The sequence below is a fragment of the Chiroxiphia lanceolata genome, chromosome 2 (assembly GCF_009829145.1).
Source record: "Chiroxiphia lanceolata isolate bChiLan1 chromosome 2, bChiLan1.pri, whole genome shotgun sequence".
Lineage (NCBI taxonomy): Eukaryota > Metazoa > Chordata > Aves > Passeriformes > Pipridae > Chiroxiphia > Chiroxiphia lanceolata.
The window spans coordinates 64,180,477-64,324,655 of record NC_045638.1 but is presented as its reverse complement, the minus strand read 5'-3'; the positions used below and the strand labels follow the sequence as shown (position 1 = coordinate 64,324,655).

The window sequence follows — 144,179 nt, the reverse complement described above, 5'->3', positions numbered from 1 at the left end:
ACTGGACTTTTCCTAAGTGCTTTAATTAATGTGTTTCCAAATAGTAGAAAGGCAATAGCAGTGGAACTACTGCAAATATTTAAACAGGAAAGCCACAATCAAAGCATTACCCTCCCCTAACATCAAGCAGCTGAGACCAAAAAAAAAAAAAATGGTTCAGAGCCCTTGATCTAGAGGGAAAGAAGTAGAGAAGTAAGGAGAGGCTTTTCATAGACCAGAAGATAACAGCTAAATGCAAAACACTTCCTTCTCTTTTGCATCTTTATTTCCTTCTAAAAGGCTTCTCAGGGGTGTTGTTTGCACAATGTATTATACAGGTGTATTGGGTCTGGCTGAGACGGAGTTAATTTACCCCACAGCAGCCCTCACAGTGCTGTGCTTTATACCGGTAGCTACAAAGGTGTTGGTAACACAGCAGTGTTTTGGCTACTGCTGAGAAGAGCTGGCACAGCATCAGCGCTGTCTCTCAGCATTCTGACCCCCAACAGTAGGATGAGGGTGGGCAAGATCTTGGGAGGGCACATACCCAGGACAGCTGACCCAAACTGACCACAGGAGTATTCCATACCATATGACTGATAAAAAAAACTAAGAGAAAGGAGGAGGAAGTGGGGGGAGGGGGAGGCATTCATTATTTGTTATTCATTCATTATTTATGACATTTGCCTTCTGGAGCAACCACTACACCTGCTGCAGCCCTGCTTCCTGGGAAGTGGCCAGACATCACCTGCTGATGGGAAGTAGAGAATAAAACCTTTTTCTGCGCTGCTTGCATGCACATGACCTTTGCTTTTGCTTTAGTAAACTACCTCTATCTTGACCCACAAGAGTTGCTACAATCTTATTTTCTGCCCCTGTCCTGAGGAGGGTAGTGATACAGTGACTTGGTGGGTGCCTGGTATCCAGTCAAGGTAAAGCCATCACAACAGAGAAGCTCAGCTACCTGTTCTGGGACTAAGACTGTCTTTGACTAGTTACGTGTGCATCTAGTCCAATGTCTTTTCATTTCAAATAAGACATGAAGTCAATGAAAAGGAGAAGAAATGGGATTGTGCTCTTCTTTTAAACCTTACACTGTGACTCATTAGCACACAGCTAGGCACTGTCACAGCACCCCATGCTGACAAGACTCAATATCCCAACACATTACAACCAGAGAACTAGCTGCTAAGGTTTAATTTAACTACTACCTTATCCCGTAGCCAGCTTTGTTTTTCTATATTTACTCTGTATTAAAAGAAAGAGAAGCCAACATCCCAATGTACATTTTATTGCTGGGCTATGGCAGGAGCCTGTAGATGAATAATTGTAGCTTTTGGAATATGCCAGGAAGTATTGCTGTGAAAAAGTTATTCAGGCAATTGGACAAGAAATGCAGCAAGAGTGAAATTCCAGGATGACCATCAAATCCACTCTGTTATTATGTTGTTTATACCAAAGCCCATGGCTCTGCTCTTGTTAAGGGTCTTGTCAGCTTTTCCATTATATGCGCTTATTTTCAGGGATTTGTTGGTCACAGTGATTCACTCCAGGCAGAGTGAAAACATTAGGAGACTAAAATTTGGCCAAAGGCAAAAAACATTGTTTACAGCTGATAGATTCACAGCTGGACCAACTCTCTGCTTTAACAATGTCAAAAAATAAATAGAGATGTAATCATGTCTTCCTTTAACATTAAGAACAAAAATCTTTATTGTTTTTTAAAGTATCAGAACTATTAAAAGCTAAAATGTTGGTGAACAAGACAAAATCTAGTCAGAGAAACATGGTCATTCATCCATCACGGTCATTTTCTTTCATCCCTAGCTCAGAATTACAGAGTAGGGGCAAGAGTACTTTGACATTTGCAACCACATGGTCAGACCCTGACTGAACACATAAGTTGGCTTCAGTACACTTTGAACACATCCAAGTATCTATTTCTGTGTCCTCTGAAGCGGCAACAATCTAGGTAAAATCAATGGTCCTAAGCTGTAAACAGAGATCCAAATGCCCACAAGCTTTGGATAGGGTCACACTTTGGTTCATAACATATCTGATATGAATATAACATAACTGATATGAATGAAATCACTAGCATCTATGAAGCACCTCCAAAAATAAGAGTCATGATTCAAACATCACCTAGGTGTACCTGAAGATAATAATTCTCTAAATTTTTTCAATTAACTCTCTTATTAAAAGATGAGTAATAAAATATCTAATAAACACAGATGCATGTTTTCCTTAATTTTTAATGACCTTTGAAGAAAAATTTCAAATAAAATCCATATTTCACTTTGGCAAAGAAACTCTTCGAGTACTCTCATCATCTCAGTGATATCTAGAAAATATGGAAATGTTGATTAAAATCAGGTTTATTCAAAAATAAAAAATGAGAAACTTATACATATAAAGCACAAGCAGCTTTAAAAAATAGTGCATATTTCTAAATACCTTCTTATTTTAAGATAAGTAAGTGTAAGCTTAAAAGTCGTGGATAACTGGATTTAAATAGCTTACCAGGATTTCTTTACTTATGTATATACATGGTATTCTTGCTAGCAAAGAAAAGAATGTAACACAGGGCTGGGAACAAGGATGCCAGGTTCAGCTTCTGGCTGTGCTGTCCACTGCCTATGTGACCCCAGAGAAGGTATCCTTTTGTCCTTCTATAAAATGGTGTCATGAGATCTTCAGAGATAATAGGCAAAGAATTCATTCTTTTAGAGAAAAAAGATGAAGTAAGGCTAGCTACTAACATGGAAAGACTTACTCCCCACTTCGCTCTGTAAATTAAGTGACATCATCAACTGTTGGGGAGATACATGGAATCATCTAAGTATGTCTTTAGTCCATAAGCACATTAAGAAGCATTCACTTGAATATTTTGATTATAGTCCATTCCTGCAGTACTTACAAAGACAAGCCGTTCCAAAGCTTTTATAGAGAGTGGCAAATCCTCTTGGACAAGTGCAGAAATATTAGAGCACCACAGTCATCCTGTTAGATTTGAAACCTGTGCAGTTATTTACAACATCTTTTCAGCTCACCTCCAACTTCTAAACCTTACATCTTTGGTTACTGTAGAGATCTACAAACACTGTGAAGTCTCATGTATCCTCCAGTAATTTTGGCAGAGCAGTAGGAGATACTATAATTGCCTCAGCAGAATTCCTTCATTTATGTGTCTACATCACTGAAGAATTTGCAATTATTTTTAAATGTTTGCTGGTGGGTCTTTTAAAATATATTTATAGAGCTAACGTTTTGTGCAGCTTAGAAGCTATAAACCATACAGTCTGCTCATTATGGTTTTGTATGTTACACTTCACTGACACCACAATGTCTCTAATGGAAAGGAATCCTGGTACTTTTATTGCCATATGAATTTTAGCAGAGTTCCCAGACAGCACAAGTACTCTTCTCCAACTCTTAAAAGAGTCAGCATGAGCTGTTGCAGTTCTAGTGGACTACTAGGATGAAACAGAAATTACAAAGCATGTAGGATATACAAAACAAAAAAGTGCTCCAACCTCTTTGTATGATACCCATCAGAAAAGCCATTGTGCTACAATTGCCTTCTATTTAATAAATAACCTTAATATCTCCATGCTCAGAACAATTAAGAATAATTATCTATGCTGATGTCTCTTTAAGTGAACAACATTAAATATTTTCATAGCTTTATTGTATTTTTCTGTGCATATTTTACTTTGTCAGGACAAACTGGAAGTAAATAATATCAGTAGAGCATTAAGAAGGATGAAGAAAAATTCATTCACATGAACTTACAGGATTTTCTTTGGTTAACAACTTGGCAAAATAGCAAAGTTTCACCAATAATAATTTTCCTCACAGCCAAGCAATACCTGGTACAAGAGGAAATTTTTTTAATTATGATTTCAAGTGCCTCCTAACACATTAATAACTTAAAAAGGGTAATTCTTTCTAAATCCCAGAAGAAGCCTCAACATTTGCAGTGGGCTGGGGAAAGGAAAAAGCTACAGAAAGTTGCTTTGGGGAGTAAAAAGCAAGATGTATCATTGATTGTTTAGAAGAAATTGCCACTGTGGTTAAAAAGATGCATTTCAAAGCAAAGAATCATGAAAAAGGAAAGAATCATGACATAACCAACAGCCCCTTAAGTCCTTGCTCATCAGCTGACAGTTAGTAATGGGCTTAGGTGATTACTGACATCTAAAAGACAAGAACAAAGACAACCTAACTTGTTACACCAACTAAAGGAACTTTCTTGAAGAAGTTAGTATTTGCATCCAACTTAAAGTATGAGACTTCTGAAAAACTATGCAACTGATGCAGGAAAAAGACAACCATGAGTTCAAAAGTAACTAGGTACATTAGACAAATTTAAAGATAAGCTAGTAAAAAATCCAGTCTGAAAATAATGAATTTGTAAAGAAATTTAAATTGCCAATAATTAACATTTTTAAGAGTAGCTGAAAAATTACAATAGTCACAAAAGTTCATTTATAATTACTGACTATTTTTTCAATGTGTTCTGCCACATTTAACTCATTTCAGATGAAACAGAGGGCTGTAGAAACCTATTGCATTGCTACACACAAAACAAACCACTAATTTGTCTTAATACACTTTCCTGTAAAATCACTTGAGCTTTCTAGTTAGAGTGCTTCTAAAGCACTCGACTCCTCAAGACTGAACACCTGAAATCTCAACAGAAAATTAATACTCTTCAGGAATTAAATTGAACTATTTTATTTTAAGTCTAAAATCATTAAAAGCAAAACGACCAAGAAAGAGCAAAGCAGCCAGCTTCAAGTGTAGCCACTTTCCCTTTAGAGTACTTCTAAGTAGCTGAAGGTATCTATTAAAAATTGAAGTACAATAAAGGGAAAAATTCCAGAATAATTGTCATTATGATTCTAAAACTGTAATCAGTTAAGAAGCAGTGAAGAGTTTTAGCCAACCTCACTCAGAAATCAACTGAAAATTCAAAACAGAATGAGTAATATTAAATTATGAGGTGTATTTAGCATATCGTTTTCTTGATAGTAATACTGAGGACACTGATTAAAAACACAGGAGAGTGCAGGAATGAGTCTGGCACATACCCACATGCATCTCTAAACCCATTTCTTCTGCTTCAGGGGAGCAGCTCTGCACTGCACTGCAGGGAAGAGACAGCCCTAAAAGTGGGATAGCTATTAAAGAGGATTACTGCAAGTGCTGGGGAGCCCTCCAGCGGGACATAGTTACTATAGCGATTTCTCCACTTCTCTGCTGCCTCTGGCTCCAGCTTTGAGCAAAGTACATTGATATTTGCTGCACAGATGAACTCCCTGGAGAGCCAATCTCATCTGGAACAATAAACACATTGTTCCAAATCACATGAGGGAATTATCCAGCACATGTAGAAACCAGCATCAGAAAACAGTGAAGCAAAACCACTGTTACCCTAAAGCTGTGAGCCTGACTAGGAGGAACTGAAACTCTTTGGTCAGAGCATGTCCTTGTGTTCATGAGGGCCAAGTTCAAGACCCTGGTCTATCACGGGGTTAAGAAAATCATTGTGTGATCCATCACAGGGTTAGGCTAGAACACCCTCTCTCTGCTGAAGGACAGAGATCCAGTTGTACAGGAGAGTTTTTAAAAATAAATACAGTAGAGGTTGTTGAAGCCAGGCTGCCTACATGTACAGATATGTAAATACGACAAAAGCTTCAAAGTACAGACAGCCAGCTCTACTCTGGTTCATCTCTGAATCCTTGCCTCATTTCTCAGTGACTACTGCTGCATTTCTCAGGAAAGGCCATTAACTGTAATGAGTCAGAACACATCACAGAAAATAGAACTTTTCTGTAAGAAGTACCTGAGGATTAATGCCGACATTGATCAGCGTTGATCTAAGCATGGGTCAGCTGTTATCCCTCCTGTGTCAGGGCACATAATGAAGCCTAAGCTGAGGTCCTAAGCCACAAGAAAGATCTCAAGCAACATCGGAGATCTCCACAAGAGATACCAAGGGACTGTATCAGGCAGTTGGCACTACCAGGTAAATTCACAGTGTCCATAGCCCAAGGGAGGAGCACACCTGTAAGGATACTCTATCGCAAAGCAAATTTCATACTTCTGGTTGCTCAGTCTACTCCCACTCAATTTGATTTCGCCTCATACTGCTTTGGTAAGGGAGTTTGTGTCTAAATATCCAAGGAAAAATGAGGTCAAAGAAATAGAATTTGAGAGTTTTTGCTTTTCAGGTATTTGGAGGCATGCAGTTTTCCTAAAATAGTCCATGCAGTAGGAGCAAGCTAGCTTTTTTGTGCTCCATTTCTCCTGTAATTTCAGATTTCAATTTGACCTCCAATTTCTTTAGTCACTTCAGAATGCAAACCCTTCCACTAGTGTAAATCACACAGCTTTCAGTTCTTAGTCCTCATGCAGACATCCTCTTGACTTCAACATAAAGCACGAGTATATTCAAGTGGTAACAGAAAAGAACCTGTGCAGTTGTAGTTTAAATTTCATGGTTCACAAAGTAAAAAAGCATGTGAAATTATTCCTGAATATTTCTAAAATGCCAAAATTATTAAGAAACTAGGCCTGGCTCAATTTGCAATTTTTTTTGTAAAGCACAGAAAATATTGTTAAATTCTAAGAGCAAAGTGGCAGAACATTGGCATTTCAAAAAGAAGGCAAAGACTAATTACTAAGAAGTCAAAGGAAAAATATGGTTTTGTTCTACACTTTCAATCTTTTCAATTCAGCAAGAATTAGAGCTAATTGTATTAAAATATTTCATTAAGCCTTGAATTTTCAAAAGTAGAAACAAGCTGTTCAGTGTTTAAATGCTCACAATACAGGAAAAATAAAATAGTGTAATCAATATAATTACAGAGAAAGAATAAAGGAACTGTTATTTCCTTGATCTCAAATAAAATCTAACTTGTACAAAATGAGTGGTTACATCATCACTGTATCAATTTACCAATATTAATCTAGAATACATTAAAAAAAATCATATGTATACAGTTAATCTCTTCTAAACTAAACCAAACCCAAGGAAATACAAAGAAGTGATTTATAGGGGAATAAAAAGAGCCTTACTTCAGTGTTCAACATGAAGTTTTAATTTCTTATCATATTCTCAGCACATGCATGCAACAATACTCCTGCCCATAGCTTTAATTTACAGAATAATTAATATCTAGTATTGGGTGATTATGCTGCATAGCTTCCCACCGTTACTCTAACGAAAGAGCACTCTAATACAGAGAGTAAACTCTTTGAATAGAAGATTATACTCTAATAGAAGAGTATTTAAAATAGAAATTAAGGTAAATATATGCATAATTTAAAGAAGATATCACACTGACTAGCTAATTTTTAATTTAATCTTCCAATAAAAAATGTCTGATTCTTACAGAGTTTACAGTTTTACAGTGTAACTTCTCTGCTTGAGGGGAAGGGGAACTAGGGCAGCCCTTTTCTGCTATCAGACCCAGCAGAGAAAGACCATGCACACACACACCCCCCAGACTTTCTATCCCTAGGGCAAACCCCATCATTGAACTTTAGATAAAAATTAAAAATTTTTAACTTCATTAAGCTGGGACCTGAGAGTTTGGATTGACAGGAACATGAGCCAGCAGTGTGCCCAGGTGGCCAAGAAGGCCAATGGTATCCTGGCCCGGATCAGGAACAGTGTGGCCAGCAGGACCAGGGAAGTGATTCTGACCCTGTACTCAGCACTGGTGAGGCCGCACCTGGAGTGCTGTGTCCAGTTGTGGGCCCCTCAGTTCAGGAAGGATATTGAGGTGCTGGAGCAGGGCCAGAGAAGAGCAACAAGGCTGGTGAAGGGACTCGAACACAAGTCCTATGAGGAGAGGCTGAGGGAACTGGGGCTCTTTAGCCTGGAGAAGAGGAGGCTCAAGGGAGACCTCCTCACTCTCTACAACTCCCTGAAAGGAGGTTGTAGCCAGGTGGGGGTTGGTCTCTTCTCCCAGGCAGCTATCAGTAAGACAAGAGGGCATGGTCTTAAGCTGTGCCAGGGGAGGTTTAGGTTAGATATTAGAAAGAAATTCTTTACAGAGAGGGTAATCAGGCATTGGAATGGGCTACCCAGGGAGGTGGTGGATTCTCTGTCTCTGGAGGTTTTTAAGATGAGACTGGATGTGGCACTTAGTGCCATGGTGTGGTGGTTTGGGCTAGGCCTTCCTTGGTGACCAGTTTGTAACCAAGGAAGGGTCCAGATTTACCCAGTATTCCCTACGATTTTTACGTAAGCCAGATTATAAGAAGAAAGGAGGAGAGGCCTTCGCTCTCTTTCCTTCCGGCGGCTTGGAGGTGCAGGTTCCCTGCTGTTGAGTCTGCCGGGTTGGGGAGCGAGGCCTGGTAGGGCCTTGTCGACCTTGGGAGGCGGAGGCTGCCGGCGATCGTACCGGAGCGACTCTCGGTTGTCCCAAGGAGAGTGGTGGGATATATATTTTCTTTGCTAACTCTTAGTTACTAGATCTCGGGCTACTGATTGGGATATATATATATATATATATATATATATATATATATATTATTTTGGTTTTGTTCCCTTTCCCTTCCCCCTTCCCCTTCCCTTGTGAAATTCTATATATTTTTAAATTGTATATATATTTCAATTGTAATATAAGTGTAAATATATTTATATATATCACTTTAGCTGTCTCTCTCGTTTCGGGTTTTCTTGGTTGGTTTTTTTTTCTCCCTCTTCTCCCTGAGGTTTGGGGGGGGGGGGGGGAGGGGCTTCTGGTGGTAAGGTTTGGAGACTTGGCAGGGAGCCAGCTTCAAACCATATCACATGGTCTAATAACCACGGTGGTAATGGATCAAGGGTTGGACTTGATGATCTCAGAGGTCCCTTCCAACCCGGCTGATTCTGTGATTCTATGATGAAGCTGTTGAACACACCTGTCATGTGAGTGTGATCAAGGAAAGAAGATATGGCATAGAGTGGCTTGGTCCTTTAAGGACCAACTGGGCATTTCATCATCTTTCCTTCCAAAATTTGGTAGGACCTGTTGAAATCATGTTGTGACATGTTCCTGAATGATATTTTGGATTTACCTGCTGTGGGGTCTGTACATAGCAATGTCCTGATGCTACAAAATGCAATTACCAGAAGGAGGCAGTTCACCACACACTTGAGGTTCAGACTCTGCCTGCTGAAAACATAGGAAATAATCTACACTGAAACATTTCTCACACTAACTCAGGTAGGTATTTAAGTTTTATAAACTATTTACATGGAAACAAACATTCAAGTTTGAACTCACTTTAAAAAAAATTTCTCTAGAAGCTAATTTTATTTATTCAAAACCCACTCCTCTTTTGGCAAATAGAACAGTTTTACCTTACTTTGTATCATTAAGACTTAAATTTGCAGCATCATTAAACATTAAAATGTTTTTAAATGTTTTTCAGACAGCAAAGAGAAAAATAATTTTGCTTTTTTTTCAAGGACAAAAATTATCTTTAAATTTTGAACATAACAAAGTACGCCACAAACCCCACAATGCTGTGTGAATAATGAGGATGGCAGCTGCCTGACAAAGCACAGCATTACCCATCAGGAAATCCGATCGGGACAGTTAGTAGGAGCTAACTCACTTCCAGACTGATCCGTTACATCATATATTGTCTTAATACTTCATTGATTTATTAATATTAAGTTGCAGTCCTGTTAGTAGGAATATTTTGGAGACACTGGTGCTTTCACTGGCTGAACTGCTCTCTTAAAGTGCTCTGTGGTAGATGAGATGATTCGTAGTCTTGAATATGCCAAGTTTCCAACTTTTATTTGAACTACACAATAATACAATATATGCTACAGTGATTCTGATAACAATTTAATTCCAGATCTCGGGGTCAGGCAGAAGCAAGGAGAGAGGCTGCAGGGAATCGAGTTCTGGGAGTGCATGAAGCCATGATGAGGGTATAACTCATGTGGAAAGAGCTTGGAGTTGATTTGTACTTATTTTATCTGTGACCTGGTCTGACCCTCAACAGCATAATTTGGTCAAAAAGTTCACTTGGAGTCCTCTCATTTCAAAATCAGCAACAAAACAAGAAAAAAATGCATAACCTGAGGGACTGTCAGTTGGTTAAACTGCTTTTGCTACACTCACTTCAGTAGAGTTTGATACTAATTTACACCAGCTAAGAATCTGTCCTGATATGTTTCATTTACTCCTGAAGTCCTTTAAAAAGCCTACCACATTTACCTACGAATTTTGTCCAAACTTTTGAGGTCACCCCTGCCTATTTCTGAGCATCTCTTTGAATCAGAATGGGAATAGTACAGTTTCTCTGCATGGAAAGAGATCGATTCTTCCTAATTTATGAAGATTTCAGTGAACAAAGCGATGATTCCAAGTGATATCTCATAAATGAATGTAACAGCAGAATCAGTGCTGTTGCTAGCTATTCCACAGGAATAGCTATCATGATAGGAAGCTATCATGGCAGGAAGTTATCATCCCTACTAACAATATGTCAATATGCTTAGTTAAGGACTAGAAAGAAGAAGAAAGCCCAAGTTCATGACAGGTTTTCAACCCAAAGATCACAAATGCACACTTGCATCCCAGGAGACAAAGAAATTACTCAAAAGATAGCAAGTTGCAGTCCAGGAAAAGCTACTACTATAAGATAAACAGTGATATGACCAAAATTAGTGATTCAAAACCAGCTTAAAAGTAGTAAGAAGTGCTTCTACTAGTACACCCATGGAAAATATATTTCCCTATTGAAGGGCAAGGAGGCAAGAAGGAAAAGAGGATAATAAAAAAAATTAAGCTTAGAAACTTATACAGGCTCAGTCTCAGTGAGACTGACAAATAGAATTCTCACTGTGTTGTAAAACACTTGAAAAGTAACTTGGAATTTTCTGGGAAAAAAAATTGGAAATTATCTTAGGTCTAGAGATAATGACTCATCTAGGCAAATGAACATACTGAAAAGCTTTCTGCCAAAACAAAATACAATTTTGTATTTTGTATCACCTGTGGTGAATGGCATTTTACTTCTTAAGTCATATTCCCCATAAAACAGATAATCATTGGTGTATCTCTCATACAGACTGAAATTTCTTTAAACTGCAAAAGATTCTGGAGAGAGGTAAGAAAAGTCACACACTGCTTCATATCCTTCTGTAATTTCCCTGGATATGGATTAGCAGAATCTCTTGAATCAAGGCCAGTGCCTCCTAACAGAGTCAATCAAGCTATTTCACCTTCATCAAATGCATCTAAAATCCACACCCTTCTGAAGGTTAGGAACCTTCTTCTACTATCCAACCTAGCTTTATCCATGGAAGAATGAATACATCTGGCTCACCTTTTACCATTCTCTTCTGTTGTTTCCTAGCACTTACCCTTTATATGTTTCTACTATGCAATCAGATCTTCTCTTGCTAGACTAAACAAGCCTATTTCTTTTAACTTGTTCTGGAAAGACTGACTTTACATTCCCTGGTCATCCTAGTGCCACTTTTCTGCAGTGTTTTACATTTTGAAATAATTTGAACTCAAGGAAGTTATATGACAGTAAATCTAAAGTAGAAAGGAATAGAATGTGGTCTATGGGATAGACTTAATGGTATCTGTGTGCTCTGGGTTATATTTGCTGCTTATAAGGGAGAAAAATAATATTGAGTTAGTAACTTGGCCTCTCTAGTCTCATTGCTTTCCCTTGTTTCCTTTCAAACTGCTTTATTATTAATTGCAAAGAGCAAATCATAACAAAATTGGAAGGCAGAAACTTGGCTGTGCCAAACAAAAAGCCCTTTTCCTGACCTCAAGGACATTTTGCCATTAGTAAATGCCTCGTATAAAACTAAAAATAAATGCATGGACTCAGCTTACAAGATTTTCTTTCTACAGCTTCTACTCACTGCCAAACCACAAAAACCAGACAAGGGCAAGAGAGCCTTGGGTGCCCTATTTCCTCTCCCTGAAGGTTGTAATTGCTTATACGTTAGGTTATGCTTCAAGAATTTTCAGTGTAGAGTGATAAACTCATTATTATGTTATTTCTGCCTTGCTTCATTTTTCCAATTATTGTTAGATTTAAATGAAAATGTATACCAATGCACATAATTTTCTATTTTTATAATTTATATCCCTGAAGCCTTATAATTTTATTTGTGCAAACATATCTGTGTTAAATGGCCTCAGATGCCACAGTCAAAACCTCCAGTCCCTTCATTTTTCTTGTCTTTCAGAAGATTGAACTAAACTTTGTAGAAAATGCCCAAAAGATGTGAATCATCGCTGTTGCTAACTTGGGTTCCACTGCTAGATCAAAATTTGCCACATGAAAAAGGCAATTTCAAAAGCAGAGGCAAATTATGGCAAGAAAGCTTTCCTGAATTCTTTAGTATTTTCATAGGACTCATAATTTCACTGGTCTCAGGCTGAATCTCTTCTATTTTTTCCTACCAATATGTGACAATACAGCCTAGATTAATCCAGTTGAAAAAATTACCATCCTTATCAGTTCCCTCCCCACTAAGTTACAAAAAACAGATGTGGTAGGATAAATACAATAATATGCACACTGGTGGCAATGACTAAGGATATACAGGCCACTTACAGCAACTTTGACAGCCTTACTATGCAACAGATAACAGCTCTAGACTTAGAAAAATGATGTACATTTTATCAGTTAAAGTAATTTGCTGACTGAAATAGGGTAAGTATAGCCTGATAAGGTTGCTTCTTAGTCAGCACAGGTACCTTGATTATTTCTTGGTATTTCAGAATCATACGCTACTTTGAGTTGCAAGGGACCTAAGGGGGTCATCTGATCTGACCATACAACAGGGGAAGATTTGCCATTAGATAAGGTAGCTCAGGGCCTTATCCAATTGAGTTCAGAGTATTTTCAAGCACCTTCCACAAGTTCTTGAGGCAACCTCCTCAAATATCTGATCCCCTATGTTTTTTTATTTCCCAGTGTCTAATTAATGTTTTCCTTGATGCAGCTTGTGTCCGTTGCCCCCCATCCCTTGCCTGTGTACTACCTAAAAGACACTGGCTCCACCTTCTTTTCAGAAGGAAAAAATCATTCTCCCATTGGACAGCTGAAGACATCAATTTATGCACAGAAAACAGATAGGGATAAAGGCAAACATCACTATTTTAACAGTTGTGATACTTTAGAATATTTAAAGATTCTGTTACACAAGAACTGAAAAAGACAGGTTCACTCCACAAATAAAAACATGTGTTGGTGATTGCTAATTTAACACCAGTAAGATTAACCTTCTCAAGAATGGGAAAATGATGTTGAGACAGGAAGCCCTGCAAAAAGTGGTTTATAAATGGGTTTTCTGTTTTAGTCCTGTTACCTTGCTCTGTCTCAACTCCAAAATGATATTTCCACTGTATGAAAAGTGGAAAACAATGAAAAAGATTTAAAAGACTCATTAAACTTTGGCATGCACATTATTGAGATAAAGTTCATACTCTTCTTTCAGGCAAGCCTTAATGAATTGCAAATTTTTCATCTGAAGCAACAGTGATTGGATATTGATTTAGGAAAGGTAAAGGGATGTGATTAAAAAACAAACTACAACAGAATCAAATTACAACAATGTGGAATCTCATTGTATGATGAAATGTAATCATCCTACTCAGCATGGGAAGAAAAAAAAATGCACAGTTCTTTATCTCAGAGGAAGCAAAGTAAGGGTAGAAAAGTCATCATGAATTGTAGAACAGTCAAAATCCATCCCTAGAGTGAGCTACCTGAGGTTTATCTCAGTCTCCACATGGATTAAGCCCTCTATTTCATTCTTTCAAATTTGTCTTTGTTTTTCTCTTGTGTAAAGGATGCAGGAAAAACTCAAATATTTTTTTTTTTCAAAACAAGCATTATTCTAGAGATTCTACCATACTAAGAGTGAAGAGATTCAGTGTGTTTTGTGTGGCTTGAATATCACCTGTGTCTATATTTACAGATGATTGTTTAAATGCAGAAGGACTGCTAGTTGGAAAGTACCCTTAACTTATGGTGATAATTTGGTTTTAGGGAAATATGTAAATTGAGCTGAACTGACATATGCAAATCTAAAAGCATTTAACTTCATTTTCCTTTCTGATTTCTGCTCAACTCTTTTTAATGTCCCTCTCTCCCTCAGGATACCTCAGTATTTTAGTAGACAAAGTTTTATGCCATATTGTCCCCACACCAAACATAACCCTAATTTAAAACAACATTCCAGAGTTAACTTTGCCTTAGCAGAATACGACTTCATCTTAACCCTGCAAAGTTTGCAAAATGCACCAATAAATCAATCTCTTCAGATTCCGATATCCCTAAATTTAATCCTAACCTTGACTGTTAAACTATTACACTGGCTCCTGTCCATCCCAGGTGTAGTCAGAGGGAGGTCACATGCCCCCTATCCTAGCACTGTGAGCAGACCAAATTTCCACCACGGTCTCAGGAATGAGTGCCTCACTAGGATAGGTCCTTTCCTACTCTTCATGCAATAGCTATATTTCCTCCTTCCTTCACCCTACAAAGACCTACATCTTTCCCTACATATTTTTAAAAAAAATAAAAAAAGTGTACATAAAGATCTACATTCTGTAGATGCTGAACGTTGTGTGCACACGTATACATATACAAAGGTGAAACCTACATTGCTGTGGAGAAAAAACATCTGAGGACTGATCCATAGCTCTGAAGTCAGAGGTTTCACACCTTCAATGCAGCCAGAGGAGATCACATTCATTTTCTTTCTCCCTACCCAATCCCTGGAAGTGGTCCAGGCCTGGCTGGATGGGACTCTGAGCGATCCAGTCTAGTGGATAGTGTCCCTGCTTGTGGCAGGGGGGTTGGATCTAGAGGATCTTTAAGGTCCCTTCCAATCCAAACCATTCCATGATTCTGTACCTTCATGTTTATAACTACCTTAAATAATTCTTCATCATCAGACTGAATTATCTCACTAGTCACTCCTTTTTTTTGAGACTATTTATGGCTATGTTAAACAGTACAGATCTATTTGATAACATTTTATCAATGACATTTCCCTTTTTGGGAAATTGATTATTCCTGTTCTTCACTTCATAGTCTTTTAACCTCTCCCAAAAAGTAACTTTCATTTTGCCTGATAGCAGCTTAGTTCTTTGAAAGAGCTTTCAGTTAACATTTGGGTCAAAAGTCTGTTGGAACTCCATGTCTCCATGTACTGTGTAACAGGATGATCTTTATTTATGCATTGGTTAATTTTTTCAGAGTTACAGTTTTAGAAGACATGATACATTAATATAAAAGATAAGAATTGGTTGGATTTTGTAGTGGGAGGTTAAGGTCAGGGAAAAGAATTAAGACGAGGTGGGGACAGAGGGGAAGAATGTGAAGAGAGATTTATTGACAAGTATTTGAAGACTAATAATGCATAAACCAAGACCTGCCGTCATAGAGATGTTGAGTTACAGCTGATCCCTAGGCAGGTAGGATGCCCAGGTATGTACAGGGCATATCCAGGTCACTCAGAATCACCCGGAATTGCTGGATTCTAAAAAGTACATGTGATAGAAAGAAAAACTGCAAAGTTTAAACAGAGTCGGGCTGACAGAGACTGGGGAAAAACCTCAATCTAAAGTCCTGCGATGGTTTCACCCTAGGCCTTCCTGGAGACCAGCTTGTAACCAGGAAGGAACTAGGAAAGTGACTCAGGAAGTATTCCATGCTATTCCTTTACATAACCTGGGGTATAAACAGATAAGAGAGCTCGCTCTCTTCCTTTCCAGCGAGGTTCAAGAACGGTGGGTCCCTGTCTCGGTCTTGCTTATCTGGAGCTGAGGCCTACAGTGACTGCTGTTGTCTGCCATGTGTGAGGGGAGAGTGCTGGGCCGCACTCTGGCTGTCCTGCTTCTCTCAAGGGAAGTGGTGAGATTCTGCCAGTTCTTTATTTTGCTTGTTACCAGGTTTTTTCCAGACTCCCCTTGAGAACACCCAGAGGAATTGTTCTAAGGTCACTTGTACTGCTGTCTCTTGCGACAAAACTCATCTCTGTTTTCAGCCACAGGGTTCAGGAACTCTCTGTCTCCTTAGTCACTCCTGCGGGGCTAAAATCTGAGATAACTGTATCTTCTGCTTAATCATCTCCAGCCTTTACAAAGGCTTCTTACCTTAATTCAAACCAAACTAGAGCAGTTATATGGTCTTAGGCATCTCATGCTTCTCATTGGTTAATGATGTATCCCCAAATGAACAATCCATTTCAGGGCTAGTTACAGATATCACAGGAGGAAGATTTTAATTTATCCAGTGCTGTGAACACTCCCCCATCTATTGCAGGTTCCTGTATCCTTGCAGCCACATAAGGTCTCTCTTTCCCAGGAGCTGTTAGGCAGAACAAGAACTGCTGCTATAATTGCTACATAGGTCAAGAGCTGCTACTATTTCTGTCATCAGACACTCATTATTCACTATCTTGGCCATTTTTATTGTATTTTAGTCTGCATAAATGGGCTCTATTTCCTGTTAACCAATACAATAAAAAAAGTTTCAAGTCAACCTTTCTCAACTGACAGCCACCTTTATCTCAAGGATTATTTTATCCAAAGCTTTCCTCACCTAACATGGAGAACTCTGAAACTTCTAAACTGAAAATTAGCTTTTCTGGGCTGACTGCCATCAGCTGTACCTATTTGTTAGTCAGCAGAGCCATTCACCTTTCCCAGACTCATACAGTGGATTCATACACTCTCTTTCATAACCCTGATTCCTTTCTGTCATCCTTGTGAGGAACAGACCAATAACAGTCTCTTCCCCATCATCATCCCATTCTTACTAAAATTCTGAGTAATTTGACAAGAATGCACCTTCCTCTTCAATAGGCTGTTCCACTCATTACTACTTGCCATAGTTACGTTCAATTTGTCCTCGTCTCTCTATTAGAATTGGAAAACTTGACAAACTAGAAAAACATAACTAGAAGAAGCCAGGTTCTGCTGTACATCCAAAGGAAAAAAAAAAACAACCAACCAAACCAACAACAACACAGAGCTCCTGGCTTGTACCCAATCTACTGACTCACAGCACATTGGTTGAAACTGTAGGTCAGATCCAAGGGCCATGTCTAAGGGCATGCTCAGCCAGCCCCTGTTAGCAATAAAGAAGAGTACACAGACTTGATCAGAGATCAACCTCATATGCTTCTGTATCAACTGAATGCTTTCTGTGCCAGCTCAAGAATGGCAATACCAATGGTGGACCTGGAATGGGAATGCATGATCATGTAATTCTCCTTTCAGGTATGATGCTGTATCCTGTTGTCTGTGGACAACTGCCAGTACCTAGAAGGAGATGCGAAGAGCTGGTGGCTCTTGGTGATCCAGCTTTAGAAAGAATTTCCCAGATAATGGCTCTATGAAACACCCTTTTTTTTTCCCTGGGGGAAGAAGCCATACACCACTCTACTGACTCAAACCAAGATCATCTTTTATTGTCTGCTCATACTGTCCCAAACAGAGCTTGCAAGTTAAGAGTCCCTTTTGTTAGCACAGGTGAATCTGACAAGACTCCATAAGAATCAGGGTAAGATTTTTATATAAATATGGAGTTTGCACATAGCAAAAGGGGCCAGGAGGGGGAAAGAGAGAAATAGAAAGAAAGAATGGAAAGCAAGCAGGTCCAAGCCCAGCACCAGGAACCTTGACTTCACTCACTACAGAAGTTAAGGTCATGTGTAATCCTCACTTTATTCACATGAAAAAGTGAACCTGGTCTGTCTCACACACATACTTCACCCTATTTCTTTTTCCTAACGTTCTCAAAAACTTCTACCTTGCTGTAAGTCTCTTTAAATTGTAATGGCAAGAGCTGGAGTTAAGCTTCATCTCACAGCAGTGAAGTTGTTATGAATACTTTGCAGAGCAGAAAATAACTAAAGCTGAAAAGAGCACGCTCATAGAGGTACTAATTAAACGTTTGGAAACTCATAGCAACTTGTGATAGTCACATTAATACAATCAACTTAGCAAATCTTCTCTTAGGATTACTTAGCTCTATTTGTGTGACTTGGTTCTAACTCTAAAATTTATTAAATTATCTCCCTTCAGATGCAGATAAAAAAAGGTAAATTAAACAGAAGGTAAGGTTTTCCCTGCAACATGGAAGAAAATTGGAACAGGGAAACAATTTTTAGATGAAAATGAGAGAGACAATGGGAAAAGCAGTTCTTTGTTGTTGAACTTCACTCTATTTTATAAACCAATAAAAATACAGATTAATAGATTCCTTGTGCAATAAAAATGGAAATAGGATAGATATATTTCCACTTTGCGACTCATTTAACTTCTGCACTGTTCTGCAAGAAGTACCTTCTCTCTAAGGACAGAAAGAGAAGGAATGTAGAGAAAGGTAAAATTTTCTGTGACAGAAAACCTGGAAATTATCCAAACTGTATCTGGTCCCTGCTCTATTACTAGAAAAAACAATGATCTTAAATACAGGATTGAAAAAGCAACTAGCAATTACATTTGATTACACTTTCTTTAAATCACTTCATAAATAGAATCAGTGCTTAAAAAACCAAGGAAAATAAAATGTTCTGTGAAAATACTGACCACTCAAACTGAGACCCCAAAGCAGTTTTATACATCTCAGCTGGACTTAAAGATATTCCACATATTTATTCACCATTTTGTCCATTACTGCCCACAACTACATTCTTGCTTTTCACGGTAAGGTACATTACTTTGGGAGTCCATGCTGGACAGCTAATTAGCCTCCACTGCTTCCTCTTCACTTTCCTGCCTTGTGGACATCCACCAGGACATTCTTCCCCACAATAGGAATGGCCAGAGAATGTACAGCCTCCAAACACAACCCACTGTTGGGTTCCCATGATAAGGGCTGTGCCAAGAGCAGGAGTCACAAACCACCATGTACTTCTATTATGCCTGGCTCAACAGCCAGTGTAAACCACATTGCCAGAGCTGCTCCTGCCTGGAAGTTAACAGATCTCTGTTGTAAAAGTTCGAGCACTTCACTCTGTCAAGATCAACTTATGCTAAAATTTCCCAGCGAAAAGTCAAGCTCTTCTCCCCAAATTTATACACTCTTCAGTAAATAAGCTCCATGTGGATGCTTTGAGGATTGTTTCTTTAATATCTAAACTACTGGCTTGCACTCTTAATTTTCTATCCCTGGGATGGGAGGAAGAGAAGAAGAAGGGATGGCCCTCAAGGTAGCTGTGTTGTCATGCTCTGTAGATTAGTGATTCCAACTCACATTTACAAAGAAAGTGATAAATTTGCTTAATAAATGCAGGTCTGTTAATCAACAAAAATCTGCACATTAATGACAGCAAAGGACACAAAATGTCTTTGAAATAAAAAACAACTAAAAAAGACAACTACTGTATTTTAACTGATGCAACAGGGATAAATGACTATTTTTAGATAAACCATAAACCACAGACAACCAGGATTTGGGAGGATTTTTCTAATACAGCAACAGACACAAGCACACAAAGGCTACAAACTGAACCACAGGCATCCCTAGTTGAAACATAATGCAGTGCAATTTTAGCCAGCATGGACAGAGGTGTAACATATTGCATTTATTAATGAAGACAAACATAACTGAAATTGGAAATAAATCCAATTGGATTTTTTTCATGGTTTTGTACCTTCTATTTCAAAGAAGTTTGTTCCAGAAGTGAGATGCTTTTACAAAGAGCCATTACAGAAACAAATCATCTGAGGTATAAAGGAAATTGCAGTTGTCAGACATACTCCTCTCCATCGCTGTAAGTAGCATTTGCTTGAAATTATCCCTAATGAACAAGCTGTATTCTTAAATTTCTGCACAATCCGAAAAACTTTGATTTAGACATTTTTCATTTAGAACTGGAGGGATTCAGTTTGAAAGACTGCCTGGATGTTTCTCAAAGTAATTACCAGAGAATAACACAGCTCTGTCAAGAGGTGCTGAAAATCTGAGTAATCAACATAAGCACTTTGAAGAACACACATCAGACACAGGAGCTTAGAAATTCTTAGTGTGAATATCAGTCAAGAATTAGGATAAATTTTTATTGACTTCAGAAAGTCTATTAATTCCCCTTCCCTCAAAGATGGAAAAGTGAAGCATACTGTGTTGAGGAGTTTGACACAAAACCTATGTATTTGCTTGACTATAAGTGCTTTCTGTCCAAATAAACATGATTATCTCTTTCTTCTACTCCATAAAACATGGACTAGAATGAGCAGCATTTTGTCAATTTTCCACGTATCTCAGGGGAAAAATAAAGGAATTTTGTAGGTTTAGATTAAGCACTTCAAAATTAAGTATTTAAAAATAACTTGTTATACAGGGCTTCTCATATGAGAGCAATTTTATTTTGTAAATAAAGATCAGAGGTAAAATACTTTTGTTCTTATAAGCTTATATAGTGAATCTGTCAACATTCATAATCCGTGACACTTTTTCACTGTGTTTTGAGCACAGCACGAAGAGAAAGGTAATTTCAAATGTTTTATTAGAACATATATTTTAAAAGTCAAAAAGGCAAAGAGGAGCCACAAAAAGACAAGGAAGGAAATTGGTTTGGCTTCATTTTGGGTTTTGGGGGGGGGTTGATTTGTTTGTTTGCTTGCTTTAGGGAAAAAAGTTATTTACTTCTTACTCCATCATAGAAACGTGAGTTTTGCGCTAATCAAGCTCAACATACAAATTCTGTGAGATTCCTGTGATTCACACTGACCTCTCTTAAGTTGAGGACTACAAAAGCCATTCAGATTTCCTTTCAGAATCAAGTCCTACTTTTCTACTATATGGATAAGAAAACCTCTAATTCATATTTTTGTATATCCTGGACAAAAAAATTCTGCTACCTTTAACAGATTTAAGCCTGAAATTTAGGGATATCAGCATGCAGAGAAATCTTATTCCCTAGAAAAGAAAAATATCCTATAAACCATAGTAAATAACAGAGTATCGGAGAAGCCAAAATTCAGAACAAAGGTCTGAAACCAGAGCAAAACCAGTGTTAAAACTGGTGCTAGAACCCAAAAAAACCCCAAGTATCTGTTATTTCTGAAAGCAAAAGTTTTACTGTCATGTAAGAAGTGATGATTTCAACATTGTATTTGCAGAGTTCATAAACTGTTTTTGAGACAGATGCTTATTTGCAGTTGTGACATTTGTCTTTTGGTATGTTTTTCTATCACACCATATAGATTTTCCAATACAGATCTTCTTTTCCTGCACTACAAAAAAAAGTCTTTAGGACTCTGACACAGCATTCTGGGTATTCAAAAGGAATAAGGAAAAAGGGAACGATTATGATTCTCATTCACATTGTCTGTGTTGCAGAGTAGCACCGAGCCTTGTCTTCCCACAGGGCAGAGGCAGTCATACCCACCACCTGGGGCTGGGTATCTTCTAATGCTCCCTGAGGCTGGTGAGCCAGCATTTTTCATTTATCGCCCATGTTCTCAAGAGCAGGTCCAGGTTCTTCTATGACAGAGGACATGTCACAAGGATACAAATAAAAATCACTTTGCTTTGGTTACACTGGTACAGTCATAGTGTTTATACTACTGTAATCAGTTTCCATAAGGGAAAGGGAATGACTCTTTAAATTATCATAAATCTTTGCAATAGGAGAATTTCTACCAGTATGATTACTCAGGAAGGAAAAAGTATACTATCACATGATCTAGTTTTTAGGCAGAAAACTTATTTCAGTGCATCCCAGGCCGAGGTTTACCTGTGCTAAGATATGCATAGAGAACTGTGTTCTATAAATAGCTCTTCCTTCAAAAGGTAAGCACCACTAGGTTCAGAGTCATTCATTTCTCTAACAACGTAAATATTAAATGACAGGTCTTAGTTGAATGAACAGTGATCTTAATTAAACGTGCTCAACGAACCACAGCATTATAATTCGATCTTGTTCATTTCATTAGATAATGGCATTAGATAAATTGGAAGTACTTTTTGAATTTGCCAAGCACAGCTGAGGTCTCTTCTCCGTAATTCCTTCAATTAAACACATATAGATGTTCAGATCAGACTTGCAGATCGTATTTTGGGGTATTTATCTTCACAGCATATCACAGCTCATAATAAATGAATGCACAGTAAATCTCCATGCAAAGTAAAGTTTTAAATATGCTAACAACTTTTATGTTTGGTACATTCAAATAAGCAGCTGGAGGAACTGGACCAAAAAAGGCTCAATAAACGTAGGCTCTTAAAAATTTATTCTTGCATAAATCCTCAGGTGATGCTTTAATTCTGTAGTACACAGGGAAATACAGAGGAAGAGACGTACTTAAAGTGATGTGGTGAACTAATAAAAAATCAGTTATTCCAGTCTTTCAGATTACTCTGTGACCAATAGAGTCTATTCCAAGTTTTACGGGACAAACAGATATATGTTACAGCTCCTGCTAGTAACTGCTAGCAATAAAACATACCCATTTGAGAGCAAGTCCTGAAGGAAACGAGCATTTATTTTTCATTAAATGGGCACTTCAGGATATGCCTACCCTTATGATTTGTACAGTTTTAACTTTCTTTGGAGGCAGCTCGGAGCTCCCTGTTCCTCAGGTCCCACTGCTGGGAACAGACACATTAGCCCAGCTTCTCTGCTGCCAAGTCAGTGCTCATCAGACTTTGTTAATCTTGTGCCCAAGGCTACCCCTGCTCCTGACATTGTCCAAGACACTCATTTCTATTCCCCATTGGAAACACAAGTAGCTAGCAGAGAGATTTTCCTCTGACAGCATTAGAGTACTTTGCTTCTGGGTCCTACCATATCACATATCACTGTCAGTGGATGTCTTCCCTGCCCTACTTCATTTCAAAGAGCATATTTAAGATAAAAAAACTGCTTCATACTGGCAATATCAACAGTGGAATAAATAACCTCTTCTACCCTAGGCTCAGTTGCTACTGTCTGAGTTTTGTGGTGGGTGTGCTCACTCTTTGCCCACCTTTATATTCAAAGTAGAGTTTAACAACCAGTCAGGTCAACACCTTGTTAAGAAACATCGGCAGGTTGACACAATTCTCCAATATTTGCTAGCAGAGCACTGTTCTGTTCTGTTGAGCAACAGCCACCTGGCATACAAGGAATATGAGTCAAACTATTTTAGAAATATATTAAATTCACAGTAGCAGCATTAAGCCAGGCTTAGAGACTGAACAATCCAGGTCATTCCTTCCATCAGAGTGATATCCTTATCTCTGCTTACTTGAAATTATTTTTAAAATAGCCTGGGTTTGGATATTCCTAATATTTTACAATATTCCTAACTGTAAGACTGGGGGGGGGGAAGCATAGACATTTTAATAGTAAATACCACATGGTATGTTGCAGTAACAGGTACTCCCTGCCACACAGTCCTACTGCAAATCTCTCTTACTGAGCAAAGGTTTCACTTACCTTCTGTAGCACAGGTTATTACTGTCTGAGCCCCCAGCTACTGGAATAATTACCTCTTGTCATTATATCAACTAAGCTTTGTCCTACCAATGTTCCTTTGTGCTCTACGGTGATTAAGGAGACAAAAGATGATTCAAGAACAGAGCAGTCACTGAGTGCTGATACTCTTTATCTGCAGAAGGCCAACAAACTTACTGACCTGGACGCCAGTAACAACAGGAGTACCACAGGGGACTACCCTGGAATCTGTCCTATTTAGCATCTTTATCAGTGACCTGAAAGAGGCAGTGAACTGGTTCGTAAAACGTTTGCAAGAATACCAGACTCAAGGCAGGCTGAAAGGAGAACAAAGTGATATGCTCGAAGGCAGGGCTACCATTTCAATGGACCCAGACAGGCTGGAGAAATGAGCTGATAGGAACCTCACTAAACAAAGGACAAATAAAAATGCCAGCACCTGGGAAGGAAGAACCCCTTGCAATGCTACAAGCTAGGGACTAACTGTCAGAGGGGCAGCTCTGTGAAGAAAGACCTGTGGATACTGGTAGACAGTAAGTTCAATGTGAGTCAATGATATGCTCTGGCAGCAAGGAAGGTCAGGAGTATTCTGGGCTGTATCAAGAGAAGCATAGACAGTAAATCAAGGGAAATTATCATTCTCCTTTTCTTATGTCTCATTAAACCCCACTAGAATATCACATACAGTTTTGGGTTTGCCAATACAAGGAAGACAGCAGTAAATTGGAAGAAGTTCAGTGGGGGGCTACTGCAGTGGTCAACAGCAGGGCCTGTTCAGCCTAGAGAAAAGACAGCTGCAGGGGGACCTATTCCTAAGGGGTGATTTATCAAGATAGTGGTGCAGGGCAGGAAGACAAAAGACAACCACCACACACTGAAGTAGGACAGACTCAGACTGTATGTAAAGGCAAGGCTTTCTTCCCCATGGAGACAGCAAGTCAAACATTGGAGCAGGTTGCACAAGAAGGTTATGTATCTGCATCCCTGACTGTTTTCAACACTTGACTGGATAAAGCCCTGAGCAACCTTATTTGATTTCACAGCTGACTCTGTTTTGATAGGAGGTTGACCTAGAGATACACCTCCTGAGGTCCCATCTAACCTGCACTGTTCTGTAGTACCACACATGCTTTTTCCCTGACCACTACAAAAAAGGTATGCAAAAAGACAAGTTTAAAGAATTAATCAATTCAATGAAGACATGTACAGCTGAATAGATATTACTGTACACAACATAAGCATGAAGGATTGTGTGAGTCATAGAACCTCCTGTGACAGCATGCTACCACATCATAAATGATTAATGGACATGATGCACAGAATATTGTTCTTCCAAGCCCTCATTCAGCATAGTTTAGAAAAATACCTCAAGGGTCAGATGAGAGTTCTTTAAAGTGAAGGTCAACAGTGACACAAGCACAAGTGTGTAAAATTGAATATGCTTAGACTGTAATTAGAAGATCTTTAGCCTTCTGATGAATTAAATTCTGGAACAATCTGGTAATAGAAGTAATAGGGAATTAGAGCTAAGTGCTTTCAAGAGCTAAGGAACTTTATCAAAGGGATAAGTTAATCGATGTCCACAAAAAAATATTAATGAAGATCTCATATGCAGAGGACTCAGGAGAGTGCTATTTGCTATGCTGAAAAAATACCTGGATAAAAGTCTGTATCCTATGTGATCAAAGTCAAAACTGCCCTAAAAACATATTAAAATGCAAAGTAGCACTGATAAGCAGACTTTGATGAAAGGATCTGAGACAAAAGTACACAGTAATATTCCCCCTGCCCAGTCCACCTCGAACCAGAATATTTATCCTCTTTCACAGCATTTTTTACCAGGAAAAAACAACATACCAAAACCAACCCAAATATCATTATTATTCTATATTACACTGGCTTTAAATTGTAGGTGTTACATCACCCAGGGAAAAGTGACAAAAATTACTAATGTGGTGGTTAGCAGTCTACAGATTGCAGGACAGAAGTGCCCCAACTGAACACTGTAGTCCAAACACTGCAGACACATATTTTCTTCAGAGATACATGGATGACTCCATGGGCACTTGTAGCCCAAACAAGCATGATTGTAGGAAACAAAGAAGCAGTGTGACTCATCATTCATGAATGTTTTGTCCACCATAGGAGGTACAAAAATTACAGGAGGAGACATCAATATTTTGGTCAGATGAGGACATAAATTCAGTTATACAGATTGGCTGGGCTTCAGCACATGACCCACAAATCCTCCCTAAGAGCCTATATGGTCTGCTCTTACTAAAAGCGTGGTCTTCAAACATATCATGGAAACAATAACTCATAGCCACTGTCACTTCTAGCCATTAATGAAAAGAGAAAAAAAATAATCCAGTGGCAGACTAGTCATATTGGCTTACTGGAAAATAACACCTCAGGCAAACAGTGTCATAGGCCTTCTTAACATCTGCATCAAGTTAATCACATTACTGCAAAACAGTCAAGTCAAACAAATGGTGTCAATATGGCTGACATTCAAAGCATCTTAAATTTGAGATTCTTCCTATAAATACTGTGCATTCTACCCATTAGTGTCAGCATTTCAGAATGCTAAGTACTTTGCAGATGGCATACTTTATTTGGAAAAATTGTTACCATATCATCATTTAAACAGGTATTTTTTTCCACCTGTCTTGTCCTTGTTCCAGTATGCACAACTGCACTTTGCAACACATTAATGATACAGCATTCACCTTCAACAACTATTTAGCCAGAGTGTCACAGCTTCTTTCACATATTCCAGGTATGGAGTATAGCTTCTCAAATTAAGTCTGGAGGTACTCACAAACCAATATCAGTGTCTTAACCTCTCTCTCTATATTCATCCGATACTCCCAGTTGTTGTCTGGCTTCTTGCAAAGTGCTGTGAGAGAGTGCCGGAGACACGAAAGCCAGGTTCCTCACCGGGTAGAGATTGAATGAAATGCTGGGATAAGCTGTTTTCAAATACAACTATTCTGTATCAGAACTGGTCAGATCTTCAACATTTTGGAAAAAAATGCCAGATTCCATATCTATAGAACATAAATGTTCTCAGCTGATGTGCATGGCAAGTTTTCACATTTCACAACTATTCTAACTTTCTGTTTCTTTCTAAAGATGCAATAGGCATCAGCTTCTCATTTTAAACTTAGACACATTTTCAATGGTTTATGTACAGCTGTAAGAATGTCTTTTTTTTTCCTTTTAAAAAAGAGAGTTCAAAGTTAAACCAACTAAGCAAAATGGAGCAGCACAACTAAATTCTATTATCATTTCTGCAGCTGTAGTACACTGAAACTTAGCTGTAGCTTCTACTTGTGATTAAAGTCAGCATGACATATCTCATCTTTGCTGTGTACAATGTTAAATCAAGTTTTGTTATATGTTTTACTCCAATAAATTGGAGTAAAAAGCACATTTAGCATCTGGCCATCAAGAATATCTATTATTGGGAGCATTTGATCATTAGACTGATATGGCAAGAGCAATGACATGTCAGCGCAGATCATCTGTCTTATCCCATGAATTACACTGAGCTCGAATATTTTTTAATTAGCAGCAGGGGAAAAAATTTAAAAATATGAATTTTGAAGAAAGCTATTTTACATTCAAATAGCACACAGAACATGGACTTTGTATATGCTATCCTAGTCCCCCAATACAAAAAACACTTTCATTTGTGGCATGCCAAAATGATAAGCATTGCTTATTTATTCTGCTTTTCCGTTTTATCATTATTGTAAAGAAAACAAGTTCCTGTAATAAATAGCTACAGAAGAATATTCACCACAAATATAGTTAGGTTGAGACTTAAGTCTGTGCACAGTCATGTTAGATTACAGCTGTTTTAGCAGAGGCATTATCTAATGACTAACAATATACCTGGGGTTAAGACCATTTCAACTATAAAAGAAATATAAAATATTATTTATGTTCTCTAACTTTTGCAGTTTAGAAATACATGGTATAAAAGCAAAGTGTTCACGATCCCCGGACAAACTAAACTGCCTGCAAATTGTATTATTATCTTCTGCACAACACTTACGTATGCATAGGATAAAAATAGATTAGTCAAGTTGCACAAAAAATGACAAAGCACTATAAAATGACTACAAATATTTCCTTTAGAAGCACCTGCAGAATTTTTTTCAACCATCTATAGTGCTCTGTGTTGCTATTATACACTTAATCATTTGCTCTCCCACAGTTCCTGTTTATTTGAAGATATGTAAGATTTATTTTTAATATATACTAGATTCTGGTTTCACTCATACCACTACAATTTCCAAAATATAATTATGTCCATCAACAGCCAAGTGTTTGCATGGAAACTGACTTTCATGGCCTCTCAATCTTGTGGGAAAATTAAGTATTGATGTAATTTCTATCTTTAGCCTTTAAATTATTTTGAAACATTCTCAAAACAAAATTGCAATTTAAAACTAAAACAGGCCAATATAAGCAAATTACATGATGTAAATATTGAAAAATAAGACCAATTATGAGTCTTTACCATTGCTTTGAAGGATGCCACTTGTTACACACAGCTTTTCACATGCATATCATTCTATGAGAAGGTCAGTGCCTACATGTTTGGAGTACCTTCCATAGTTTAGCTACTCTCCTGCAGTAAGTTGCTGTAAAGCATTATAAAAAAACCACCACAACAACAAACAAACAAAACAAAAAAAAAACCCAAACAAAAAACAAAACAAGAAAATACCTCAATAGTTGTATAGCAAGGTAAAAGCTAAACTGAGCCTAATTGTGCAATTCTTCAAGCTTACATAGCTCTCTAGAAAGTTATGGTATTTTACTGGAGTTGGCTCAAGTCGTGATGAAAGGACAGTCGCACTAGGATTCTTCTTAAAAAAAACATCTATAGGAGAATCATTCCAAACTATATGTTCTTGTTTATGCATAAAAGCACTGGAGATTTTTCTGTATCAAACTCCTTCCAACCATAATGCTAGAAAGGGACAGTACACCCTACACTGCCAGATTCTTTAGCTAGCTTAGTTGTTTGGGAGTTCTCTTGCAAACATGTCTTCAGATTTACCTCAAGCTATATCTGTATGTATCTAATGCCAAATACATCTCACAGATAAGATCTGTCCTTCCTGTGATATCAATGTTTTGCCACCCAAGGAAAACAACTGTTATTGATACTGCCTTGAAAAGCCATATCCCCAAAAAGTTCAATCTCCATAAGGCTCAAGTCATCAGAGAGAGATTCTGCAGAGACAATTCCAGCCATGTTCCTTGGAAGAGCGACCTTGACAAATGATCCTTAAAATGCTTTGCACAGTTGTTGCCAAAGACTTAAAAAAAGTACCTGCTAGTGACAGAAGGAAAAGCTATACTAAAATATATATATATGGATATCTATCAGAAGATGTTAGACCAAAGAAAAATTTAAATATAAATATGATTTCAATCAGATTTTAATACAAAATTCTGAGAACCTGTAAGATAAAACCAGAACACTTCCACTCTTTGTTTCAAAGTTATTTTGTATCTCAACCATATAAAAGGGGAAAAAACCCTCCATGCTCAATGATAGTATCAGCAACTTGGCATACAACTTTTAGAATAATTTAAACCAGAAATTCCATTTTTTTTTCATTCAGTAGAAATGTTATACACAAGCTCATGGCAAGGAAAACATCTCATTAGACTTGCATTCCTAAATTTAACAGAAATTTTCAAAAGCTGTATCTATAACCCTAGTGAAGGAAGGCCATGGACTAGGGACCTATTGGTTCACAGGTCAAAAAGCACAGGTTGCCTCATGTCCAGCTTGCAAAGGATAATGTTCCTCTGTGACAGGTTTGTCTTCGAAATAGCTGGTAAAGAAAACTCCAAAATAGAGTCACAAATCAAGTTAGTAACTAAATAGTGTGCATGACCAGGATCCAGTGCTCCTTAACAGTCTTTACTGTTAAACTACACAGATGTGGCCACACAAAGTTTAGGAGCTTGCTTTTGCTGTTACTTTTAAAAATTAGAAGTTAACTTTCACATCAGTTTTGAAGACCCATCTAGACATGACAGGTACACAAAAGCTAAATAAATTAATCGTGTTCTTGTGCATGCAAACTTTACTACATTATGACTGGCAAATTACTGTATTTTTGGTTTTGATGGACTATGCAAATCAAGAAAATAATTTATATACCTACCTATTTTATCATCATGTTTCCAGATACAGGAATGTATGAATTCTTGCTTTTCAGAACAGATTGAAAATAGTTTTTAACTACTCAAACATCAGTTCTTCAGATCCTAAACAAGCAGAGCTTTCGGAAGACATTATTTCAGCCAAAACCAAAACAGTAAATAATCATAAAACACAGGAAGAGTACGTGACTTTTCAAGAAGACTCTGGAGCTGTTTGCTTATTCTGGCTTTCCAGTTCCACAGCACCAGTGAAAAGACCAGGACATGGTCTTTACTGTTTTACAAAGAAAAACAACATTATCAAGGACATTTCATTTTCCTACAGCTGTACATCCATGTGGTAATCTCCAAATGCTACAATCACTACAGAGAAATGCTACTTCATATTTGTAGGCATTATTTTTTATAGTTCACTAAATCAGACTATAGTTTTCAGAATTTTAGGAATTAGTTCACAGCAGGAATGAAAGCCCAAAAGAATATAAAAATTATTTTAATTTCAGAAATTGTTTTGGTACACTGACTGTAGGACTTGTTTAATGCACATCCTATTTGCAAAGAAAAATCAAAACTGCTTTTTAAAACAATGCTATGGCTGCATTTTTTTATGAAGTTGAATAGTTGCTGTCAGTGGTCTTAGCAATAATACTGGAAGTAAACATCCAACATCCAAGGTATTAGATCTATAGTTTATTTATTTGCTGGTACAATTTAGCAGAACCGAGCAGGATGATTCATAGTATTTGGAAAGTGGTTTCTAACTTAAATCTAACAAACTTCATAAAATTTGTTGTGTGTCAGTTAAAAGTGAAGAACTTTAATGTTGTACAGCTCATGTTTTAACTTCCAAAATTCTTTAGAATTATTAGTGTGTTGCATCATAATTATCAAGAAGCTGCTTAGGATCCACTAAGGCAGCAAAACATTTGGTTCCTTACTATTCTGCAAATATTTATGTGATTGATTAAGATGTGACTGCATTCAGACAGTAATCCACATTCTGTACTGCAGGTACATTCAATTACATCCTCAATATAAAAGGTCTTATCATCCAAATAAACAAGGTTCTATTCAAACAGAGTTTTGTATGAGCACTCAGAGAAAAATTCAGTAGAATTAATTGTACAACTTATACCATCAATACATCTCTCAGGTATAATTCTATCCTTATAAAACTACCTCAAAACACGTGCTATTTCAAGTGATCAGAATAAAGCTTAGAAGGGATTTGCATGTTACATAGATTTTGAGTGCTTCTCAGATAAAGAAATAGTGAAATTTCAGCTATTTGTCATAATCACATAAGATTTGAAGATACAGCTTAGAATGAAAAGTAGTTTGACATAAGATTCTTCCAAGCATCAATGACAATAGAAAAAATTCTAGTAATATGAAGCAATAAAAGCAGAGTTTAAAGCTGCAAGAAAGTACCTACTATTCAACAGCTCACACATGTGTGCATGTATACACATAGTTATGCTTAAAATGGTCGTGCATCTTTAGGTATTTTTTGTTTAAATGACTTTTCTGTACCTTTTAGAAATATTTCTATTTCTGTAATATAAATATTCCTAAAAATAAAATGTTTACCTAAAATTATTTAGAAAAAGACTATTGAAACTGATGTTTTTCTTTTCTCCCCTTTGATCTTCTGGTCACAGATCATGAAAAACATAGTAGGCAAATATGTAATTTGACCTTCAGCAACTTTGGAAAAAAAACCCACAGAAAACCCAGTCAAAACCTATTCAGAATTTTACTGTACAATAATTAGCTGAAATTTTTTTAACAGGTTTACTAATGTTAGCCAAAAATCTAAATTAAATGCCCAATCCTGTCATCTTTTGAGAAAATATAAGTTTTAATTTTATTTTACTAGAAGCAATATTAGAATCAAAATCAGTTCAAAATTAATAAAAATCATGATACATTATTATGTTAACTAACAGTGGAGGCTCAGTAAAAAGAATACAAGGCAAAGAATAGAATAGTGCACTGTGGTTTTATTGATGGCAGCAATGACAATTTGCCTCTTTCATATGTAAAAAGTATTCAGCTTCATTTATCTAAGAACTTTAAAAAAGTCTCTTGTGGTGTCAGGTCCAAATTCCTTCTGCTCACATGAGCTTTCTTTGTTCCATCCTGCTGTCTGGAAAAAGCCAGAACTTCCTCTAGAAGTCTTCAGCAAGTTGGAACTGCCAGTGAATTTCCGCCGACTCCAAGAAAGTTTCTAAATGAAAAAAATAAAATACTTTCGATAAGGATAAAAAAAATAATAGCACTCAAGAAACCATCGCCACCCCCCCATTCTTGGGCTCTTTGTGCAACATATGCTTTATTGTTAATTCATTTTCTTCTTCCAAAAGACTGGATATATGCTTTTCAGTAATTACAGGCAGAAGTCTTTAGAAGAATAAATCAGAAGGCTACGCTTCAGTGCAATAAATATGATTGGTCTAGTACAAAGAATACTTTCTGGTAATGACTTCTCTCTCACAAAAACACAGTTTCTCCATTGTTAAGGACTTTGAGACAGATTTTATAGCAAGTGTGACAAAGTTAAAATTAATTCTATCAGAGAGCAAAGGAAGACTCAAGAAACATATAATGACCAAGCACTCACAGGTCCACACTCACAGGTTCTTTCAAGCTCCTCCAAAAGCTACAATCCTTCAAAACACTCATTTCTGATTACTTGTTCCTCTTCTTTTTCAGACTATCATGACATTCTACATAGAAAGTATAACATCAGGATGTATTTTTATTATTTTCAGATTCTAATTCTTATATCTTGACTCTCCAGGAGTCAAGATTTTACCTTATTTTACAGACCTGTTAAAGCTAGTATTTGAATCATACCCACATAAAATTCCTTCTGATAAAATTCTGAGTTAATGTTCTCTACCTCACACTGCTGGATATTAATAAAGGATAATTTATAGGTCAACTGCAACCACAGTGAGGTACTGACTACCCCATACTTCTGTTATTTCACCTTAACATGTCTACTCTATTCCTCTGTCCTCATAAAAATCACCAGGTCAAGACCTCCTGCAAGTCTGCAGCAATTGTTCTTTAATACCCAAAGCTTTTAACACTGTGGCAAAAACCTCTTCAGAAGGCTAGAATCAGAATAGTTTGTGTTGGATGGGACCTCTAAAGGTCATCTAGTCAAACCTCCCTGTAATGACCATGGACATCTTTAGCTATACCAGGTTGCTCAGAGTGCCTTCCAGCCTGACCCTGAACATTTCCAGAGATGGAGCATCCACCAACTCTCTGGGCAACCTGTTCCGGTGTTTTGCCACTCTCATCAAAACAATTTTCTGCCTTGAATCTAGTTTGAATTTACCCTCTTTTAGTTTAAAACCACCACCAATATCACAAAAGGCCCTACTACAAAGTCTGTCTCCATCGTTTTTATAAAGCCCTTTTAAGTACCAAAATGCCACACTAAGGTCCCTCTGGAGACTTCTCTTCCCCAGACAGAATAGTCCCCTGGATACAAACTCCACTTTTAAAAAACATCTCAGATTTTTAAAAACTTAAACCTCCTCACACTTAAAATCCCATTACACTGTAGATGCTGATTTTTAAACTGATTATTTGGTAATACTAACTCCAGACTTGCGTGTGCAAATTCAACACCCGAATGAGTGTGTTGAACACTAATCCAGGAGGAAGAACAGCTTCACTGCTCCACCACTGCTAATAAGTCCTCCCTGTCAAGTCAGGTAAGATTATACAGGTAGATCTAAGAGATTTGGGGTATAAGGTGATGCATCTACTGTATGGATTTTATGCTTCATCTTTGATACATCTCTACCATACTCAATACAAATATGGCCAGCAAACTTCAGTTTTAGTATTGTCTAAGTTGCCTTGTAGAACCCTTGATGATTATTATTTTATATTATAAATTCGTAAATTCTGTAGAATTTTAATGTTGTAGTTCATAACATTTAAAATTCCAACGTCTTGTTCTCAATCTCTCTTCACGAAAAAGACATTAAGTTACTTTATATAATAGAGAGATACTCCCTTTCAGTAAGTAAAGGTGTCATTAATCAATGATCTGTTGAAGAGGTAAACATCCTTCAGAGGAAAATTGTGGTAAAATTACATCTTACTGGATCCCTTAAAACTTCCCTGATAAATCTTGTCTTCATTTAACAGGTTATCAAAAACTTGAAGTAAGAACAATATGCCATGCTCTCAAAGGCTCTAAGGAATAAAAAGGAGGCAAAACCCATGCAAGAAACCCACTTCTAGGAACTGACATTCAATATTCCTGAACTTTTACATGTCAAGACATTAAAGCTACATTGGTATTGTACAAGTCCAGGTAGGCTGAAAGCAACTTAGAAAAGGACTGCCCACATTTAAAATCAGGGAAGAACTGATTACATTAACCCCTTGTTTTTGATGAAGCTCAGTAGAAGGGAAAGGCTGTAATGGCTTATCTTCTGTAGCAGGTAGGTTTTGATACCACATCTGCTGTCCATTTAGATCAGGATCCAATTAGAATCTTTAAAACACCTGCAAGGAACAACTACCTGTACCTTAGAAAGGTTGTTCCTTACTTGCCAACAATTCATTCACTTTTCTTGAGATACAGGAGTCACTATCACTCTCCCTTGTCCCTCATAGCTGACCAAAGCTAGTACAGTTTTCCAGATTTATACTGTAAAATTAGAGAAATACCAAAAATATTACCTAAAGACACAAAAAAATTCCCTGGTTTTGACTGCTGTGTACACTTGACACGTCTCATTCAACTGATCACACTGACACTCCTTGGAGCCAACTGTGCAAGTTAAAACTTTACTTAGTGCATATGTCAGATTAATTTCTGCAGAAACTATCTGTAGGGATAGGCACAATTTTGGGAGAATCTGTGACAAAAAGCTAGAACTCCATTTCACTTAGGAAGACTGTAAAATGCCTTCTCGAATGGGTTAGATGTTTTTTGTTTTCCTTCCTTCTGCATTTCAGAGAAAGTTGCAGGGAGAAGCTGTGAGCAAGCTCTCTCTTTCCCTGCTATGCAGAGAGAGAACACGTTTGCAGATATGTACAATACCGGGCCAGAGAGGGTGGGAGAGCAGAGAGACAAGATACAAAAAGCCTTGGAGACGGTGGGGCATTGCCTTTTCCTCCTGGGGGCCCGGTGCATGCAGTATCGTTAAGAAGTGGTCCTTGTATCTGAAATAAACCCTTTTTTTAATCCTTCCAGTGCCTTGCCATTCTTGGGAAGAATACCTGTGCATGTTTTACCTTACACTGTCTCTGACATGTTTATTGATATTGATGATACACTTACTTAAAATAGAAAATCAAATTATATAGGTAAAAATAGAATAATTTTCACCTTGGCAAGAGCCAGAAATAAAGTACGCTCTTACATTGCCAATACTGCCCCAAATGAAAAAAGCATTTGAGCATATAATCAAAAAAGTAGAATCATGTTATTGCACATCAGAAATATCAAAAGGTGCAGAGATAAGCAACACCTGTTAAGCCAACAGAATGTGGAGGACTGGAGCAAGGAAAAGAACAAAAGTAAAAATAAATTGGCTAGTAAGTAAAAAAAAAAAAAATCAGATTCATGACAAAGAAACCTTGTAGATGTACATCAAGTAGCATGTGGCTTACCAAAGCTTTCTTTATTCAAGATGCAATCCTTTGTAAATTAAGGATTTAGAAAATTCACAAGTAAAATGAAAGCAGTATAGTTTATGTGATTTGTTTAGTAAAATTACTGTAACTGTTTTATCTGGCTGGCCTTTTCAAATTTCTGAATGTATGTATCAGGTGTATTTTCTGAGGATGATATACAACCCCTTAATTTCTGGTAATTAATAAAGTATAGATGCAAGTATATCCTCAAGATTCAGAGTATGGTAAAAATTCTTTGGCCTTGTACCTCCCCATTCAATGGTGAACTCACAGATTTTATATTTTAGTGTTGCAAATTCTCCTTCTCATGCAAGTAAAACAACAGAAAGGACATTTATTCCCATGAATGGCTCATAAAAAGTAGAATATGGGATCTTGGACAGAGATAGACAGTTCTGAGTTGAGCAAGGACTGCAGCTACTTATTTCAGAGAAGCAGCTGGTCCAGTGTATGTGAATGAAAGAATCTTGCTGCTGCTCTCAGGTGAAAAAGTATCAGGTAAAAACTTGCTGAGCTGACATGAGTCTTGACATAAAGCAAAACCAAAAAGCTATTTACTGAAATGTTTTTATCGCCTTCCCTCTTCCCACAGGTATATTAAGTCTCTTTTTAAACCACAAAATGCAGAGAAACAGATATCCTACTTCTATAATAAATATACCAATATCCCTAAAAAAAAAAAGTAGAGAACAATCCAGACCTGCTTTTCTTGAAATCTAAACACATACATAAAATGCCAATCTCTTATATTTACCTTTTTTTCCTTACTCATCAGTTTCTAGCTCTGGGAGGTTGATAAAATTGTTGAGTAGGTCGTGTGGACCGTCTTGGCTGACCATCACCTCCTCTGCGGAATTCTAGAGTTTGCTCATATGTTTCTTCTTCGTCCTCCTGCAGGTAAATAGCATTGTTTTAAATAGAAGAGCTGGGAAATGCATTACACGTGAGTCGTTATACGCATACACACATCCACACACATATACGTGTATGGATGAATCCATGCACACATAGCAACTGCTGCTTCTGTGCTAAGGACCACTTAACGAAATAAGTGAGATATGGGAGTCGGTTTTTCAAACCTAGGAAAGCTAACAAAAACAAGCTGGACAATCTCAAAACTCAATCACCCAGGGAAGCAGTAGAAGTTATTAAATATATGCGGGGGGGGGGGGGAATCATACATATTAAAGAAAAATTATTTTCCAAGAGTCATCCAGGCAACAAACTCAACCTTGATAACCTGCCAGAGCAAGAGAAAGCTTTCAGGAGTTCACAAATGTGTGTGGAATGAAATAAAAGAATTAGGAAATGGAAATACAAGGAACAGCATCTGTCAACATGCATGTTAGAAACATAGATCTGAAACAGCAGATAAAAATCTATGATGCAGTAAAAATGAAAAAAGCCTACAAGTATAGTGAACAATTTAGAGATGAATTTTCTATATGTTGCAATAATAAATATACCCCCTGAATAATGACAGGAGAGGTAATTACATATTTGCAATATTGCATTCACTCCTAGGTATCTCCATACCAGAAAGATATTGACAAATTACACAGAATTCAGAGGGGGGGAAAAAAAACAACTAACCAAAATGCAAAAATAATCAAGATACTGGAGAATGACTTACAAAGGAAGAATAAAATAACTACATATTTACTTTGGTCAAGAAATATTGAGTGGAAAAATATCCATCTGGTGGAATATTTGAAGGTGGTGCACATTTAAGACAGAGAAAAATTTTAAGAGCATAAGAGTTTATAACATAGAGAAACAGAAGAAAAAAAACACAGGCTGAAAAAAAAAAGTTCCTGAAAATGATTGTCAAACAGTGCCTCAGAAAAACAGTTATATTTTCATTTCTTTAATATCTTAACACTACACTGTACTAGACACCAAATCTAGTGGGAACATGCTGGAAGAAATTTGCTTTTGGGAAAAAGTACTGAGTATGTAACTCTTAATCCCTTTCATTCACATCATAGGAACATAGAGCAGCACAAAGCAAGAGCACTGAATGATTCATTAAATGGTCATCAACAATTCCAACACCCAGCAACTGTCTGAGAGTGCAGCATGCACATAACAGAATAAGCAAGTCAGAGCAGTAAAATATTTCACTCTAAGCGACAGAAAGGAAAATCCTACAGCCTAAGTTTCTTTCTGTTGCAAAAAGTCAGATCTCACTCAAGAAACCCCTCTTTCTAATTAGTTTCAATATCAATAAACATGCGTTTTTGAAATAACAGTTACAGACAACCACATTCCTCATGGTAAGGTCTCCTATTTACAGGGCATATCTGTGGTCACAGAGATATTTCAAGATTAAGCCTTACTACAGAGAGTCTTTCTGTAGAAGAAAACAGGTTTTCAACACAACTGAATATGGTATAAATGATTTATATCTTTTACTTTCACTGAAGCCAAAAGCTGAAAAGCAGAATTCTGCCATAAGACTTAGTTTTCTCAGTGTACTTTTACCACTCATAGCACTATCAATTCCCTCATATAAAGAAGTTCAGAGATACTGACTATCAAAAAAAAAAATCAACAAAGTAGATGTCTAACACAAAGGTGCACACAGTTTGCAATATTACTAGCCCTAGTACAAACACTCAACTTAGCATATCAGGTAATCTCCTGTCACTGGCAACGCAAGCCACACTAGGATCAAAATGTTAAAAGGTAAGCTACATGACTGAAGTGGTCTAAATACCTTTAGCTCTTTCAGCATACTCTAAGAAAGCTGAATAGCTGAAAATAGTTTCTATTGCCAAAAGAAAGATGCAATTGCAAGCCTTCTTAAAATTCTATGTCAAAGCTTCAGTTGAACATAAAAGCACTCATTCTTCAAGAAAAAAATGGTGAACTTTCTTGTGCTCAGTATCTGGATTTCTCCAAAACTTGAAAACTAAATGGCATATATACATGACTAAAAATTTAGCAATGTATATTGGTGTTTTCAAGAGACTGTAGCAAATCAAACATGAATCTTTTATTTGGACACTTGGTAGTCTTTGCTCAGAAAGCACAGAAATTAAATAGTGAAGTGTATTGCACCTCATCTGTAATAGTCAACTTCTTTCTGAGGATTAGCATATCAGAGTAAATTTCTAGAGCAGCAAATCTTCATCAAATATCAAATTTAATGTTGTGGATCCTTTGAACTCAGTAAAATCAAATTAAAATGAGAATTTTCTAACACATTTCTATTTTGGTGTAGTTGTCTTCACAAACAGAAGGAAAAGCTTCAGATGCATGCATTCCAAATCAAATATTTTTACTGCAATAGGCAAGAGTGAAATGTGAAACTACATTCACTTTCTTAAGGTTCTGAATGAAATGGCAGTGACAAGTGCAGGAAATTATAATAACAAATGAGTAAAGGAACACCTTTCAACTCCATACTCAGTGGCTCCACACACAGTTACAGACTGCCTTGTTGAAGTCTGCCATCTTCACGTCAGATGACACATTGTCATTTGTTTCTTGGGTCTTACCTATTCACATTTGATCCTAAATGGATCTGACATTCTCCAAAATAACAATTTGCCAAGTCATATCTTTATTAAACATTTCTTGCTTTATAAGTAATTGAATTTCTTTTCTGTCACCATTTCTTAATCACCGACCCTCAATCCACCACTGCTGATATTTCACCCTCTATTGCCATTTCATTTCCACAGAATCAAAGAATGGGTAAGATTCGAAGGGACCACAGTGGGTCATCTGGTCCAACCTCCTGCTCAAGCAGGGTCATCCTAGAGCAGGATAGCACAGGATTGTGTTCAGACAGTTCTTGAATATATCCAGTGAGGGAGACTCTACAACCTCTCTGGGAAACTTGTTCTAGTGCATGGTCATCTGCATAGTAAGGAAGTTCTTCTTCATATTCAGGTGGAACTTCCTGTGCAGCAGTTTCTGCCCATTGCATCTTGTCATACTGCTGGGCACCACCAAGAAGAGTCTGGCTCCATCCTCTTGGCACCCTCCCTTCAGATACTTATATATATTATTGAGATTCCACTCTCAGTCTTCTCTTCTCCATGCAAAACAGGTTCAGCCTATTCATCCTTATTTCTATTTTAAGGAAATTCCTTATTTCCTTAAAGAAACCCTTAATTCCATTTTAAGGATTTTTATCTCACTTTACTTTAAAATCTCTCCACCCCACACTAAAAACTGCCATCCCTCTTCTGGAACACCATCCACTTTTTGCACTTACTATCTCTTATGTTCACTTCCTTGATTTTTCCGTTCTTCAACCAAAACCTTCACTTGTCTGCATTTCTCCCATTATAACTGCATTCGGTTAGGTCACACATCTTGCTACCAACTCTACTTTTCCAATCTTTCTTACTGCTTACTTTCAATGTATCAGTTGCTTGTGACTCATTCTAAATTATTCTTATCCATATAAAATCTAGATTAATTTTATAAAACAAAGGTGGCCACAAATCTTAGAGCATTTTCATTCTCCTTCTATTACCAGTAGAGGTTTTATATTAGTACACTGCTCCAAAAATTTATATATTTTATAATCTCCATACTTCATCTTATTATTCATTAACTAATACTCTAGGATCCAGGACTCAGTATGCTAGTACTTAGACAATGCCCACCTAGGACTATGAACCCTAAGATCAAATGATAGCACTAATCATAACTGCAAAAGACAGCAAAAAATGGCAGATCCATTGGCAAAAGCAAGGAAAGGTTCCCAGTGCAAACAATGTAATTCAAAAATAAATTTCTGCAGTAACAGGGTTAGACTGACATGAGAGGGTGGAGCATGTCAGTATTCTTTAGGTATTTAAAAAAAGAGGGTGAACAGGGAAGCATAAGCCATTTCAGCTTCCACTCAATATTCTGCCATAAAAATCTGCAGTTACTTTTGATGTTTTTGTTCCATCTCATAAGACAGGCAAGAACTAAATAAGGGTGAAATGGGAATATATGCATACCTAGTGCTTTTATTTTGGACCCATATATTCTGAAGAGCTTGTACCACCACCATCATACTTGATCAGCTGAGCTTAGTGAATCCCACAAGTAACTTCAGTCCAACCAAGTGACTACCAGCTTGCTTTCACATAAAAAATTCAATGGATTTCATAGCTGCAGAATATAGTTCTAAATCCAGCATCTAAAATACTTTAACAACCAATTTACTCCTAAAATTAACAATATTAGAGTAAATGTATACTTCATTAAAAGCTTTCTCATTTCAACTGCAAGACCTCTTTCAATGCATTCAAAAGAACTGTTTAGAAACTCTTCTTTTTAAACACAGACCTTGCAGTGAATACTTACTGTATAACTTCTGAGAACAACGAATAGCTGGATTACATTAAAGAGCCAGACAGAAGTTATGCATTGACAGAAAAGCTTTGCTGAATTCTGTGCTCACATATATTTAGGATGCAGTTGCAAGCCACAGCTGAGCAGCTCCTGCACTTTGCCACTTACAAACTAGTTACCTCTGTCTATTACTGCTTACAAATGGAAAATTCTGCTCCATTCACTGGGCCCTTCTATTAAGGCTTTTCAATTATAGCTCTCTGTGGGCTATTAAGAGATGAGCACTCAGGCCTGTGCAAGGAGGCATGGAGAAGCAGAGTGGGGCCAGGGACTGTGAGACAAAGAAGAGACAGCAAGGCAAAGAAAGCAGAAGACATTTTCCATTTCAATAGTGTCAAACCACTGCTCCAGTTTAAGCTGTAGTTTTAACTTCACTCACACACTCAGTGTGGGGAACTTTCTGGATTCAGTATAAAGAGTGTTGGCTTCCTTGCAAAGTGACCTTTACTTCCATGACCATTTCAAATTCTATTTCATAATCCAGATTTAATGCCTCTTTGCATTGCCCACTATGCTGCCAACTGCAGCCTCCTGCTGTTAACACACAAGTGATTTCTTTTTTGCTGGTTGAATTCCTTTCTTAAAATTTGCTTCTTTCACCTAATCATCCAGTGTTGATCTCCTTGAGTACTTTTTTTGGTTTTGCATTTTCTACTTACTCATGCTTGTATCAACTGAAAACAGATTGCAAGATATTCCAGATGTAACAAAAAACAAAAACAAAGAGAAAAACTATACTATGTCCATAATGAGAAATTCACAAGTCCTAGAAATAGCTAATTGTAATTATTTTATATGCAATATATTATATATCCTATATTTGCAAGGAAAAAAATAATTGGCTGAAGTGCCTACAGTATTTCCTTAAACTTTTACTTTATCTGGATTCTTTGTACTCCAGACTAATTAAGAATGAAAAAGGATTTTGTAGGGGAAAAAAAAAAACAACTTAAAGTTACACAATTTTATAGTGGCTTTGGGCCATAATTTCAAAAATTACTACCAAATGAGGTGTAAAAATTCCAAGTAAAAGGGAAATTATGACTGAAATAGATTTTTCAAGGATCTTAACCAAGTACTGACCTTGTAACAGAAGCTTTTTGAAGTGTCTATTACAGAATTATTCAACATATTTGTTCTTGATCAATTTTCTTTGCAAGTTAGGTTTGTTAGTTAAAATATCAGTTCCTTTCACAGAGTAATATTCCAGAGTAATCTTCGTGAGCCTGCAGATGCTCACAATTTTATTTTTTTTTCCACAGTACACATCTATATTAGAGTGGACCTGTGGGCATTCAAATTTCTGAGTTAAATTATTAATTACAGGACCAAGGTTATACTACTAGACCTGCACACAGATGATCCCTCACTGACATCAGATCATTAATATAAACTCATAGCCCTACTAATGCATTATCTTCTGTCTGTAAAGGATACGCAGGATAAAAAATTGTAAAGGATTTATAGGGTATACAAGTTCTTCTACTACTTGAAAATCATGATCCAATAAGCACCTCAGTGCATATAGGACATTACAAGCATTAGATAATTAGTACAGGTACTATACAGATGCATATAAATTCATATATGCTACATGCATAGTCCTCCATATGTAATTCTGCTTTAACTTTTACATCAAAACCATCAATAGCTTTGCTGAAGTTTTTAGGTTTAGCTTCATTACAGTAAACTATGTAAGACTGGTGATGGAAATGTCAAATGTTTTACAGCAACTTGTAGGAAATTTACTGCAAATTTAATTGTCCTTAAAGGGAAACAATTGATTTACTGTATGGTACTGTATGATTTACTAAAAACATCTAAGACTGTGAACTGCAACTACACAATTACTGTTTGTTGCCATTCTGTGTACAAAACTTTTTAATCTACTATACTAGTGACATCTTTCTCTCCTTTAATGTTTCTCAAATTCTATTAGATTTTGCTGTACTATACAAATAAAACCCTACAAATGTATTTTCAAGCTCCGTACAAAGCCTTTTATGCAAGTCAGAAATACAGTTCATTGCTTCCCTAATAGAGGAGCAGTCAATTTCAACAGTTACTGACAATTTGTTACAACAAACTTGCTGTAATGTCATTTAAAAAAATAACACAGAACAGTAAAACAATAAAACATATACCCATTGTTTCCCTTATCTATAATTAGAAAAAGGAAATGATCCTTATGAGGGTATGCCTTTTTCTCCACCAAACACACATGGGCCACAAGAAAATATGTTCCTAACTATGGTATGTAAAACTAGGTCACATGAAGCTGTACCATAACAACTGCTGCTTTTGCATTTTCCAAATTTCAAGATGACCCTTCCTCGAGCAGTCTTTTCTTTAGCATCTGAAGTAAATTTATGGTAATAAATATTAATAAATATAAATAAATATTTTATGTTGACTTTCACTAACCAAACATCAGAAGTCAAATAATTTTACATTTTCTAGCCAGTTTTTGTAAAATTCCACAAAGCATTCTTCAGGACGAGCAATTTATCAATTAATGTCTTATTACACAGTAATTAGAGATACTAAATTTATAATAAAATTATTTGATAATCCTGAAAAAAATTAACATACACTACTATTTTTAATTAGAATTACCTCATTTTTCCTCTGCTGAAAATATAAAGCAGCTGAGCTTCAAAATCAGATAATTTTTCAATTATTCTGTTAAAACCATAACACATCTTGACTTTCAAGTGAAGCAATAACCATTAGATAGTAAGTGACAGAAAATCTGTAGATTCTTCAGAAAAAAAAAAATCAAGAAATGGAAAATAAATGGATGGGCATGGAAAATTATTCTGTACTTAATCTGTTCCAACTAAAAGCAACACAACAGTTAATGTGGAATCAGACATGTCTTTGTACTTCATTGTTTCAACTGTGGAAAAAGTAATGAATTTTAAAAATTCCTTACAAATACATTTTTAAACCATTCAGACCATAACCATTTTATCAGTAAAACCTTCTCTACTGAGCAGTATCAATATCAAACTATAAATATTTAAAGGTTTATTCTCAAACAATTTCTAAAAGAAAAGTGGATGCACTAAAGTGACTTATTCTATAAAAATTAACACGCAACCAATGGACACATAGGGTTTTCTCAATTCAGCAAGAAGAAAGCCATAAAGTGGAAGTGGAAATGTTTTGAACAGGATAGTAATACAGACTATCCTAAATATATAGCAAAAAAGAATATTTGCATAGACTTGGGAAAAATTCAGTTTCTTTGCACTAAGTGCACTTGTGAACCAAACTATACTCTTCCATGGAAGGGGGTGAGGGGGAAGTATTTGCTGTATCACTGGACTTATTTTAGCATGTAAACAGAAAATCCTGCCAACAAAAATTTCAGAAAGAAAGGCATGTTATGAGAAACTATCTAATGCTTTCCTGATAGGGCACAAAATCACTACCAAAACCTAAACAGGGAATAACGGAGCTTTGGTGACATTTTAGGTGAAAAAGAAGGATGTGTGCATATCCTGACCCATGGCATGATTTGACATATGAATTCCCAAAGTCACACACAGAGATGTATATTCAGTAAAAAAAAGCCTATGTGAATTTATTTGTGAATAACTGCACACACACACACACACAAAATATTAGAAAGTTAAACATGGCAAAAGGTATTTCAGTAAATATAGAGAAAATTTTAAACAGATATATATCCTAACTCCGAAATAAAAACCAAAACAAAACTGCATACAGGTAGTGAAGACACAAAAATTTAAGGGAAACTGTCCATGAAACAACACAGTTCAGCCCCATAAAAGAGAGAGCATCTTAACTTGAAAGTTAGGACCTCTACATTATTTATATCCCATATGCTTTACATTTTTAAATAAAATAGGCCGAATTGCACCTTTTAGTTAATAACCATGACTTAAAAAAAAAAAACAACCAACCAAGGGACCATGTCACCCTGCAAGTTCTGTAATAAGTTCAAAAAATGATGATGGGCAAAATATGCTTAAAAGCATTAGGAACCTTTTATACTGCTACAGGATAGAACAGTTGGTGGCTGGTCACAGGTGGTGTTCCCCAGGGCTCAGTACTGGGGCCAGTTATGTTTAACATATTTATGAGTGATCTGGACTAGGGGATCGAGTGCTCCATCAGTCACTTTGCAGATGACGCCAGCTTGGGAGGTAATGTTGATCTGCTGGAGGGTAGGAAGGTTCTGCAGATGGATAGTCTGGATCAATGTGCTGGGGCCAATTATATTAGGTTCAATGAGGTCAAGTGCTGCGTCCTGCACTTTGGCCACAACAACCCCATACAGCACTACAGGTTGGGAGAAGAGTGGAAAGCTGCCAGGTTGGAAAGCTGCCTGGCAGAAAAGGACCTGGAGGTGCTGGTTGACAGCTGGCTGAACATGAGCCAGCAGTGTGCCCAGGCAGCCAAGAAAGCCAACGGCATCGTGGTTTGGATCAGAAATAACGTGGCCAGCAGGACCACAGCACTGATCATCTCCCTCTACTCAGCACTGGTGAGGCTGCACCTTGAATCCTGTGTTCAGTTTTGGGCCTACAAGAAAGGCGTTGAGGTGCTCGAGTTTGTCCAGAGAAGGGCAACGAAGCTGGTGAAGGGTCTGGAGCACAAGTCCTATGAGGAGCAGTTGAGGGAGCTGGGGGTGTTTAGCCCGGAGAAAAGGAGGGTCAGGGGAGACCTGATCACTCTACAACTACTAGAAAGGAGGTTGTAGCAATGTGGGGGTCGATCCTCTCTCCTAAGTGACAAGCAATAGTACAAGAGGAAATGACCTCAAGTTGTTCCAGGGGAGGTTTAGATTGGATATTTAGAAAATGTCTTCATAGAAAGGGAGGCCAAGCCTTGGAGCAGGCTGTCCAGGTAAGTGGTTGAGTCACCATCCCTGAAAGGATTTAAAAGATGTGTAGATGTGGCACTTAGTGATATGGTTTAGCGGTGGACTTAGCAGTGCTGGGTAAATGGTTTGACTGGGTGATCCTAAAGGTCTTTCCCAACTCAAACAATTCTATTATTCTAAATCTGTAATATCCAATCTTCAACAATTTTATATCTACACAGAATGAGGTAATAAGTTAGGAACAAAGTAAAAAAAAAAAACAACCCAAAAAACAAAACACAAAATTTTCCATGTGTAAGAAAGTAAAAACACTGCGTAATAACCCCTCTCCAGAACCAATTTACTCACATTCACAGTACTTCCCACTTTGATATAGGGGGAAGTCCATTTCCAGGTTGAGTGATGAACCTTTGTTGAGTAGCTCCCTCCTTTAACTGGTCTGGACTTGTGGGAGATTCAGCTCTGTCACTGGGGACTAAACTTCTCTCCCCAGACAGTGTATGAAACTCTAGGACTTACGATGCAATTTCCAATGGCTGGACCTTGAAACACCCAGCAGCGAGGATTGCTGACACAACCTGATGTGTGTCCGACATCAAAAGGAGGTCGATTATGTGCACAGGCAAAAGAAGTGAGACTGGAATGTGCCAAGAAGGAATGCAAGCAAGAAGGGAAACCTCACAAGTCTGCATCCAATAGCCTGAAAAAATTTTACTTTCCACCCCAGCACTCAAGAATGCTCATCAGCATAGCTACTTGAAACACCACTGCAAGAGCTCTGTCAGGAAAGGAACAAAGATTACTGCAATAGCTAAACACTACTGCTTTCATTTGCTCCTATATGCCATTGGAAGTCCTATATGAGCAAATACAGTCTAGGGAGAGAACAAAAATGCCCAGATGAGAAAACAGATGACCGCCAGAAACAAATTCAAAAAGGAAACAGGATACTATTACATAACTATATAAACCTTTTCAGCAAAATACTTTATCATCATGAACCTGTATGAAATAAGCTCTCAAGATTTTCAGTCAGAAGTCAGAAATAACATTTCCAATTAGGTACTACAAAAAACAAAACAAAACAAAACACAACCCCTCCCCACATAAACAAACAAACCCCGCTAAAAAAAACCCACACCACGATAAAAAGAAACGACCACCAATAAACGGGTTTCATAAGTGTGGGAGAATCTGAAACAATCTTTTTGAGCAATGAGATAGTCCCTGATATCCTCCTGCATAACAGCATGTCTCAAGTTATAAAGTTAGAAGATCCTATCATGTTTGATCTTCCACATGTGACATACAAAATAAATGCATAAAACATGGGAAAAACCACCCTCTATATAGCTATCACATTTATTGCTTTCTTACTAACCAGCTCTCACTCTTACTAGCGAAAAAGGCATTCCCTTTGGCAAAGAGCTCTTCAACACAAAAAACAAAACCAAAACAAAACAAACAAACAAAAAAACCCCACAAAAACCAAACCAACTCCTTCAATCTCCCAGTCTTAAAAAAAAACCCCAACCAAAAGAATAATTCCCTATGCTCTCACACTTGTGAGGAAAAACAAATCACCTTTCTGAAAAAAAGGCATGCCTTCAGAGTCAGCTTCTTCTTTTAGTTTTTACATTACAGAAGATTTCTTTTTGCAGATATTATTACTGATAACACTTGCAGGTCATCAAACAAGGAAAAATCCCTCAAGCATTCCAGATATTAACCATCCCTGTACAAGGAAACTTCAGTGCATTAAAGAATGCGTCTATTCAACATGCACTGTATACACAAGCAGGAGTAAGATCTGGTATCATACACACATAGCCCACTACAGATTATATTTGTCATAGGTTCTCTTCTGCAATACCAAGCCAAGAGTACCACGTCTCTTGCTTAGAAAGCAACCAGTCAGGAATACTACACCAATTCCTCCAATTTCCTTTTTAATTAAAATCCTTTGAAATAATCAGTAAAATGTGGACAAACTCAGAACACTGAAAGGTGAAGGAAACAGGAAACGAACGATGAGAAGAACAGTCCAGACAGTTTTACACAACAAACTTCTTTTACTTACTCAACATATTCAATCCCAACACACGCAATACAGAGAAATCCAAGCATAAATACTCCAGAATTCTCAAAATGAGAATCTGAAGAACTTTTAATCACATGAGAACAGGATCAAAAACAATACTTAAACCAGGTTAAGCTATGCTATCTCAAAACTGCAAGTCACTTTAAAGGAAGGTACTTAGTGAGAAACAGTGTCTTTCAAAATAAGCGAACTAAGGAGCCCACATGCAGCCCCGAATAATGATTCATCATTGTGTGCAATTACAATTAATAACAAGGGGCTGAGGGGACAAGTATAATACTCCAAGTGTGCTGCTTTAACTTTCCCAGCTATTTTCAATAACTATAAACTCCAAGAAGAACGTGTTCCTAATCCAACTTGTACAGCTGGTGATAATTTGATAATAGAATTTCATAGTCTGATGAATATAAAATGCTCAAATTGAAGACTCAAACATATTTTGCAATGCCTAACGATACAGACAGAAAATAGAAAACCAGTTTTATGCCCACTTAGTATAAATTACCTCCTCAACTGAAATATGCCTGCTTTTAGTTTATGAAAAAGCAAAATGCAGTTCCTTAACCACCTTTCAATGTCACTTATTACATTTCTGCTAAGGGTTAGTAACTTTCAGAGTCAAACTGTGAACATGTCTATATTCCAATGTGGATACAACATGCTAGAGTTTGAAAAACTATGTAGCTTCTCACAGGATATAGGTGCTAAAGAAAAACACTTACTAGCAGATTAACAGGATAAGTGGTTTCCACAATGCTTGTCCCTAAATAATGCCCCTTAAAAGAAGGTTGGGGAAATAAATAAATTACATAAAGAATTATCCTGACAGAACCTGAAGGTTAATTGTGTGTAAGGCATGTATGATGATGCTCTGCAAAAGACATGATGGAATTTGAGGCAATATTTCCACTAAGTACAAAAGGTCTCTGGTAAGGGAAAAAAAGTTTAAGACAGACTCCAAAAAGCAATTGTTCAGCCTGGCAGGACAAAGGCAACTGAAATCACAACATACTGATGAGATGAAAAATAAGGCACATCCCAACAAAATTATTGCATATATCTCATTTGCTTTCATAAAGCTAAATTATATCCTTTTGTGGAAACTAAGTTCACACTAATAATGTTTTAGATGGATTTCAATAAACATCCACGACCAGTACGGAAGATGAGCAGTCCAAAATACTCAGCCTTCATTAATTAATTGAGTCACTGAATTATTATGAACTGTAAAATTAATAGAGAGATTTTCCTAACATTAAAGAAGCCAAAGAATCAAGTTCTTCTCTGATGTAATAGTCAGGGACATTTTTTCTACAGGAATCTTAGAACTGATCAAGTAGACTGTACCATTCTCTTTTAACAGCTTTGGTTTTAGTGGAGTCAGTGAGGACAGAAGCTAGATAAGAGACCCAACCAACACACATATATCTACTGCACCTGCTTAATTATTTAATGGGAAAGATTTCCTGCTTGACCCACAACACAAAAAGACCACAGTGTGGTGCCGAGGCCTTCAAGGCTTAAGAGTCATAAAGAAATGGCACCCGATCCTTCAAGGAGGTATTTGCCTGTCATAAATAAAGACACCGGAATAGGTTTAAAACCTCCATAAAACATATAGGCAAAAGTCTTCTCCAGCTTAAAGAGGCAGCTGTAAGCCTTTGCCATTTAGCAGTTTTCAGTTGCTATTTACGTTGCTGGAGAGAGGTTCAAACACGTTCAGAAAACTCACAGGAGTCTTCACTTACCTGAAACAGGGGACAGGTATAAGCAAGACCTGAATTATAGTTTTAAGGTAACTCAACATATGTAGAAGCTCTTAGAGCTCTGTGCAAGACACAAAGATATCAAATCTGAGCTCTCAAATGTCTGCCAGAATGAATTAACTGTAATCCAAGATCCTTTGCTATTTTCTTTCCTCAGCTCATTCATTCCTGGAGGAATGAGTTGAGGAAAGCTGCAAAGTGGATTTTCAGTCTCCACTGAACAGAACAAATTACAGAAAAACTAGGAATATGTATAATACTTATGCCTTAAAAATAATTTTTGCTTTCTTACATCTTTATGCAGAAATACAGTGCGAGATACAAAAAGAAGAAACTAATCTAAACTACAAACTTCATAATTAGAATTTTTAGAGTAATTAGAAATACTGTAAGCAGAGTTCATATGAATTCTAGCTTCTTTTGAGAGTAATCAGATAACATATATAGGTGAAACTACATAACATATATAGGGAACACTATGATCTTTATTTCCTTCATACAGTAACAACAAACAAAACAAAACAAAAAGGTAATTGTAGTGTAAATGGGGTGGGAAAAGGCCTATCGTAAAACTAAGGAAATAGAGGACTGAAAACAGAGTAAGGACTTACTACGCTTTAGGGAAAAATGTCACACAACGAACAATTAGGCTACAAATTTTCATAATTTATTGAGGAAAAAAATCCTACAAATTAGAGAATAAAATTAAGACTTAAGAGTTTAAAGTATTATCTTGACTTTATTTTTTTTTCCACAGAACAAATTAAGTGATTCAGGAAAGTCCTTCACGTTCCATGCTTTTCCGTTGTTAGCATAATTTTACATATTTTACAAGAAAAAACAAACAGTTCTTATTTCTACAATGGCTTTTCAGTGATTTTTTTTTTTATTTGGATTATAATACTTTCATTAAGTGACCCCTGCTACATTGAGGGAACTAGAGGGATACAGTATTGTAGTGTTACATATAAGACACTTATAAGAACTCTAGAACAGTGGAATCCAAATGTAATTTTATTATTAAAAATATTTATGAATTGCATACTTAAGACATATTTTTCAGGCACTAAGAAAAAAAATAAACAGTTTTAGTGTTCTTAAATATATTTATATTGGTATTGTATGTGATTACTGAAAAAAATTCCCCACTAGCTTTTTGGTTTACCTAATGTAAAACTCAGCTTTATCTTCTGTACTTTTAGCCATCAGAATAAAGAGCCGCATGTAAGGTGTCAGAGAGACTGAAAACTTACAAGAACTCTGGGCAAACTGGGTAAGGGACAGTATACAATCAATTATCAAGGAGTCTTGATCATCTAGTTACACTTTTTTCGTTAAGGTGGTAAGCACAAACCCTGAGAATATGAGGCAGACGCAATCTACAGTCAAGAAAAGACAAAACAAAACAAATTTTAAAAAAAAGACCAAAAAAACCCCCTCGACTAACCAAAAAACCAAACCAAACCAAAACACCACCCAAAACCCATTAAAACAACAAAACTTGTACTAATGCAGTGCGGTTAAGTATTGGAGAGACAGCAGGAACAGAGAGCAGAAAGTTAACTAGTAGAAGATGAAGTGAAAATGAAACTATATTAAACCTACTAACAATGTAAAGAATTTTCATTAATTTGCTATTTTTTAAAATTATAAAAGTTGCCAAAAGCAGATCAGAAGCTTAGGTGCTTAAATAATAGGTCACATCATCAAAATAAGGTCCTTGTGGTACTTTGGCTATTTTTTCAACTGACTAGTTGAGCAACACTTGGCTTTTCCATTTTTTTCCCTTCCTCCCAGTGGTATATTTTCATCAGTTTTTATTTGTTGGACAAAAGATTAAATTCAACACATGATTACCAAACAGTGTGCTGAAACAAACAGTAAAGATAATCAATTCTAAGAAGTTGACTAAATGTATGCCTATAAGTCAGTTTCCCAAATCTTTTCTCAGTATCAACAAGTCTTTCAAAAAGGAGTCTGAAAAACTGGTAATACCAGGACGTCAGGGCTAACATACAATATATTTCTACATTAATAACAAGTCTTCAATACAGACAGCTAAGAAAGACTTAGAATCGTAGAATATGCTGAGCTGTAAGAGATCCATCAGGATCATCAAGTCCAATTTCTGGCCCTGCACAGGACCACATCAAGAATCACACCATGACTCTGAAAGCATTGTCCAAATGCGTCTTGAACTCAGACAGTCTTGGTGCTGTGATCACTTCCCTGGGAAGCCTGCTCCAGTGCTCAACCACCCTGAGTGAAAAACGTTTTCCTGATACCTAACCTAAAACGTCCCCTGACACAGCCTCATGCTGTTTCCTCAAGTCCTGTCACTGCTCACCACAGAGAAGAGATCAGTGCCTGCCCTTTCTCTTCCCCTCACAAGGAAGTTGTAACTGCAGTGAGGTCTCCCCTCAGTCTCCTCTTCTCCAGGCTGAACAGAGCAAGCAACCTCAGTCGCTCCTCATATGGCTTTCTCTCAAGGCCCTTCACCACCTTCATTGCCCTCCTTTGGACTCTCTCTAATGGCTTCAGATCTTTCTGATATTGTAGTGCCCAAAACGGCACACAATATTGCAGGTGAGGTCGTCCCAGTGCAGAGCAGAACTGGACAATCACCTCCCTCGACGGCTGGTGATGCTTTGCCTGATGCCCCCCAGGACACAGTTGGCCATCCTGGCTGCCAGGGCACTGCTGACTCATAATCAGCTTGCCATTGACCAGGACCCCGAGGTTCCTTTCAGTGGCACTGCTTTCCAGCATCTCATTCCCCAGTCTGTATGTATACCCAGGGCTGCCTCATCCCAGGTGCAGAATCCAGCACTTTCCCTTGTTGAACTTCATATGCTTGGTGACTGCCCAGTCCTCTAATCTGTCAAGGTCTCTTTGCAGGGGCCTTTCTGTTCTTGGGGGATTCAACGGCTCCTCCCAGTTTGGTGTTGTTGGCAAACTCAGTGCTCCTTCTAGTCCTGCATCCAGGTCATTTATGAAGATGTTGAAGAGCACAGGGCCTAAGACGGAGCCCTGTGGAACCCCACTAGTGACAGGTCTCCAGTCTGATGTCACCCCATTCACCATTACCCTCTGTAATTGGCTTGACCCATGAGCCAATTGCTCACCCAGCTCATGATGTTTTATCCAGCTGTGTGCTGGACACTTTGTCCAGAAGGATACTGTGCGAGACAGTATCAAAAGCTTTGCCAAAGCACAAAAAGATTATATCTACTGGCTTTCCTTGATCACCTAGCTGGGTTACCCTGTCACAGAAGGAAATCAGATTTGACAAGTAGGACTTTCCTCTCATGAAGCCATGCTGGCTGTGACCAATGACTGTGTTGTCCTCTAGGTGTTTTTCAATACCTCACAGAATAATCTCTTCCAAGATTTTACCAGGCACTGAAGTGAGACTGATAGGCCTGTAGTTTCTGGGGTCCTGCTCCTTGAAAATCAGGATGTTTGCCAGCTTCCAGTCAGCTGAGACCTCTCCAGGTTCCCAAGACCGCCTAAAAATCATTGAGAGGGTTTGCAATTACATCAGCTAAATCTTTGAGCATTCTGGGATGAATCCCATCAGGCCCCACAGATTTGCAGGGATCCAGCTAAAGCAGCAGATCCCACACATTTTCAGGGTTGACTGGGAGTTGATCATTCTCATAGCCATGGTCCTCCAGCTCAGGGCACTGAGACCCCCTTGGTTCATCATCCATGTTGAAAACAGAAACAGAGGCAAAGAAGGTGTTAAACACCTCTGCCTTGTCTCTGTCCCTGTTTGTGAGGTGACCATCCTCATCCTATAACAGGACTATGATATTTCTATACTGCCTATTGCTATTAATATATTTGAAAGAACTCTTTTTATTGTCCCCCACATTTCGGGCACCTTCAGCTCCAGCTGAGCTTCGGCTGCACAAATTTTCTCCCTAGAGCAGCAAGCGGCACCTCTGAATTCTTCCCATGTCACTTGACCTTGCTTCTGCTGGACATATACCTTCCTTTTTCACCTTATTTCCAAGAGAAGGTCCCTATTCAGCCAAGGTGGCCTTCTGCCTTGTCTGCTTGACTTCTGACATTTGGGAATTGCCTGCTCCTGTGCCCTTAGGAGGTAACATTTAAAAAGTGACCAGCACTGATGGACCCCAGCACCTGCAAAAACATTTTCCCAGGGGGCTTTACTTAGCTATCTGAAAATTATCTGAAAGGACTGAAATAAAAATCAGCATAACATTTCCAATAATGCAAGTTCATTGGTGACAACAACATCGATCAATGAAAGAACTACTGAAGTCAGTTTAAAATTTGCTTTGTTCTCTTGTAACAAGGAAATATCATAAAGTTACTTAAATCTTATGTCAAAGAATTAAGTACTAAGCAGCATGAGAACTTCATTTTGCATTTATGCATGCTATCTACATTTATATATTAGTATGAACACTGAGACAAAGAAACTGACCAACAGTGTTCAGCTTAAAAGACAAACCTGAGTATCAGAGTATGACTCCAATGGGTGACAAAGAACTACAAATAAAAGAGGACTAGACTTAGTATCCAAACACAAAGTGAAGAGCAAGGCCCTAACCAACTTTCTTCAGCAAAAATCCTATAGCTGCGAGGACCTTCTAGCAACAAAACAGTAATTCATCAGAAAAAAATCAAAACCATAGAAAAGTTGTTTACTGTGAAGATGTACGATTGGCAATTATTTATCTTGTGTAATTATTTAAAATCTAGTTGTTTGAATGTTTGAATGCAATTCAAAGGACCTTGAGAAGGGTATCTTTCATTTCTAAATGGACTGAAAGTCCTTGGAAAATCTTCATTTGTCCCCAGTAACAACAGAGGAAGCCTCAATGACTCGATCAGGATGCAGCACGATGCTAGGATTACACTACTTGGCAGCAGAATGCCCTTTCCATACATGGTCCCACCATTTTGTGTCAGCTTTAACAAATTAACTGTGAAATAAAACAAACAGTCTGGGGGGAACAAAAAAGTGGTCCATTTCATTCAACTCATCCTGTGGCTACATGACTGATGACTCAACATGTGAGGAGAGGGATGAGGAAGAACACGTGGCCAGATATAGGCAGAAGAGGCAGGGAAAATGACCACTGCTTCAGGTTGGCACCTCACTACTAGGATCAACTTAATCTTAATACTAGTCCAAGTTCTTAGACTGTGAGAGATAACTTTCAGAGGGTTAAAGTAAAATAAAAGCCACTCGTCAAAATTGTAGTCAAAACCATGAAGAAAAGGCTGATTATTAACCCTGAAAAAGGGTCAAAGTAAGTACAATCATACAGTAAGTAACTAGCACCTTACAGCTCAGCTAGCAGGACAAAAAGAAGGGGAAAAAAGGGTAAATTTTAATGGAAACAGCAATGCATCAGCTGGGAAGAACTTTGAATATCTTTTTAAGTACAACAAAGCAATCTCAGAGGTCATTAGGGCATCTGAGAGCTACAGACAACAGTACATGTCAAGAGACCACTGGCAGGAAACAGGAGTTGACTGTTCGGCCTCTGCAGCAGTAGTAGCATGGCTATATGACCAAGAGGTAAGAAATTAAAATTAACACAGTCAACTCATCATTAAGGAATCAATAGGCAAATATGTTTGGGGTTTTTTGTGCAGTTTTTTATAATAAGAGTAAACAGCAAAGAATTGTGTAATCCTAATATTTTTTTTAAATCAAAATGAATCTCTGTTTCCATGACATTGACTAATAAAGCCTTTTGAAATTTCCAAAAGCCTTTTGAAATTTCTATAAGGCTAATACATTCTAAACTTTGTAAAACACATTTTGAGGCATAGACATCTACCACAATATTTGGCAAAGAAGAAATCATTGAAACAAGAATAAAACCATGATACAAAATAAAGTGATACAGATGTCTATTTTTTGTCATACATACACACATAGTGAAAAGCTTCAGAACATGTATTTTAAAAGACTACTTCCTAACCTTTACAGAACAACATACAATGTACATGAAATAAAACAGAAAACTGGGTTGAATAAAGTAACAACTTTTAAGAGAAAAAAACATGCACAAAACTGTTTGGCTGACAGATCAATTATTCATTTTCAAACAATACAATTGAAATTTATTTATTATACAGGAAGAATACCACATCATAATACACTTCTACGAAGTTTTATATAGACAACTAAAATTTGAGATTTTGTTCATGTATTCACGTAACTATTTCTCTACACATGCAAGTAGCATTCTTTGCATGAGTAGGCATTAATTTCTAAAGAGTTACATACTTCGTACAGACTAGGTAGTTTATATTTTTAATACAATTTGTTATGACATACCCATGTGTCTGCATGAACAGGCCTGATGTTGCTGAGAAGTACCTCTTCATAATTTCCATAATCACTGAATTTAACAACTGCAGTTGTCCCAGAAGAATGGAGAGCTTCAATTTCTGCCCGGTAGAACTTAAAAGAGAAATTTTCAAAGGTCATAAAATATTATTAGAAATACCACAAACAGCCAACAATTACCTTTTCAATTACCTTTTCATATACATATATATGTATGTCTCTGTGTATATATATATACTTAGTCTTAGACAGTATTATGTTTTGAATTAAATTTGTACCAGATATTAAACCAGGTATCTTAAAACTTCCACAAGGTAGACTGCAAGGGTATGGTAGAATGTATTTAGAATACTCCTTGAGAAAATATGCAGCTTATCAAAGTAGACTGAACATTTAAAAGACTTGTTTTCATTTCTCTGAACAAATCCATCACTAACACAAATACTGCTGTATAGAGAGAAGTGTTACTGTAAGATGTTTACTTAAAATACACATATCAGTAAGTGCTTATCAGCCATATACACTGTACGTACTAACATACTTATCACATAATAAAATACGACAAAAATATTATAAAACTGCCCCTTCAAAAAGTACTTTTTCTAAACATGAAACTTGATTTTTTTACACTTATGCAAATATAGCTTTCTTGAAGATATTCAATCACTTCTATCTTAGTGAACACAAAGAAATGACTGCCCCCTAACATGGTTAAGCTTAGTACTGTATTGTATCATCATATATCAAAATTGCCCTAAATGTGAGTAGCAGCAATTATTGTAAATACCAGGAAATTAATTACTGCCCACAACACTCCTTCTAATGTGCTGAATACTCTTCAGACAACAGTCTGGGATAACCTCGTACGTATTTATTTTGCAAGTTTTTACTTTCCAGAATTTAAAAAACTCATCTCACAGTAATGCAAGTATGCTTCTCAAAATAGGAAACAATTCAACAATATGCCATTATACTTCACACTAATTCATCCACTCAAGCTACAAATTCCTATTTAAGAGAGTCAACTCACTATATGTTGACACTACCAAAAAACTTGTATGGCTTATCATTTGTTTTAATTATACAAGAAAAGGAGAGAAAAAAGTCATAAGCTGAGCTTAGGTGGACCAAAAGAAGGAAAACCACTTATAATAAATAACATAAAAAATAGACTGTAAAAAAAAAAAAAAGACCAAAAAAAGTGTGAATAGGACCTACTCAAAGAACAACAATATTTAAGGTAGTTCCCTTCTCAGATTATCAGAAAGAGTCAAAAACTAAAGAAACTGCCCAAGAAGAATGACAGAGAACTCCTGAACAGATAATGACAAATCAAACAAAACAGTCTAAAACTCTTTTAGCAAAGAAGAAAGCAAAGTGTCCTGCTGCAAGAGAAATCTTATTAATGGGAAAAATAGCTAAAAAGGAAGTATTCAAACTTTTAAAATATCAGTAAAACAAAATTATCATGCAGCATAAATCATTTGTTCCACAAATTCCTCAGCTAATAGTCTACTAGTGCTAATCAAAATTAAGCCTTCCTTTCTGTTATGACTGAAATTAAAAGAGGGAGTTTTTTCAAACAGCCCCATTCCTGCAGACTCTGAGCTTCCTTTGAGCTACTAAAGGTTGCATGTTGACTTTTTCCAGAAAAAGGCATTACACATCTACCATTCAAGACTATTTTTGTTCCTTGGCAAAGAACATGAGCACCTAGATCCATATTCATCCCTTCAAATACTTGGCACTTAAGTAAAATGCTTCAGTGAGGAGCTTAGTCTTCCTAAACTCCACCTAAATGAGAGAAAGGACTTGATTTTAGCATTTAAAAAAATGAATATAAGTGACATATCTCGCAAATATAAAAAATAGACCACGGAGCTATCCAAGAAGCAAACTGCACACCTACAAACAATGTCTCTGTAGCAGTGTGCTAAATATCTCCTACAAGTGTGTAAGAAAACATTAGTGGTATAATTTGAGGTAATTCTCATTTGGCAAAGGCATACCTTGTTGTCTTCCCAATAAAGAGCAAAACATTCATCCCCTGGTCTCCAACTTTTTCCATACTCCATGTGAATAGATGGTTCTAGTATTTTCTCTGGTTTTATGGGACCAGTTCTTCTTTTGGGACCGGTGTTGTAATACAACATTTTATCATCAAAAGATGGGATCGTAGTGGGTCCTGATGATTTGACAGGTCCTACTCGTCTTCCTTTCTGATGATGCTCAGTATCTCCATTTGGTACAGTATTAAAATTATCAGTCCTGCTGGGATTTTGGTAGTCATTATTAACACCAAAATGTTGTTCACTTTTTACCATAAAGGCTTCACCACTTATTGTTCGTGCCTTCCTATCACAAAAATTTTCAGAATTGTGTGTTTGGTTTTCCCTTTTCCCACGTTTCTGGTTATTGTTGTCTGTAGTATCTTGAGCAGCAGAGTTTTCCTTGAATTCTGTGAAAGACATGCCTTTTCCTATTCTGTTTTGCATATTGTTATCTCTTTTCTTGAAAGTAATATCACTCTGGTGAGTGGTTATGGGATAACTCAAATCCTTTGGCCTATCATTTCTAGGAAAATGTCTGTCACTTTTATTTTTTTCATCTGTCCAATGTTCTAAAGAGCTGTGCCTTTCAGGACCTCTGTTTCTTGGTAACCCACTACTTTCCAAAGCCTGTCTTGAATTCTGAAAATCCCTTTGAAAACGAGGGGGTTTCTCATTCCTCAGTTGTCTCGTGTCATTGCGTGAAATGTGTCTTGAATGATTCTCTTTGATGCCATTCTGTTCTGTATTCATAACTTTGTGCTGTACTTGATGTGGTGGTTGAAATTGTAATTTTGGTTCTAGAAAGAAAAAAATTATTTCATTGTTAATGAACATATTTTAGATGTAGTGTTTCAGATTCTGATAAAGCAACAGTATCCTTTAGAAATGTATGCAGTATTTCTGACACAGAAAATTTAGCAGACACATATGAACTGTAATTCCCAGTCACTGGAAAATACACACTACTGTGGGCTGCACTTAAAACCAAACCACCTACTAGAATGAGAAAAGCCAGGCATTTCCAGAAGTTTACTCATTCCTCTCTAAAACATCAACAACTCACTTGAATAAGAGCCACTTAAGACAGAAAAGCAGAATTCCAAAATGGAGAAAGGAAGAGGGAAGAAAATGAGGAGGAAAAAAAGGAATCCTTCTAATCTGAATTGAAACTTTCTGTAAAAATAAGTTGCTAACAGCTATTCAGTATAAAAGATAAAGGCAAGAAATAGAAGTGGTAAAACGAACAAAGCTGCCAAAATGGAGATAACAGGAGTAGCAACAGAGTCCAGAATTCTGGAGACTCTGATCAATGAGCTGTAACAGGAACTGCTCAAGGATTACCTTCAAGAGCTTCAACCAGAACTCCAACTGATGAGAATGCCTGCTGGAGAGGAAGGTAACTATGGGTATCTGTGAAACTTTTCATGGAAATATGGGGGGGTTTAGGCAGCCTTGGAATTTTTAATGGGTTCTTTAGGTGAAAAGCTGAAGGAGCAGAGAGATGAAACCAGGAGAAATAAGTGCGAGAAAATAAAGAAGAAATGAGATTAAACAGGAGAGCTGCAAGTAAGTAGGCTCTCAGTCAATACACTCCTGCAAGTGATCACTGTAACCTGTCTCTTCTCCTTATTAAATTCTAAGTTCTCTATCGTGTGTGTGAGTGTTAGGCACCAGACCAGTTATTACTGGGTCAGAACCAACTTGCGGGGAGTGTGTGTGTGTGTGTGTGGAGGGGGAAGGGATGGGTCAAACCTCAGGGAGCTGGGGTGACATTGTAACCCTCATGGTAGACCCCAGGAGCCCACACAAGGAAGCCCCGGAGTAGCTGTCAGCCACAAACTGCCTGGGAAGACTATAACACACCACACCTCCTGCAGCTCCTAAGCCAGGCTCAGATTGGCAGGGACAGTGAGGACACTGCCCCTCATCCTGGTCTGGAACCCCAGAGTGGCTGGTGGGTCACAGAACCCCCCTGGAGGGGTTGGCCATAGGGACCAGAGCAGATAAAACCATGGGCATGTGTTTGCCTCATGTCATGGCCCTGACACTTGGACTTGCGAAAGCTCATCTTCTACAAGGCTTTGGTGGTAGCTATATAGTCTGTCTCCTTCTCCTTCTCTCTTCTTACTCCCTCTGCTTCTCATTCTTTACTCCTTTCTTGATGCTTGGGGGTAGTTTGGAGCTGGAGGGGTTGGATCTTGATTGAAGTGTTGTGGAATTGGCTGGATTTTGACTTGAGTGTTGTAGATTAATAGTATATGTTGAACCAGTATTGTAGTGGAACATTTTGTCTAGCTTGTGTGGTGTCCTTTTGAACTTTGGCCAAGTCCCCTTATTTACTCTCCTAAATTAATGAAGAAATTCCTTGGGAACAAGCTCGTGGCCTATTCTCTTAATCCTATCTCAAAGTATTAAAGAACCATATATCTATATATTTAACTAAAACTCATAGCCAATCCCATGAGCCGGCAGCTCCTGGGGCTGGAGTTTTACAGTGAGGGGACGTGTTTTTAAACATACTGGCAAATTTGAGACAGAGTAAGCTGGCAACTGGGACAAGGAGGACCTGGCAGCTGAATACTGAAGAGACCATGGGTCTTGAAGGTCATCTACCACAGAGACCACAGGTCTGGGCTCAAAGTGGTCAGACCTACGTAATTTCACTCGTGTAACGCTTCTACAAACTTCAGGTTGTACTACCCAACAAGCTGGACAAGAGGCATCTGAGATGCCAGAGGTTAAGGGTCTCAGGACCAGGAGAGACCCAAGTGAATACAGGCATGATAGCAGCTGGGTATGAGATCCGCGATAGCAAAGGAAAACAAACCCAATAGAGTGATTTATATGAGCAATTTTGTGTCATGTGGGTGACTGCAAAGGTGTTGTTCCCTTGCCTGTGTATCCATGGTATCTGGCCATGGATATATTGTTTGGATGAGCCCAGTGGGCATGGTGAGACTGTGCACTCAGTCTCTCATACAATCCTGTGGGAAAGGAAAACTAAGAACTTCAGTTCACGTGTTACCACTGGAAACAATGAATGCTGATACCTGACAGCAAATGTATCACTTTTCATAATTAGATATACATGGTAAGAGTTAAAATTAAAATAGAGATTTTCACTTTAGTCAAAGCCTTGAGAAAAAAACAAAACAGACATATTCTTCGATAACTGGAAAAAGTGTACTGAAATTTCTATTCAATTTCATAGCATATAATAAGTAATTTTAGCTATTGTCTACCCAACATAATGTGATCATAATACTAAAGTAACAAGCTGATTTGAAAGTGTGTTGAATCCGTCAGTTACAGATTTCTTTTAGATAGCAGTGAAAAGTTAAAATAATACTATATGTTGGACAGTAAGTAAAGTGACTAGAGAATTTCAAAACAGTGAACACAAACATCTTTTTTCTAGGTGTCTTTACTGTGACACACACAGGGTGCTCAAAAAACACCTGACATTTTTCTACTCTAACTTTAAGGTATGTGAAATCCAATAAACTTATATTTTCTACGGAGGTGCAGTTATTGTGCTAAAAGCTTCCCCATGGACTAGTCATACACGACAGCCTTGACTGAGCAGGAGACGTTAACCCACTGTTTAATGTTCAAGCACAAACCATTCACAAATGGAAACTGCCAACTAACAGTAAATGTTACTTCGTCAACAGTATTTAACAAAAAAAGCCTAGAGATGAGAATAGTACTGATTCTTCATGTATTTGTGCTGATCACCAAAAAACTGAAGGGATTCTAAAGTTTCTTTAAGAGAAAAAGTTAAGCAACAAGGGATGCTATTCACAGATTGCCTATTTCAACTGTTATTCCTTCCTTCTACTTCTTGCCCCAACTCCAACAAATCATTAGCTAATGTTCCCAGAAAAGTAATGCTTCCTACAGAGCAATAACAAACAATTAATAATTTGCCATTTAACAAGAAGATTTGGTAAGCTTCTTTCAAACAGCAAGATGTGTTTACCCAGTCATCATCACTGTACCCAGAGGTTTGGGAACAAGTTCTGGGAAAAAATACACTTCAAAATTAAAGACAAGGCTTTTGTCATCTTTGTGAAGCTTTAAGATGATGATTAGCATTTGTCAGTTTGAAATCCTCACTCAGTTACTTTACTCATTTTAGCTTTTGTATGTGATGACGCAAGAAGACCGTACAGAACCAATCACATTCTCTTGATTACAAGAAACCAGCAGGATCTGCTGCACTTGGAAATCTCAGTCAACACAGTTTATAAAGCATTGCTCCATGAACAATGGAATTTAAAGAGTACAGTTTCCTGTGGCTCTCTCCTGTGGATTTCATCATGTTTAATAATGTGGTTAAATTCAAAGACTGTGGCCCTTCCCACACTGGTGGCAATGACTTGGGTTTCTCCTTTCAAGCTGAATAATATTTTTATGTAACTGCATAGAAGTGTATCTTGGAGACAGCTACCTCCAGGGCATGTTCTGTCTCACACTGGACAAAAGATTAAATAATTAGAAGAAAATTAATGATGCATTTGCACACATTTCATGCCATGGAACGAAATTCCCATTACTCAATAGCTTTGTCAAGTTAGATAAATATCAATATAAGTCTTTCTAAAATGTAGTAACACTGAGGAAATGGAACCTGAGGTCATGTTTCTGTTGAAACAAAATAAATACAAGTTGAGGAGGAGGGTGAAAATGAAGAAGTGGTCGAAAAATTCCAAAGCATTCTGCAGTTGCATTTACTACAAACTTTAACTTACAAAATTAAAGGACTGGAACAAAAAAACAATATTTTTTTTATTATTCTTTAAAATGTATGAAATTTACTATATTTTTCTGTTTTATATTTAAAGAAAAAATAAAAATACAAGCCTCCTAACATATGTCACCAATGCTAACATATTACTACAACAAATATAAGTGATTTTCTTGATATTCACAGTTAACACCACTGAAGTTCCATTTTAAAAGTAAAGCTGAATAACAAATGTGACTATGGTTCAATCTGGATCTCCTGTCAATAGGGCACACCATATTTGTTGAAAACATGGTTACTAAATGGTAAATTCTGAAGGTAAATTTCCTCTAACTCCAAAAAGTCAGACTCTTTTTTTTTCCAAGTGCCCTCCCTCCCAGATATTCAAATCAATTGTGACACCACAAAATGAAATAAATATATTTTAATTATATTGTATTGCATTACTGATTTGTTTTAAACCTTTAACTTCTTTGGGAATATATAAAGCACATTGTGTATTATTCCTTAATACTACAGTCAGAGCTCTTGGTACCGTTTTGTTCTCTCTGATAAACGTTGTGTTTACTTATTTAAGTTGGCAAAGATGGATGAATTGTTCCTCATAACAAAAGAAAAATATAAGAAGGAGATTAATGGAAAAATCTTTTGTGCTCAGTGGCAGAAATAATCCAAGTGCAAGCAAGGGCAGCTAGTCGACAGCAATTTTGTCTATTATTTGTGTTATCTCTTGCAGTCAGGAGGATTTTCTTGCCAACCAAAACTTAAACTACTTAATTTCGACACAAACATTTTCATAGGTGCCACCAACCATTCCCACTTAATAAATAAATAAACATGCAGCATAAACCTATGGATACGTTTGGTTTAATTCTTTGCATTTCACTTACACAATGTATGTTTACTGTACGCTATGTTTTACATTGAAAGAACTAGCAGATCATGGAGTCAGGTATTTAATACTTCCAACAGCTGTAATTACTTCAAACAATATTTGATTAACTGGCAAAAAGGAGATAAAACATAAACAACCATTGCAAGACACCGCTTAGGGGGCAAAGGACTAACAACTTGCTTTCTTATAACTAATTTGTATTTCTTTTTAAAAAAAAAGAAAAACTAACACCAAACAACAAGAAATTTAATGTGCTATTTTATCTCTAAAAAGGAATAGAAGTACATCCTAAAAAATACAAAGGTATTTCAATTCATAAATGTTTTTCTACTTAGTCTAAATCCAAGGATGAAAAGGTACGAAATCAAAGATAAAAAATTCAACAACTGTTCTGCAGTTTCTGTTCACAAATTGTTCCTGTTATTGCAAACCTAGAAGTAAGAAATTCTTCACAGTACTGAGGTTTCACGTGCAATTAGAAACAGTATAGAAGAAAAATAGGGAGGGATGCATAGAGAAAAGCAAATCAATCCTCTGTGTACTTGAAAAGATTTTACTTTTCAGACATTTTCTGTCCCCAGATCACATAAACAGATTTTGAAAAAAATGCAGCATAGCACAGAATTAAAAAATATTTATCTCAGTTTAGCAAAACTGCCTTCTGTTTTTTGGCTTCTATATAGATTCTCAGTCATTTAGAAGAGATTACAATCTGTCTGAAGTGTACAGAAGTTTCACGCTTGCAATAATGATAAATACAGCCATCCCAGGTAATCATATGCTCCTGGTCACAAGCATTCATGTAACAGGAGAGACATTCTCATTTATTTAAAACCACTACTGCTATACAAAGGCCATCTCTGAATATCTAAAAAACAATACAGTATTTTAGAGACCATATAGGACAGTGAGATTCCAGAAATACTGCAAAATACAGAAGATGTAGAACTATCTTCTTTTATACGTAGCATAGTACAGCCTTTAGTGAATATAAATGGAGAAAAACCTGCCAGCCTGGGCTCTCCTTAGTGTACTACTATGCAGGAAAATCAACGAAGAGATCTTACTTTGGTTATGTAACATTACATATTTGAGTCATTTTGATCAATTTCCCCAACAAGCCTTTCATTTCTGACCAATATTTTTCTAATTCTAAGTGAAACTACATATGTCTACTGCTAACAGTCGACAGGAGTACCTTCTATATATATAGAAGGTACTATATATATATATATATATATATATATATATATCTCCTGTCTTCTGCAGACAGTTGGATGCAGACGTCATCGTGAAAGAGTTCACAGTGGTCACTGCACATACATCACTCTGCAAACACTTTTAACACTCCTGTCATCTCAGTTTAAATGGAACTTAAGACAACTAATAATTAAGAATTTAACCAAGATGGTGTTCAACCACAGAGGGAAAAAACTAGCAGAAAATTTACTTTCAATATATCATTTCAAGGATGTATTTGAATTCATCAGACTGCAGAATTTTCCTCGAATTTGGCAAGGAAAAAAGCACTTTTAAAAATACAAAATACATATGCCTACGTATTTCTTGAAAAAAATCCATTTGAAACAGACTTTGTAAGACAAAAGTAAAACCTGGCATAGAAACGGAGACACAATCCTATGGGCTTATACACAGTCAGTAAGGAAAATAAAAACAACATGAAACTAAGCAACAAGTTCAAAGCCTTACCAATTACAAAGAACAACATCTTTTTCTTTTTCAGAAGAAAAAGGGTAAAAATATCTAAAGAAATTTCATAAAATAATTAGAACACTTTCTGAACTCTTCAAAAGTGATAACGAGTTGGGTTTGGTTTTACTTTTCAGAAAAGCAGGATTCAGGAATAGTACAACAGACTGCATATTGATCATTCAGATAAAGCTAAAAAACCCCAACACAGTGGTAAAAAACCACAAAAGCAAAAAGCCTATGTCATGCTAGGAAATACGTCAGAACCTTTGACAATTGAAGGAGTACAAAACCTTTACAAAGTTTTAATACAATTATGTGTCTTATTATGATCACTTATGGAATCTTTTTATTTTTATTTAAGAGGGGAAAAAACACAGAAAAGCAAAATGTATTTATCTTTAAAAGACAACATTGAAGATTATAAACTGAAATACATATAACCAATAAAACCAACTTTTTACTGACATAACACTACGCTTCATTGTCTATGTACACGTACTAAATCCCAAGATCACAGAAGTCCCCCCTAGCAATCCATAATACCATTTTACAAGAAGCAATTCACTTATTTCACAAGTCTTGGTAAACTACCATGACTTACGTACTATATAATTACTGACAGTAAGCAAGTTATATAACGCACAGGGATTATTTCTATTATTTTCCTTTAAATGTCTTTCGGTCACACAAAAAAGCCTTCTCTAACCTCTCAATATAAGCACAAAATGTATCCAAAGAAAAATCAATGTTTGCAATGTAAGTGAAAAACACCCCCATTGTTTTAATTTCTGTTCACTGTAAAAATCTAATTCATCTTTGGTAAGAGAAATGAGTTGCCAAGATATATCTCAACCATCATTCCCTACACCTGCTTTCTGAATTATATTCATTACTTGAATAGTTTACTAAATCGTATCAGCTAATGCAGAATGCTTTTGTATTTGAAAGGTACTTTCTTTGAATATTTTAGATTTCTGACAAATACAGGGAAGACTCATGATATCATGAGTGAAGAGTCATGATTCAGGAGGAATGCCATCAGACTAACAGACTGTGATTTATGCCATCTTATTTCAGATTACTTACTTTTAGACATCTAACCATCGCAGTGCAATTTATTTGACCTTTCTTCGAAGGAGAGGAACTGCTTTCCAAGCACTCTTTTTTTAATGACTGAGTGTGGAGGAAGTTCTAGGAATCACCTTTTAGATGACATAGATAGGAAAGAGAATTCCACCAACACTGTCCAATATTTGTTCCAGATACATTAATTTCAGTAACTTACCCTCTACAGTTAGAGTACCCATTTTGGATTCCAAGAAATCAAACAGTGTGCTTGGTGCAGATGGTCTGGCATTTCCTAGCTCTTCTTCATCTTCAGGTCTTATTCGGCCTCGGCCCTTCCCTTTACCTGTAAGCATCAAAAGTTTTTTGTGAATGGGTAATAAATAAATAAAAAAGTATAAACTTTTTCATTTGATTTACAAAATGTTTGTATCTTCTGTCTTTAAAAAATTCTGTCATGGACAAAATAAATAGAACAAGGGAGAACATTTTTAAAATAAAAGCGATTTACATTATATGTTAAGAAGAAATTCTTTAATGTGAGGGTGATGAGGCTCTGGAACAGGCTGTCTATAGAAGCTGTGGATGCCCCACTCCTGGAAGTGTTCAAGGCCAGGCTGACGGGGTCCTGGGTGACCTAATCTAGTGGGCGGCATCCCTGCCCGCAGGGGGGAAGGTGGAACAACATGATCTTTAAGGTCCCTTCCAACCCATGTCTTTCTGTGATTTTAGGATACACATATTTCCCATTTAAGGATATTCCAATCTGTGACCTCCAATTCAAAAATTTTGACAAGAATATAAGGCACAGAGGTGTTTCTTAGGTATTTGCTTTCAGGTTTGCAATGCATTCTAACTTTAAGAAAAAAAACATGCAGATATGACTTTCTATAACTACATTAGTAATCCAACATACACAAAGTCCTTTGCTTGTAAACACTGTTTTAAAGCACCTGTTTTCAAGTTTTACCTCTAGGTGGTGGTCCCTGAATGGGTTTCTGTTTACTGTTGTTCAGAAGAAAATTTAATGCTGCCTCTAGGCTGTTACTGTTATCCATAAGTGCCTGCCTTGCTGCTTCTTTGCTGAAACCCATTTCTGTTATGTGTTTTAGAGCTTTTTCATCAACCTGAAATAAAAGGTACACACACAACTAATAAATACAACAAAGATTCTATAAACCCACCAGACTTTACATTATTTTTTCTTTAATTTTTACTTGAAACACTATTTCTTATTTAATTGATGATAAATATTTCAGTTTTGTATAAAATCTTCACATACAATCTCTCTTAGGTCCAACCAACCAGCTAAAAAAGGTTTGGGGTTTTTTAATATTATTATTATGATTTTTAATTCATTAGTTTTCAGTTCTACTATTATGTGCTGTCAAGCACAAATTCTCCTAGTCTAGATGAAAACTAAAAAGAATATCTCAAAATAATACTGGTATCAAAACGAGCTGTTTGGTCCTGTTTGAACCCTTTCACAACTTTTACAGACAATACAAAACCCAGTTACACATTTCTTAAAACATGGAGAAAATAATTGGCTAAAGGTTTTATAGAAGAAAACAAAGAAGCACAAACAATTCATTTCTAAAGAAATGCAGGCTTTGTTATTCTAAACTGTATAGAGCACAATGACAAAAAGGCAAAGCAGGAATCACAAAGCGTCAAGTATAGAAAATAGCCTGACATCTGCTTTAAAGCACTCTAGTGAAAACTGCCTCTTCCAGTACAGACAGACTTACATGCAACAAAACCAAAATGGGACTAGGCTCTCTGTTCTTCCTTATCCCATACCCAACCAAAATGACACCAGTTACCCATCTACTGGAACAGCTGCAACCAAATACATTCTTAACTGGAATCCATGAATATAACACTGTGTCTGCAAGTTCCAAAATAGGCATATTATGACCCTTCAGAAAAACAACTTCCAAACCTAGTGGAATCTAACCTTTAGATACACATTTAAAGTTTCCTGGATAACTGTTTTACTCTCAAATCACACTGAAACTCCTATCTTGGTAAGGTACAAAAACACCTTAAGTTTTCTAAATAGACTTCAAAATTATTGAAAGTCATTATTCTTGAGGTATTTTGATTTTATTTTTGTTATATTTGGGTTTTGGGTTTGAGTAGTGAGCATTTAAGGTTCCATTTAAGTCTTCCACCTTACCAATTCTCGGTAGACACCTTCATTCTTCCCCTCAGGTTTTGCTATCTTCTCTTTCTGGAACAGTTCCCTGTTTCGATTCCCTCCAGCACTCACACTGAGATTACTTCTGCTACTACCACCGCCTCCTCCGAACGTCTTGGTCTTCAGATAAGCACAAAAACAAAATTTCAGCAAACAGAACTTAAAAATAAGCCTCAATATTAGCTAGTAGAAAAAGTGCAGCAAATTTGTTGCAGTGATATTTTTTATGATTATGCTTTGCATCAACAAATAAAGCACTAATTTACACACACACAAAAAGATTAATTTATTAGGTCTTTCTTTCTCTGTGCCCAAAGGAGGCTGTTAAAAGAGTATATAATTCTAGTTTTTATTACTTACAAAGTAGATTTCAAAAATAAAGTAAAAGGAAAACCAAAGGAGGACAAAAACCTGACACACTAGAACTAAACTTCCTAGCTATTCTTTCAGACTGAGTGCAGGGAATCACCGGTTTTTGAGAATTGAAAAAACAGATCAAAACTGATAACCTGCATTAATTACTTAAATCTTATTAGCTAAATTGTAAACCCCACATTTTTTAGTAGTGGTATCAAAACCATATCTTCAATAAAACATTATGATACATTTATTGGCATTATTAAAAGAACATAGCCATCAATCCAAAATGACTCTCTGATTCTTTGTAAAGATACAGGAGTAGAATTATAAGCAGGCAAATATCAGAAAGCATTTGTCATTTAATACTTAAAATAACAAGAAAAGATCAATCACGGTAAGTAAAACGCTGTAGCACATGCATTCTAACCTCCTTGCTCTTTGCTACTTCTGCAATAGCAGCTGTTCTCTGCTTTTCAAATTCATCATTGTCCACAACAGTTTTTACAGCATTTGTCATTTGCAGAGTCTTTCTGCGATCAAGGTCTCTGCTATCCACTTGCACATGAGATGCACATTTCTGAAAATGCAAAAGAATTTTTTAATTAACTCTTCTGCCTACTGTCATTTAAAAAAGATCAAAGTATTATTGCATTAGATTAGCACAACTTAAAGAACATGATCACCAAAATGTACACCCAGGACATCTAGATCTGTTTTTCCTAAAAGCATACTCCTCTGGTCCACTAGAAAGGCCAAAAAAAGACTTTTACATTTTAAGCTTAGTTCACAACATGGTTGGTATGATTCCTGGAAGTACCTCTGGCATTTAAGAAGGGACTACCTTAGGGCCTACGTGATCTGACTGGCACAATCAAAGGCTCCACATATGAAATAAAATTAAGTTTGAAATTGGGAGGAAAAATGTCAAATAGAAACTGGTGCCACAAAGTGACAGGATTAACACAATTTTTTTTTTTTAAGTAGGCACATTTTTTATATCCAAGTCATCATGATCTAAGGTGTTTTGATAGCCTTTATCTAACTGGAACCAGGTACCCTAGATATCATAATACAGGTTTCTTTCATGAAGTGACAAAGAGAAGTACACTATACCTGCCCAAAAGGTACAAAAGGAGGAGGACCGCCTTCTGTTCCAATGTTACTCCTATTGTGTTTCGCCAAACTCTGTAAAAGAACACTGATGATTAATAAATTGCAAACAGAAAAGAGATGATACGTTAAATGTCTACTTCAGAAAGTATAGGAAATTTGCAAGATGGACATTTTAAGCAGAAAAAAATAATGATATTCTTAAAATCCTGGGGTAATTAAGAAGAAGGTTAGATGACGGGCAGAGAAAAGAAGAAAATTATGGAATTCTGCATAATCATTACGGCAACATATAGAGCAAATATAGAAAATTCAGTTATATACCAAAACCTACACTAGCAGAACAAAGCAGCACACAAATAGGCAGCAGACGTTTCTTTACATAGTGCCCAGTAAACCTGCTGTCACTAGAGATTGTAAAGACACACAGATTCAGCATATTTAAAAAAGGCTTGGACCAGTTCAGTCTAAAGAAGGTAAGGTTCACAGGCATCTTATCAATTTACACAAACAACTGAAGGGAGAATGTAAAGAGAATGGAGCCAGGCCCTTTTCAGTGGTGCCCAGTGAGACAAAAAGACAATGGGCAGAAACTGAAACACAGAGGGTCCCTCTGAACATCAGAAACCACTATTTTTACTGAGGGTGACTGGGCACTAGCACAGGTTGGCACAGGTTGCCCAGGGAGGTTGTGGAGTCCCCATCCTTGGAAATACTCAAAAGTTGCCAGGACACTGTTCTGGACAACTGGCTCTAGATGGCCCTGATGGAACCAGATGATCTCCAGGCTCAACCATTCTGTGAAATTCATGATCCCATGCATAAGCAAACACAGAAAAGATGAGTCAGAATTGTATCCCCTGATAAAACATAATAGAGAAATTCTGGATGCTAAGGCTTCATAAGAGCTCAGGCTGTGCTCTCTCCCTAAAAAACATCTTTTTGCCACTGCTGGAAACAAAATACTGTGCTACCAGGAAATTTCCCCAATAACCTTATAAAAAGTATGGTATATAGGCTAAATTGATTAGGAGGTCTTTGGATCACAAAGACCATAACAGTAAGCATAACAATTACTGATACACAGCATTGACAGAACAAGTGCTCTAAACCCTTCGGTTTATCGATGACCTAGGCCTGAAAACATAGCATTCTCCAATAATACAATTACTTGTTAACAACAACAGCCAAAAGATGGATTTGTAAAACATTGCATTAAACTATCTGTTCATAAGTTAATAAAGTTTTTCTCATTCTCTACAAATTACAAAAACAGCAATAACCTGGAAGAGAAAGAAATTCACTGTAACTGACATTTGGTTATGTGTTAATTATTGTGTATTACACAGAAATATTTGGTTTCAGAAGTGGAAGAAGGGAAGAACAGGTCTTTAATGCTGTTAAAATGCTCCAAAATTGCACGTCATATAATGCATCTGTTTTATCATCTTCATTTTATATTATCTTTTTTCCCCCACTGGACAGTCATGCATGATTACATACATCATTTACTACTCCCGACTGGCAGAGACAGTATTATTTACTTAAGACTATATATGACATTTACCTATATACTTATTACACTTATGTAAAATTGATTTAAATACATCATGTGAGAACCGTAGTACAAACACGAACATGCTTTAAGCCACTATATTATCAGAAAATTTTTTAAACTAAGTAATGGATCAATTTAGCTAATACATACCGAAATTAAAACTTTTGGTCCACTCCTTTCAAGTTAACTACTTTTATTGAGGAGCCAAAGACCGTTTTCTAAATCATTTATGGTTATTAAGTCCTTTCAAGGTTGAAAAAAAATAATAATCCTTTTCTTCATGCCTTGGAGCAAAAAAACACTGATAAAGTATTTGATAAATTATTCAAAACAAAGCACTTAGTGCAGAAATCATAAAATTTTTCTGCTTTAGATTTGATCAGTTCCTTTAAAGTGCTGCCTTAGAATTATGAGCTAACCAAAGGATGATCACTGTAGCATGCTCATACCTTTCTGTATCTATTAACTGAAGCAGCACAGTACAACAGTGATTTCATGGCCAAGCTGCTTCACTTCCCCAAGGAAGTCACTCTAGGTCCAGTAAATCCTACACTTATTCTGGTTTTTATTTGTTTGTTTGTTTGTTTGTACCTAGAGAAATGCAAGCAGTTTTGGAATGAACTCCCTCGCTGAATCAATTTATAATTAAAAAAATATTAAGTGCTAGTCTGAGAACTAAAGCATCAGATCACAGTTAACTCCTCATGTCCTACAATCAGGAAGAACATGCTGAAATTTAAGATTAATTTTTTTCTTTCCCGTAGAAGAAAATGACTGTTCTAATCTACTGCTCAAACATGCAATTGAGCAAATAGCAAAAAAGTACTTAAAATTGACTGCCTATTTACTACATTTAGCTACATGGATTTTGAATCGTAACAATTTATTGCATAAAGCCATAATGAAAGAATTGTAATGTTCTAATGGTAAACAAGAGCCCTGACACTTTCTTCCCAGGTAGTACTGTCTGCTGAGAAGTGAGAGCAGCTGCTTTGGAAATTGCATTTTGTATTGCATCAAATACAAAGTAACTTGACAACAAGAACAGTATTTTTTTAAATTACAATTAAATATGCTCATAGCACAGCAGTAACTATCATTTACAATAAACTTTGTTACAAATACACTTAGTATGCTTCTTTTATCCCTTTTGCTGTATTTGCATTGTGATATTAAAAACCTATTTCCTAGGGAATCTCTTAAGAAACAAAGGTTTTACAATATGAGACTGAACTAGATATTATGTTCTACTGTACCCTCACACTTCTTTCTAGTATGAATTTTGAAGTATACATAAAACTACTCCTTTTTCCCATAAGGCAACCTCAATATTTAGCCTCACCTTCACCAAAACAGAAGACTCATTAAGTAGAGTAGAGAACTTTACTTTTAGATAATTTGTAATTCAACAGATTCTATGTTTTAAAAATATAAGAGCCTATCAAACACTCTCACCAATCATCTCAGCAAAATTTGCTTCAGACTCCACTTACATATTGTCTGATATTTTGATTAATGGAAATACAAAGTACTGTTTTTTCATAAGAAGGGTACCAGCAATATCTCACAGACATTGACCCTTCATGTTTGAAACACCAGTCACCACCAGAACATAAGAAACTCCACAAAGCAACAGTTATTTGGAACTTTATTTTCACCTAAAGGTGTCCATGACACTTTATCTTGCATTTCCAAATAATCTAGAAAAAAAGATCTCACAGTAACAGTCTCATTTCCTCCTTCCTTACTTATATACTGTTACTTAAATACTGATGCTTGAAAAAAATTGAAATTTGCAGACAAGAATTTACCTTATGATAAAATTGAATGCTACAAGGAATAGCAAATTCATTCCTCATTCTGTGTGATAATACTGCATTCATTCTGCATATGCTATATTTGTTGTGTGTGTCTCTCATTACTAAAACTTGATTCCTCCTGAAAGCGATTTGAATGGTCTGAATGGAACAAAACAGTAATGAAATGTAACAACTAGAAGCTGACAGGCAGGTGCAAGGGTAATAACTTAAACTGGTTAAACAACTTTAATTCTAAAGTTTCAGAATATTATTTGGCTTACTAGCACTAACTTTACCCCTTATTTCATCATCTACACGAGAAGCCAAACTAACATATCTCAGACATTCTAGTAGCAAGAAAATAAAAAACTGGCTTCAAAATCAAAAAACTGGCTTCAAAACAAGTCATTTTAAATAGTCCCACAAATAAAAGTTTTCTGTCTTTTTATGCTAACACAATTCAGCATTTTATTTATGCTTCAGCAGCACGATTAGACAAGGAGTGGCAATGTCCTTTGTCACCTCTCAGGTATTTTAGCAATCCTGCTTATTTGTCCACTGTTCTCTCCTGCAAAGCTTTCTGAACAGGAGAGAAATATTGAATTCATGGGGAAATGGTTATCATGTAGCATCTGGCTTCTACAGACTTATTTGAGCCCTATGTGTCTAGCTGTCAGTCTGGATATAAAACTGGAACTACAATTTCCAGTGGTCATGGTTCACCTGTCCAAATTGATTTGTTGTCACCTAGAGCTTTTGACATTGGCCACATTCATGTGCTGTGAGCTGGTCAACAAGAAAAAGAAAATGATACTCGGGCAAACTCCAAGATGGAACGAGAGAGTTGAGGGGATAGCAACAGGCAATAGTTAACTTTCTGTATCTTACCAGAGCAAATGAGTGACAGCTACCACTCAGTTAAACATACCCCATAAAGCCAACAGAACCGGCTCACAACAAGTGCTAAAAGGTGTAGCCAGCAGCACACCAATGGTTATTAAATGGTTTGCTTTCTTGCAAACAAAACATGTTCCAAATTATTTCTTGATATTTATTTCAAAAACAAAATAATAATTATGAAGTAAGAATTATTTGTTGAAGTCCAGATAGAAGAAATATGAAAACAGACTGTTAATCACCAAGAAAGCCAACCAATTCTATTGACCCTTGTCTTACAAATTAGATGGCATTCTTAAGAACATATTAGCTCTATGTGTCTCCCTTCTGTCTCCATCAATATTAAAACTCACAAGACTTTATGTTAAATAAGAAAAAAATTATAAACTGGGATATTTCTGCTGTTGGTCTCAGAACTTCTTTTAAAACCAGGAATAGCTTTTAAAAAAAAAAAAAAACAAAACCAACAACAAAAACCAACCAACCAAACTATTTTCCACTATAAAAGCACAAAGAAGATGCCAAATAGAATCTATGACAATGGACACTGTGTAACTCAAACATTCAAATAAGTTTTGGCTCAGTTTGATGAAATCTAAGAAGTGCAACCAAACGCCAAAGAAGGCTACTTACAACAAAAACAACTGAGTTCCACTTAACATTAGCAACAACAAAAAAAATGCTTTATACAGAAATGACCATCATGTTCATAAGCAGCTACTCCATTTCACCCATCAGAGATGTGGATGCAAAAATGCAGAGATGAGTGTGGTAGCAGTAGCGATAACTGATCTGGCAAGTATTTGGGACCAAGGGTAGTAGGGTCACAACTTCCTGCCCTAAGAACTTCCACCCATTTGTGAGAAAATGTATGAAAAAGTATTCCTGCAGCCGCTTTTGTTCTATTGGGAGTAAAGGATTTATGGCTTGTTGAAAGAATTTAAAACTTCCAATTTGTCTTTGTAACCACAAATTTATCTAAAGTACTGATGAAATCTGCAATACAGAGTTCGTATTAAAGGTTACCAACTTCAGTGCTTTCTGTACACTTATTCCACTATTTTTACCTCAAAAATACACAGTCTGAAGACGGTAATTGTAAAAGGTAGCATTCTATAATATTTTGGAACCAAACACTTTGTTTAGGAAAGCAATCAGCCATGACTGTACCAAAATAAATTTAATATATTTGATTAACAATTTCAATCCCTGCAGAATACAGAAAGGAATCAGTTCCCATGCAAAGATTGCTTTTAATTTCTTAATTTGCAACATTATACATAAGACCTACTTACACATATCTGTCTGCAGCCCTATAACTATTTCGACAGTACACTCCTAAAAGCTTATCATAAAAAAGTTCACAGTCAACACATTAAGCTTGATGTCATGAAATGTAATATGCATTCTGTAAAACAAGTATTTGCAGTGGTGTTACCTCACCCTTTGTAATTCCCACTTTTCTATAAGATGCTCCACTTCGCCTCCAAGAACTGCTGTGTTACTGTCATTCAGTAGCAAGAACCCATTTCTCACTTCAACAATTCCTGAAAGCTTAATTTTTGTTCCAGGTGGAGTGTTCAGGCTAGAGGTAGAAACAAAGCCAAATATTTCAAATACATTTATTAATATTCTGCCACAAAGAAACATGTAAAAATACTTCTATTATACTTCCAACATTTCATATGCCATAACAAAAAATTAGCATCAAAAACCTTTGCAATAATTCCTTGAGTATACACAGTACTTTTCAATAGCTGTATTGGAACACTTCCAACTCATTACACAAAAACGCTATACTGCAAATTAGACTCTAACAGAGATGAATGTTTGCAAATTGTCTGCTTGGTTAAAACCCAATTTCACAATACCAAACTAAGGATGTGATTTGTTTAGACTAAGAGAAGATAGTCTTAGACAACTGGCTTTAAGATAAGTTCCTCATCCTAGTATGTATTTATAGTTAATAGAGGATCTCCAGATGGTTAATCATCTCATTTTTTTTTAGACATTTAACTTAGGAGAAAACAAAGAGCGGTTAGAAAGGAAGCTTTCTATACGTTGCCAACAGCCAGGACTGTACTAGAATAAAAATAAAAAGCATGCAACTCATAGTGTTTCTTCTCTCATTACTTTGTAATTTAAAAACATTATGAATACTTTCTGTCATCAGTTCCCACAAGGAGGTACCTTATCTTCTCATGTGAATCTACCCTAAGAAAAGCAACACCAGAAGTGTAAAAGAATCATGCATCTCCAATCCATAACAGGAAGACGTGACAAGCAGAACAATCTAAAGACTGGTCTTTCTTATGAGAAATAGGACACAGCCATTTATAACTTTTCAACTGAGAGGCAATAATATCTTTAAAATATGCTGAAGCTACTGTTGCAATCACAGGCCCATACTACATGGTGAGGCACACTCACAGTGCAGTCAGCCAATTACAGCACCAGTGGCATTTAACCTTAGCAATGTTAGTAGGTTTTCTGTATTGTGCAGATAAAAGCAAAGAGAATGAGATCAAACAAACAAACATGCAAGAAATACAGAAAAAAAATTAAAATTATGCATGGGGAGAGGGGTAAAAGAAAACCATAGTCATTAAAAACTTACAATTTAAAATAAAAATATGATTTTTATTTATTAATTTAAAGAAACACTATGTACTGAAACAGTACATTATTCCAGGATAACGGTCCCGTTTCAAACCTGAAACAACTACATGTAACACAAATTGAATTTTCATATGTTACACAAAAAGAAGAGCTCACAACATTCCTAGAGTGATGAGTTTGCTAACATTTTTCAAATTTTATCAAAAAGCTTCCAAATGATGTCTTGTACTGTGTGTTCAATTAAATATTTTGTGATCTAGAACCTACTTACACAAGTCTGTTTGCCTTCCTTTACTGCTCTCTTTATATTCGCATTGGAATATGATATTTCAAGTTCTGCTGGCTCAAGCTAAAATTAAAATATCATTAAATGTTCTGACAGCACCACTCTAAACTGCAAGCTGGCTCCTGCTCAGAAGGAGCAGTTTAACAGTAAGAGATGACATTCAAAAATTAAGTGTGTATACATATATATATATACATATATAAAACTGTTGCAGCTAGCAGAAAAAGACAGAGGAAGATTATTGTTTTTAATCAAAGTAATCTGAACTAGAAAAGTGCAGAGCACACCATGACTCTAGAGACTAAACACTAGAGATCATTTTTAGCATCTTCATAACCGAACACACAAAAAATCCCCATGTTCCACAGTAATTTAGCTCTCTTACCCTTCACTTTTAACTGAAGTAATATTCAAGTTAAAGGCCTGCCCACAGTTAAGGAGCATTAGTTGCATTAGCTTAGGTGTGTCAGGCCTGTGACACTCCTGCTACAAAGGTCAGACAAAAGATGTGCTACTATTAAAAACTGGGAACTTGGCTCAAGTTTACATACACCCAAAATGCTGTGTGCCGTGAAACTACAACTCAGTAGATGGCTGCAAAAATCCCCTTTCTTCCACTATGTACTTCAGCATAAACGGTACTGTAAATTACATTCAGATCTACCTTGGCATGCTGAATTTAAGTTTCTCCTTTATATTCAAAATCCAAGAAGGAAGTTTTGTCAAGTGATTCTTTTCATATATTATTAAGGACACTTCCATTACTTTAAGGACATTTAAGTATTGAGCAAAACTTGGACAAGAAAGTTGTTCACCTTATTTTTGACATGCTACTGTATTCTATAGCTGTGCAGCTTGTGTGTCCATCCGTCATCTGTAAACGTAACATTCTGGGAGCAGCCTGAGATTCTTCGTTATCCTTTGGTGCGGCAACATTGCGAATTTTCTGTATTTGCAGAACACATGGCCCTTCTAGCTAGATATGTGAAACAGAGAAGACAAGACTGTTAACACTGTTAAGCAAACACTGTAATATCTAGACACACTAACAGATGCCCCCAGGCAAAGAAAAGTGTAATTTTATCAGGCAGTCATGTTCAATTTCTATCACTCATGTACTGCATGTTCTAAAGCATGATAAAAATGGCTTTTTCAGAGAACAGTTGTCATGTTTCATACATCTCTGAAATATCAATGATGAAAAAAAAAGTGAATGAAAACAGTTGAAGAGGCAAACAAACAAAAACACAAATACTGTCACTTCTAACACAGTATGGAGTCCAGATAATATTTCACATGCTGTACCCACAGGGTCTCACTGATAATGTCTTCTGAAGAAAGAAAAAACAGCTTTAAAGACTATTGGTTTGGATCAAGAGTAAATTTTGAGTACAACTGCTTTGTAAACACTAACTACAAACACACCTTCTTCAAACAGTGGCAATCAAAATATACTAACTTCAGGGGACATCACTTATCTGTCAGTTGTAACAACAAAAAAAATCAACCAACCACAAACACAAAACACCAAAATAAAACAAAAGAAACCCATCCAAAAAACCACAAACCAACTAACCCAACCACTATCGCATTTCAGCTATAGTTGAGGCATTTTGATTTCTCTGAAAAATAAAAAGTAATTGTCTGTTGCTGCTCAACTGATCTCTAGCTCCTAAGAGCAGAAAAGATGAAAAAGTGAACACTTCATTAGGTTCCAGCATTGGAGAAACAGAATAGGTAGCCCAGAAGAACACAAAGCAAGAGTAGAAACCAGGAGGTAAATAGAAAGAAAAGAGAAATTAATAAATAAAAGAATAGAAGCCAAGTAGCTTTACTGTGATGACAACAGAAGGCCTGATGTAGCAATCACTCTCGCTGGAAGGAGGTTTATTAAACACAGATCATTTTTAACTCGAACAACAAACCTTATCAGCATTCTGGAAAAAAAAAAAAAGGAAAGAAAAAAGGCTGTAGGAAACCAAAATCCACAATCAAAAACTAATGAAACAGAAACTGGGAAGCATATAAGTAAACTTAAAAAGAAATTAAATTGCTGGTAACTTATGTTTTTAACTGCTTATCAATAATTTGTCGGTACTCAGAAAGGAACTCCGAGTTCACAAATTAAATCCTTTCCGAATGCTTCTTCTGGAATCAATGTTTCCATTGTAATCTTAGTTCTCAAAAGAAAACCAGTAACACCTTAAATGTAACATAACTTAAATTATATATTATAACTTCATAGTGTTATTTGCAGTTTTCTTCCATTAAAAATACTTAACATATATTTATGGTATATAGTCATCTAGATAGAAAGGGGAGGGTTCAGCTTTTCCAAATCCTATGCAAATGTGGCCATCTTGTGGTTAATGCTGGTAATGCTAACTTTTTTTAAATCCATACAAAACACAGATATTAATAAGTGAATGAAACATTTCTGTGTATTAATGACTGAAGTTGATAACCACCTATAATGGCCAAATACCCATGTTGTTTCATACTAGGACTCTATGCCAACTTTTATGCAACTATTTGCCTGTTATAATAATACTTCAGAATAAACTTATTTTCTATGCAAGATGGAAATAACATATATTCTCAAGATATAGATAACATCGATCTTAGTCTTCGATGAGAGGAACAATAGTATCACATAACTTCTATTGTCTCCTGAAGCATTTCTGAATCACAGATTACTACTTTCTACTGAGAGATTATATTAAGTTGTTCCTGCCCCATAAATATTCTTCTTTATAAACACATAGCTCTGTAACAAAGCATTTGCATACATTGAAAGCTAAATAGCAGCACTGTTTAAGTCGTCAGATTTGCTTTATGTTACTCAAAAAAAAGGAAACACTACAGTTAAGAAAGTAAGGATTCAGTACAGTATCTAATAGCCTGAGCTGAAATTTATAAATAAGAGTTCTTCTCAAATACAGGTTTTTTCTGTGCAATCATTACTTCTTTTCAAAACCTGAAGGATTATCACCCTCCAGCAAATGGTTTGCAAGTGTCTGGTTCGGCGTTTCTTTAGAAAAATTTTCTAAGATCTATGATCAAAATAAACACAGTTGATCAACATAAGACTAAATTTTACTAGAAGTTCACGTTAAAAATCCTTGATCTTTAACAATACTGACAGAAGTATGTAAATCGCTACAATTTAACAAACAACATTTGTTTAAAAAGATTGTCTTTAATAAAGACAATTAAGGGCCATTTTTTATTTTCTGGGATGTTCTTTTCTACAAAATATAGATGCATTTGTGTGTGTACAGGTGCAAAAGGTTTTTTTCCATAAAAGAGTAGCTCTTATTTCACAGGTATTTTAAAGCACTAACCACCAGAGTTTTCCCTCATTTTTGTGCAGAGGTTTTGTATTTAAAGGAAACAAATGGCACAGTTGCACCTTGCCCAGTTTAAGCTGAGAACTATGAAAAACTCAAGTGGTGATCTGAGCAGCTTAAACTAGAAGAAAACATTTTAAAGCACGTAAGTAGATTCTCACATGTAACCTCTATCAAAGCTCTGAGGAAATTACTCACACTTCAATCTTTAACTGACCACTTGAACTATGTAACAACAATAGAAACTGAGAAAACATTCTTTTTAAAGGAAATGGACAAATTATTAGGTGCATTCTCAAGTGATGGACGAAAACTTGACAACTACCTCTAAAGAAATCTAATCATAATAAACAAAACTCTGAAAAAGCAGTACTATTAAGGTCATTTTGAATTTTTGAACTGAAATCGTATTTCAACAGTAACACTAAATAAGGCAAGCATTACCACATATATAACCTTAATACCATGGAGAATTACATTTAACCAAATACATTTGGACTTTGGGAATATTACATAATTAAGCAACTGGGAAATGAACAGTGCAAGACCAAATGACATTTAAAGCAATTATTTTGCTTGTTTTCTGTATTTCAAATAAAGGATACTGAAGAGGACAAAAAAAATTAGAATCATAGCTATAAAAACCACTAAATCAAATTCATTTAGGTCGTAAAAAATTCTTCAAGCACTTAAGTATCTTCAAGAACATGTTATCCAGAAACCTAAACAGGTAAACAATCAGTTTCATAAAACATCATCTTGGTTTATTTTTTTCAAGTAATACCTGAAAAGAACATAGCTCCACATTATAAGAAATGAAGTTAATAACACTTCTCCCATAAACTTAGTTTACTAAGTGATACGCTACACGCACAAACTGCTGCCTAGCTAAAAACTATGATCCTGCAACAGACCATCTCTCAAGTGTGCTTTTCATACATGGCAATAATGTTCCTGCTGTTGTTCTTGTAGAAATCTGTGCTTATGGCACTTACTATTCCATTTAGACAATAGCGTTGACAGAAAAAACAAATGCAAACAGCCTCTCTCATCAGTCTTGCTTTCTTAAAACAAATCCACCTTAACTTATGACTATTTGAATTTCAACAGTAAAGAAACAGGTTTCCCCAGAATTTTCACATCAGTGACACAGACTGTCAATATTTGGAAGTTAGGGATAATGAACTGAAGTGAGAACTACTGCTTGATTTAAAATAAAATTACTTCATTTATTGACTCTCTATATTGCATGTAAGGAACAAAACAGGAAGGGTATACGGAAGGGGACAAAGTTAATTTCTATCTAAACACACAACGTACATTAAAAATCTAGGACACCCAAGTTTCAAGTATAATACTCTAACACAAACTGTTACACCATCTAACACAGTTTATCCTCATAACTTACAGGATACACAGTCATAGCAAAATTACATAAAGCATATACCTATAATCACGTATGTCAGTATGCCAAGTAATACAGCATGAACATTTATCACTGTGCATCATAATCAAACAGCTACTTTGCTTTTTTCCTGACCTGCTTTGTTGCCCTCGTAGAATAATGGAGGGGGGAAAATGAACTTCTAATACCACGTCAAAACCAAAGAGGCTAAATGACTTGTCAGTGATAAATGAAGGTGCTAGGATTGGTCACATTCTTATTTAAACATTTCAAAGGTGTGAAATAAAAAAGAAAGCACCCTCTTTTTATGAAGTTTATGTTCATATATACATATGAACATTATATACTATATAATACTATATAATAGATATAATATACTAAAATACCGGGTTCTTTGTATGTGAAATAATGACAAAACCAGACTAATGCACCATAGAAGGTTGTCATCACACAGAAATCACAGACCACAGAAAAGTGAAGTAAAAATATTGTCTACCTTTTCCACCTTTCCACCATTGATGTCACTGGGTAGGAATTTCTTGCCAATCGTTCTTAAATCTGTCTGAAATTAATACAGAAGACAAGAGAATATTAACCTAAAATATCCCATTTCCAAAAAAATCATTGTAAAATAAGAAAAAGAAGGGTACATTTTCCATAATGACAAATATTCATTACAAAAATCCATTCCTTTAACCCTGTATGATGAAAAAAAAAATTCAACAACTCAGAGTTTACAAAAGAAATCATTTTGCTTTTTAAACTGTATTGTTTTAAGTACATTTTCAATGTTGATTAAAACGCTTCAAACAGGTGAAATGAAATAACTAAACATAACTATGATTAAACATAACTATGAGGTTTAATAGAGGTAAACAACTTTCTTTACTCTCCACCAGAAAAGTATTTTTAGTTTGTGACTTTTTACATGCACAAATCCTTCATAAAAGGTTGAGATGATTTTTGCAACTACACTTGGGAGTAAAAGTTTATGTATTGTCATTAGATGTTTTTTAACTTAAATGTCTAATTATTTCTTTTGGAAGTGAGATAGACAGCTACATGACATTACTCTGCAACTGTGCAATGTGGCCATTGACAACATTAACCAAAAGAACTCACACGATCAAAAGAAAAAATCTCTGCCCTTTCCTCACCTAACACTGTTTGGACAAGCACATCATTCAGGGTGATGTGAGCTAAAAGGGGCAACATGTGAAAATAGGAAATAGAATAAAAATTAATGAAACTTCACAAATTACCTTTTTAGTGCACTGACATATGCTAAGAAAAAAATATAAGGCACAACAATGCAAGCTACAACACCTGTGTTTTTTAAACTCCAGTGCTTGAAATAAGTTTGTTGTTTTAAATAGAACATGCTGATGCAGACTGCAGTAGTGAAGCTGAAGAGCCTCCTTACTTATTTTGATCGAAAACAACACTTCTAAAAGAAGATGGGCTAAATGTAATTACTAAAAGGACTTGGACACTAACTTGCCATTAATATATGTCAATGGACTACAGTTCTGACATCCTGATCTAGAACTGAGCAGGGTTAATATATGAAACATTGTAGACAATTGGTTTATGCTGGTTTTCAGTGAGAAACACTCTACAAATAAAAAATTATTGTAGGAATGCTCTTTTAGTGTATTTACTGCATATCTACAGAGTGGACAAATGAGCAACACACTTTCTGTTGCACAAGACAGACAGTCTTAAGAAAGCACACTGAGTTTTCAACCTGAGCCCACCTGAGGAAACTGATCTCTCAGTCATGTGTCTCTGAATAGCACACAGGGTCCTATAAACTGTTCCCATGTGTTCTATATCCATATCATAGAATCATCACAGAATAGTTTGGGATGAAAGGAACATTAAAGATCAGCTAGGTTCCAACTTCTTGTGGGCAGGGACACTAGACCAGATTACTAAGAGCCCCATCCAACCCAGCCTTAAATACTTTCAGGGATGGGGCATCCACAACTTCTCTGGGAAACCTGTTCCACTGCCTCACCACCCTCAGAGTAAAGAATTTCTTCCTAATATCTAATCTAAACCTACTTTCAGGTTGAAGACATTCCCCCTTGATCTGTCACTAACTGTCCTTGCAAAAAGTCTCTCTCCATCCTTCTTGTATTTTCCTTTCAGGTACTGGAAGGTCACAACCAGGTGACTCCAAAGCCTTCTCTTTTGCAGGTTGAACATTCTCAGTTCTCTGAAGCTTCTTTCATAGGAGAGGTTTGATCAGCTTAGTGACCCTTCTCTGTACTCGCACCAAGTGGTCAATGTCCTTCCTGTGCTGGAGACCCCAGAGCTGGATGCAGTACTCCAGGTGTGGTCTCATGAGAGTGGGGAAGAGGGGCAGAATCACCTCCCTCAACCTGCTGTCACACTCCTTTTTATGCAGCCTAGGACACAATTGGCTTTCTGGGCCACAAGCACACACTGCTGTCTCATGCTCAGCCTCTCGTCCACAAGCAGCAGAGCTGCTTTTGATCTGTTCATCTGTCAGCTTGTACTGGTGTTGGGGGTTGCCCTGACCCCAGTGCAGCCCCTTGCACTTGGTCTTGTTAAACCTCATGTGATTCATGTAGGCCCACTTCTGGACCTTGTCCAGGTGTCTCTGGATGGCATCCCACTCTTCAGGTGTGTCAACCCCACCACTCTTCTTGGTGTCACCTGCAAATCTGCTGAGGGCACACTCAAACTATGTCATTAATGAAGATGTTAAATAACACTGGCCCCAATATGGACCCCTAAGGGACACCACTTGTCACTGATGTCCATCTGAGTCACTGACCAATACCCTCTGATGTGACTGTCCAATCAATGTCTTATGCATTTAACAGTCCACTCATCAAATCCATCTCTAATTTGCAGAGAAGGATGTTCTGAGTGACTGTGGCAAAGGCTTTACAGAAGTCCAGATAGATGACTTCAGTATCCCTTCCCTTGTTCACTGATGCAATCACTCCCTCACAGAAGGACACTGGGATGGTCAGGCAGGACTTGCCCTTAGTAAAGTCTCCAGAAATGTGCTTTGCAATCAGAGCAGCAGGAAGGGGACACAACAAATAAAAACATTTGAAGTACTGAAGGTACATTTATGTTGATTTCATACTTATTTGACCAATTCATACACACACACAAAAAAAAAAGGTAAAAAAGTTCATATGACTTCTTGATTTCTTCTGCCCAAAACATGGCTCTAGCAGTCAAGGAAGGATTTGTGAATTTGTAAGAAGTCAAATATAAACTCACTGTTATCCTGCCATTAAAGACACACAGCCCCACGTACTCAACAGACAAGTTAATCTTCTGGGCATAAAATCAACCCACTTAATGACAAAAACAGTGATAAAGAATTAAATCGGGCTTTGGAGTGCTTGTGTTAACATTTTTATTATCTATCAAACAAGCCAGAAATAACAAAACAGTCACAAATGATCATGTCAGTACTTGTTCCAGCACATTATTACATGCAGGGTAACACCCAGCAACTTAGAAGTATTTCTTAGGGCTTTTTATAAAGCAGCAATGCATTCTCATATATATATGCATGCTAATACAGTCCAGAAACCAAATGCTTACCCTCTGCATGTTTTGTATTACATTCTTTGCACCTTTGCATTATAATTTTTCTTTAATTCTTTTCCAATTCCTTATATGAATTGGTGCCTGCATACATGTGAGTGATTGAACATATGCTTTAAAGAATAAATGAAAGGAGCAGAGGGGACATTTTCAGAGTATTACCTTAAACCAACTGGTGATTGAATCTTGAGAATGGACAAAATAATCCCCCCTCACACAATTCCATTAAGAAAGAACACTTGTCTCTTAAGCACTCTACTACATTGATTTTTTTCCCCTTGAAACTACAGACAGTTATTACAAAGCACAAAGTTTACATTAAACCATATATAGTGCATTTAAGCTTTAAAACATCTAAGTATGGATTTGATAAAATACATAAAAACAAATAACAAATACACGGATTAAGAAAGGTAGTAGACTTACTAATGTTTACCAACATTATATATACTAGAATTCTGAAAAAATAGGAATTCACATGCACATTTTTCTCACATACTTAAAAGTATTATGGTTTATTGCTTCCAAGATGTTTCTCTATCTTGTATATTCCTGTGTTAATTTGGCGTCAGGAATAACGACTACTAATCCATACTCCTACAGTAAAGCAAGAAACCTGTTTATAGTTAAATATGTATTCAACAGGATGTACAGTTTGAATGTGCTTTAAGGAGTATCTTGCCCAGAAGTTAAACTAAGTAAGGATGTTTTATTCATCCCAACAAACATATTTTGTACTACAATTTCATACTCATGTCAATACATAGCATTTCCAATCGTATTACAGCTTGTACTTTGACTTTAGTTTTACATTTTATAAAACAAAAAATATTCTCCTACTGCAAAATCTGTTAATATTTCTCCTACAGGTTTCAGACTTTGGAAATAAAACTCACAATTCATACAGACAAGGAGAAAGATAGGTACTCTGTCCTTTACATAAATCACACAGAAAACAGTACACTTAATTAGACAAACAAACCTATACTTAAGCCATTAGTTATATCATTTTTAGCATGATTTGTCAGAAAAAAAAATTCCACTATCATAACTTACATTAAGGGCAACTAGGATTATATCATTTGTATTAATTTTTTCAGATGAACTTAAGCAAGCTTCAATTCCTTCATCTGAAAGATACCTGTGAAAGAAAAAAAAAATTAGAATATCACAAGATGCATCAATTAGACAAACATTTTTTCTGTACATGAGATTGTCTTTAGTTCCTATCTTTTCTGCTGGTGAAGCATAGATGTAAAAATACTTGGACAATTATGTAATCAGTTTCCTTACACTGAGATGAGGTTGAGACAGACTTCCTCTTCCATAATTTCTAAACAAAAGAATTTTTTTTTAAATGCAAGCAAGAAAAACAAGTTCTACTTACAAAGTAACAACAGCCATCACGAATAGGGTAACACTAAGCTCCCCATGCCCATCCTGTCAAATTACAGGAACCTGGTTTCAAAATCAACCATTTGACCTTTACTTGACTTAAGTGGCATACTTTCACTCATGCATTTGTAAGGGGAAAAAAAGCAAAACAAACAAACAAAAACAAAAAAATCCCAACCCACTCAAAACACAACCATATCTATTTCTAAAGCCCAAGATTGTACGGTTAATCCCTCAAGGGCTGGGGCACACAACACTGTGCCATGAAAATGTATTTTGCTTGCCTGGGCTACAAAGAAACTGATAAAAATGAAAGTGCATTCCAGTGTATGAATAGCCAAATATAGTGAAAAAGATGAAATAAAAATCTCCTTCACGACCACATTTGGAAAGGCTATTTGTGAGCCTGATGGTGGTAGTCCAGAATCAGTATCTTTCTGCAAAAATTCTGTAACTATATATTTTTCATCTGAAAACTAAGTAATTTCTGAATTGATTACTTGAATCCATTTAAAAGGGCTGACCTATTCTAACCTCCAAAAAAACACTTTGAAAAAGGATAATTTTAACTTGAGTGGTCAGAAATTGTGACATTTGTTGTTTGTTTAGCCTTATATATTCTATTTGCAGTCCCAGTTTTCATTTTTATGTAGCTGGCAACCTGCCTTCTCTGCACAGTTCCTCATTTTATTTAAGAACATCACAGCAACCACTAAATAATTGATATTTGCTAGATACTCAGTCTGAAACACAGTACTTCCTCAAATAACATTTAAATAACTATCTACCAAGAAATCATTATTCCCCAAATAGTAGAAGAATGATTTAAAAAACAAAGAGTAATATACATTAAGAAATACTAAAAATAAATATTCATGGGTGCTTCAAGAAATACTTCGTTTTAAAGAAAATAATATATAAACAAGGCAAAACACTTGAAGGAAAGTATACTTTACAGATCTTTTTGATTCTAGCCCAGGTGACTTTAACATCACCACCTCAAGTCCTCCCAGTGTTCCCAGACTAATTAATGATCACAGTTGTGCTCTAACCCAGACACTTGATGGGATATAACTGGTCAAACTGGACACTGGCATCTAGCAAATCCTGAGTCACTAGCCACCATCACCAAAAAGAAAAGAGAAAAAAAAAAACAACTCAGATGAACTGAATGGCAAGAAAATGCATTTATAAAAGCATAAGAAGAAACACTTCTATTTTTTATATAAAAGGAAGATGCCTGAGAGTAATAAAGTGGTGAGACTTGGTAACTTGCATGGGAATATAGGATTTCCCACCTGAGCAACTCTGAGCTCAAGTACTACGATCTATGTAGATTTATCCAACTACTGTGAATTAACAGATCTCATTAGCTGGAGTCAGAAGGTAAAGTAGAACAGCATTCCCACTCTGTGCCAGGAAACAGATATAACCAACAGACACTATCCTGTTCTTGAGGCTTCAACTGTGGCTTAATTACACCAAGAGACTTCCTAGAAAGAGCAATATCATAAACTCTACACATTTACCTTCTGTCATCTTCAGTATAAAACTGAGCATAAGTTTAATAGCAGGGGTTAGGGGGAGTACAAAATCCATAAGTTGAGTTTTAGACTGTTGGGTAAGTTGTGGAAGGTTTCCTCCTCTTCTGCTCCAAATGTAAATGAAGTCATTCTTCGTTCTACTGAAGCTAGTAGAACTGTACTTCTCTTACAGAGTTACTTAGCCTAGTACTTTGACATAAGCATTATCATTTTCCAGCAAATAAAAATGTTTTTAAAGAATGAATAGACAAGAATCTGACCTAGAATTAAACTTTATATAGGACAAGATAAATTCTGCTATTACAAAATTCACTGCTGAGTCATGTTTTACTTTCTCACCTCAAAATGAAGACTGACTCACGGCTGTCAAAATCCCACTCTGCTTAAGTCAAAATTTTCAGTTTATAACTTCTTATATATAAATCTATATATAAATTTTCTGTTTAGTTTGTCTCATTACTTTGGAAAGTTTCTGAGACACAAGGATAAAGAGAAACTCACTGGAGAAGACCAGTAGTTTTTGACTTGTGCTAACTTAAGCAATAGCACTTAGCAAAAACATTGCCCACCTGACCGAAATCTCTGCCAACCTCACTGAGGCACCAACCATGAAATACTGTTGGGGACATCTGTTAGTTTGATTTAAGCAAACATCAAAGCTTTTCAGCAAAAAACCTGATTTACTTAGTTATTAAAACAGTTTTCAAAAAAGCAAAATCTGTGAACATTAATGTAGGGGGAATATTTTATAGTTTGAGGTTGGTTGGTTTGGTTTTTAAAGATGCTTATCACATGAAAGCATAAATTACTTAAATGCAAAAGATCAGCACCAAAATTACTTTCAAGAAAAAAGATCAAATTAACAACTCTGACAGCAAAGTTTTGCTGAAGTACTTCAACAGAATAAAAAACGAGCTTTCCAGGTGTTGTTTCTATGCAACAGGACACAAAAACAGGTTTCGTAAGAAACAGTCAGAAACTGGCCAGGGAACAAACTGCAAAAAAAAAACATTACACACCAGAATTAGTCAAAGCACAGATTTCTCCTTTTTTAACAGAAGCTTGGAACCAGTGTATGTCAAGCTACTCCTTTCCACTTTGCCCTAATAACATTCTTACACAGACTACTTCATACAGCAACAAGTACTCCAAATACATGTTTAGATTCTCTACAACCTTACAGAATGTTCTTATTTAAAATAAATTTATTTTCTCCTCATTGTCTGTAACATCTCCTACAATAACTACTATTCAGGTTTGAATATTTCCTGCTACAGGTCCACAAAGTATTTAAGAAAATAAAAATCAGTATTTTTATAAAATTTATTTTAAAATAAATGTATTTATACAGAAAAATTTTCATAGGAAAAGGGAGTTAACCCTAGATAACAAAAGGTGAACTACAGAGTGATCACACTGCTGAAGTGCTCCTGAACTCCCAATTCCCAAGATGTACCTGGCAGTGCCATATAAACAGTGTCTCTGTCAATGCTTGCCCTCCACACCTGCATCCCAAGCTATCCCCACCTTTCCTTTATAAAGCAAGGGGGCACTGGGGATAACCTGGCACAAAAATGCTGCTGCCACAATCAACAAACTTCCCTTTGTCCTTCCATAAACAAACATTTCAGAATTATGCACTTGTGCTTAAAGTGAAGGAGTAAATAAATAAAAGACAAAATAAATGGGTGAGAAGCATTGAGTGAGCAGCAGCCAAGCTCCACAAAGCTCTTCTAGAAGTCCAAGGCAAGCCAGTGGCTGACCACTGACATCTTACACTGACAGCAATGACACAAATTATTTCCTTAGTATACAATGCAGATAATACTAAATATTAAAGAGATGTTTATGTTTTTGAGGAAATAAATAAACAGATTTCTTTAAGAAAGTTTAAAACCACTGCCAAAAAAAAAAACAAACCACAAAAAACCCCCACAAAAAACAACAAAAAAACCCCAACACAAAAAAAAAAAACACAACAAAAACAAACAAACAAACAAAAAAAAAAGCCCCACCATACACACACCCCACCACCACACTGAACCCTCCACTATGAGGACTGGTAACTAGATTAACATACACTGCAAGAAACTCTAGTTTTCAAGAAATAAAGTACTCACTAGACTTCTTTCATGCACATTTTAAAACAATCTTAAAAGTTACATTTTGAAGTCATGAAGAGAATTGCAATGATTTCAAGGGAATTTTAGTAAGCAGTGCTGCATGAGTCACACAGGGATTCTGTAGCCTTGGAACATTAATACAAATTAAAAGAAAAAAGAAATAAAATCACAGTTTACAACCAAATGGGCATAAAGCTGCCACAAGTGGTTGAGATGGTTATTTGTGGAGCATTCTCGAGAGAAATAAAATCAGAAGAGAGAGGAAAATAAATGTTTCTACTGCAATTCCTTCGCATTATGCTTGTAGAAACCTGAGGGATATCTCAGTTAGTCCTCCCCCTCAGCCCGGTTCCACTCATGTGAGACATGTAGCAGTACAATCCTCTTAGCAACAGCTTTTGTCAGAAAAGCATCTCCTAGGAAGTACCTGCATTCTTACCTTCAAAAGAAACATTAAAACAAAGCCATTAGTAATGAATCAGCACTTTCTATGTTAACCATTCACATATAAATCCAAATCTACAATTTTTCTGTCAAAATGTTCTCATTCAACTTCTATAAAAAACAGATTCCAGTAATTCTTCCTTTGTAATACACAGAAAAAAATATTACATGAGTGACAGGTAGAGCTGTTTTCCCACTGCTCCTTCATATCAAGTATGAGATCAGTTTAAAAATCATTTTTGCACGTTACAGATGTGCACATTCTCCTTTTCAGTATTTCCCATTGCTAAGGAATATAACTGTAGTACCAATCTCACCTGTGCCTCTATTTATCTCGCTTTATGTTCTGCTTTACTTCATAAAGAACAAATTACACCTGACATGGCCTAAACAGACAGATTTCTGTACTGCTACTCTATTACCATCTCTGCCTAAAACACAGAAGAAACCAGTGGTATCAAAGGAAGATGCATTTCTTGTCTGTTCTACACTGCTGGATCAAACACTTGATCTGCAGACGAACATGCATCTGTATACACACACACACACTTGAAAAGGTTTAAAATCAGAGCCTTATTCTATAATTAAATCCACCAGGTAAATAACTTTCTTAATAATAGTTATTTTTCATGAGCAGCTTTCTTGAAAAGCATGTTTTCTCTAATTATAATTAACAGTTCATGCACAAACACAAACCTTTAAACTTCCATCCTTTTTCTATCCCGTATTACCATTTTTCTATAAATCCTCTGTAATTTTCTCCTATCATCTCTAGAATTAACATTTTATTAAGCAGAAGTTTTCTTTAAGGAAAGAAGTAAATAAGGGAAATTAATATTAATAAATATGCTCTATAAAATGTACGCATTTCAGATTCACAACTCTTCAGAGAATCACTGTGATACTGGCAGCAAATATAAACTGCACTACCACTTCTGATTCAGTGCCAGCCACACAAAACAACATGTGAGTACTACAGTAAATTTTATATAGCTATTTTCAATGTGCATATGCAAAAACTAGAGTGTTCATTCCATTACTTCGCAACAGAAACAGATTTATACAATCATGTCATAAAAAAGGTAAGGTTTTGAAAGAAAAAAATCACCAAAAGCTCTCAAATTTCTCATACTTGGTAACACCACAATAAGAGAGAACAATTCAAATAATACAGCATCGGGCAACTTAAAGAATGCACTAGTACAAGACCACCACTGGGTGCCAGTATTGTTCCATAACAGAAAAACCGTATCTCCTGTACCAGCTATTTTAAAAACCTGGGAGTTCTCTTAACAGGGTTTCAAAACGTTTTGCTGAATTTCAGTTGTATAAAGAAATTACACTACAATGTTACAAATTTTATTAAGAGGTTATCATTAGAGCTGTTTAAAAAGGAAAAACAACCCCATTTTAAGATATTATTATGCTAAATATGAAAATCAGATTTTCAAGAAGGTTTTTCCATATCCTTTAACCTGCATAGCAATACTGAGAAGGCAACTGGCACTGTTTTTCCCTTCAGCTTCTGTGCTTTTATTTAAAGAACTAAATGGCAAAAATTAAGGCCAACTGTTCCTTTATCCACTCAGCAAACGTCTGTAAGGAATGACAAATGTAGATTCAAGTGATATTCTTGGCAACTTTACTATTAATATTCTACACAAAGAAATGCCTTTTTTTTTTTGCAATTGCATTTCAAGACTTACTTCCTACATCTTGTTCTTACCTTGCACATTTGGTGTATCTTCCTCTGTATTTTGTACTTTCACTGATGATTATTGCTATATACTGTATTTTTGTTCTCCTATCACTTTTCAGTGCTCTGACCTGAGCACTCACAGCTTTGCAGTTCTAAGGAGCTTTATCTCGTGTTTGAGCTTAGCACTTCATGCTCCATCATCTAGGTGTTTAATCACAGTATCAAATCAAACATGACCTAGAACATGTTTTCATGTAGCCTCGGATTTTGACAGTGAACCATCCATAGCCATTCTTTCTAGTATGGTCAAATTAGTTTTATAATTGCCTTACAGGAACTTAATCTAAACTGTTTCCCAATTTTACTCCTTGAAGATGCAAAAGTAAAATATTAAAATAACAGAACGTGCTGTATTATAACACTGTTAAAAACCCACTAAGTTTTAAGTGTACTTATGCTAGCAAGAACCTATTTGAACCATCCAGAAAGCATATTGAGAAATACAGAATTTTGGTTACAACTAGGTAAGCTTTACAATGAACAGACACCACGGTACAAGTCTACCTTTAAAATATTACTGACATTTCTAAAACTGGTGCACAGCCACATCACCTCAGTTCCCCAGGCGGTTAAACTTGCATCCCCAGCTACCTAACTTTTCACTCCTGGCAACCCACCACTTACTTAAGTGCAGCCTCCAACCCAGGTCAAGCTGAAACCCCAGAGGGGAACTCATAAAATATGCATTCTCAAGCTCATGTTCTCAGATGTTTAGCTGACAAAATTTAAGGCCTAATCCTCTCTCAGATGCCTGTGACACTTGACTTTCAATGAAAACATGAGCTAAGAAAGCTAATGTATTTTTAGAACAAAATAAACATAAAAAGGTAGGGGTTTTTTACATTACATAATAAAAGCAGAATGACTCTCATTGCTGTCCCCCCTCTTCTTTTAAATGTGAGGAAGTAAAACCAGTTAATTATCTAGCAGTAAAATCTATTTTATTAGTAAAATCGTGACCTAAGAAAAGCACAGCTAACACTTGGAGCCAAGGAAAAGGAAAAGAAAAAACAAAAAGAAAACAAAACCTGAAAGTGCACTGTCTTAAACAAGATCAATGCATTAGTTTCTTCCTGGGTTACTTCTACCTGAAACTTTCATGACAAATGGGATAAAGACCACTTCATCACATGGATGGGTGATGGGATAAAGACCAATGGGATAAACGGGATAAAGAATTTATGGGATAAAGACCAATAATTTAGCAGTGCTGCGGTCCTAAGCATATGCAATACTAAACACTACAAATATTATTTCACTGCATAAGCAATACAAGTCTGGCAGCTGGTGATGAGGCCCAACACAACCACTCACTGTGCTTCTCCCCCAGGAATCTCCTGCTCCCCCATCCAGCCTACCTGATATTACTGCAGAGCCAGTCCCTTCCCCTCCTACCAACACTATAGAGGCGAACAACCTAGATAGGAACTGCTCTCCCTAACAATCAGTGTTTTCCCTCTCTCCTACAACACTACAGGAGAGGAGAGCTGCCTTATCCCTGGGTCAGTAGGTCCTGAGACAGAATTTGGTGGTAAGGAGTTTTCTGTGAGGGGTCAGAGGCAGAGGACACCCCGGCACTCCCTGCAAGACTTCAAGGGCTTCAAAGTCTGTATTTCTGTCATGATTTTTTAGTTGCCTTTACCAACCCAGCCTCTCATCCATTTCCAAAGACAAGGACCATTTTCATACAAAAGTTTGAGTAAACAGTAATAGTTTTAGAATTAATCTTTCATACATTTGACATGCAAAGAGAACTGTAAGTCTATTATTAGGTTAGCCCGATGGTCCATCATTCTATCTCACACCTCCCTAGACCCACACACCACACTTCTCCTTTTAATTACTGAAACATGTATTGTATTGGGTTTCTTCCTCTCCAGCCTCTCTAAAATTACATTAAGCATCAGAAGCAAGTTTTCAGCACACTCTTCATCAAGTTCTTGCACAAAGAACGTGAATTTTAAGGTACTTTTTAACAGTTGTGTTAGTGTGGTCTTTACAGTAGCACCTCCCATAGTGTGATACACAGTGTGATGTGTGTTCTTTTTAAGTCTATTTTCTTCTATAAAATTCCTACTGCTGGGAATGCAACTTTTTTTTTTTTAACACAAAAAGTTTTAAAACTATGAGACTGGCAGCATATCTTTCACAAGCACCTCCCAATAGAGAAAACAGGAAAAACTTTGTTCTCGAACCAAACATAAAACTTATAGCACCTTTACAGCCAAATTACACATCTCCAGTAATGCCACCATCACAAACCTCACACTCTCCATCTGCTCTTTCCAAAACACAATATAGTTCATTCACCAAATGCTTTCTCTAAACTACGTAAACAGAACTAAAAACCAGAACCAACCTTCCTTTATAATTTCAGTTCCCAATAGAAGATCACAAAATAATCACTTGCAAAGCCCTGAACCAGAGTCAGAAATCTCAGAAACTGGAGTATGTCTGATCATACAGTTCTACAAGAGGCTGGTGTCAGGAAACCTACTGTTCTTTTCGAAGCCAACAAGTGGAAAAGGAAGAAATACATGCGGAAAAGCCTCACTTGAATTGACAAATTCCTAGGCAGGGCACTCTCTGAAAGGACTGTGCAGCTGTTGAACTTACTTCCTTATGCTTTCAAAAAGCTCAAAAAACTCAAATTCATTGAGTGATGTAATGTTCAGCTCTTCACTGGCATCTCTAAACAGGGTGAGAAATCACTGAAGGACAGGATAAAAGCTACAAATTAAGATGCCAGATCTGCACGTGGTAGGTTCTAAAAAATTGTACATGGTCTTATTTATGATAAAGTTTTAAACTGCATTAGCAGCACTGAGTATATGTAAAGGTAATTACCCTCAAGGCTTACATAAGTAAACAGCCATTAAGTTTTAAATTTTAAAACAATTGCAAAAGCTACTGATAAATACTAATAAAATAAATGACAGGTGGTTTACATTCAAAAATTATCTAAGTATAAATTTTTCATATTAAAGATGGCAAAATTTGAAGCACTTCTTAGGAAGTAGGGAATGAAGTAGATTGAAAGGATGAAAGCAAACAGAATTTTCTGCCAAATAAAACACTGCTTAGCATCAGTCTAGAAGGAACTTTTGCTCATCTCACTCATGACTGTATTTCTACTTCTTCAGTCCTGCATTGACCCGGGAGACACAAAGCATAACTTTCTCCACTGGAAGTAACCAACCAAGTTCCATAATGCAACAATAATCATCAATCACATCGAAAAGCAGACACAGAAATCACTTATTTCACCACCATGTATGTAAGGCTAGGAACATCTGAGTCAAACTGAGAATGCTATTCTGCTTCAGTATCCAAATACTATCCTTTTATTGTGAAGATTAAAAAGGTATTGAGCTCTCTCTTTGCCATGTAGTTACATACAGAATCTTTGAGAGAACGAGTTGGTAACCAAGTTTAAGAAAGATCAAAAGCTCAGGACAAATCAGAAAGTTAAGACATAATAAAAAATTATAATCAAACTGTGAGGAATTACTATTTCATAATTAAATAAACATGGTTTCATGTTTTTGTGACTTCCCAGAGAACTTTACTCCACAGACATTAATCCTGATGGCTTTGACAAAACAGTAAGGAGGTAGCAAATTTTGTATTTAAAATCAAAAAAATAATGAACATCTTTCAAAGGAAAAAGAGAGGGTAACGATACCAACCAACCAAAAAAAAAGAATTCAAAAGAAAGACTGAAGAAAATATTCTGGAGGATTAATTTGATAAAAGCTAATAATAAAGACATTTCAAAACAGATGGAAGAATCCTGACAGGTGACAAAGAATGCCAAAACACTGAGACGCAAAAAGATCGATTAAAAAAAAAAAAGTTATACTATGTAAGTTGGTTTCCTTTGGGTTTTGTTGGGGGTTTTTTATTTGGGTTTTGTTTTGTTGTTTTTTTTTTTTTTCATTATTTCCAAACTAAATCTCTACAGTAGACATTCAGGGGTTTTCCAAACTAAAGTTCTTGTTCAAATACAAATCTAAGCAAGTTTCTCAAACTCATATTACAATAGAAAAGGCAGTGACAACAAAACCCACTGGGATCAGCAAGTATTCACTACAAGAGCCAAAATCCAGAACTGCCGACATGTTTTAAATTAACACCTCTACCAGAAGAATGGAAAACAATAAAACATCATACAATATTTTTAAAACAAGTAATCACATGAAATCCTAGGAGTTATGTAGACCCTTATGAGCAAACTCATATAAGCTATAGCAGAGACTAGAATTTGTAGTCTCATGAGAACCCTGGGAGCTCTAGGGTAAAGACAATACTTCTGGCAGACAGAAGATGTCCCACCTACAGCTATTAGACTTCTCTGAAAGATGAAGAAAATAGCTTTGGCAAGATCCCTCATCAGAAGTTCTTAAAGAAACAGAATTGTTAAGGCACAAGAAGAAAGAAGAATCCTTTCTCACATACTAAAACATGAAAGAAGGGTATAAACACAGTGGTCTCTCTTCTAATGGATTAGTTATCACTGGATATCGGTTTGCACTGCATATCACAAATTTTAAGGTAAAGGACTGGACAGCAAGGTAGTAATTGGTGATGATTATATAGTTCTAGATGACACCAAAATCTATAGCTCATTTCTCTCTGTGGTAGTAGGATATGACACCAGGTGAATTTCAACATTAATAAACACAAAGCACTGCACAATGAGAAGAAAACAACCCTCACCCAATGTGCACAGCCCTGAGCTCTAACTTATCATTAATAAAAAATATGCAGTTGTGAGGTTATTTTTGAGACACTAACTCATGGCTCAGTAGCAGTCCAAATCACTAAGAATACTAGTATCTGTTTTGAAAACAAGACACAATATTACAAAACAAAGCAAACCAAATCAAAATTACTAAGCAAAAGTGTTGCTTTACTCAACTTTTGGTTGTAAAAGTTGAAAATTTCAAGTTGTTTAATTTTTAATGCAGACTTCCACTACTAACACTTACAAGACATAGAGCAAACTGTTGATGTGGCCTCTGTGTAATCAAGCTGATTATGTGAAAGATTACAGTCCTCTGCTTTTTATAAAAAGCCAGACAAGAATTAACTAAGACCAGCTCTCAGCATTTACAACACAACTAATGAATTGATAATTTAACTTTACAGCAACTTAGTACATATTTTGATCAACTAATGAACTGGGAAGTAGTTGAGAATCACTAATGCCTCCAATACTAAAACAGACGTGTAAAAAACTATCACAGATATAAGTAGGTGATGAACTGTTTGTGTTACCGATATTAATTCTTCCCCTCTCCCCCAAAGCAGTCACAACTACAAGTTCTAAGTGTTATAAAAGCCACTTTTAAGAATCCAAACATGATTTTGCAATTGATATTTAGAAATTTTATTTGGCTGGATCTTTTAAGGTCATTTTGCTCAATACCTGGCAGGAACACAACAATTCATTCCCGTCTACCAACACCATCAATCACCCAAAGCTAAGATCCCACTAGTATTTAATTGACTACATGATAGAAGCCTGAAGTTTGATGGTACACAGTACCTAGATCATAACCATCTCTGATGTCTCTAACTGGATGTCAGCACTGAAAAACTTGACCAGACACAACTCTTTCACCCACAGAAACCATTCTCTTACTTAAGACAGCACAAAAAAAGGGCAAGATTAGAATTAGGATGCAGAGAAAGATGATAGTAAGGCTACTGAGTAATTAAGTATTACCAGCAGTACACTGAAGACATAAAACTTATCAAAAATCCCCTCCTGATTTGGCATAAAACCATATGAATTTTAAGTTATTTTGCTGTCAAATTCTAGGTTGCATCTTCATAAGCATAGATTTGTCAATATGTAGTTCCAGAACCACCTTGGTTATTTATTTTTTTTTATGTAATTAGTGCTCTTTCTCTTTTTCTTGTGCGCTCAGACTGAAGTTTGCCTTCTAAATTCATGTAATTTATAACTACTTTTTTCCAGATTATAAAATGAAGGTAAATACAACAATTATAGTGCTTATGTTAAATTATTATTAGAAGGTACAAAGTGAGGCTGTGATGCTTCTGGCATTCCATTGCACAGAAAAGCCAAGTCTGCCATCAGACAACAACTAGTGCTCTGCCAAAACAAAAGAAAACATTTAAAAATTTGAAACACAAACTATGGCTGGAAAAAGTAAATTACATTAACCAAATCAAAATTCAGACAAAGGAAAGGCAGCTCCAACATAAACACAACCATGAGGTAATCACCATTTTTTTTTCTCCTCATAAAATAATCATTAAAGTATTTGTTGCTGCTGAAGTCCATAAATTGTTTTTAGAAATACTTCCTAATAATCAAAATCAACATTTTTGTTTCAGTGTTCTAAACCTCAAAGCTAATAAAGGGAAAGTAACTGAGTTTATCATCAACACCGACTAAAAACTTCTGCAAAATCTAATTTTATGTTTTGAGATTTCACCTTTCCTATTACAGCTACAAAGGCAAGGATCTCTGTAAATGCCGTCCTTTCTAGCCTGCCTCTGTTTTGTTCATTTTGTCTTCAAGTAGTGACAACGTAAGTAAAGCTATTACTTTTCAACATTTTTAATTACCTCATGAGGATGATGCCTTTCCTCATTTATCTAAATAAACATACATAGCACTTTTAATGGCAGAAGGGTTCATTTCTATTTCTTTCCCTTCTCTATCTTCCTCTTCCCCACAGATCCAAACAGTTCTTATTATTACACTGAAGGACTGCAGAAAAAAACTAAGATGATCTTATATGCAAGAAGGCATGTAAGATAGCAGGGCTTTACAATCAAGATATGACATGACAGCTTTCAGATGGGTTGTTCACAATATTCTCAGAGAAAAAATCCACAATAAAAAAACATTCCCTTGAAAGTACACCATTCTCCATGACACTGCAGTATTATTACACTCATATGCACAGGATTTATATTCTAGCCTATAAGTCACGGTAATTTACCTACTCAATTTTTTATTTTCAGTATTGGACACACATCAATCATACAAGCAAAATAAATCTGCTGAAATCTGTAGATGAAAATGTAGAAATAGGTGCAGAAATCAGATGTACGTTCCTCGGCCACACCTTGATCATTACTGCCCTTCAAGTATTACAGTCAGATTATTTCTCTACTTAGACTTTTTTTTCTGTCTTCCCCTCTTTCATGCAGTGCTATACCCAAACTGGACACTAACTCCAGCTACTGCCTTACAGCAGTGACCAAGGTGAAAGAATCTTTTCAGGTATCTTACAAACACCATAATTAACAACCGGAACAGCTGCTTTCTACACCCCTTTCAACAGTATGACACTACATCATACTCTGTATGGTATATAACAAAATATAAAAAAAGAACCGTCCAAATATTCTTCTGCAGAACTGCTTCTCATGCATATCTCATATGATATGCAGGTGACTAATCCTACCTACACCCGCAAAATAATCTGCATTAAACCTATTGAAATACATTGCTTTTGTTTCCTTTCCATTCTATATCCTTTTCAAAGTTAATTTTAAATTCTAAAGACTTGCCGCTGAAGTGCTTGCAACCCTTCAGGTTAGACATTGTCTCATACTGTAAGTAATCCCCCATCTTACAAGCAACTGTGTCTGCTGTATAGAAACTACATTTTCTCTTAAGTACCTAAAAAAACTCGAAAAGCTTCATTAAAGAAACAAGACAGTACTGCTTTTTCCTTGTCAAAACTTGTCATGCCTTGTTTCCTAAATTTCTGTTTGTGGTTGCTTGCCATCCTATTATGTTTGTCTATAAAAACAGTGAAAATTATTAAACTGTTTACAGAACAACATGTTAGTCTGAGTGTTTTAAGATTCTCATATTTACAGAGAAAAAAAAACTAAAGGAGCAGTAACAAAAGCTGAAGCCCATGAATCTTTTCTCCCAGTGTTCTTCTGCTGCCACATTTACGGAAGTGTGAAGTGTGAATCATTCAATTTTACATAAAGTGAAAAGTAGGCACTTTGGAAATAATCTTGTTACCCAACTCTAGGCACACAATCTTTACCTAATCCTGGATAGAGATAATGCAGATGAATAAATCAAAGACATAAAATGAAAAAGGAAGAGTACTTCATACAATAAGACCCCCATCTTAACCTGTTCCCCATGATACTTCTTTAATATAAGAGGACATAAAGAATTATCTTCTGGAAAGAAAAGCCTATTTCTCCCTCTAATTAATGTAAGTTTAGAGGGGAAAAAAAAAAACCCCACAACACAAAACATTCACCAACTTCTGCTTCAAAAGATTTGCTCTACTGCTCAGATTTTCGAAAGAGCTGGTAATTTAAACTTTCCCTCTTGTTAATTGCTAATGGCTGGACTCTGTGGTTAAGTACCAGCATTCAAGTATGGCATCTTAAACTTAACTGATGTCAGCTTACCTTGATGTCAGTATGCCTTGCTGAGTTTACAGTCTTTGCATGACATCCCACATCACAGGTCACATCATCTTTCACTTAAATGTTGATAGTTACCGTTCGTGTCATATGTCAGATGAAAGTGAACAGACACGAACTGCAACTTGTTCCTGCACATGACACTATTTCACTGACAGACACCTTACTGATACTTCCATATTCAATGACTCAGTCATGAGGAATCTTAAGGTGAAAAAAAGGATTTACTTTTTACAAGGGTAGTTTCTCACAGACATTGCCTCACAGTGGGGAAGCCTCTCAGCAACAACTGCTAGAGGCTTTAATTGCATAGTTTGCATGCAAGCTATCGAATACAGGCAGAGTATTCCTACAAATAGACCAGATTTATTTCCCAGAGACAGCGTGTGTTGATTTGAGATGGGTTACAAAGGTTAACCTACACATGATTTGGCATCAGAACTTGGATGTCGTCTATTCTTGTTGTGGGATGGCAGCCAAGTAGCTGCTGGTAGCATCTTACAGCAAAATTTTTGCTAATTCAGGTGACTGTACCAGTACCATAGAGAAGAATGAATGTATCTTTCCAAGGGAAAAAAAAAGGGAACTATGCCTATCTGTAGTAGTGAAATTCAGGGCAAAGATTACCTGGAACCTCTCAGTGGCAGTCCCAATCCTTTCTATAGAGACGTGGTATGCTTTTGCCATCAAAAGAGCAGCTTGCAGGTAGTTCAAGCAGCTACAACCACTTTTAGCTACAAAAGGTAAATCCATTCCTTTCCTTCACTTAAAGTAGTGTATTTCTGCTATAAAAATATCTTTGCTTGTAAAAACACTTCTGTAAGCTTGTTAGGCAATTCAGCACATTTCCCCAATCCTAGTCCATGCAAACTCTCAGGAGGTTACTGCTTTTAACTCGAAATACAGGGGCTTCACAACCTTCTTAAGCCCATTTGTCCAGCCTTTTAATCAAAAGAGAAATAAAAAGTATCAAAGTCTAAGCAGTGAAAATGAACTGCACTATACTACTCAAGTATTTGTTTAATTTACAATTAAATGTTCATACCTATCTGCTACTATATAAGCAGTGTAACAGCCCTCATGAAAACTCACAGCATAGTAAGCTACAAAAAAACTGGGCACTAAGCTGTGGTGAGTTGACCTCAGCTGGACGCCAGATGCCCATTAAAGCCGCTCTAGTGTTCCCCTCCTCAGTTGGACAGGGGAGAGAAAATATAATGAAAAGCTCATGGGTCGAGCCTTTCATGGGAGAAATCACTCAGCAATTATCGTCACGGGCAAAATAAAGTAATTTTTCCTGAAGTTGACTCTATTACCCATCAAATCACAGTAGAGTAATACATTAAACCAAACCTTAAAAACCTCTTCTCCCCACCCCTCACTTCTTCCTGGGCTGAACTTCACTCCTGATTTTCTCCACCTCCTTTCCCCTAGAAGTGCAGGAGGATGGGGAACGAGGATTAAGGTCACTTTATCACTTGCTGTCTCTACTGCTCCTTCCTCCTCCTACTCTTCCCCTGCACCAGTGCGGGGTTCCTTCCATAGGAGACCATCCCACATGAACTTCTCCAACATGAGTCCTACCCACAGGTTGCAGTTCTTGACAAACTGCTCCAGCGTGGGTTCCTCTCTCCACGGGGCCCTAGGTCTTGCCACAAGTCAGCTCCAGCGCGAGCTTCCCACAGGATCACAGCCTCCTTTGGGCATCCATCTGTTCTGGCATGGGGTAGCCCAGGGTCTGCAGGTGGATCTCTGCTCCCTTGTGGACCTCAATGGGCTGCACAGGCACAGCTGCCTCACGAACGTCTTCACCATGGGCCAGAGGGGAATCTCAGCTCTGGTAACCTGGAGCATCCCCTGTCCCTCCTTCTGCACTGACCTTGGTGTCTGCAGGGCTGTTTCTGTCACATATTCGCACTCCTCTCTCTGTCTGGTATTTGTTCTGGCACAATAACTTTTCTCCCTATTTAACTCTGCTACCCCAGAGGTGCTGCCACCGTTGCTGATGGGCTTGGCCTTGGCCAGTGGCGGGTCTATCCTGGAGCTTGCTGGCATTGTCTCTGTGCACATGGGGGAAGCTTCTGGCAGCTTCTCACAGAAGCCACCTCTGTAGGCCCCTGCTACCAAAACCTGGCCATGCAAACCCAATAAACAAGCTGTCATACTTTAAGTCTAAACACAACAGAATTGTAACAGGTCACATTACATGCTTTCGACAAATGAAAAAAAACTATGCTTGCAAAAAAATGTTATGTTTTCTTTGTATAAACAGATGTAGTTTTCAAAGTTTCCTACTTTAAAAAGAAATTTATTTATGCTAATCAACAATTAATGCAAAAATTTTCAATTCAGACTGAAGATTTCTGTTCCTCGGGGAACTGGACGATTCAGATGCTACAGGAACATGCCAAAAATTAAGGTACTCCAATAACAAGGATCTGGAAATCTTCATGTGCTCAATTTAAACAGCTCTCTGTGAGGGTACATAGTAGTGCTACGTGAGACATCATCAACTTCCAGCTCAGATGCACGCCAGACTCCTGTAAGCCGTGTCACACCTGCCAACTCTAGGTCTCCACCGGCATTAGACACCCACCTGTCAGGTACCACAGCAGAGCCCTCGCGCCTACAGGACTTGGCACTTGGCTCACATGGGCACGCTGCCCACTCCACTCACAATGAAAAAGCAAAGCCTCTGCCACAGCTGCCATCCATAAAAGAGCGATCCATCCAAAAAGGAGCGATAACAACATCTCTCTGCCTCACAAAGGCACTGCAGGGAAAATTGAATTTGAGGTGGAAACCATTCAGAGACAAAAAGTGGATATTTTTATGAACAAATTTGGAGTCTTTTTAATCAACAACTAAACATTTTAAGCAACATAGTTATTATACCTTGTACTCAAAAACACTGCAAAGATCACACACACAAAACCACATTCCTTCCCCTGTTTCTTCCTCCACATCCTCCAAGGAAATGCCACAAAAAAAGAGTACATTTATTTTATATACAGTGATATATTTCATGCTATAATTAAAAACATAATTAAAAGCAAAACCAATTAATATTGTCCACCATGGTAAAAAAAATTAAATCAGTGTACTGTATCACACATCCATCTTAACTACGGCTAAACAACCCAGAAAACAAATACTAAAAGGAACTACCACCGATCCTCTAAACTGGGCCTCCAGAACCAAAAGGTGAAGCAAATAACAGGGACTCATCCATACCTCTAGAGTCCCAAATCCACAAAGCAAGGCCTCACACTTAAAAAGTACAGAATCATTTTGGTTGGAAAAGACCTTTAAGATCAGAGTCCAGCTGCAAGCCTAACTCTGCCAAGTCCACCACTAAACCATGTCCCTGAGTGCCACATCTACATGTCTTTGACAAACCTCCAGGGGTTGAGATTCAAACCTCTTCCCTGGACAGCCTGCTACAAGACTTGACCATCCTTTCTGAGCAGAAATTTCTCCTAATATCCAACCTAAACCTCCCCTGGAATAAATTGAAGCCGTTTCCTCTCATCCTACAACTTGTTACTTGGGAGAAGAGACTGACTCTCACCTCACTACAACCTCCTTTCAGGCAGTTGTAGAGGGCCCAAAGGTCTCCCCTGAGCCTCCCTTTCTCCAAGCTAAACAACCACAGCCCCTCTTAAGATGAATGCTTCAGACCCTTCACCAGCCTCATTCGTCTTCCTTGGACACACGCTAGCATGTATACATATATATGTAAACATATATAATGTGTATATATATAAATAAGTAAAATTTACACAGCTAGGAATGGGAAAAAGCAATCTGCAACTAACTAGTGCCATCTGAACAGTTCTGATGAAATTCAGTGACCCTCGCTGCAGAGGGTAGGCTGGATATTTGAATCTGAATGAGTCACTGCCCCATTTGCAATCACCACAGCAATTTATCTTTCTTATCTTGGACATCTAGCTTAGAAAGAGATGAATGGTCTTCTGGAGGTAATTATTTCTGTAAATTTAATGGAGACATAAGAGTAATCAGCTCAACATAGGCATCTAAATTTTAGACAATTAAATTTGGACAGAGAATTAAACTTGTGTCTACTGTTGGAGCACAACTCCAAGACTACACATTCCTGACAACAGCCATCAAGATGAGCTATACTTTGCAAAGCACAGGCTAATATTTACCTACTATTTGAATGCAACTGCAAGAAAAGCTTTCAGCTTGTCAGAAAATACAAAGCTTCTGAAAAATCGGCAGAATCATAACACTAGGGAAAAGAAAATTCTGTCATATATGTATATAAATAAAAATATGTATATACATATTCAAACTCTTCTGGGAATCCTAAGAAATACCTTAGTTTCGTGAACATCAAAGAAAAAGTTCTTAAGAGGAACTAAACTTCTGCTTCCTCCTCTTTCCTCTAATACAAAGACAGAAACAGCTACTACACAGTCAGTCTTGTAGAGGACTTACACAAGAAGTTAACAAATCATTTTACCGTCCTCCACCAATGACTGAACTTGCTGACTCACAGAAATTATACAGCTCGATCTGGAGGATTTCAGGGAAACTGCTACTTCCAACACTGAATTACTTTTACACCTAGAGTGCTAATGGCTGCCATAGATTCCAGAAATATGCAGAAGAGAGACAGTGTAAGTCGAGGTGACTGAATGATGATCACCATCTCCGAGCACACACAGCGCCACAACTCCCATAGCAGATCGAGAGTATTTTACCACCAGAACGTAAATGACTGCCTCAATATTAAAGAAAGAAACCCCTGACAAGCAAATAAGGCACATAACTGTAAACCTCTGAAAGTCCACTAATTCACGTCTGCTTTCAGAAAAAAATTGCTGTTAACATTTTCACTGAACAGACGCCCCCATAAATTTCTACTTTGTGTAACTCAAACTTGACACAAATGGTATGCAGACAGTTCACAGAAGCAATAATGCAAAATCTTACAAACTCTATCCTGTTGCATCCTATGCATACCACAAAAAAAAATCTTGCAGTGCCTCTAGCAGTTTTCTGAAGTTGATTTTATAACTATAGTTTCACATGTAGATAGAAAATTCAGGAATAGAAAAATAAAGCTCTCAATAATTTATCCAATAGGATAAAAAAACCCTACAGGTTGTTTTCAAAACCTATGTATTGCTACACAAAAATTATATTAAAGACACACAAAGACAATACCAAAAGAGAGAGAAAATGCAAACATTAAAGGTCAGACTGAGGTTTTATAAACAGTATTTTTACATGTATTTACTCACACCACTTCAGGCATAGGCAATACCATAATATGCTGTAACTCTTGTCTTCAACAGCAGTCCACACTAAATACATTATGCCAGCCTTAAGACTTGTTTTTTTTGCTACTGTTTCATGGATATTGTCATCACAGAATCCATGTGAACAATATGAAACAATTAAATGTCTTCAAGTGCTTCTATAAGGTGAGATGACATTTCTTTCAGAAAATGGAATTAAACATAGTCAGATTTTAATCAGAAGCATCAAAAAGACAAGCATCACTTTGAATGTCCTGCTTGAAACACCTACAATTATTTTTTGTCTGAGTAGTAGCATTTTAATATGAATTTAGAGGTACGCACTGAATGTGCACTCCGTACTCCTGAAAACCAAGACTCCAGCCTTCCTCATTGCTCTGTTTTCATCTCTGGTCAAAATTCCCACCCTTTCACTTCTATATCTGATGCAAAGCAGTCTTTTCTCACTCACTGTCCAAAAATAGAGATCATCAGTAAACTGCTACAGAGATACTCAATAACATGTACAGGGAGGCTGGCAAAGAGCACTCCAGTAAGTGTGCTCAAACTAAGCAACTTGGCATCTGGCTTGCCATTTTTCTATTCTGGCAACACCAACCTAAGTGGTGCAGTTGGCACACCTGAGGGACAGGACGCCATCCAGAGAGACAAGCTCAAGATATAGGCCCATAGGAACCTCAAGAGGTTCAACAAAGCCCAGTGCATGGTTCTACACCTGGGTTGGGGCAACCCCCAGTATCAATACAGGCTAGGGGATGAAGGGATTAAGAGCAGCCCTGCCAAGGACTTAGGGGTGCTGGTGGATGAGAGTCTGGACATGATCAGACAACATGCCCTCATAGACCAAAAAGTTAATTGTATCCTGGACTGCATCAAAAGCAGCCTGGTCAGAAGGTAGAGGGAGGTAGTTGTGTCCCTTTACTCTGGTGAGACCCCACCTGAGTACCAGACCCAGCTCTGGGATCCCCAGCAAAGGAAGGACATCGACCGCTTGGTGTGAGTCCAGATGGGGGCCACAAAAATTATCAGAGGGATGGAACACCTCTCCTGCGAGGATAGGCTGAGAGAGTTGAGGTTGTTCAGCCTGGAGAAGAGAAGGTTCCAGGAAGACCCTATTGCAGCCTTTCAATAGTGAAGGGATTATGAAAAATATGGGGACAAGCTTTTAAGTAGGGCCTGTGGTGATAGGAGGGTCTGTGGTGATAGGACAAGGGGTAGTGGTTTTAAACTAAAAGAGGGAAGGATTCTAACTAGATATAAGGAAGAATTTTTTACAATGAGAGCGACGAAACACTGGAACAGGTTGCTGAGAGAGGTTGGTGGATGCCACATTCCTGGAAACATTCAAGGTCAGTTTGGATGGGGCTCTGAACAACCTGATCTAATTGAAGACATCCCTGCCCATGGCAGAGGAGAGGACCTTTAAAAGTCCCTTCTGACTGAAACTATTATTATTTTATTAATGGCATTAAGTCAGATATGCATGCTACAAAATTTCCTCATGAACTTAAAGGTTCAGAAGTATTTCTGATACACCAGAGCTGTTCAATTCACACAGAACACAGGGAAATACTTTTTATATCATTCACTAAGACACTCAATAGAAGAGACTTCCCTTCCCCCCCTCTCTGTATTCCACTGACAAACTATGAATGCCTGTCTAAACAACCCAATAAGGACTTCTGTCTTCCTGTACACTCAGACTATGCTTACACTTTATGGACATCTATTTGTTTTGTCTTTACAGATTTAAGGACCCAAGCACTGTCTGCTCAAAAATAAAATTAAAAAAACCCATGCTCTTCATAAGACCATTTTCACATCCCTCTCCACAAACATGATTTCCTCCCATTTCTTTGACATTACTGCCTATGCTTTGGCAAGACTATTAACCTGTTTACTACTGAAAAATTAAGAGAAGTTAATGCTTTGACAACAGAAAATTTGGCCTTCATGCAGACTGGTCATAGCCATATGACTCACAGTGCTGATCTCATGAAGTTGCTTTGTCTATACAAATTTAATCAGAGAACTCCCTCTGTACTCACAGACTTCTTCCTGAACCAGGCATCATCTAGTTCTTCCACAGCCTCTGCTACGCGTTTTGCCTAACTTCACATGTTATCATGTACACCTATATCTCCTCTAAGTTTAATTAATGTATACATGTAATTCCCTATCTCTGTGCTAACAACTGCAATCAAAAAACTTACTGCAAAGAGTCCCACCTCACAATAAGCTGTACAATAGCACACACATCAGAGTATTCTTGACATAAATTAAATTCATGCTCATAGGTCTGAAAATTTTAAGTGGTCTGAAGTAACTGAACTCCAGCTCCATCTTCTATAGGCAACATCACAATATACCATCGAAACTTATATAAGCACAAGCGTATCCACAGCCCCACCTACTTCTTCAGGGAGGTGAGATGGAGTAATTTGTGAGCAAGCCATGGGATATAGAGGGGTGTTGTACAGGGACTAAGACTTGAGACACTCACCTCTATCCATGAGCAGCATTTAGACCCTGAAGCTTTCCCCTGACCAAAACCATCTCTTTAAACTCCTCATATGACTGAAAACTGCAAGCTTTGGCATAGAGAGATGCAAAGGACACAGATAAAAAAGAGTGACAGAAGTGAAATAACGGTGAAGAACAAAGTTAGAAAAAAATGACAAAATAAGTAAACTTGTCTCTGCCTTTTTTTTTAAACATTGCTTCAACCGAGACCATTCATTTTTCTGCTGTCTGATGTCCTGTCAGCAGCATTCAGAAAGGATATGCACAAAGAATGGAGCAACATGAGGCCTGTCTTTATTGCGGTGAACAGGTAACTAGTATGACAGCCATTTTGTCAGATAACTAGTTGCTTTTTTAGAATGATTTTCTCCTCTTTTTTCTCTTTTTGCTTTAGAGTTATTTGACTGGAGCTAATATGTCAGCACATGTGGAAATATGGAAAGAGAAGACCCATGTTCTTGTTACCTATTCAGTGTATTGCTGATTAACTGAAAGTCATAATCACCAGCAATTCTGCAATCCTTCATTAATACACACCCACCCGCACTCAGCTACTTCAGGTTCTCTTTTTCTTACAAGTTTCACAGACAGTTAAATTCCAGTCTACTTTCACCTGAAGTATTAAGAGCTAAACACCTTAGTATGCACCTGCTCTTGATCTCTGACAGGTAAGGTAGGAGGTGTTAAGAGAGCAAAACTAATGCTTCAGAATAAACAGAGAAGTTAAATTCACAACTTCTACTTTCTGGTTCCCAGGGAGAAGAGAACATGGCTAACTTGCAGTTAGGACAAGTGGTGATCATCATAAGAGTGGGGAAAAAATAAAATTTGCAAAGTAATGCAAAAGACCATCACTCTCCTTATTTTGAAGACATTGCCTCAAATCAAGATAAGGTCTACTGAAGCTATGAAGTTAATCCCCTCAATAATTACTCTCTTCTGCTCTGTGAATAAACATATAAGCCCTATAAACTAAATCGTGAGAACATCATCCCCTGAGCCATTTTTATTTTGGACAAATTCTGATAAAATCCTTTCTACAACTGTTGAAATTTTATCTACCTCAATCTTTCAGGAAATGGTCAATTCCAAGCTGTCTTGACTGAAGAGCTTAGCTTCTGCTTCTAAAAACATGAAGGGATTAAAAACATTTTACCACAGATGCATGTTGTCCTAGCAAAGAATAACTGCAGTGGATAACTGTACAACAAATAACATTGTTCACAAAAACTAGACTTCATATTATAACACTGCATGAACATAGCATCTCTCCGCAATTTCCATGCTAGGTATCTGAGTCTTTGTCAATTCCTTCTGTTGAAGCTGTTCTAAATGTTAAAATACACACAAAGAGAAAAAAAAAAAAAACAAACCCACAGACTGACTCACCAAGCCTAAGGGGTAATTTGCCTGAGATCCTGAGGCAACTCTGAAGAAAGTTTGATTATACATAAAATGGGGAATGGCATCAAAGAAGAATGACTATTCACAACAGTGGATATTACAAATTCACAAAGCACAGGAGGCAGAATACATGTTTCAAATCCCCAGGGTATGAGTTGGTATGCATTTCACCTATACTGAAACACTCCAGCTGCTGAACTAACGAGCATAAGGCAGAGACAGGCACTTTTGCCAAATTTCTCTTCCCTCCTTTTGTATTCACTACTTGGAAAAAGCAAACACATCATAGATTAAACAGACAAACCATTTCACATGAAGTCTAGTTTCTTCATTTTTGTTTTACCAACCAAATCCAAAAGTTTTTAAAATGCAGTTCAATTACCCTTGGAAAACAATGATTATATGGTATGCAGTCTATCCAGCAGCCATGTCACGCAGATGAATTCTAATCACGCAGGCCAATTTTAGCCAAATTTGACAGAGAAACAGAGATCTCAAAGACACCTAAGTTTACCCTAAGTTTCATGGAAATCAGCTGCCGGGTAGAAGCAAGACATACAAACTAGCAGTTGCATTGTGGAAAAGGGAAACAGAACTTGGCTGCCATCCATCTCGAGCAGCAGCAATCAACTGGTCAATTGAAGCACTCACCTCGCTCCAAACAGCCATAACACAGGCTGGTGCTTGCCAAATGCAAGGGACGTGAGAGGAAGCCAAATGTGTTCTGGGGCAGGACAGACCACAAGAAGGACATGAAGGCACGACAGCACACAGGCACTGGAGAGCGCCAAGGGCACTGCAGCAGCCAGTCACGGGAGTTAAAGGGGAAAGTTTACAATAATTAGTTTAATTTTAACATTCAAGGGCACAAGCTCAAAGATAACCACACTTTCAGATTTCTACAGCTCTGAAAAGCTTACTTTCAGTTTGGTTTTCAATTCATCAATCGAGCCAAGTAATCATATGATGCTATGGCTCAAAACTGGACTATTTACCTTCTTTAACACAAGAGTTTTAAAGCTTGTGCTCTAGTATTCTGAAGAAATAGTGAGATCAAGTCTGTGTCACAACATTTAGGAACTAATATTAAGCTAAAAGGTACATAGCAAAATACACATCTGCATCCTGCAGAAAAATATAATTCACAGTACATGATGGGGGCAGGCAAGCAGGAACCAGCAGAGATAAGACATCTCAAGCAATAACCACTTCTAGGCTGAGAAGTAGGAACTGATGACACCCTCCATCTGCCAAGCAGTAAAACAGGTAAAAATCTTCACAGAGAGAGATGGCATGATAAAGCTGAACCTTTTTTTTCTGCATAGGAACATACCAACATCCAGTCACCAATTCTCACAGAAGCCTGTACAAGCCAAGTCCTACCTCTTGTAAGACCCTGAGATTAGCATGTTGGTTAAAGCATGGTGCTAGTAACACCAAGGTTGTAGCTTTGATCCCTGTATGGACCATTCATTTAAGAGCTGGATTTGGTGATCCTTGTGGGTCCCTTTCAGCTCAGAATATTCTGTGATTCTAATTCAACTGTAAATGACTGTTGACACTCTTCTATCCAAAATCACAAGTACATGATGGGCTAAAAGGCATCACTCTAAGGTCACACTTGTCATTTTGAAACTTTCATTGAATCTACCATGCACTATATTTAGCTTAATAACCTGTTAATTAACTTTATTTTTGAGGGGTAGGAGATTGAATAACACTACATCTGCACCACATCACATTTTCTCAGTCATTTGGTACTCTTCTCTATAATGACAGAGATGGAATATGTATCTCCCTTCATCTTACTCTTTCTCCTTGTCCTGATCTTCTTTTCATAAACTCTCCCTCCTGTCTGCCCTTCTCTACTTGACAGTAACAAAACAGACTGAACATACCTGTACAGCAGTCAAGACTAAGGACATCCTGGGCTGCCTTAGCAAGACTGCCAGCAAATCAAGGATGTCATTATTCCTCTCCTTGCAGTGCAAAAGCCACATCTAAAGTATCAGGTCCAGCTTTGAGAGTCCCCATTATGAGAGAAGATCCACAAACTGAAGACAGGCCACTAAGATGTTTTGGTGACTAAAGGCCATGTTCGTAAGAGGACACACTGAGAGCGCTGTTTGGCTTGTCAATTTGGTTCATCCCAAAGAAGAGCAGACCAAAGGAGGAAGCCATTCCCCTCTCCTTGCCCCACTATCTGAAGCCAAATCTGAGCGCTGTGGAGTGAAATGATAAGTACAATAAACACACGCTGAAAGACAGGAAATCTCAACTGGACATAAGGGAGAGAAAAATTTTCCCAGAGTGGATAAGCACTAGAGCAGGTCACCTGAGAGATATTCAAAGCTCAACTAGACAAGGCCTTCAGCAAGGTGACCTAGCTTGAGTTAGCCCTGCTCTGAGCAAGGGTTGGGACTAGGATGGCCTCTTCAGAATTTGTCCAGGTAAACTCTTTAATATACTGAGTATCCCAAAACAAAGCAAAACCTGGTCTCTTCATAAGAATTAAATCCCAAAAATGCTTTCTCAAAGGAACATTCTGTGCCTCTTTTTCCCAGTAAGGATACTTAAAAGTTGGTTTATTGAGACTGGAATATGTAACATAATATTCTCACATATAAATAATAAAAGGTTCTATCTTTAATAAACCAAGTGTAAATTTGATCATTTTTAATCACCTTATTTAGCCTATCAACTGTATTCATGAAGGAGACTATTAATATTTCTCAATTCAAGCTGTAAAATCTTATTTTATTACCACACAGAAGCAGCACTGAACCATTAAACTACGAAGTGAAACTTGGAAATGTTATTAATTGGTATTTTGTTATTAAAGTACGTCTTCTGTATCAGTGTCAAAGACCTGGACTACTTCTGCTTCAAGACACTTCATATTAATTTTGGAAAAAAGAAAAGTGTAACATGCCCAGTGTTTGCTGACTCAAAAAGCAAGATGCTAAGCAAATAACTTTAGTTTTCTTTTGAAACATTTAAAACAGAATTTTATCACCAACAGGAAGTCACCAAGAATAGCTGCTATAGTGGGTACTGCTCTTAGAGAATTGATTCAAGTGCTCTAAGTAAAAAAACTAACTTTTCAAGACACCCAAAGCACATCCCTCCCTCCTACATATCAAAACTGACACAAACAAACAAAAAAAGAAGTTACAATTGCTCAGAAGACAAGGATGAAAGATGAGACTCACTACTGAAACAAAGAGGCATACATTAAAACTGAAATGCCAGGCAGAAAATAATTTCTTTTACAGCTGTGGTCATCAATGCTTAAAATACACACACCCTTATTACTATTACTGTATAATTTTAACTCAGTACAGCAAATTTTTCTGCATACAGAGAAGTTATTTTCAACCCGGCAAAGGTGTCCTGTTTCTTTTTATTCTACTTTATGCTAAAATAGCCATTTCTACAGACCTTTAAAACTAAATTTATAGCATATTTACAAAATATCACTCAAAATATGCAGCATGAAGGTATGTATGCTGGCGTTGTAAAAGAACATACACAAAGACATGTTTACAACTAATCTGGAAAGCTCTACAGCTACAGAGATCCATATATTCCTAAAACTAAAACAATACTACTGCATCTGTTAAATGGCTTCCAATGACTACATCCAAGATGCAGTTAAACCTGCTGGTTTAACCCAGCAGGTAGCTAAACACCACACAGCCACTCGCTCACTCCCTGTCCCCCCAGCAGGATGGAGGAGAGAATTGGGAAGAAAACGTAAAATTCAAACAAGTAAAAGTGAAAAAACAGGCAAGGTAGACAGCTGTTTAACATCTTCCATCTCCAAGGTAGCTGTACTGAAAGCTCATTGGTACATTTTTGGGTCATTGAAATGCCCTCTCTTGAGGTAGTCTGTGCCAAGGATGCATGGAGCCTCTGGGCCAGTCTCAAGAGGGCACTTTTGCCACTCAGTCCTAGTCAGGCTCACTTCAGCCTCTGATACAGTCAGTTGTTGGAATCAGCCTTTCACTCCACAAGTACAGATGCCTTCTGTCCCTTTATAGCCTGATGGCATTAGGGTACACTTCGCAGCAGTGTCCACTAGAGCCTTATACTCCTGTAGGTCTGATGTACCAGGTCACTGGATCCACCCAGTCCAGTAAGCCTGGTTGTCCCTTTCCTCCACCTGGCTGGAGGCAGAGCCACTCTAGTCTGGTCATGGTATTCGCTACTCAATTCCCATAAGTACAGATCAGAAGTTCCTTCTTCAAGATCAGGAGCATGAGCCATTCTACTTTGTCTGGTGAACTGCCAACTGAAGACTAGAGCTGCAATTTTCCTGGAAAACCTCCTTTTTGTGATAGCTTTTACTTGCAAATCATATACCCGTGCCTCTAGGATCATGGAATGTTTTTCCATCTCACTTCCTCATGTCTTCTACATGGTCATGCAGGTAAAAGCACAGGGTGCCCTGTAGTATGTACCCACTATATCTTCTCTCTTGACCAGAAGAGTGCTTACTCCTAACAGCAGAAATACTGGTCTAGACAGGTGGGGAGTAGGATCTATCCTCTGCGTTGCTGTTACCAGGTTCTCCATAGCTGAGGCAATGGGGGAAGATAGACTTTCTTTGTACTGTTAGAATTGGCCAGCCAATTCATTCACCTCTTGTCCCTTTCCATCTTCCCAGGTCCTTACTGCCAATGACTTGGCATAAGGCGATGGTGCACTTCCACCATATCAGTTGCACACACCTGACTTCGTCTGAATCTTTAGATAGTTGCTTGTTGTCCAGATCATCATAAACCATCTCATTCCCTCAGGTACTGGATACCTCTCTCTGGCTGACATATAGTAGCTTCTTTGAAAGGATATCTTTCCTTCACTCCCGACAGGAATCCCCTCCAGACACTGAGGACTTATACCCCTTTTCCAACTGCTTTGTCAGTGCCCCCTTCCCTAGAAAGGAATCACAGCTGCATGGCTTCCCTACTTTCTAATTTCAGGCTACTGGCTCCATTATCCCAGTATCAGAGCAGCCAGATGACCATGTGCTCACCTGTGTGACAACTGAAATCCTTTCACATAACTCACAGCTCACTCAGGAACAGGGATAAGGAGGTTACTGCCTCATTTATGAATTTTTCCTCTTACTCCTCCCCAAACTGCAGCTGGACTCTATTCTTCCTCCTCCTGTTATTGTGATGGTCCTGTCCTGCTTTGGAGCAGTCTGCTTGTCCACTTCTTCCTCTTGCTCCCTCTTAAGAAGAAACTCCTTCATCTGGTACTAAATGAGCTGACTTCCACTTCTAATATTTTGTCTTGTGTACAGGGATGACTGAAAGCAGCACAGGTTGGTGCTTTGGTTCAGACGCAGTGCCTGTTGTAGGGGTTGGAGCAGCCATAATGCCTGTCATTTTGTCATCAGACTCAGAGACCTTCTCTTCCCCTTGAGGGCACTGAGTAGCGTTAAACAGGATTCGATAGGCATAGGCCAGGGCCTAGCACACTGCAGTGATTTGTGTCTCTGGAGTTGCCATGGTGGCAGCATACTTTTTCCAAATATTTTATCAGTTTTTCAGAATTCTGCATTTGCCCAGGGGTCAAATTGCAGAATTTGGAGGTGACCACTGTCCTAAGTGCTTGCCTGTACTATCCCATACACCCTAATACCCAGCCTTGGGGCAAATCTCTGGGTGGTATTCTTAAATAGTTGTTTAATCCTGAACAAGACCTGAAACACATTCAGGAGACACAGCAACAGGAACATGATGGTTTGACCATGCTGAGGTATTAAAAACTCTCAAGAGCTACTGTAATTTGCCTGGAAGAGAAGGGGAAGATGAAGGAAGGTATCTCCCCCTTAGCCAAGGCTGTCTGAGGAGAAAAGGTACGCAGTGCAATTATTCCTGGTTTCCGTAGATGGCTCCGGAAGCTCGGAGATGGTGGCAGTGCTGAGCACACACACCAGATCTATCTCACAACCACAATTTTACCATAAGGCAGTGCTACACAGTACAAAATGCTAACCTTAACGCAGCCTCCAGAGGTGGTAACAGCACAACATGGAACATATACAGCAAGTATAGTTACTCACACATATACAGTCATACATATTAAGCAAGTATTGCTGTTATGCAACACAACACTGCAACAACGCCAAAACCAAACAAATCAACATTATAAACTAAGAGGGTAGATTTAGATGAAATATTACAAAGAATTTTTTACTATGAAAGTGGTGAGGCACTGGAACCAACTGCCCAAAGAAGCTGTGCATGCTTCATCCCTGGAATTGTCAAGGGAAGATTGGATGCAGCTTTGAGGAACCCAGTCTAATGGAATGTGTCCCTGCCCATGGCAGGAGGGTTGGAGCTAGATGATTACTAAGGTCCCTTCCAATCCAAACCATTCTATGGCTCTACAACTATGACAGATTTGACAAATTTGTTTTAATGTACTCCAGTCAGAGCTGTCACTATCTCAAACTTTTATGCTCCATGTTGGCTGCCAGAAAGGACTGTCATGGTTTAACCCAGTAGGTAGTTAAACATCACACTCATTCACTCTTCCCATCCCCAGTGGGATGTGGGAGTGAACAGGGAAGAAAAAAAGTAAGATTTGTGGGTTGACATGAAGACAGTTTAACAGACACAAAAGGAAGAGAAAATAATAATAATTATAATCCTAATGAATTAGAATATACATAACAAGTGATGCACAGTGTAACTGCTCACCACTCGCAGACCAAGGCCCAGTCAGTTCCCTCGGTCAGCAGCCCTCGGTCAGCTTTCCCCCTATACTTACGGGAGGATGATGCCCTGTGGTTTGGAATATCCCTTGGGACAATTGGGATCAGCTGTCCCAGTTGTGTCCCATTCCAACTCCTCCTGACCCCCAGCATCCTCACTGGTAGGGCTGGGTTAGAAGCTGAGAAGTCCTTGACAGTATAAACAATGCTTGGCAACAACTAAAACACCAGAGCATTCCTTTTCATACTTAAATGTTCTTTGAAATAACAGGTAAAAATCAGGTGTTGAAATAGCTCACTGCTAGGATTTATTCTCATATTCTTTGGTTTAATTAACAGTTTCAATTTAGTATTTTGGCACTGCAGGCTGAGGAAGAGAAAGAATTTAAATTAAGGGCTCTAACACTCGAGAGATTCATCTAACCTCCCAGCCAGACAATGTGCAACAGGAGAACAACATACTGTCTTTATTCTCCCTGCTTTTTTTGAACGATCCTCTAACTCAAGCTTTCACTTCCTTTCCTTCCCAAGTCATTCACAGAAACGTTTGACCTGAGAGAAAATTACTTTTTTCTGTTCAGTCAATAAGTCAGGGGAGGAAGTCAGTTATTACTGCTAGTAGAAGATAAAAATTATGTTATTAATTTAAGAATCAAACAACAGTGGGACACAGTAATTATTTTGAACGGAGAAAAAATACTGGAAAACACTTAAAAGTGGAATTATTCAGTTATAAAGCACTAAGTTCATCTCTAGTGCAATAGCATGAACAAAATATGATCACAGCTAAAATGTAGCAGCAATTACTCTTCTAGACTAAATTAAGCTTTTTCCATTTCTTCATGTTATTATCATATGGTGACATGGTTCAGTTAGGAACTAAAATATAAATTAAGAAAACAGAAGATAGAGTACTGAAGTGATCAGAAAGATATTCTATTCCTTCCTCTTTCCCATTCCCAAATCTACAGAAACTTACACACTTGTAAACCTTTAACAGCGTTCTCCAAGGAAATCTTTTCCATCTCAAAACCACAGAATAGAGAATCTTTTTGCCTAAGCGTCCAAGGTCATAATGAGCATCAATTGTGAGTTTCTGCAATAGTTATGATCAAGACTGAAAACTTGGTGGATTAACAAAACTCAACACCTCAAGCCTAAAAACAAGTTCAAGTTCCTGTTTCCTTATCAGTTTATTCCACAGTGACTCTCTCCATCCTAGACAATTCTTTGAAATAAAATTCTGAAATGTATGCAAGAAATATTTCCGACCAATTTCACAGTGAGAGATTTCATCAGCCACTAAGAAAAAAATTAATTACCAAAAATTGTTACTTATTATTTAATTACACAAAAATTGACTGAAAGCATTATATGCAAAATATTCAAGGATGATTTAATTATTAAGCAAACCCAAACCTGCTTAGTTCAAAATATTAGTATAGACAATGATGCATCCACTTCCTTCACTTCCTTAGATTTTCACAGTTGCAAAAAACCAAATCTGATATTATTTTGTATCAAAAAGTGCAGATAGCACTCAAGTGAAAAGCTGCAGTGGTATCTGGCAAGTACTTCCCAAAAGGCAGAACTCTGAGCTGTTTCTTACACTAGCTGAACTGCCATTCTCAAATCTATCAATATCTACATGTGTGCTACACTGATGTCTGTGTATTAAACCTTACATTTGAATTTAAAAACACAACTTTGAATAAGTTTTTAAAACCAAGAATCATGACTATGCTCATTATACATTCTGTTTTCAATGAAAAGCAGCTTGATGAATCATATTTTTACATAAGGATCCTCAGCATTCCTTAGCAGCTCATTACTTCAACACTAAGTATGCCTCGTTCAGAAATCACTACTCTGCACAATCAGAACCAGATCCTTGAAAATCACCCACCTTCTCTTCAGCTCCTTCACTGATGTTGTCCCCCCTCACACTCCCCTCCAAATAATGGAAAATTTCACACTTGCCAGTACTTTCAACTGTAAACAAGAAGGTGTTTCAAGAAGTTGAAAAGTGTAATGCTTCATTAATATTACAATTCAAAAAAGTCATTTAGAATTCACCTCTACTTTTTATATACAACTGTCTTAGATGCAGGATCACAATTACGGAAGTAAAAAAAGTATGTACTTGGAAGCTGCAAGTAAACTTAACTGCCCTGATGCCTTCTAAAGTCTCCCACACTCCCAGTGTACAGTGATCCTAACAGTAATTATGGCAACATCAACCAAAAGAAGTAAGTGTAAATGTGCTTCCACACGTGGTAATTTCTATTTCTATCATTCTAACACACAACACCACAGAACAAGGTGATCTAACTATTGAAAAATGTATTTTACCCACTCAGCATACTGCCACCAACATCAGAGCTAAGTGATTCCATATCCTCATTAAATAGGAGATCAATATTATTAATACCCTTGGTAAGGGTACTGGATAGCTTACAGTTTTAACCCATGCTTTAATGCTGTATTTAAACATTGAGATCACAACATATTGTATTTTGCAACATTAGAAGAATATAACAGACTGAAACTTCAGCAGATTGAAAAAAAACAAGTTAACATGAGTCTCTAACAACTCCCTAACAGAAGAGTGATAGCATACACGCACTGTTATCTAGCAGTAAAAGCTGCGATGCAAAAATGTCAAACTTTTCCAGGTAACACACAGAGATGTGCCCAAGATAACCTCACTAACTCTGAACTTCGATAAGATAAGCTTCCAGCATGCAGTACAGCTGTAATACAGCAGATGGTAGAAACAGCCCCTGCAGTCAGAAATTGCTGGACAAGAGCTCTTGCATGCTTTGCTCCTTGAGAAGATTTGCTACTCCATGATTCAAAACGGGCCAACAGTCCACAGCAATTTGACATACAAAAGTCACAACAATGAGAAGGGTTTCCTTTGTTCAACTAACAAAATTCAGTTTGTTTGTTTTTCCTCAGATACAAGCTGTGAACACTGTTTCTCACTCACATTTTCCCAAGAAAATGCTGGCAGCCACCCTAAAGTGTTAAATTGAACACAAATATTCTAAGTCTGGGGCTGTGCCAAAGGCACAGCTGCCACACCACTGAGAGTATCTTGAAGCTGCCTGAACACACATGGCTTTTTCTCCTCTGGCTTTCTTCAACAGCTCTTTTTCAGATATGACACAGCACTATAAACTCCTAGACATTCCTGGAGCACTATGAGACAAATAACACAAAAGAAAAAGGCGGCCTTGACCACAGTCCCCAGAGAGCATTTCCTGACAAAGAAGTGAGTTCAGCGTTCTGTTCTCCAATTCACAGGAAGTCTTTGCTTGCTGTCAGTTAACGCCATCACTCCCATTTTCAAAACCTATGCTACATTTCCCAAAGCGAAGGACTCAAAATGATATCAACACAAGAATGCCCATTGTGCTTCAGTTACTTACCAATGTTACAAAGATTATTTAAACCAGTAACTTTCTTCTTCTTTAAATGTGCAAAGAAGCTCTAAGGTTGTACATCAGTCCTAGAGCTGTCCAGTCTTCCTAAATTCTGACACCTTGTGACTATGCATTACATTAAGTACATAAAAAGTGATTAGAAACATTCACATACCACTCATCTTCCAGAAAGTCTTTCCTTTTGCCTGTCAGCTCTGCTAGACTTACTCTTACTGGAATTCTACTTCTAATTCTTTTGCTCTAAAGAAGTAGAAAATGCACTGCTCCTGAAAATATGAACAATATGCACAGCTTGGAGAATCAGTCTTAAATTTATGTTAATTATATTGTTATTACAATCACAAAATAAGCAAACTCTAAAAAAATAACCAGTATATAGGATATTTAATATCCAGCATTTCTAAGTGTAACTATAGCTAAGTAAAACTTCAGGACAGCTTCATACTTCTACATACTCCTACATGTATTATTTACATGAAACCGTATTTTATTCAGCAGTAAGACATGAAATATGCACATAGAGAAACCTACTGAATAGCACTCTGTTATCAGTATGAATGATAAGAGTACCTCACTCCAAAATCACCAGTTACCCTCCCACCAGCTTGCTGCTCAAGGACTCAGGGTCTGGGGAGTGTGAGCACACAGAAATTGTAGAGAGAAAAAAAATCTGTCTCAAGAGTCTCATGACATGGTTTCAGAATGCAAAATCTTTGCAAAGGGCTTTCTCCTGAGAGCTGGTTCATCTATATGCAACATCTACTCAAAATGCCTCAAATTTCCACCGTCTAGAAGGCATAGGCTTTCTGACTAGTAATTTAAATTACCAGGAACACATAAGTTTAAAACAACCTACCTTTTCTCAAATTGTAAGAGATACTGACTACCAAAAAATACAGACTTCTTAAATACATTGCTGTTTTTATGAATTCACTCTTCCATTGGGAAGTTCATTTGGGTTTACTGGAAAAGGCAAATAATAATCAAGCATGCTGCTATTCTATCCTTCCTTCAAATCCTTACCAAAATCACGTTTTACAAGCCTCACTTACGCTACACTGAGAAACAAAATTTCTGTGAGGGAAGAGGTAAATCAGCCCAAAACAGTCAATCATAATTATGTAATAAGCTCCACTCAATCATCTTGTTTAAGTGTTGATATCAATTATTTTAACAACAGACAAACTGATAGAAAATACCGTGAAACTCAGCAGACATCAAAGATAATGTGCCCTGTTCAATACGAGTTCATCAAAGAGCACTGACACAAAAAGAGATGGAAGGAAACTACTGTGTCACTGAGTCAAACCCATTAAGTGACACTTGTCGTAATAAAGTATTTGCATCCCAAAAGGACAGCAAAGCCTAAGAATTACATGGCTAAGTAAATAAGTTCTGAAACAAGACTCAATCACATTCAAAATTCCAAGGACTCCAAAAAGGAGACTAGCTATGGAAAACCTACACACTCCCACAGAAATCATTGATTGGAAAGAATCAGACACACTATACCAAGACAAGTAAGGCCACTGAAAAGGTGGGTGTTAAAAAAGGTCTGTAACAATGTAAAGGACTTTCAGCTTTTGATGTGTTGCAAGTAGAGTAAGCTTTTTCCTCTCTTTTCTTTTATTCAGTAAAGATTTCACAGTAGCAACAACTTCACTCTAAACTGCAACAATTCTATAAATCAAGGACAGCTTACACTACTGCTTCAGCTTCCCAGCAGAGAAACCAGCAAGTGAAGTCTGTGTTCCCAAAGATGATGCATAAATCGATTTGAGATCTCACATAAGATGCTGGAAGGAGAGTCTCGCCCAGCAACTAATGAAAACTGGGAGGGTGAGTTGCAGTAAGGCAGTGCAAATCACAGCTGAGACTGAGCTCATTGGAGACTGTCACACTTGGTTTGTCTTTTCCCTCTGTCCTGATTTCAACAGTCCGGTTCATTTCTCTCCAAATTCTCACTCCCTCTTCCCTCATCTCCAAGCAAGGGCAAAAATCCTTTCTTCAGCAGAACAGTGTGAAGACACTTACCTAACAACATAAAAATAAGAACATAAATGGTGCTTTTACTTATGCAGTCTAGGTCTATGCAACCCTTTTTTCAAGGGTGACCAGAAGCAGATTATTCAGGTAAAAAATGTAAAACACCACAAATATCTAGAAGTAAGTGCCTGGAATAATTCCTAGCCTTCAGCCATTTTACAGCTGATAGTCCAGCTCCACTGTAGAGTTCAGTATTCAGTGTACATATCCCTGTCTGACTTCGCCTAATTACAATTTTAACCCACTTCTATTTTTTCTGCTCCACAATATCATGGGGCAATTAAGTTCCACAATTTAATTACACATTGCTTGACAAGCTACTTTAATTTTCATTGGGTAGCAAGTTTAATTTGCTATGTAGCCTAATTTTTGTCCCAAGAAGAACAGCTACTGTTGCTTTCTATTCATCATTTCTGTGTGATCTACAGATTCTATAGACCTCTATCACCTCTCACCTTATTGTTCTCTTTTTCACACTAAATATCTTCATCTTCCCAGCACAGAGATCTTCCACACCTCTTATCCACTTTTTCACTGTCTATGAAACCTTTGCTGTGCTGGGGTGATTACATTAACGCACACTGTTAATGATTTGGACACACCACTGATACACATAATCACCTAACAATTATTTAATTCTTTGTGAACAATTCCCAACAGCTGTCTGACCACTGCCCTTCTCTGAGTAAGTAACATGAGCAAATTTAGAGCTCAACACTGTGTGGATAGGTCTGCATTATTTTCCCCTGCATGAGCATCATTTGGCATTCACCAGAACTGAACCACATTTCTATGTGAAAGCACTGGACACAGTGCCGGCTTTGTAAGAGTTTGCTGAAATTACCCAATCGGTTCAGATTTTACCAATCCCCATAGATCAACAAACCGGTGTGGTGTCACAACACTGTCATTCCTTAAGAATTTTTTTTTAATACAATGAACTCCTAAATCCCAGCAGAAATCTACCACTAACGTTGTTCCAAAATGAAGCAATCATTTATCTATCTAGTTTCTCATCTTTAACCAACCGTAGTAATCCATAGGATAACCATTTAACCTTGGCAAATCAGCTCTGGTTGAGGTCCCCGGTCAACAATTTTACCCACTTTTAAACCAGTCTGCTCCTAACTTCAGTTAAGTGCTTTCCAATTCTACAGTTGCAGCGTTCAGTGAGCAATAATCATGCAGGATTTGGTGAGTAAAAGTTCTACTTTCATTATATGTACTGCCTGTAAATTACACGAACTTCACTAAGTTTTCTCTTCTGCAAACTGAGGTGTTTCAAACATGTCAGTCCCCTACTTGCTTCCATCTCCTTATTTCAGCTATCCTTCTTTGCATCTTTTCAATTACAATTAATTACAGCCCTCGACTTGTTTCTTGTAAAAGTTGTGACAATTCCATCTAGTAACAGCTGTTTTTCAAACACGTAGCATCTTCTTCGAAAAGAAGAAAAAAGAAGTAGGATCTTTATTAGTTTCTTGGGGTTGTTTCCCTTAACAGAATGTAAAATGCTGGACCTTTTCTGCTCCTCCAGAGTGAAAATGACAAATAATTCAGGTTCTTACTACCCATTATTTGTGATCCAGGAGGAATGTAAACAGATCAGACCAGCCAGTAAGGGATACACCTGAACAAACAAAAAATGCAATGATGTGGCATTTTGTTTTGTGCTGGCATTTTGAGATTTCATGGTACCAACCAAACTTAACAAAATAATGTGCATCACAAAAAAAAGTGTCAAGAATCTCAAACCCACCATGTTACGCCTACATCTAAGGAAAATCTTGTATCCTGCCTTGCAGGGACCAATTTCAGCTGAGATTTTCAAAGTCATTTCAACAGAACATGAGGGAAAAGCAGATCCATCTTGCAGGATCCTGGAACTGACTACTTTGCCAAATGCCTGCCGTACGCTTAGGAAGAGGTGTTAGATTCACCCCTGTGAGCACTTCCCTGTGTTTCCAGGCATACACCTACTTTTGCTTTAAAGCTTGGATCATACCAGATGATTACTCCTACGGGAGAACATATTTGAACAGACCAATCTTAAATCTAATGTTACCCAGTACACAGCACATTACTTTTTGAAAATATCAAAAACTCAGTTTAAAAGTTTGCCGTACATCAACTATGTATTTTTCACTTACAAAGTACAGAAAACCACATTGACATTGATAGAAGGGTTTTCTTGTGGATTATTAAGCAGTATTCTTTTGTTTCCAAACAACCAGTACAATTCCATTTCCTCTTCATCTCTGGAAATAACTTTTCACAGTCACAATGTTGTTTACATAATCTTCAAAATATGGAAAATTTTACAAGACTATATATTTTTGCCACAGTTACTAATTTTTATGGCACCATATACTGCAATAAAAAAATCTGTACTGCTTGACAAGGAACTTGCATGTACATTTAGTTGTACTAAGAAATTCTTTAGTTACACAGTTTGCACATCTTGCTTTCCCACAGAGAGCAATCACCAGATCCGAGATCTGTGGAACCACAGGCTAAACCTGCTGTAGGACATGGCATATTGTTTATTTTTGACAATATACTGTCATTTCTATGTAATAAATTCCCAAGTTATGCAAAGATCTGGGAACAACAAAGAGGTCTTGGCTTGTCATGTTCTTTTGTGAAAGGCCACCCAGGAGACATCCAAAAAAAACCTAACAAAAAACTCTGTTGCAAGCCAGCAAGAAGTGCTTTTTCAACTCATTGTTTACATAAGAGGATGCATTCTGCAGTCTTTCTGAACGTCATTTCTAGCAATAAAACTGCATTCACTAACTTATGTTCCATTAAGGTCTATATTTTAATGGGATCACTGGAAAATTCATTCCAGAATTCATGAATGTAACTATAACAATACAAAAAGGTAATTCTGCCCCTTAGCCTTCCTCCTCATAAGTGTTTGATAATTAAATCAAAAGTTAATACAGAACTTCTGTTCCAGGAGTGAATATCTTTTCCATTGACATGCAATATAAACACACCTTACCTCTCCCCTAAAGTTGGAGTCAATATCTCATTCCAAGGTACAGTGTAGTAGTGCATAATTAAAAGAACTAGCATCAAAAAATGCACATTTTTAAAGAGAGCTGCAAGGTCACATCTTCAGAAAAACTACAATTCTGCACACAAACTACAGGGGTCTTTTACAGATTTTCAAGAAACATCCCAAAAAAGAAAAAAAAGGCTCTCAGCTTTAGCTACCACTATTACATTTACTAGGTAGGGCTACTTCACCTTTCAGAAGCTGACAAAAATGTAATTGATACACTGAAGCCAAACATTATAAAATTGTCTGTGAATTTGTAACAGGTGACTCTTACAATACCTAGTTGGGGGAGAAAAGTAAATATATAGTTACTATTCTATAGTAACTACACGATGTTACTGGTTTACTTGAAAAACACCTTTATTTTTACTTCAGAATCATAAAATGTAAACACTAGTCGCAGAAATCGATATAAACAAGTGTCTACATTAACTCTTCTTACCTTGAAAGATTTAAGGAAGTAAAGTAAAATCCATAAGTACAGGCAGTATCTTACAAGCTACCAGATTTGCAACTAAGCAAGAACGTTTTATTTACCTAAAGTGCCATGCAGGGCTTCTGCAGCTTAAGTGGAGACAGATTTTAATATATAAACTCAGTTTTGGTTTTGTACTAGAAAACATATCATCCTGACATCAGGTGACAGCACCAGTAACAACTAATTTGGTACAAAACACGATTTAACCACCAGGGTAGTCAAGCATAGTCAGAAACACACTACATTAAATATCACCGAAGGCTTACTCATACAGGTGTTAAATAACTTTAAGATCTAATAATACGAGAAAAGTCACAAACATAAGAGCGACAGCAAAACAGTTGGAAGCACGCATGTCTAGGTTACTATATTTTTAAAGAGCACAAACATTTAACTAAACTAGATTTTTGAATCATTATTTATTTTCCACTCCACCTCACATTCCTCAGAAGTACATGCATTAATTCACCCCTCTTGCATACTACTCTTCCCAGCGCAAGAAGGTCAAGGCATAATTCCAGTGGACCTGATAATCAGCCCATTACTCACCCGATCACCATGCAGCCTCTGGCTCACACTGTACTACTCCAAGAATAACAAGTCTTTATGGCCATTCAGGAGTATAAGCCCCCAAGGAGGGAGGGTGAACACTGCAGAGTAACAGATTGTTTCAGAGGCACCTCACATTTGTACTGCCAAAACCTCAAAACCCTTTACCAATGGCACTCATTCAACTGAAAAGAGAGTAAAACAACTAAGAGCTGAAAACTGTGCAATAAAATTTTGAAGAGGCAATAGAAAGAAAGAAAACTATGAAAATAAAAACCACTTCTATGGAAAACTTCTGCCTTTTCAGAGAGGAGTAAGTACAGAAGAGGAGAGGGGTTAGCTTCAAGTTAACAGTCAAAAATTCCCATTAAATAAGATAATATTATGAAAAGTAGCAGAAATAACTGATTCTTGCAATTCAGTGATAGCCAGGAATCACGGGATTGTGCACTCTGGAACCACTTACAACAGTATTTTTGAAAGTTGATACACTTATCCAAGAAGCAAACTTAAAGACATTGTCAGTATTATCACAAAGTAGCACTGCAAAAGTTGGGATAAAAAACACAGCCACACCAGCTGGTTAAAGGAGGTGATTATCCCACTGTATTCAGCGTTGGTGTGGCCTCATCTGGAGTAATGTGTACACCACTGGAAAACTATGTGAAAGTCCTTGAATACGTCCAGAGGAGGGCAACAAAGCTGCTGCCACGTGCTTTGAGGAGCAGCTGAAGATTTTGGGTTTGTCTAGTTTGGAGAAAAGGAGGCTGAGGCATGACCTCATTGCTCTCTACAGCTTCCTGAGAAGAGGAAGTGGACAGGCAGGTGATGATCTCCTCTTCCTAATATTCAGTGATAGGACAGACAGGGATGGTTCAAAGTTGTGTCAGGGAAGGTTCAAACTGGATATTAGGAAGCATTTCTTTAACAAGAGCGTGATCAAACACTGGAATAGGTTTCTTAGAGAGATGGTCGGTGCCCCGAGCCTTTAAATGTTTAAGAGGTATTTGGACAATGCCCTTAATAACGTAAAGATTTAGTCAGCCCTAAAGCAGTCAAGCAATTGGACTAAATGATTGCTGTAGATCCCTTCCACATGAACTATCCTTCTTTTATTCTAACTCACATAACATCTGCTTTAATTTTTTACATCTTAGCCATACATGAAATCACAATCCAGAAGACCCACAAACAGCAAAACAGTAACATCCTCAGAATACCACTGGTAATAACCTTGCTTTGTGAGAGCAGTTTTTCTTAATTACATCCAAAGTCTGTCACTCTGTGCTTTGGTGCAGTTAGCATTAACTTTTGTTTTGGTCAAAGACTTCCAAGGAGGTAAAGAAAAAAGTCAAAATGACAACTAAGAAGCAAGTTACTTTAATCAGTAAACAAACATGTAAAAAACCAACAAAACAAAACACATTCCTACAGTGCAAAATCCCCTCTAGGCTAGCAGATAAGAGTTTGCAGTAGGTATCTAAAAAGTGCAACTCGTCAAAACGCTGTTCCGAAATGGATCTTGTGTGCCCAACGATTAGGGCTGAGTAGAAAACACAACTACCCGAGTTCAAGCCTCACGTATGCCTCATTTACCCTACATTAGTTTCACCTTTTTCATCTTCCCCTCCTTGCTGAAGAGGCGTACAGTGTAATGAACAACAGCACTGTGGTCAAGCGCCGGGCTTCCGGCAGAGCAGGCCCGGGGCAGGCAGGAGCGGGCAGGCCGCCGCCGACCCCGGGAAGGGTCTGGGCTGGCCCCTGCTCGGGCTGTCGGCCCTGCCCGCAGGGCGGCCGGGAGGGCCCGGGAGCTGCTCCCAGAGCGAGCCCTCGCCGGGCCCCGAGCGCGCCGGGGGCAACACAGACCCCTCCCCGCAGCCGCCTCCAGGGGCTCCGAGCCGGAGCCTCAAACACAAGGGCCCCCCGGGCCACCGCTCGCAGTCACCCCGAGGGCGCGCTCGGCGGCGCGGCCCAGCCCGGCCGCACTTACCAGCCCGCCTCGGAGAGCGCCGCCCGCGCCCTGTCGGCCATGGCGCCGCCCGCCGCCGCTCACCGCAGCGCTGGGGCCGGCGGCGCCGCAGGGCCCCCCGGCTCTCGCTCGGAGCAGGAGGGACGCGGGGCCTGCTCGCTCCTTCGGGCCGCTTCGGGCGCTCGGGCCGGGCCAGGCCGGGAAGGGAGGGAGGGAGGGAAGGAGGGACACGCGCGGAGGGGAGGAAGGAGGAAGGGGCGGGGGCGGCGCAGACAGAGACGAACAAAGCCCGCGACCGGCGGCGGGCGCTGTGCTGCCTGCCGGGAAGCTGCTGCCGCCGTGGCGGAGAAGGGCAGCAGTGAGGGCAGCGAGGCAGGGGCGGGGCCGGCCCCGCGGCCTCAGGCCCGGGCGGGGGTGGTGGCGGCAGTGGGAAGGGTTTATTTTAGGCGCTTTTCTTCTATAAATAATACTGTTAATAGTAGCGTCATGTTGAAAAGGACTTTTCCCCATGCCCTGCAGACGGGTGTTGCGGGTTAGGAGCGGTTTTTAGCCTTCAGAAAGGTGAGGAGCGGCTGGCGGAGCTGGGGTTGTTCAGCTTGGAGAAGAGGAGGCCCGGGGGAGACCTTGTAGCTCCCCACAACTCCCTGGAGAGAGGCTGTAGCGGGATGGGCATCAGTCTCTTCTCCCAAGTGACAGGACAAGAAGAAATGGCCTCAAGTTGTGCCAGAGAAGGTTGAGATTGGATACGAGGAAAAATTTCTTTTCAGAAAGGATGAAGCACTGGAACAGGCTGCCAAGGGAAGTGGTGGAATCACTGTCGCTGGAATCATTCAAAAATTCCACCTCGTGTAGATGTGGTGTTTAGGGACATGCTTTAGTGCTGGACTTGTCAGTGCTAAGGTAATGGTTGGACTCAATCTTGGTGGTCTTTTCCAACCTTAATGATTCTATGTGAAAGCCTGTGCTTATGGGGTTTGTCTATTAAAGATGGAGTTTTCTTCATGGGTCATTCTCACCCTTGAGATGTTTCAATTTTCATGCAGCATCTTCAAGTCAAAGCTTGCAGGTTGGTAGGATGAGGGGTTTTTGTATCCATCTGAAAACCTCGCTTTGCTATACTGAGTACAAGGCACTCAGGATTTTTACATACAACACTCTGGGCTGCTCATTCCTGGTATTCCCTTTTGTATCTATATACTCTGGGACAAAGATTTTGTCACCAGTGCATATGGTATCCTGTATGGCTGCTATTTTAATGACACATATATCTTGAAGTTGATAGTTATAAAAAGCTTGACAAAGAAGAAGGAAACAAAACCCATATTATTCAGGCTCAACTGAACAATGTCTAACATTACACATACCCCTGAAGCTTTCCTGATCAGGAGCCTTAACAGAAAGGTGTACTCTAGCCCTAAAATAAAAAAAAAAATAAAAAATTCAACTTAAAATAGAAGACTGAGATACATGATCTCTGCTAGCAAAATGTCAAAACAATATTGCAATCAGGGAAGTTTTAATTGACATGGTGGTCATTAAAAAATAAATTAGCAGAGGGAGCGTTATTAATTGGGGAAAGTGCAACGCTGCATTTTGATGTCAGTTCATAGAGAGCAATCACCAGAACCACCTACTCAGAGTTTGGTAAAGTGAGCCAACCTGACCTTCTATATAATTTATGGAGTGAGTAACCATACCATGTGTTTGGATTTTCAGAGGTTGTGCAGTCCCAAATCATGACAAGGCTGTGGGTGAATATGAGCTTCCAAAGGAATAATATCTAGGACAACTAGCTAACGTAAGAGCCTTGAAATAGATCTACTTATGTCTGTACCGAGGAAACTCCCAAATGAGTCACGAGGCATACCCTGAAGTTAAGCAGAAGAGTCCCACTGAAATATTAGTGGCCAAGTCACACCCTTTTTCCACACTTAACAGTAGTGGATACTGACATGGGAAAGCACTAGCAGGTAGGTGAGAGTGTGGTTCCAGTTCAGACACTTATGCAAAAGAAATGGGAGTAAAAGCAGCTTGCATTTGTAGTCTGACCTGTCTGCACAATAGATTATCAAGGAAAGGTTGTAAACATTACTGTAACTCAAAATGGGGTGCCCAGAGAGCCAATTAGCAACGGATGGAGTATGACCTAGGAGAAGATGATGAGAATTACAGACTTTATACATTACCTCATGTTAGTTTAAGACATGGAGGCCTTTGCTTACTTAAATCTTCATTGAAATCACCAGGCAATTATACCAGCAATTTATACCAGCAAATGGCTAGCTGTTGTACCTCACAGGACAGACTACCATCTATAAAAAAACATAGGTGCTGTCCTTAGAGGTCTGCAGCCATCTGTTCTAACAAATTTATTATATGCAAGCTGAGATGTGTGTATATATATATATACACACACATGTACTTCCTTTTGTACATGAGAGGTCCCCATTAGTGTTTCTCTGCCCACGGAGGGCACTACCTGATCTTGGCTGTTTCTAGCAGCTGTCAGCTGTGCTGCAGGAAGGTGAACAATTAGGTCCACGGTAAAACAGAAAGTGATACAATGCCTGCCAGGCAGTCAGAGAACCACAAATAGGAGGGATAAGACCCTCTGTACCAACTATTCACAATAAAACACTCTTAGAGCATATTCTCTGTATCAATCACCTTTAGAATAAATGACGTTGCTGAAGCTAAAGAGCATCAGAGTACCTGGGGCTATACAGGAACCAGCCTAAACTCCCACACACTTGTAAGGGGCTCAGTGCCTCTTTAGCTTTCTCTGACAAATATTACTCAAGATGAGTCAGTGCATCACTGTTCACAAAATTCACACGGACTCCCTCTGTCCAAATTGCCTAAAATGCAGTTCTTCTGGACTACTGCCCATGTGACGTGGGACAACTTAATCTATGATAAAGAGGTTATTTCACAATGCTCTGTAATTGTAAGTACCTGAAAGGTTTGGTCTACTTAAGCACCCCTCTTAGGGCACTGGTGAGACAGAGAACAGATAGAACTAGCACACAGGTCAAGACAGCAAAAGCCAGTTTTTGAAGCAGCCTTACAGGCTTACAACCTGTGGATTGATTCATCCTTGTTGCCTTTATCTCTTGCCCATTCCAGGCCCAATCCTCTTGGTTCAGCAGTGAGCTCAAAACCAGGGAGCTGAAACTGTTGACCGCACCTGCCAGTAAAGGGCAAGAGCAGAAAGCTGCAATGCTCATTGTGAGTTATGGCATCATTCACCCCAACCTGATGTGCTGAAACCAACAACAGTGGGATGGAGACCCTGCACACCAGATTCAACGGGAGGTCCCCACAACGCCAGAAATGCTGTTTTGGTCTCAATTTTTATTTTCGTCTTTCTCCATTACATTATCTGAAGGTAAGAGGTTGTTTTATTGAATGCAAAAGCAGGTGATCCTTAGCCTGGATCTGTAGCTGAAAGTAACTGGGCACCGAAGGTAAAGAACCTTCCCTTCTGGTCACTGTATTTCTAGGAGTGGGCTGGGGTTTCAATAAAAGTGGCTCTCTCAGCGTCCCATGATGGGCTGGGTCCTAAACTGATTTGACTGCAGTCAGAAGGATTGCCTTTACTACATGTATTGTTGTATTTCAGCCAAAATATTGTGAATGTTTTATCTGAAGGGGGAGGACAGCAGTCAGCACTCAGTCTTTCTTCTCATCCTTCTTCTGTCATGAACTTCCCTAAATTGTAGACAAAGAGCAAAGACAGCTGGTTACTACAAGCATTTCACACTGATGGTTGCTCGTGGCAGGGACTAGACCTGGCCTGTTGGGTCTCATGGCAATCAAGTGTCTGTTATCTGTTATGGCAGCTGGAGAAGGAATTGGCTTTTCATACAGTAAAGAGAAGAAGGGAAAATTACAGAAGTAATGGGTTTTTTTCATTGGGGGAGAAGGAAAGAGGCTTGAAAAGGAGCAACATGAAGGAAAGAGACAAACAGTAGGCACATTTTCAAGCCTGGAAATTGTAAAGGGCTATGAAGTCTCTGACGTAATACCACCACCTATAGGCCACAGATTGTAGTTAAGGTGGTGTTGCAAGGACAGATAATTTCTGCTAAGGCCAAGGCTAACATTTTTGTCAGGCTGCTCTAACTGATGCGTCTGGAACCCTCCAGTTTGACCACACTCCCCACTTTCTCCTGCAAATCACTAAGAGTATGACAGACCACCATGATCTTAAAGGTGTACACTGGCATCATGTTAGTCAAAAAACCAGCATCAGTGCACTCACTGAGACACAGCGGTTGTCAGGATGGGGACATTCATATATGGCACGATGATACTGTTGTCAGGTCTGTGCAAGGCTGCTTATCAAAATGTCAGCAGTTCAGACCTGAAAGTGCAGATGAACACTGTGATGATCACAAGGGTACGATGGATCACTAAGTACTGCAGAATGTAATCTCATATAATTATGGTGCTTCTGTCTTCCCTCATGGGCCAGCAGAAGGGCTTGTGTTTGTCAGCGATTCTGGCACAACTCAAACTACTGGTCCTCTGGACACTGAATTGGTAAACAGCCAGGGAGCAGAGGATCAAACAGCATATGGCTTTGCAGACTTTACCGGGCTGCAGTAAACATTCCAGCCCTGAACAGCTGTCTCTTGCCTCTAACAAGATTACTTTTAAGAGACTGATACCTTCTGGACTGGATGGAAATCTGGAAATAAGCATGCTGCTGTCAGGGCTCTGAGTGCAAGAGGCTCTGCAGCCTCTTCCCCCTGCCTTGGGGTTTGGCTGCCCATGCTCCATTGCAGCTCTGATACTGTGCAGCTGTAGCCTTGGATCAGGCTGCTGGGGACAGAACTGTGTGAGAGGGAGCTATGGGAAGCCTCTTGGGGGCCTCCTGTTCTTTGCTTGGGAGCTGCATTGAACTCAGGCCTCTATCCTTGAGACTTGCCTTAGGTATACCTGTGCCTGTCCATGTGATCCTGAACCACTGATTTGACTTGCTGGCTTGACCTTGCACCTGCTTCATCACTGCAGACATGTCTTGTAGTCTTGAATGCTGGCTGACACTGCTCTCTAGCATGGTACCTGCTCAGATACTGTGGCATTGTGCCCACCTAGTGAGATCATTGCCCTACCTGCCTTGCTATTGCCCTCAGCTCCTGGTTTCCTTCCCTTGTGGGACCACCCATGCTTGCTGCTTTCCGAGAGCTCCTATCCCTGAGCTATGAATATGGTATGTTACACGCAGAAGTTAGTGTCCCTTTGGCAGTCACTCGGTGTCTGAAACCGATACACATGATGCAACTAAACAAAACTCAGTAACAGTGGAGACTCTACTGAAGGCCAGCTGCCAGGCATACAGTCACTCAGTGACTTGCTGTCACAAGACAGCAGCACTGCCCTCAGATAGAAGGAGACCAGGTGGGGAATGCCTGGTCCTCTCTGCAGACTTCTTCTCTCATGCTTCCCCTGACTTTCAAGTTGAATTTGTCGTAACTTGTCTCGGTGAAATAAAGGTCGATACTAATGAACACTGCTGGGCAGAACTGCTCATGAAGGACTGCATGTTGAAATTGTGCTATATATATGGGCAGACGAGTGAGGGAAAGCACTTTTAGGGCCTTCACATATGTGCTAAAGACCTTGTGGAGTAAGTGTCACACAAGAAGACGCCTCACACAGTGTCAACTTTCAGCGTGATGTAAAATACCTACAGGGATTTTACATGGATGGAATACGTTATGGTTGCCTATCCAGCCACGTGGACATCCCTGTTAAAACTAGACCAAATTCTCTAGAGTAGGACAGCAACAGCCAAAACAATAAGGTGATGGAAGCCTGTAGATTGACTTGTCAGAACCATACAGGCGTAAATACCATCATCCTGCATAGTACACAAACAGAATATGACCTTAACTATAAACATAGATTAGCTTGGGGAGCACAGCTGTGAAGCAAAACAGTGACTACCTATTACACAGCAATATACGTGGCTCTGTAGTAGCTCTGTATATTGGGTTTGCTATTATTACTATTAAAAGCCATAAAGTTTTCATATTTTTAGTCCTCAATACCAGAAGACATCATCTCTGTTGAACAGTTTGAGGCATAAATGATCTGGCAATCTGTGTCAGCACCTGACTTAATTGCAAGGTGAGAGAAAATGACTGAATAAATAATTACTGTTTCCTCATGGAAATCTGACAAGATTACTTTTGGATTATAAAAGATTCGCTGTGTGGTTTTCCTCAACTGTTGTTGTATGTTTGTGCTTGAGGAAAAGTGAGTTATTGGAAATCTATGCCAGACTCCAGATAAGCAGTTGACTTTCTATCCATGATTTAATACACACTAAACAGGCAAGAATGCTTCTGTGCTATTTCCTGGCAGTGAAAAATTCAGATGTGGCAGCTTTTGCCTACAACTGCTCTTTCCCTGTAGTCTGCAGACCCAAAGCAGTGCAGTTTGGAAAAATAATTAAATTTCTTAACTTTCAGGAAGCATCAAAATCAACACTTCTAACAGTCAAGTGCAATAACTGGGCATGCTGTTTGCTGACCTTCACTTATGAATGATTCCTGTCTCTTCTGAGTCTGCTTTTATTTATGTATCTCTTCTGTCTCTGTTGATTTTAGTTATTATTCTGTTCTCTGTGCTTCTTCTTTCCTGCCTGTTAGCAAAATACAAGAAACCAAAAGAATGTGAAAGAATCATCTGATCTTCATAGTAGGTTTTTAATTTTTCAAGAGAGAATTGGGCCCCATTTTCTGAGTAACTGTAGAATTATGAAGGGAATTACTTAAAGCAGCCTTAGATATTGCAAGTTATTGAAAGCAACATATTCTTTTTCCAAGTATATTTCAGCTAGCTTCTAGGTTAAATTCTGCTGTTCTCAAATGTAAAGAATGAAAAGAAACAGAAATGCTAGAGCCCTGAGCAACTTCTCATTATTTGCAAGTATACACTTGGAACTTCCTTGGCTTGGATATTTATCCTGACTGCCTAAGACAGTTCAAATGGAGTCCACACAGCAACAGGGCATAAAAGCAAAAGGAAGAGCTTCAGAGACTGAAAAAGGTGCATAACCCCGCATTTGCAAGTGAGCTCCTGTTGCAACAGTTGTTTAAAAGTTTTAATTCCTTTATTTCAGTATGAAATCATAAGTTCATTTTTTCCACAGCCTGCAAAAATCCTGATTCGGCACAGAAGCAAATATATGTGCTAATGCAGCAACTATTCTATACAGAATCCAACAGTTGACAGTCTGGGGGACACAAATGCACTCTAGAAAGCACAGTGCTGTTTGGCAAATTAGTGAACCACTGAGAATTGGCACTCACCATGAAAAATGACCAAAAACAGGAAAAAGAGAGGAATGAGAGAGCTAAAGAAAAAGTTCTGGAGGAAGACCAAAGAAAATTGAGAGAATAAAGAAAAGTTGGCAATAACTGGGCCACGGCATAGTGCAGCAATTTGGGATATCTGTGTCAACTGGAATTCAGACCACTAAAATAAGATGTGACAAATGAAAATAATCTCTTAAGCAAACCAAAGTAGACACAACATAAAAACATACAGAGAGGTCATTAAGGACTCCCTTTTTTCTTCTCATGCAAATAGCTTTTTGGTTTGGAGGGTAAATACAGATTTTATAAGTTTATCTTTTTCCCTCATCTGGCCACAAATTCAGAAATAAACAGTACTTTGTTCCACCCTCTATAAAATTCACCGAGGCATTTCTTTGATTATGTTTACATATGCTTATGCTTGTGGGGCTACTGTGTGAATTGGGCACCTGGCTGAAAAAAGGGAAGTTGGAAAGAAGAAGTGCTGAGGTTTTTACTTTAAAGTGGATCTCTTTTCTGGTCTGATTCACATTGCAGTCCACACTGCTTATGTTGACATAGGGGTAGAAATTAATTAAGTCAGTACTGATGCTGGCGACAGTATATCATCAGATCATTACCTCTCTGGAAAAAAACAAACCCATTACTTGGGGAGCAGTGTAGCTGCAAATTAAAGGTGTGAGGAAAACACATAACTGAGGGGCATATGAAAGGCAAATGTGAGAGGGACAGGAAATGTGTGTTTGGGAAAAACATTTGAAAAACAACAGAGGGATAGGAAGAAGAGGTATAATATATGATATCAACACTTGGACCGACTCACTGACCATTTCTATAGAGCCTAATAAAAACTTCCAAATTTTGTTGGGTTTGTCTTATTTTCAGATTTTCTGCAATTACTGCTGTAAGTTGCAGGTTTATTTTAACAGAACACAAGCATAGGCTAACACTTACTGCTAAAAATGGAACAGTTCTTTCCCATCAAAGCACAAGAAGCAAAGCAGCAGAGCAGAATCAACTAACAGTTATTTACTAGCAGTTTTTTATCTATTTCAGTGCTCACAACCACGCTCACTTAGCCCGATAAATAGGGTGGCCTGCTGTTAACAAATATTGCCTGAAGCAAAACACTAAACAATCTAAAAGAACCTTTTATACCTATTTTACATATTTACTTCCAAACATTTCCTAACAGCTCCAGTTAATGCATTAAGGTGCCCAGTCCTTACTGGCTGCACAAATCAGTCTTTCATGCTGACGCCAGCAGTATTACCATGGTTACATGATTAGAGTGGCTTAACCTGGCAGGTGGCTTAGCAAAATGCCCAGTGCCAAAACAATCCGAGCACACAATCTATAACTTTCTATCAAACAAAATAGGGTATTGCATGCTCTGTTGTCCAGATCATGGTAGGGTGGGTTATTTTTTTGTTTGGTGGTGATTTTTTTCCTGAGTAACAATGTTGTTCTCAAAATTTTACCACTTATCAACAAAAAAATTGCTAAAAATTATTTTCTGAAGAAAAAAAAAAACAACAAAACCAGTTTACTCACATTTTTGTAGATCTAAGACTCTCAGTAAAGTCAACAACCAAGGAAAAAAAATCAAGTATTCCATAAACCGCAAAATTCCAATCTGAGGTTTATGTTTATAACTGCATTTAAGGTTGGACTCTAAATCTGGAAAGATCCCATGCCAGCTGGAGGCTGGCCTGCTTTTGCTTATTTGAGAGGATTCTTTGGGAAATGCAAAGCTCTGTATTATTATTTTTTAATTGATGGTTTCAAAACTGAGATCCTGAAGTTTTGCTGATAGATTCAGCTGTAAACAGTTGTGGTTGGCAATATCAGAACTGCTCCATCATGGTATGAGAATATTTGGCTGCCAGGTATCCAGACCAAGTTATTCACATACAAATGGCAAAGTGTTCCATAGGACTGAAAGTGAAGTGCCTTCATGAGAGGAGAAAGTATCATAGGAATACAGAATGTGAAAACATAATGAACAGATCGGACTTTGGCAAACAAGGTACTGCTAGCATTTTCTTAGATGGAAGCTACCAGACTTTGCAAATCACAAACTAATACAAAGCCTTAATACCTCAGTTGGTATTATTTTAGCTTTAATTATAAAGATATTATAAGTGTTATATATGCTACATGCAAAAACCTTCCTTTGCTTCCTCTTGTTGAGTAGGGTACAATGCTAAAAGAGCAAAGAGGCAGTTTTCATTCTTAACACTTTCACACTCCTTGCCAAAATCCATTTTCTGATCTGAATATAAGACCACATAGTAGCTTAAATATAAATACCTAAGGTGTAAGAACGCCTTAGAGTGTGTAGAAGTTTATAGCTGTTTTGTAGTTTCATTCATACTATTGCCCTATATATTTTCTGTCTCACCTCTGAAAAAACTGATGTGTTGTTTTTCACAGCTTGTGTGCTATCTCCCCTTTCTCATGCTGATTTCACTGCTGCATTGATGAAGCTCCAGTCCTCTGGTCTTTATACTGTAGCATTCAAGTTTATAGACTCTGAAGCCTGCCTTAGAAGTGACTCAAGTAATTTTTCACATTGGAGGAAAAAGCTGAAAAGCCTTCAATATTTAAATAGAAACATAAGTTTCAAGTGCAGTATAAAGGCTTCAGATCCCTTAACTTAATTCATCAATTAACATATCTGCAACAGCTGGGGTTTGATCCATATTTTCAGAGAACAGTAATGTTGCTGATACAGCATTTCCAGTTCAGTCACAGGAATACTGAAGTGCTTTTCAGAAGATAATTTAAAAAGTACCCAGTTGACAGGATGTTTCTTCAGGGAACCATTGATCGCATTCTCAAATTGCAACAGAACCAGAGATGGTCTTCATTTTAATTTCAATATCAGGAATGCCTTAAGTGACGATCACAGCTAACCCATTTTAATGACAACCCTGAACATTTAGAAGCTCTTATCTATTCAATATACTTCTGTGCAGAGCAACAAGAACAGATGGATGCTTCCTTAACACCTGCTGCTGTGGGAGTCTTCTGAAACACTTGCAAGTAAGAAATTATTACTGCTATAAAATGTCTCTCCGTTTTATTTGTTTAGAGGATTTCTATAGAACATATATGCAATTTATTTTAGGCTTTCAAGTTAGGTTGTGCTTTTGGAAAGCTGAGGAAGGATCACTTACTGAAGGAAAGCTTATATCTATGCCTCATAAAAAAAAGGTTTTAGGGTATTAAATTGAAGATTTACTGCAACCTGTTGTGTAAGGAAGCTAAGGGATGCACATGGTATGCTACTCCAGAAGCGGCCGAATAGCTCCAGGGCAAAGAGCCCAGTCCTGCAAAGCAGGAGGAGTCCCAGTGAGGAAGATAGGGCTTTTTAGAGGAACTCATGGAAAATTGAAACCTAATGCTTTTCTGACTAGGAACATCACAGAAAGATGAAGTGCAGAGATTTTAGTTCATAATTGTCCTAAGAGCTTTCCATGGGTGATCTAAATGTTTCTCTACTTCCACGGATAGCCAAAAGGCGAGAGTCAAATTATTTCCTAGATTTGGAACACTGTTCTCTTCTGAAGTTATATGCATAATGTTTTCTTGGATTTTATTTGTTTGGTAGACTTTCAAACACAGTAGATTCAAGAAATATAATGTAAATTCAAAGGACCCAAATGTTATTAGAGACTCTAATCCACCTAGATTATTTGAGTTTCATTTTCATTATGCTTAGTGGTCAGAAATTGCCTTTAAAAAAATGAGTTAATTGCAATATGAGATACAACCCAAGCTGAAATATCAAAAGAAGACAGTCTAATTTTTCTTATATATATATATAAGAAAAACAAACAAACAAACAAACAAAACCCAAGCAAACCATATTTTCTTCCTGCCATCTTTTGGCACAGATGTTATAATAATTAATGCAGGTTATTAGAAATTTGAAAAATTGAGAGGATGGCAGCATCTGAGGTAGAAGTGAGGTGTTTATTCCAGTCCAGGCAGCCATTGGTGACTAACTTTGTAGCATATCACTCTGGTTCTGCTTTATACATCCACAGATTTAAAAACTGAAGTAACTACTCTGACAATTTACTCTGAGCTTTCACAATACTTTACCCAGTAATCCCTGACCTATAATTTCTGACTGGGCTGGAGAACGTATCTTAGAAAGACACACAATCATAATTTAATGGCTTCACATAGTGATAAATTCCTTAATTATTATTAAAAGAAGGTAAGTTGTTTTGACTGTAAATTGCCATCATGCTAAAATGATGCATATTATTTTAGCTTGAATTGATATGTTTGTCTTCTAACTACAGAACTTTATATGTTACCTTATATTGATTTCACAGTTCTCTGATCTAAGTCTCACCCCAGTGTACAAACTGACAGACTATGGTCAAATAACCACTGGCTTTCCTGTTGGCAAAATTTAATAAATGAAAGTCATTAATTGCTTCTGACTTTTAGGTGTGGTTTCCAAACCTTAACAAATTAAAAAAAATTCCAAAGAAAGCTGCAAGTATTTTTAAAGACCAGACAGAAGAAAATAATGTTGCTCCTTGTTCATCTCTGCAATAATGCCACATATAAGCCTACGAATACATCTTTGTTAATTTATCTAAGGATCACAGCAATTACTTCAGACACTTTAAATATTAGGCTATCCTACCAATTTACATGCATCTAGGATAGATCTTGTAATTTGTTTTGGCTCTTCTGTCTCCTGAACACAAAGATAAGTTTGCTATATGTCTAGAACTTGATTTTCAAGAGCAGAACACTTTAGGATGTTTGATATACAAGTTTAGATAAAATGTTTATTTACTCTGAGTGATTAAAACCTGAAGTACATGACTTTTGAGGAGAAGCTTACAAGAACTGAGTTTGTTTAGCCTGGAGAAGACTGGGGGAATTGCTGTCTACAAATACCTCTTGAGGGGTCTTGGGAAGATGAAGCTGGACTCTCCTTGAAGATGCAGAGTGAAAGCAGGAGATGGAGTGACCACAAACTGCTACAAAGGAAATTCTGGTAAAATATTAAGAGAAAATAAAATTACTCCTACTGAGGGTAAGTAGCCACAAGTATCTCTACCCTGAGGAACCTCCACCTTTAGAAATACTCAAAGCTTGACTGGACAACCTGAGTAACCTGACAGACCTACTCTGAATGGTGGATCAGACCAGATCCCTTACAGAGAAAGGTTTCTTCCAGTCTAAATGACTTTGACTCTATGATTAATTAATTAGTTCTGCTGGCCTAATTCAGTGGTATATGGATGCTGTAATTTAGGCTCAAAGTACAGATCTTTTTCCACAGATCTTACCTGATACTTAACAGGAACAGGGATTTTTATGAGGGTCCTGACTCATGCAAACAAAAGTCTACTCAGCAGACAAGAGCTGAATGTCCACCTCTTCCATCCATGATGCTTCTCTTGAACATCCCTGTCTCTCCTGCATAAACTAAACTACTTCACTTAACACCACAACCTGTTATGATAAACTAGGATAAATTCCAGTTCTACACAATAGACAAGTTTTAGTTCCTCATACTAGACCACATCATAATTTCCAGTAGCTCCTGCATAAAACACTGACTTCTTCCCAAGGCACGTGGAGGGCAGATGATTGAGAGGTAATGGAACCCTGGGCAAAACCAATTTCTGAATCAGGAGCCTTCTTTTTTACTTTCATTACATCTAAAAATTGGTCCAAAGAGTCACGTTCTTGATGAAGCTACATTCTGTGCCAAAGGTAAATGTTATTGAGCTTGCTTATCAGACAGGATAAGCAATGCAAGGTATATAATACTGTTAACAACTTTGTTTGTACCTGTTGTGTTCACACGAATCATTATATTATCTTTACTTAACAGTCTCTTACACCCAGCTAAACTAATTCAGTGAAAGACACGTATATAGGAATTAGGCCTTTGATATGATCAGTAAATTAAATTAACTTGACTCCAGGAAGAAAAAGATAAGAAAATGCCTGTCCTTTTGAAAAAGGTCACAAACAAAGAATGAGAACAGTGCACATTTAAAAATTCCAGAATTTAAAGAAATAATGGCCAGAGGGATAAGGGGCCTTTTCTGTAAGTTTCTCTTTCTGACAGAATCTTTTTACTTGACGCTTTTCTGTATTCCAGATTAAGGTCACTTTCTACTTATATGTTCTGACTTGATATACCTGAAGTGCAGCACTTTTATTGCAGAAACCACACATACTCTATTGCAGCAAAAAGTGAGAAATAAACATGTTAGTGGATTAAAATACAGCTACAATGGCCAGTGTGTTGTAAATATATACATCTTCCTTTCTGTTTTCCTGTACAGTTTGAGGTTCATGTCATCAAAGTCATGTGCCTGTATTGACATGAGAAGTCAATACTTACAACATTGGGGAAAACAGAAGGTGAAACCATGAATGAATGTGCTCTGTTGGCTGCTCAGCTAAGACTGTTTATATGAAGAAGTGGCTTGCACAGGGGTGAGAGACTGGGAAGCAGTTGTTTTCTGAAATATAGCTTTTGGCTTAAAGAATATGTGTCCTGCTAATTACTCCAAGATCAAGTATAGTTGAGGAGATGTACAACTAATCTCAGAACTTTTTATTCCTTCTCTTTCTAAAAGCAAATGTTTTAGCATAGTTTTCAAAAAATTCAGTCTACATCATCATCTGCTCACACAGCCAGGAAATTTTAAGTGGTGTGAATATGTCATAGAGAGGGTACAGCTAAGTCAAAGTTAGGCAACTCAACTGGAAAAATAAACAAACATCTTTTGCAGTGGAGGAAATATCCACTAGCTTTAATGACTGTATGCAGTGACTGCGGTGAGGTTTGTCAAGTTGATTTCTTTGAAATAAATTGGCTTCAAACACAAAACAAACAAAAATACCTTTCTTCCAGTTTTTGAGTGGATGCTTGAGTCACCTGGTGGCATCTAGCTTGAGCAAAATAAGACATAAACTTACTTAAGCTCTATCTTTTCAAATGTTTCTGTAGACTCTGTCAGGTGTTTCAGATTGCAAGTTTGTTTTTCTTTAACTGTATAGAATGATTTGCTTTTCAGTCTTGGCAGGTGACACAGTGATGACACCCAAACAGCATTAGCAGGAACCTTCTTTTGCTATGACAGTTCACCCACACTTTATAACGTCTTGTTCAATGACTCACTCGCTCTGTTGCTACATAATTTCTTCCTTTCTCCTGTGAGCAGAGAACAGCAGTAACTTCATCTTTGGCTATTCATCTCAGAGCTCTTTGCAAGTCCATTCATACTCATCTGGTTCATCTCTATTTTCTTAAGTGAAAATCAAGATTTTTGTCCATACAATGTATAATAGTGTGTGGGCTTGCCTTTCAACTATTTGTCTGATTACAAATATATTTGCAAGTAGTTATATCAAAGATTCTGCAGCCATAACAAGATTTGTAACTTGCAGTACTGCTGAAGGTGTGGAATGTGTATGTGTGTATACTTGTCCCTGACTTCTCACACAATATTTTAATGTAAAACTTTGAGAGTTATTTATATACCTACTCAAAGTTCTAGAGTAATTACTGTAGAGTAAATAATAAAAAAAAGTGATGCAAAAAATATAAATCTTGCTTTATGTTTGGGGGCTGTACTAAACATAATTTGCCAGAAAGCTGCATCTTGTGTTTGCAGAGTGTTTATCAGACTTCACTATTTATAACAGATGGAACTAGGGCATTCTAAATGTTTCTATTAAACAGTAAATGGCACTGCAACATAAACACAATATTGCGGAAGTTTGGTCTTGGAAATTAAATTCTACAACCTGGCAGATAGCTTACAAATTTAAAATCGTCTTATCTTCTCTTTTGTAGAATATAACTATAGCAGATATACATTGCCACATGCTCAGGAAGGTAACATTATTGCTGCATACTCTGAAAAACAGGAAGGGGAGGATAATACTGATAATTCTGCAAGGGCCATTGCATGGATTTCATGAGGCACTATCACTTATGAAAAGAAATGAATGGTCAAGCAACAAAGACAATCTCTCCTAGCAGGTAAAGAAAGTTCAGCCTTCATCTGGCATTCTGACAATTCCAGACATCAGACAGTGACAAATTTAAACAGTGCTCTTAGATTTGGGAATCAATATGTAAGAGGTAGTGTGGTTGAACTTTGGAACTAGTATAAGCTGCATCATGATAACGCAAGAAATACCACAAATGGTATTGACATTCTGAC

General features: G+C 37.5%; 1 protein-coding gene and 1 long non-coding RNA gene across 4 annotated transcripts; one reads left to right on the top strand and one right to left on the bottom strand.

The window, feature by feature from the left end:
• Positions 1 to 30,309: 30,309 nt before the first annotated feature.
• Positions 30,310 to 128,712, bottom strand: TDRD3 (tudor domain containing 3). 3 transcript variants are annotated; one of them, XR_004355676.1, is made up of 15 exons: positions 128,639 to 128,712; positions 86,455 to 86,539; positions 82,295 to 82,360; positions 77,859 to 78,019; positions 75,582 to 75,723; positions 69,888 to 69,959; positions 69,202 to 69,351; positions 68,394 to 68,534; positions 67,182 to 67,338; positions 66,432 to 66,557; positions 57,747 to 58,585; positions 55,726 to 55,851; positions 36,066 to 36,202; positions 32,259 to 32,364; positions 30,310 to 31,865 (listed from the first exon to the last, which is right to left on the bottom strand). XR_004355676.1 is itself a non-coding variant. In XM_032680969.1 (14 exons), exons 1-13 carry the CDS (start codon positions 128,677 to 128,679, stop codon positions 36,083 to 36,085), a joined length of 2,226 nt encoding a protein of 741 aa, XP_032536860.1. In that variant the 5' UTR covers positions 128,680 to 128,712; the 3' UTR covers positions 30,310 to 31,865; positions 36,066 to 36,082. The 3 variants fall into 3 exon arrangements, 2 of the variants coding, with proteins under 2 accessions (XP_032536860.1, XP_032536861.1); XM_032680969.1 differs by lacking the exon at positions 32,259 to 32,364; XM_032680970.1 differs by lacking the exons at positions 32,259 to 32,364; positions 128,639 to 128,712 and having other exon boundaries at positions 82,295 to 82,356.
• A 3,031-nt stretch (positions 128,713 to 131,743) lies between these two features.
• LOC116783419 lies at positions 131,744 to 142,490 on the top strand. The gene is made up of 3 exons (XR_004355677.1): positions 131,744 to 132,005; positions 138,930 to 138,996; positions 142,287 to 142,490. It is a non-coding gene; the product is annotated as an uncharacterized LOC116783419 (long non-coding RNA).
• The last annotated feature ends 1,689 nt before the right edge of the window (positions 142,491 to 144,179 follow it).

Coding starts and splice junctions, on each gene's coding strand:
- TDRD3 (XM_032680969.1), bottom strand. CDS start 128,679: ATGGCCGACAGGGCGCGGGCGGCGCTCTCCGAGGCGGGCTG. Junction 58,586..66,431: donor GGGTACTCTAACTGTAGAGG/GTAAGTTACTGA, acceptor TTTTCTTTCTAG/AACCAAAATTACAATTTCAA. Junction 36,203..55,725: donor CTGTTCATGCAGACACATGG/GTATGTCATAAC, acceptor ATTTACCTGCAG/GAGGACGAAGAAGAAACATA.